The following is a 144,179-nucleotide window of genomic DNA, read 5'->3' as shown; positions in this document are numbered from 1 at the left end:
ACTGTGATTGATCATCTTAAACTCAGCCGTCACTCCGCCTGTCGGCCGGTTTGTCTGTCGCCTCTGTTTGTTTGTTTGTTAGTTTGTTTGTGTGGGCAGACGGGTGGCTTGCTGCTTGTTTGTTTATGGCTGATCATTTGTCACAATAAATCATTAGCGAAGGACACACACACATACACACACTCTTTGAGCTCCCCTGGATTGTTTCCACCTCTCTCAAACTGATTTAGGCTTACACAAACACTTCACTGCGCTGTCACCCTCACACGCTGGAAGCTGCAGCTCCCTTAGAGAGAGAAAAAAAAGGGGGGGACATAGTTGAGTGCCATCCCACTTCACTACACTGACGGATGGCTTCCTCTGTCATTATGTAATGGAGTTCAGGGCTTCACCTGCCCTGGCCTGGTCAGCGGCCCTGTGTGCACACACCAGGATATGAGACGACAGGGAATTGGCCCGTAGGTCACCTCTCGAGGGATCTACATCACTACCAGTTGGGGAGGAGGTGGGGCAGGGTTGTCTTTGTGTACAGTATAAAGATACAGAATCAATTTGATGTATAAAATTGTCCTCACTTGCTTCTTGAGATATTTTCAGTTCATCAGATAGTTACTGGTAATTATGGAATGGTTTTGCCAATAATCTATTTGCCTATACTGTTTCTGAAACAGCCTAAAACATTTTTGGATAAAGTAATATACAGACAGGCCACCATATTGTACATACTGGCTTTCTGGCATGTATTAATGGCACACCTCAATTGAACAGCTCTAGATATCATTAAAGTTATTAGTTACACCTGTGCTTTACATGCTATAACAAGTCAAAATGTCTGCTGTGAATAAAAGTGTACTGGTAAGCCCTCAGATCTGAGACTTTTGGCTTTATTAAATACAGCTGTGCTGGATAGGCCAACAGTCAAATCCTGTATGCTGTATGTTAAAACTGTCTCCTGCCGTCTGCTATAGTTGCCAGATTGATCGGGGTCTAGTGCCTTGCTCATTAGACCTAGAGTCAATTCCACCAATATACTACCACAAACAATTCTCACTTAATTTATACCTTATCCTGTTGCAATAGGAAGGTTCAGTCAAATAAACTGTGTTCTTAAGGCCCACACTTGATATGATGAGCCACAGCCACAATTTAAGCAAACTGTCTAGTCCACACAATAAAAACATTTCAATTACTGCTCTTATTTTGGCTTAGTCTTTCTCATAGTAGGAAAACCACAGGTTCATATTAACGATGTTAACATATAGGATGGATCTGTTCTATTCAAGTATCCCAGTAAACTCTGACAGTGTGACAGCAGGCACAATACCAGGACTCTGAAACTTAAGCAGTTAAATGGGAATCAGCCATCATTCATTTATGATTTATAATTTACACACATGCTTTGCCTAATGTGACATGTCAAAATGTCTTCTGGAAAAGGCTTATTTGCAACTGTCAGTGTTTCTCTCCTCCTACCATTAATTGCAACTGACCAATTATTGACATTATAATGTCTCCCCCTATGGGTGAGATTTGAAATAGCAGGCATAAATTTCTTATAAACATAAATTATTACTGTTAACACCAGTGTGGGCCCTTCACCACACATCCCGTTTTGGACGAAAGTTTTGAACTTGGTGTATTAGTTAAAAGTGTATTGATCTTACCTGAATGCGGAGGTGACAGTGTCAGCTGGGAGAGAGCCGAGAGATTCAAGCTGCTATCTGCCTGGATTATCCAGTCATGGGTTATACAGAGTTGAACATCTGGTCACAAAGACAGCAGAGATAGAGTTACTCATCCCTGACAGCAAGAGAGGAGCATACAAGAGACAGATATGAGTAGACAAATACAGATTTTCTTTTTTTTTTACAAATTATGGCATGTCTAAAAGATGGCAAAGGCCTAGTACCGCTTGTACTGCCAATTCCACTGAGAATCAACACCAGTTTGTCACTTAAGACAGTATTCAGCTCCTTTCACCAAACTTTTCTGACCCAGCAAACCAAAATAAAACCAGTCCATTCAAACCCTGCGGACACTCCCGGCTCACAAAAATCACATAATCAGATTTGACCTGTGCAGCACAAAATGACAGGTGATGTAAATGTGTGTCTAATAACGAAAGTCAAACATCCAGGAAGCCAAAGAGTCAGACATTTACTGTAGAAGTTATTCTACTCCAGTGGCTATTTGACTTACATGTGACAACGGGTGAGAAAAAGGAAGCTCGTGAACTTCTGTCCGCTGGAGCGTTGGCCATAATGTTCGCCATATGCAATTAATAAGCTAAAATGTCAGTTGCTCTAGGTTTATTTTGTAAAATTACTTCCTGAAACATGATACGCACTCACTCTAACAGGGAGAAGTAGAGGATTTTTAACCTATCCTTAATAACACCACACATTAACTTCCACCTCTTAACCTAAACATACATATTTTGAACTAATCTTAACTATCTCAAGTGTTATGCCTAATCATTTTTGATTTTATGTTTAAACACAATACGCCAACCGCAGTGCTTCTATCAGTAATACTGGTGGGATTTATGACTTTGAGGTAATAAGAGCACCACGTATTGTTTACCCTTGACATTTTGTGCACCTAAACCAAGTCTTTTTTTGTCTTTGGAGGTGAGGATGAAATGGCCAACAGCTGACATAATATAAAAAAAACAATGATTTACTCAATACATTGCCAACAGAAACACATAAAAGAATTATTTTTTGTGACATACTGTATAATATTTTGTATAATATGATTTAATTCTTATCGCACTGTCAAATCTAGCTAAACTATTAGTCTAAAAGAGAACAAAAAAGCAGCAGTGAGAGAGAAAGCAAGGAAATAGAGAATAGAAGGACAATAAGAAGAAGTTGTAAATACAAAAGTGTGTCCCTGTCCTGTCCTCCTAGCCTCTTCCTGCCCTCTCTTCCTGACCCTGTGGCCTTGGGGTGACTTTATAAACTGTTTCCTAGTGACCTCAACATCTGACCACCCTGTCCTCTACCTGCAATAAAACACAGACAGTCGCACTCAGGAGCAATCCAACAGGCCGGCCTCACAGCGTTCAGTTCAGCAGAGAGAAAAACCTTTTCCAAAACACAAAGTATGTTATCATGCTGTTCGTTTGTCCGCCTATGTTTGTACTTCTACATTTTTATGTTGAATTTATGTTGCAGGGAGATCTGTGTGTTTGTCTTTGTATCACATGTGTACATGTCTTAATGTGCATGTGGGGGTGCACATAAGCAAGTCAGCTCTCATATTTACTTGCGAACTTTTGTGGGAGTGTACAAGACATGGTTCAGTGACCTTTTCTGTCTCGCTCTCTACTCACGTTGTGTTTTTACATGGCATGCTGGGATTTGTTGTTGTGTTTGTTTTGTAACTCCTTAGCTGCAGTCTTCATTAGATAATGAAGAGGGGAAAAGTATTTGCAGTGGAAAGGTTAAGGTCACGCCAGTGTTTGGAATATACACACACATGACTGGTTGGTCAGCCATGTCGAGCCATCTAGACTGATGAGTCAGCAATTACTGCCGTGTGTTTTCTGGAGGAGAAGCTAGTTAGATGTTTTCTGTTTTTCTTTCTGTTTTTTTTTGTTAAAGTTATGTTGGTATGTTTTGATTTAAACTGTCTGAAAATCTGTAATTATATTTTTGTTAAATTGATGCACAGTGAATGTGTGAAATTTTGATTAATGTGTTAATATCAGAAGAGTCTATGAGAACATATTCAAGAGGACATGACAAGGTTTCATACTAAATCAAGCATCAATAATTCTGATACATTGTGCCATTTCATTGCAAAGATAGTGTTTGCACTAGTAGAGAGGCAGTGTCAGATTGTCGTTTGTCATTGGTTGCCAAAATTCAAAAGGATATGTCTACATAAGTTGGCTTCAGGGCTGACACCAGAGAGAGAATGAAAGTGAACCTGTGACAAAGTGAGTGAGACCACACCATTTGTCCCCATTACACTTTGTTGAATTTATTTCCATACGTGTCATTTGTTTGTTAGACAGTATAACATCTCTATATATTTCATTGCATTGGCTACTATCTTGGGTTTGTTTGTGTTTAGCAATGTTTTGTTACATTTACATCTGCATTTCTGGTTTAATCAAGACAGACCAGTGTTGTTTAAGTTCAGTTATTTATTAGTGATTTTAAGTCCTGAGTTTCTTGAGTTATATAAGCTTTCTTTGTTACTTACCATACTCACCATGCTTCCCAGGAGATTAAAAGGGGAGTCACCAAACCACTTCCTGTTTTTAAGCTCTCACTGTCATCACTGGTGATGTCATAGGTTAGACCAAGGATGGGGGGATTTATTGTATTTAGTTAAATGTTTGGTTTAGTGTCTATGTGATTTGTACTTATTTTGGCTTATCATGAGGAATATGGAAAGTATTGTTTATATGGGCAATGTGTATTGATACAAGTTACATTGTTTACCTGTTATGGGTGTGGAAGACTGAAAAACCCCTGAGAGAAATATGTTTCTGCCTATACAGATTGGAGGGCCTATTTATGGGGAGAGTTGCTGTATTGAGGAGAGAAAGTTGAAAGGAAAGAGGATGTCTGTGTAGCTGTGTGCACGCCTAAGTTTGTTTTGTTGAGTCATCCTGAGTTAAGCCAGTTAAGTTTGATTTGTTTCATTTTCATTTTTTGGAGACACTTGTTTTGTGGTTACACAGGTGTGAATACATTTTTTATTTTTTAAGCCAGTCTCTGAGTCTGCCTCTTACCACCTTCCTAGCCACTCTGGTCAGGTTTCTCCACAGAACCCTCATCCCTTTTTGGTTTAGCTTTTGTCTGTGTGAATTTATTAACCTAAATCAACTGAAACCAAAGCCAAGCTCTGTGCATGCTTGTTGAGATGAATAGAGGACTGACCACAGCAGGCCGGCCTCACCACGTAGTCCAGGTAGGCCTCACTGCGGGGAACAAGTGGAGTGATAGTGTAAAGCCCCCTAGACCTGAAGCAATTCATTTTACTGGTACTACCTGTGCTGTGACAAATATGTATGTCTGATATCATGATTGTTAGTGCTGCTTTGTGCCTGTTAGATTTGACTGATCAAAAGTGAATAAAGATCATTCTAGTTTTTTACCACATAAAATTGTTTGATGGTACCTTGTGTCTATGGGTTTGTATGTATGTTAGTGTCAATAGGCTTTTCTTTACTCTTAAGCCCTCCCATGCCTCACTGTTTTGTTGGAATGACATCAGTAAACTCACATCATGCATGAAGACATCTCATGTCACACACACTGGCCTTTTGATGGCCTCTACCAGTCCAACTGGCCACCCTTGCTGTCTAGTGTTTGTCAAGTTTATGATTGCCATGTCTAATGCACTGCAATAACATGTGTGTTTCACATTAGAACAAGGGGGATTCACGTTGGAGAACAGGAGAGAGATAACGGGAGTATATAATGAGAAATGGACAGAGAGACAGAAGAAAAGGAGGAGGGAAGAAAGGACATTTTCCAAAGGTATGCTGAGCTCAGGCCTCGTAGTGGAGTGACAGATGAGACAAGGGAGGGAAAAACAGATCAAGAAGTGGATTGGAAATGATTACGAAAGAAGAGCAAAGAGGCGGAAAGGGGAGGGTGGGGTGGTGGGAAGGCGCAAAAGGGCATATGGAGGCCACGCGAACCACAAAAAACAGGGTGAAATGAAAAATTTGATAAAGCCCAGTTGGCTAGCGGGGGCCAGATCGGGAGGGAGGAAGGGGTGGGGATGGGGCTTTGGAGGGGCTATCGGGAGCAGCACATCTGCAGAAGCCATTATGGAGTGTGTATGCGGCGTGACGCCGTGTTTTCTCTACCAGGCCTGGCTTGGGCCTGCGCGGCAAAACTGGGATCGGGTTTCGTCAGCGTGCAGTGGGGGGCCGTCTCCAGTTGACGCGTGATGATTTAGTCAGGTGTGAGCGTGCACTTTCCAATTTGGAGGGAAATAAATTAGAAGTGATTTTTTATGAGGCCTCTGTCCCAGGCTGTCTCAAGGCTCTCTCTGCCTCCCGCTGTGCACTGTCAGGCCAACTGATGTGTTTATAAAGAGTGCTGCAGTGGGAGCTGCCCCTACATAAACACACACACACATTTACAGTGCATAGGATACACAAAAACACACACGCGCTTCCAGACATGAGTAATACAAGCAACAGTATGCACGAAAAACTACACATATGTGTGAATGTGTAGGAGGAACACACAGTCGAGGCTTAAAACACACACACACACACACACACACACACACTACAAAATGCTCCTTTTTTACATACTTCTCATACATCTTTGCTTGTGTTGAGCAGGGCAGCAGTGGAGAGAGCAAGGTAATGTGACTACTGTTTCAGTTTTGTGAAATCTACCCTGGAACATGATCACCAAGCAGGCAAAGAAAGATGAAAATGAAAAGGAAATAAACAAACCAACAAACATACAAAAAAAATCCCAAACAACCTAAAAAGGAAACAGGAACAATGTCGACCCCAGCAGAAGATAAGTATTCTCATTCTAATTCTCATTACACATAATATTGCACGGCACGTTCAATGACTTAAGTCACAGCAGTGTTGCTCAAATAAATAACTGTAAATGTCTTCCAGGTGCTGCTCTAGGTGATATTTAAATAAAAACAGAGAAACACAGGTGTGTTAGTAGTAGAGGATGCGGAGCAGAAGAGATCCAGACTGGGATGATGGTTTTCTGAGGCGAGGGAGACATGTTTGAGCTCCACTGGGGTCTAGAAGCCGGAAACCCAAATCCCACCTGACCTCTGACCCCTGTTTGGTTTCCCTGCTACTGCTCCCACATATGGCTCTTGCTGCCTTTACTAAATGACTGCCTGTCTTGTCCTGTCTGCTTGACTCTTTTCATGCATGCTTTTTGTTTATCTCTGTCTCTCTGCCTGCGTGTCTTACTGACTGAACCTGACGTGTCTGTCTGTTTTCCTGCTTGGCTGTGAACGAGTGTGTCTGTCTGTCAGTCTGTTTACTTGCCTTAAAATTATTATATAATTAAATTAACAGCCAGTTTGTTGGAACATTTGAAGTATAGGTCAAAGATTATTGACTTTTAATAATAATAAATGGCTTTTAAAAGTGTTGTAATTTTCATGAACTAATTTTGAGTTTTTTTGATTAAATTGGTCATTTAAACTGCAGATGCTGCATATAAAACATCTATTTGGTGCATTGTCTAAACAACATTATAAATATATAAAAACAATAAATTGCACAAGATACAGTATATGTGAAAAAAGCTGGCCTTGAACTTTTAAAGCACACATACTTATACATATTTCACAGCAATGTGTTGGATACTTGGATATTTGAATAACAGTTTACTTGGATATGTTACTTGGATGTTGCTTGTTACGTGGATACTGTTACTTGGATATTATAGTTATAGTTAAATAACAGTTTAACTAAACAATGTTTTTGTCAGTGAGATATATATTTAGCAAAGTTCATTTATAGTAAAAACAGCTCAGCTTGTGCTCCAGTGGCAGGAAAGATAAGACAAAGAGGTCAAGGCAGACTTTATTGTGTCCAAAGCAAGTTTATCTGCCACTCACATTAAAGGTGACACACCTCAGTAAAAGAATGATAAAGCTGGAACATGTCACAAACAAAAACCTGCAGCATCACAAGTACATTAAATCCATAGTGATTGCATAGATTTGTATGAACGATAACACATAACTTCCAAGGTTTACTGTTAGACATTGTACAAAGGGAGAATTTTCATACAACTTCATCAAATCTCAGTTCATGTGCAGCTGACGGCAGGGACTTTGGGGTTTGGCACTTTGTTCACTGTAGGTTGAAGAATGAAATCTCATCTCTCCAGCACACCGCAGCGATGTAAACTGAAAACACACACTGCCTTAATACCTCAATTGAAAAACATCCCTTTTGAACAAAGCAGGGATATTTTGCCTTGAGAGCAACGTATGATGCAGTATCCATCATGTTGACAGCATTATAAGTTGCACTAAATTTGTGAATTGACTCACTGAATCTCAAAAATCACCTGCTACCAAATCTTTTAGCATTAATACCAGATTAGTAGAATCTGAAACACTGATGTTTGAAAGATTCAACAGTTTGCTTTGATATTTTGCAAGTAAGAGTTTACACAATAAGCATCTTGATAAATGCCACTGAGAGTGATATGGTTAAAATGTAATCCATTTGGATCACCAAGACTTACTCGATGCATAGGTCACATTAAGATAGTTGCACTGCTTTGACAAGTATTTTATGCCAAAGTGAGGTGTTGATGTCCCTCCTTTTTTATTCTGTGATTAAAAAAAATCAGTATTTTCTGTTTGCTTCTTTTGTTTTAAAAGGTTGACTCACGGTGTTCAGAAAAGTCCTGAGCATTTGCATTTTGCATTTGGTTTTGATGCAAGTCAGTAGTTTATTTAACCAAAACCATTTTTAGTAGCTTGGAAATTTACAATGGAACTTTGAACAGGATGTCAGTAGCCTACACAGCCATCGTTTCCAGAAGAGTCAGTCTGAATTTGCCTAACCCTCCTACACACAGCAGATGATCGAAGGAGATTGGGAACTTTTTACTGAGGGGGTCAAAGTCTCCTTCCTTTACGAGTTGTTACAACATGAATAGGAGCACTGAGAGAGGGAGGGAGGGACTAGGTAGGGAGGGAGGGAAAGGAAGTGAGTGGTGTAGTTTTTCTCAGCTATAGCGCCCCTGAGCGAGGTGAGAGGTGGGGGCTAGAGGGCACTGGCTGGGTGGTCAGCATGATCGGCAACCTATGTGTGTGTGTGTTTATGTGTGTGTTAATGGCTGTGTGTGCATGTGCATGTTAAGAAAGAAAGAGAAAGGAGTCCCATATGCTAAGTATCCAAGCGTGGGAGTAATCAAAAGCATCTCATATTTCCCTTACGGCCGTTTGATCCTTCTTCTATTCTTGTTTTTCAATCAGTATTCTTTCCCTCAGACTACTGCTGCTATTCTTGTGTCATTGTTATTCCACACAGAGCTTACACATGCACATTCTCTGAGGTTTTGCGCTTTATGGGCTGCAGAATGAGGTGTAGACCAAAATGACTAATCGAGTAGCCGCACGGGTCCTAAAACAACAGACTGCATTTAGCCAATATAACTCATTCCTCTTGACCATAAAATATCCAGGCTTAATAAAAAAGGCATCAAGCAATGAAAGCTAAGTGGCTAACTTCATACAGGCTCTTGCTAAGAAAAACACAGCAAGCAGAGAGCTATATTCAGTTCAGGGATGTGGCATGATGATGATGATGATAAAGCAATAGGTTCATGCTGAGAGTTAGATCAATGGCACTCCGAACTATAAATATGTGGCTACAGCCTGAAGAAGATTAGCTTAGTTTAGCTTGAAGCCTGGAAACAGCTAGCCTTGCTCTGTCCAAAGGAAAACATATAGCCTACCAGCACCTCTAAAGCTCATTTGTTTAATCTGTACAAAAACAAAAGTGTAAAAACGACACAGTTTCCAGTCTTTATGCTAGGCTAAGCTAACTGACTCGTAGTTTCATATTTATGCTTCGCTCCATTCAAAGAGGACTCGTGACACAAAATGTAAACAATGGCTGACTGCAAGAAACTCGTCTTCTTATGGTAGGCAGCATATGGAGAGCTTAGTTGTATACCTCAGTGAACCAGAGGAGGACAAGGTGTGCTGTAACAAAATATTTTACATCAATTGAATCAGAATAGTACACACAATAGCCTACCAAGTAGCAGTTTAAGTAAACAGTCTTCATTTTGAGAATTTTATTCATTCAACACCATTTGAAACCTGCTTCTCTTGGACTGAGTGGCGTCAGAGCATCTGCTTCTCAGTGAAGTCGGGGTGCATGAAATTGGCCCAAGTTTACCAGTCGGAGTGTCGACTTCGAGAGCTGTTCCATCATAATTCCTCAATTAGGAAGTCGGGCGTTTTCGAGTTCTGAGTTGTCTGGAACACAGGATTAGCTGACAGATATGAGAATGGTATCAATCTTCACATCTAACTCTTATTCAGCAAAAAAAAAGCCAATAAGTGTATTTTCCAAGAGGACCAACTATTTTTAAGTGAAGAGAATCATTAAGCTATGATGTGTCCCATATTCAAAGCTGATTGATTGACTTATTGACACTCTGACTCACTTAATTCACTCATTCATTTCTTTGTACATTCACCCAGTCAATCATGCTGTAACATACAGAGTTGATTTTCCTGCATTCTTGTGATTCCTATTCAGACTGTAGCAGCAGTGTGGGCAGCTTTGTAGCCACATACAAGAGCAGCTAGCTGTCATCATATGCTGCTAAACCTAAACACTAGCAGCCACAGACCCTATTCCCTCTTACCCTGTTACTACACTCCTATCGACTTCCCACACCAACATTAAACAAGCGCACATGTTCTCGCTCCTTCAGTACCTACTCTCAGACATATATATTTTTTTATATCTTCCCACCCAGCTCTTTCTCTCATGCTGTCCACACCCCTCTTTGATCTTCTGATTCCTTCACCTTTCGTGCTGTCTCTCAAAGCGGATATCTCTGTCAAATGCACACATGGTTAGTGGGCCTATCTGTAAGCTAAACAGTCAAAAAAGTGAAGCATGGTAAATTTATTAGGCTTTGATCCAGAGGGTTCATCTGTGACAAAATGTGTTTGTGAGGAGAGAAACCCAAACCTGGCGCGAGTGAGGGGATGGATCAACAAGATCAAGCGATGTGGGGCGAGAACATTCATTTCAGATGGCCCGGGCGTGACAGAATTGGTCCTGCATGCTGTTTTCCACTGAGCACTGGTGTCATGTTCGCAGGTTCCATGTGTTGTAAAGTCAGAGTGGTTTTGGCACAGGGGGCGACGCCAGCTCCTGTTCTGAGGGTGAACCCCATCCTGCCCAATGCATGGTGGGCTGCAGAGCGACGCAGAGCCAGGTGAAGGAGCGAAAGTGTTGACAACGCTGAAGCTGGAAACCTAACCCAACCCTGACACTGAATACTCAGACTGCCACTTCACGTTCCCCTTCACAAACATCAACCCCCTCTGGAGCTGTCTGTCTTTCCCTCTGTCTCTCACTATTTCTCTGCATATCTTTTTTAATCTCTCAGGTGATTTCTTTTTGTTTGTCCCTGCCTCTCGAATCTGGTTTCCAGCTTAACAGTTTTTTATAGATAATGTGTGCAACTGGAATAAGGGGTAACATTCTTCAAGTGTAAAAGAGCGGAATTGACAATATGGCAAGAAATCGCTTCTTTTTTTCTGATTACTCATCTTTCTGTCTCGTACGTTTACTTCTACAGTCATCACCTCTTCCTCACTCTGTCTGTGTAGCTGTCTGTTGTCATTCTGCTTCACTCAGCAGTTTACACCGTCATAAAACTGCACAAATGCTGTGTAACCTTGAACCACAGATTCATAAAAACTCATAGCATAATATTTTCACTTGGAAGGAAAGTGCTACTGGGGTTGGGCAAAATGTTGTGCCCATTTGGCCCTCTGTTTGCTTAGCATGCAGACAGCTACAGAAGTAGGTCTAGGTCATTATATTGGCTAGATACTGTAGATAGAAAGACAGGCAGGCAGATGGATTTGAGATTCCAGTGTGACTGAAAAGGGAAAGATGACCCCATGACACTTCAGATGCTCCTCATTCCTGTCCACACAGAATTATTGTCCGTCAGAGGGGAAAGAGACAGGTGGGCACATGGATATGACAGCCACAGAGATCCTTGAAGTGAGCATACAACTTTAGAGCGGAGTTAAAGGGTAGCAGGGTGGAGCAGAGAGCCAAGATTTAATCCTCCAAATGGAAAGAAGACAGTGCTTTCGAACCAGCTGCAGTGGGCGCTGTTCTGTCACCGACGCTCAGTTTGAACCACCCTGTTTGACACCTGCACGCTGTTGGATAAAGCCAGGGGCTCTGATGCCTGATAATGAGGATGGTGAGGCTGACGACGGCTTTGAAGGTAGAAATGTTCAGAGGGAATTATGTTTACTGGCACTGTAAAAAGCTGATAAGGGGCAGCCAGGCTTGGCATCTTATACTGCAGTAGCTGCAGATTGCAATCTGATAAGGTGTGAAATATAACACCTCACGTGTTTGTGTTTTTCTGCATGTGCGCTTGACCATATTTCATGAGTCGATGTAAAGAGTGAGGTGGACATAGAAATGAAAGTGGGAGAATGGTATGAGAAAGGAGAAATAAATGAGGACAGCGAAAGAAAGAAAGAAGGATAGCAAGAGGAGGTCAGAAGGAGGGAGGATGTGTGTATAAATAAGGAGGACGAAGTGGGGCGAATGACAGAGAGAGGGACAAAAGGAATTTAGTGCTTTTAAAGCTGGGTGGTAAAAGCAAAGAGCAGGGGACATGAGTTAATGTTTAATAGAAAATAGCCAGAGACCTGCTGCTTCTTATATATTTCCTCATGATTATAGCACCCAGAGATGATGAAACTACCACACACATCCTGCATAACATTTACTTTTCTCACAATGAGCCGCAACTCTGCTCTGCAGGTCTAAATGATGATATAATCAATACCTTTAGTTGCTCCCCAAAATAACCCTGTATGTACAGTTTACAAAAAAACTGTTATGACTCATGTAATATCTAAAAACCTGACACAAACACTTGAGCCCCTCCATTATGTGACTGTACTTTCATGCTTTAGTGCACGAGTGGATAAAACATTGGTCATTAATGTGCACCAGCCCTCTCCAATCCATACCCATAACAAAGCCGACCCCTGACATACTCCATCAACCTGTCCCTGCTTTTCCATTTCCCTAGAACTCTATAAACATAAGCTGTATTCAACATAATAAAGCACACACAAATAATGTAATGTAGCAGTGCTATTTCCACATGATTTTGAGCTGCTTTATAGAAAATCAGTTCAAACAAGGGTCAACAGCTTTCTGTATGTAAGTGTAGGAAAGAAATGGATGCAAATCACTGATTTAGACATTAGTGCTTCTGTAAATCACTTCTAAATCCGAACTTTGACCTTGAGCAAATTTGAGCATGAGAGACTTTTACAGATGAGGTTCCTGATCGCTCATCAAGCCAGAGTTTATGTTGTGGCGCAGACAGAAAGACGTAACTACACAACAGTTTAAGATAATCCCCAAGATGGCTCTTCTGCCATCTTATCATCTCCTCTCCTTGCTTAATGGGACGTCTCTCCTCATGTGTCTGAGTCTCTGGTTTGATTAGCTAATGAGGCAGTGTTACACATGCACTTGTGGCTAATGATTCAGTGTCATGCATAAATGCTCAGAGAGGCAATGCTCCTGGCAGCTGAGGAAAAGCTGGTTAGTGTTTTGGGTGTGTGGAAATTCTGTTTATTTAGTGATTATCTGGTATGTTAAGAAATCTCATAAAAAAGCAAATAACATTGATTTGGCATTTGGCGTTATTATATGTTTGTGAATGAAAATTAATAATAAAAAAAACCCAACCCTCTAATTTAATAGGATATTGTAAATTTTAAAAACATTTAAGTTGTTACAACTCTTAACAGTGATTAACTTTTATTGTGCCACTTGTAACCAGTTTGTCATGGCACTGGAATGAAAATACACACTGTATTTACACAGTCAGGTGTGAATGACAAAGAAATAACAAAGCCTTAGCAGTGAGGTCATTCAGCTCAGCGGCGTCTTGCTCAAAGTGATGATTATCTGTGAGAGGAGGCCCCTTTCTCTCTATCACAGTGTTAATCTTAGCGATGGGTTCAGCTAAGAGCAGGTCAAGCTCTCTGTGCTACAGGAGTCTCCATTCACTGCTGGTTCATTGACACTTTCCCTATTGGCCTACTCTAACTCCCCAAGTAACACTAAACACATACAGTATCATATCATAAACTGTTCAGTTCAGCTGCATCCTTCTCTAAAGCTTAAAAGAATAAAGCCCAGAGCGGTATCAGACAAATTGCAAGACACAGTATGAATTTTAAAATGGATTCATCAAAATACAAACTGGAGGATGACACAGATGTTTTGTCTTCAACCCTTTAAAATCGAGTTTTTCCCCCTTTCTTTCCCCCTAACTTTAAGGTTGTAAAATTCCCCTAATCCCACACTTGACAGTATCATATATTCTGTATCAGCTTGTTCCAGCTTTTCACTGACATTATATGATGTTCAGTTAGTGAAATATTCAACCTCAAGATGTTTTGTATGGCTGCACTTTCCATCAAAAGGAAATATTTTACAGATGTATTTTGTATCTTTGGAAACTTTGAGATCTTCACTGAAAATCTCTAGATTTGAACAATGTCTGGCTGCACTGCTGCACTAAGTTTTAAAAGACAGTATCACCAGTGGATCGTTAGGATCGAAGAAGGTAGTGTAAATTGTTAGTGTTGTTAGTGTAGGCATCACACTGACAGATTACCTTGCTGACTCCTGAAATGTCAAGACCTGTAATTTTGTGAGAAACTACACAAAATCCAGTGAGAATAAGGTTTCATGAACATTAATAATATAATAATAAAATAATGTAAAATAAGGAAAAAACAAATAAAAAGAGTGGCTGAGCAGACCTGGTGGGATAAAAAGTTCATAAACTCAGGGCAGGTCTTGTAACTTACATTAACTGTCGGACAGAAATTCAGTATTATTAAAACATATATTGTAGTACCTTACTGTAAATGGGCTTTTATTAGCTGTTGACATCTTCACTCTTGTTCAAAGTCTGTGATTTCAGGTTACACAATTCAAACATATTTTATATGATCAGGCCACCTTTTTCTACCTTCTTATTGTTTGTGACATGTGAAGTACAAAGTAAGTATGCCAATGTGGTTTAACTTGTAAGAGCACTGTTGCAAAGAAAGCTGGTCAACATAAAAGGAGGCCATAAGAACATTTTGTTCTCTTTTCAAAGTCTTTGAAAAATGGACAGGACCAGTTTTTCTACACTTTGATCAACAAAAACACTGTGAATTCAGCCTGCACAGGAAGGTACTCATACACCAATACAGTAGCAGAGACTGGGAAAAAAAACAAGAGAAGCATTATGGGAGTATTCCAGGCATAGAGATGATTTAGCAAAAGAGCATGAACCCAGAGCTATCAGAATATTTCTACTTCTATTATTGCGAATCCCATTGTCCTACAACAAGACCATCAAGCTCTAAACTGAAGTTTCCCTTCCAGATTGGTGAGGATTTTGCCATATACGGTTAAAAACAACAGAAATGTTGTATAAGAATGAAAAAGAACACATAATTTTTTTTTTTTGTAACTGAAAAATTAGGTATTGTGATTGATGTGTGATCTCTCCACTCTCCCTCTTCCGCCTCAGAGTTTTTAGGAAATAAAAAAACATAAAAACCCACTCTCAAAATCTCAAGCAGCCTTGACCTCCACCTTGGATTTTTGTGCTTCCCCTTGTGGCTCCACACACCAATGTATTCTCATGAAATACACACACACACACACGCACACACACACACACACACACCCACGTACAGTTACAGAACAAGAACAACAGCTTATGGTGGAAGTAGGTTGGCAGGGGGAAGGACAGGGTTTTACTGCTCTGACTAAAATAAAACATGAGGACTTTGTGGTCCACGGTGCAGTTGGAAAGACAAATATTATTTTTTTTACGAGCGAGAGAAGTCCAGGGACAGGCTGCATAAAAAGCCTTAATGATTGAATGGCTGAAGTATTAAAGCTTGTAACTTAGGCTGTGGGGTCCTGACCTGGATGGAGGGGGGGAGGTGAGGGAAAAGAGGAGAGTCCTCTCAGAGCTGTGGGACAGCGTCCTGAACCAGGGTATAATCTAGTTACCCACACACACACACACACACACACACATACACACACACACAAGCAAATATAGTGACACATACACACCTTACAGTTACCTTGGCAGAGTACCTGCCTCAGTAAATCTTTATATTGGAGTGGATATTGCAGTTAATAATTAGTTCTGAATGAAAACTCTTCAATCCTTTTAAACACAACAAACTATATTCATGTGAGAGAAGTTCTGCTATTTATTTTCTTTTCGGCTTTCACAGACCTTTTGACCTTTTTTATTTTGCTTTTTATGCAGGCTAATATAAAAATTCAACATTCTACAGATCTTGCATTTTCCTGACAGCTTTTAGTGTTTTTCTTTAGATTTATTTCTACACTTTAACATTTACTAAGACCAATAATCATATTTTTAAAAAACACATTCTATATATTCTAACTTTCTATATCATCAGTGATTAATTATCCTCTTTACATACTGTCTAGCAAAGCTAACGTAAGAGGAGCTTTGAAGCGCAGCCACTGTGGGGCACCGTGAGTTTCTCTGATCCCCACAGTCAAACCTGAGATTTTCTCCAGCAGTCGGGCACTTTGAACTCAGTATGCTAATGTTGACATACCAGACCGACAGCTCTCCGTCATAAGGCTCATTATCCGTCTGCTACCCTGTAGGATGATCACCATCATTACTCCCAACAAAGCCGACACATCCATTGACGGTGCTGGTCAGCATTTCAGGAAGGGCTCAGATTCCAGTCGGGCTTTTCTCACGAGTCCCCTGGGGGTCGGGCAGTGGAGGGGTGGAGAGATGGAGGGATGGATGGAGGGATGGGTGGTAGGAAGGCAGGAGGCAGATGAGCCTGCAGGCATGTCAGATATGCCAGGACTGTGAAATGGAAGCATACACACAAATAAAGGCATGCACAGAGTTTGCATGCAAACAATATCTGTCTGTCTGAGACAGCCTCGGATGTCTGCACCTATCTCTATCACAAGAGGAGAGAGACCCACAGGTGGTTATGACAGATACACACACACACACACACACACACACATACACCTTTTCTCACAAACATTAATACAAATGCAAATGTACTCAGTTATATCCCTCAGAGTTTATACCAAACTATTATTCAATCATTATTAAAACTCAAATTAAAGGAATGAACTGCCACACATGCATGAGACATTTGAATGAAAGACTCAGTGGTCCCTGTTACACTTTGCTTGCACATGTGCCCCACTTCAGTGTGTAGTCTGTGTCCCTCCAGTGTGTGTGTGTGTGTGTGTGTATGAGTGTGAATGTCCCTCTCCCTTTCCAGCTGCAGCTCTCATGCCGGGGCCTCCTCCTGGTAGCCATTATGGGTGTGTTTGTGTGTGTGTGTATGTGTGTGTGTATGTGTGTCTGGGTGGTCTATCCCCGTCTCCCTCTTTCTAATAGTTTTATACTGTTCTGCCCTGGCGGTGCCCGAGGGCAGGAGAGGGTTGGGAGACGGGGGGTGGGGGGGGGCGGGGGGGGCTGTAAGGTAAGGCGGTGGGTGTTGCAGGGGGGTGTGAGCGGAGCGGCCCCGTTGAGAAGAGCAGACGACAGGCCTAATAAAGCTCCACAGGGTCTAGGCCCATCGCTCTCAGCACTTCCTCTCCGCTGCCCTCTCTGCTCCCTCCTGCCCCCCCCCCCCCCCACTCCTCTACAGGCACATGTGGTCCGGCCCTAATGGGACCCAGCTGGACTCCCACCTTACGGACCCCAGCTCTCCTCTCCTCCCTCTGTTCTCCTCTCTCCCTTTCAACCACAGATGGCACTCCTTCAGGCAGGATATTCACTGCTGGGGGATGTGTTTAGTATCCTTTCCTTTTTTGTTTTCCTCTTCCTTGCCCTCGCTCACTCAGACTTTTTTATTCCTCTCACTGTCTTTCTCACTTCTTCTTCTTTTGCCACTTCCTGTATGGTGGCTGTGTGATGTGGCTGAAGAGGAGGGAGGAGAGGAGGATGAGGAGGAGGAGGAGGAGGAGGGATGAGGAGAGGAGAGATGAAGCTGTCTTGTCATACAGTAGACCCTCTCCAATGCCTGGGATCCCTGGGCTCTTTATGACCCCTCCCCAGCCAGCCCCAGTCCCACCACAGCCAGCCGTTCACACGTCAGACTCCCTACGGCTGCCCTAATCAGTGCCCCTCTGCGGTGAGGTAGCGTGGGGAAACATTTGTTCCCCAGGCCTACTCTGCTTCATCTCTCTGGAGTCGCAGCCTCGGCATGTAAACAGGGCGGTGCCAATGGCCTGTCCCTGAGTTTTTATGGTACCAAGGCAGAGCAAACAAACAAACTGGAGAATTTTACGCAACAGCCTGCGAAACATTCTCACAGCACTATGGGGGACAAGTGTTGCCAAGTCCCCTCAGCTGTAATTCAAGCACGTACACATGGAAGCATGCTGACATGAAAGCATATGTGCATGAATTTCACACACATACGCACACATACCACAACCTCTCTTCCTTGCAGCACGGCTACCATACACAGAGATCAATGATAGCAGTTTATTGTCATGCATCATTTAATCGCTGTGGTGGCACCAAAGTATCCATGGCAGCCTTTTTGGGGTTTTTCAGATTCTTTTTGACAGTAAATATTTGGTTGTTCAGAAAGAGTGAAACAGTGACGACTGGGATATAATGTTTTCGTGGCTGGATAAAATCCCTGACAGGATGGCAAACAATAAATTTATGAAACACTTCCATTTTTGCAGCTGTACATGTAGCAAGCGTGGGACTTTTATCGTAATCAACTGGGGAGAGACAGCAGTTTACCATAATATCTTATAATTCTCAGACCATAACTAGATGTTCACACTGATGAATGGTTGGTCTCCTGCTGTCCTGCTGTGTGGTCCCTCTGTGGCCCCTGCAGATGGTGTCATAGCGGTTCCCCTCCATGTCAGAGATGAGAGAGATTTGGGTGCGGCGACACTGGGTTTGTACTCTTGAATTCATTATCTCTGACCAAATCCGTCCCTGTGATCAGAGCAGGAATCAGGACATGGAAGTCTTCCTTCCTGTTCATCTTTTTAAACATACAATCTGTGGTGCCCCCCTGCGCCCTCACACACACACCACATACACACACACGCACATGCCCTGACTAAGTTGGTGTCACCTGGCATTTGTGAGGGAAGTTTTGTGAGTCAATTTTTGCACTTTTTCCTCCACTAGTGTTGCCCCTGATTACCATTCTAATCATAATTTATTTAAACATCTAAGCATTGCTATTAACAGAATAACTTACAATGACTTCAACAACTTTGAAATCATCTATTGATTTATAAATTCTACAATCAAACAAAACCTTAAAACAAGTGGGACAACTGGTGCATCAACCAGTGTCTAATCTTCAAAAGTGCATAAAATCTGTCAATGTGTCCACTAATGTGGTTTGCTCTAAAAAGCAATGCAAATCATAAGGCCCGAAGAGGAAGAATACAAACAGCTGGAACAAGATGCAGAGGTGCACAATGTCAGTTGGGAACTGAAGAATCAGTCAAAGCTAAATTTTATCAAATGAAAGGGGAGATATGTATATTAAGCCCATTGGTTTCATGCTATCCCACTGATTGACAGTTGGTGGTAGTAATGTGGCAAGAAACCCAGCAATGCGCCAACAAAAAGCAGGGAAGAAGTAGTTAACAACCTCATGCAAATGTGGATGTAAAAAATGCAGTTTTCAATATATTTATTGTTTTTTTTAATTTTATGTACCTGTATGATTTTACTGGGTGCAAGAACTTTTAATTAATCTTCCCTTAAAGGTCCATTAACTAGCTTTTTATGGAGCTTTCAACTGCATAACATAAATAAAGAACTTTGATCACCTGATAACAGGCCTTCCAGTTAAATAGACTTGTCTTGATAATCTTAACATCTTTACATGACAACTGAGAAAAACTCCATTTGCTGAGGAAGACAGTGAGTTGTGCTGAAAGGCTCCCAAAAATGCTAGTAGTAAATGGACCTTGGGTGGATCTATTTCCTAGGTGAAGAATGAACTTCAACACTCAATTTAAATAATCAAAAATTGGTTTCACAAATTATTTATTGGGAGAGAAATCTATTCAATGTGTTTATTAAGCCTCGTGGATACACACAATACACTTTGATGAGAAACACCGAATGTAAACATACTGTAACTGTGTTTCTTTACAAAGAAATTCAATAGGGTGTCTTAAAGCGCAGAGGAAAAGGTATGTTTTGTTTTGGGGTGAGTTTAGGTTAAGGAGCATCCCTACACAATGCCCCTTGCTGTCTGTATACTGGCCTTCTCTGACGTTTTCAGGGGGATTGAAACCATGCTCTTGCCCCTCACCCCTTACGTCCACATATCCTGGACCAGAGGAGGCCCCAGAGTGTTTATGTGCGGCAGACGCCCAGGCTAAACAGGAAGGGACAGGAGACCGTCACTGGGGACTCAGAATGCAAACCCACTTCCACAGGCCCTCTCAGTGTGGATCAAGTTTGCCATTTCTCGTTTCAAAGAATATCACAAACATTACCGTAGCCCAAACGCCTACAAGTGACCACATATAGGCCAAAGCACTGTGGGTGGCAAATGTGTACGTCAGTACGCTGCTGTGAATGAATTTGCATTCACACCTGCAGTGTGTGCGTGTTTGGATCTGCGTTTATGTTTTTGGGACTGGAGTGTAGAAATACTCGTGACAACCTAGGCAGAAGGCAGACGCTACACTGTCCATGCAGAGCTTTATGTGAGCTGCTCAGACAGAAAAATAAATACTGTCAGAGAAGGAGAGTAGAGGAAAGTGAGTCTGTTTGAAGTCAGGGAGCTGCAGAGTGGAGCTGAGAGACAGATGAATCATCCTGTTTCAGAAACCTGAACGCACCCTTGTTAAGGAGCAGTAATATGTGTTTGTGTGTGGCAGCAATAACATAGTTCCAAGACTTGGCTCTGTGTGTACACATAAGCCTCTGTAACCCTACACACCTCTCTGATGATGTCAGATTAGCATTAAGCGTGAGGTTGGGCCTGTGTTTATACGTGTGTGTGTATTCAATGTGGCGAACAAGATGTCTGGTATTGTTTTTTGGGCAGTAAGAGTAAACAGCGGAAGGTAGTGGCTAAGGGAGAGTGGAGGAGCAGAGACGTTCCATGTGTGTGTTTGTGTGTACGCATGTGTGGTGAGGGAGATGATGACATCAGCGGCTGGGCAGGGAGTGGGTGAAGGGGCTCTGGTCAGTGTGAAGTCAAGTCTGTCACACAGACGTCGTCTGACTGCACGCCACGCTCACATCAGAGCACTCAGCTGCTGGCAGAGGCTTGAGGACTGGCTGACGGTGGTCTGCCAGACGCTGTCAGCTCTGTGGCAGCTTAAATGTTTCAGTGCTGGAGCCTGGAATGAGAAAAGTAACAGTCACAGCGAATGTTGGCATTGGATTTCTACATTAAAAGGTTTTCCTCTCAACTTCATGGCCATGCTGAAAGTAAATGGTGTGTACTTTTCTAGGCCACGCTAAATTGAACATTTTAAGGTCAATTGAAATGTAATTGATTAGAGTTTTCTATTTTAAGTAGATTTCAAATGAGTTTACTGTAATTTAATTTAAAACACTAGTACTCCCAAAAGAAAAAAAAAAAGAAAAACAGATATATGTTTTTTTTTAGTTGAGTGGTAAATCCCTGTAATCTGCAATGCACTGCTGTCTCTGGATCAGCAACCTATCTGGCTGTGTGCCAGGCTAGTGTGGAAGTTACCAATTCCAGCAGTGAGACATGTGGAAATGCCCACCTGTTTCCTTTCCTTCATTTTTTATATTTATTAATGCCAGACGCTACTGTGATGAGTCCTCATTTTGCACGCAAATCAATTTTTGGAAATAAAAATGTTCCCTTTTCTACCACTAGTCATTTAAATCATGGCACAGACAGTCATCTTTTCTCTTCACTGCCAAGTTTTTTTTTTTCAGGAGCTTAGCTTCTGCACAAGCCGCCTGTTTATATAGCATTTGCAGTATTTGCAGGGTGGCCTAGCGGTCAGGGCTCACAGTGTGTTGGTAAGCGCTGGCCTTGGCAAAGTGTCCAGGAGGAAGAACCCATATCGGCCCCCGAGGTGTTGCTCTGCAGTTGAACCAGTGCCCTGGCCTCTCTGAGTGAGAGCAACTGTAAAGAATATTCCCAACAGGGATCAATGAAGTATCACTTTTACAGTAGTGTTTCATTAAGTATTTTGGTATGGACCACCAGTGAGGGCCAGAGTCCAAATGCAGACTGAGAAATGATGAAACTTCACTCAAGGCTCATCGGTTTCCCTTTCTCCCTCCATCAGAGGAGGTGGTCCTTGCTTTTTCTGTATTCTCTCTTTGATCCCCTTCTCTCTTCTTTCCTACGATTCATCCTCCTGGCACAGACAAAGCCTATCCTTCCAACAAACGCAGCCGCTGCCATTCAGGGCCAAGCGTCAGGCTGTTGTGGAAAAGAAGACAAGATGAGAGGAGCAGGGAAGCAGAGAGGAAGTGAGAGGAGAAGAGAGGAGAAGAGAGGAGAAGAGAAGAGAGGAGAGGAGAAGAGAAGAGAAGAGAAGAGAAGAGAAGAGAAGAGAAGAGAAGAGAAGAGAAGAGAAGAGAAGAGAAGAGCATGCAGTTTCACCCAGCCCGGAGGTCCCCGGCAGCCCCCTGCTCTCAGTACCGTACCTCCAGAAGGCCTTATTCAGAGACTCACCTAATGAACACTCCTGCCCTCATTCAGCCCCACAATGGAGTCCTCCACTGCCATTGAGCCTGCTCACAATGGAGAACATCGCTCCAATTAAACCCCAGAGACAATAAGCTGGGGTAGGTGAAGGGGTGGGGGTGTGTGCGTAATATGTGTGTGTATGAGGGGTCGATCTGGGGGGTCAGCAGGGTAATGAACAGGCCCAAACCAGCGGATCTCTTCGGAGGTCCACTGAAGTGCCGTTGCCTCTGATGTGCTATTTGGATCAGTAAGAAGCAATTAGGTGCCCATTCCCAGCACATCCCAAACCCTTATCCTCCCCCAGGCACATCTAGTGTGTGTGTGTGTGTGTGTGTGTGTGTGTGTTTGAAGGACAAATAGGAAAGAAAAGCGAAAGGCGATGACAGAGTACAGCCATGAGCAGGCTCGGCCACCAGAGCAGACTGGGGAATCATGAATAGACAGATGACTTGACCAGACTTGATCTCTTTAAAATGAATTAAATGTCAAATAAATGCTTCACTTTTGAGATGATTTATGTTCATATGTAAAACAGTTTTTTGGATTTCAAATCAATATTTTTGTCTCTTTGTCACATGTAAGACTTTGTTTTGTTTTTGTAAAAAACGTGACAATATCATGACTTAGGTAATTTTGAAGCAGAACTGGCCTCAGAGACAGCAGTTCACATTTGTTGTGAAAGTCATAACACGTTTCATCACAGCCAGTGAAGAGACAGAAGAGGACAAGTAACGGAGCTGGTGATCTGAGGAGAAGAAGGAGAAGAGGGAAGAAAATGGGGGGAAAAAAAGCTTTTAAATAACAAATATGAGCAGCGATGAAAAAAAAAAAAAACCCACAACGATTTGTATGTAAAGTTGTGTTTAGGGACGTGCTAAGGAGAAGGAGAAACAAAGCACAAAACCACAGACAAAAAAAGTGCCTTGTGCAAAGGGAGTGAGAGGCTTCCATAAATGTTGTATGTCTAATTATTGACATTGATGCTCAAAATACAGAGTCTGCAGAGACATGACATTTGAAGGAGGCAGAGGCAGGCAGGAAAGCCAACAAAGGGCAGAACAAAGGCAAGATCTGGGCCATGATAATGCAGCTCAGTGCAGATCACACTCATGAATATGGCAGCGGTGGTGGTAAAGGTGTTAGCGGGTGTGTGTGGTGCATGCATATACTGTGTCTCGCACGTGTTTGTATGTGGTTGTATTTATGCACGTCCTCACACATCTGCTTTATCGCACATGCATGTATATCAGGCGCACTGATGTCAAGGCATTTGTGTGTCTCTATCTGCCTGTGCTGGCTCCCACTGGGGCTGAAAAGTCAATCATCTAGTCTGTCAGGGGAGCGGGACACACTCGCTGCCCAGGGATCAATGCCATTCACCCCTGGGACTCTTGCTTAGTCAGTGGGGGCATCCAGAGCCCTGCAAATCTCCTTAAATCCCTCGTACTGCTCTGACAGCTGACTGCAGGGGACAGTTCTTTGTGTGTGTGTGTGTGTGTGTGTGTTTCAGTGTGTGTTTGCATGTGTATATGTGTGTGTGTGTGCGCGCGCAGGTGTCCTTTTGCACTTTTGATGAAGCAAAACAAATTAGGTGCGGTGTAACTGTCTTCCTATTTCTCCTGCCTTGTCCTCGTTTATGTGAGTGAAAACAGCATATTGGGTGTGTGTGTGAGTGCATATTTTAACATGCCTGTGTATGCATGTGTATTTTTTAGTGTATTGGTCGATTGATTGGTGTGCACCTGTTTACCCTGCACTTCTGTATTCCTATATTAGATTTCTTTACAATTTTACAACATAAATTGGTTTTCAGACCAGGATTATGACCAACCATAGCACCAAAGATGTTTAGAAAAGAGATAAGTGCTTTAAATGCTTGACTTTGTTTGCTGTTATTTGATTCTCTAGTAGAAACATTCAGCTTTGCCCTGGATTTCTATATGAAAATCTCATTTCTCAGACAGAAGACTAAATAGCTTTGTTTCTGTGTATGCATAGCCTCCCTTCAAGCTGTGCACAAGCAACAGCCTCCATTCTCTCCTGGGCAGTTTTTGTAGGGGCTAGCCTCGCTTTGTTCAGGATCTCATCTGCCCCCAATTTACTCTCCCGGTGACCTTCCAACCCTGACCTGTCAGTGCAGCGTTCCTTTCTTTATTACTGAAAGCCATATTGTTTTCAAATGAAAAAGGACATAAATACTCACTAATATTCTAGAGTCTCACTCAAGTGGAACACAGAGTTGTAGTAAATCAAAGGCCAAGAAGAGGAGTCCCACCACTGTGTCCATGCTGTGTGTGTATGTGTGAGCTTTCCATTTGTGCATAAGAGTGTGTTTTTGTTTGACTGACCAAGTGTACACGTCTCCACTGAGTGTGGGAGGGTGCTCCATCTCTCTCTTTTTTGTTTCTTAATCTCCACACCGGTCGGTCCTCTTCCTCGCTGGTGTTGCCACAGACCTCATTCTCTCTTCCTCTCTGGTTCCTGTGGCCTCCCAGGGCTTCCTCTAGCTGTCAAGACATAGGACTGCTGAGGGACTGGGGCGATGCTGGTGGGGGTGGAGGTTTGGAGGAGTAGGGTGGGTATCATGTTCTCTCTCTCTCTCCTACTACAGATTTATGGGGGCTCAGTCCTTCTCTAAATATTTGCCTTTCCCCCTGTACTGTGGGAGATTGATGGCCTTTGATGTGGGGGGGGGGGGGGGGGTGGGGTGGGGGGTGGAGGTGCAGAGGCTCAGGGTGTTGGGATGGAGGACGGGAGGAGTGTATGGATAGGTAAAGACCCGGTTTAGGGCCACTGAGGGGCCCGCTGCTTCTGGAGTACAATATATAGTTGCTACAGTTGAGATGTGAGTCATTGCTATACATGTCTAAAATGTATGTGGCGGCTTCATTTATATCAGTTTACTCCCCCATAATAGATCCATATAAACATGGTTTATACATCTTTACAGTCTAGTACGCGGTGAAACCAATGAACCGATGATTTTAACATAAATGTTTTGGAGTAATGGAACAAGGTCTGCCAATTACCTGTTCCGCAGAGGATTATGCTGGAAAAAACTGAGTGGAGCTGCTAATAATAATCCTATCCAGAGTCAATCATGAGTTACAAAAACATCTGCTATGAAGCTAACGCTCAATCTCTCTGAATCTCCTTTGTAAATAATTGGTTTCAGATTCCCCAAATCTATTTCCAGATCCAGCAAATGTTGCATCATCTGGAGTTAAATTTGTCGACGTCTGTTTGCTTTTTGCTTTTTGTCCTCGCTTTCACTCCCCCAAAGCTAATTGCACACTCCCCACAGCGAAGGCCAACTTATCCCAGACAATGATGTTTATGTATATGTAATTGTCGTAACTGCGCAGCATAACGGCCCCTTTCTCTCTGTCTTGTTGTCTAATCAATCCAAATAAATCTTATGTTGGACACGCAGCCAAAGTAGTAACTGCACTGTGAGAGCAAATAATTGCTTTGGTTATTACTGCTGAAAGGAACATAAACAAGTAATTTCAGCTATCATGGCGGTGGTGACACAAACTTTCTTTTGCTCGCTTGGTTGCCCCCCTTCTCCGCACATCTCTACTCCCACACCCACCATGACACACACACACACACACAGTCATATTTCTATCACTTCAGAGGACATTACATTGACTTACATTCATTTCCTGGAGACTTATCCTAACCCTAACTATAACAACCATATGCTTAACCCTAACCATTACTCTAACCTTAACATAACCCTAAACTTACCTTAACTTTAAACCAAGTCTTCACCCTAAAATTAATGATTTACATTAAGGGGACTTGCTTTTTGTCTCCATAAGGGAGGTGAGTGTAAACAGATTTACGTCCTCACAACATGAGGAATACCTGGTCCACACACACACACACACACACACACACACACACACAAACACACAATCCACCCACTCCACCCTGCACATCTCCTCTTCTACTTTTCCCTGTTAACAGCTCAGTGTCAGGGGGTAAGTACTGGGGCCCTACCTCTGCACCCCACTGAGTGGAAGAGCTTCCACCTCACACACAGACACGTATACATACACATACACACACATACATTTACACTCAAATGCTCATATGCACAAGCTCAATCATACAGACGTGCAGTAATAAACACATTCAGACAAAAATAGAAAACACAAAATCCAGATTCATACTGTATATAGACAGGTTTTCTAGCATACATACACACACATACACACACACACACAAACACACACACACAAACACTCAGTTCACCTCTGGTTCCTATTTACCTCCCTCCTCCCCAGGCAGCCATTGCTCCAAAGCAGCGTTGTGTTAGTGACACGGAAGGGAAAGGGGAGGAACAGAGAGGTCATTCGGATGACTAATGGTAGAATTCTCAGGAAACTCCGGGAACATTCTTCCTCAAATTATGCTATTAGCTGCTTGGGGGAGCAAAGAGAGACAGAATAGCGGAGACAGAAGGAAAGAGAGAGAGAGAGAGAGAGAGAGAGAGAGAGAGAGAGAGAGAGAGAGAGAGAGAGAGATGGAGGCAGAGGGAAAAAAACTGGCGTGGATAGTGTGTGGGGGGGTAGGAGGAGGGTGCAGGCCTTAAAACAACAGAAACAGAAAGAGAAAGGAACTTGTAGCCGTTTGGCCTCCTGTTCTTCAGCGGAATGCAGTGCAGTGGCATTTACACGTTCGCAGTGATTTATTGGCGTTGGCGTCCCCCCTCTGTCTCTGTCAATACAGGCCTCTCAGAGCCAGGAAAAGGACCTAAGCCCAAGCAGACAGTGGGCCTGAACTATTCTCCCTCTCCCCCTGCACCTGTTCCCTTGGCGGGGGAAACGAGAGCCTGTAATTATGTGTGAAAGGGGCTCTGCTGGATAGCCGGTGTGATAGCGTCAATCCGCTAATGTTTTGTATGAGGGCACTATATGATCCCAAGAGCACAAGAGGGCGAGCTCTTTGAGGATTTGTTTCAATATTGTGTCACACAGCAGGCATTTACATGTGTTTAGTTTCTGGTGTATTGTGTGTGCATTATTATCTTGGATGTAATGCTGTTGGTTTGCAATTTTGATGTGTGGTACATGTAGAATATAGAGATAGTTATCTGAATGTATTGGAATACCTTCTGTGCTTGCTGGTTGCTGCGGTGGTCTGTGCTCGGGGTACAACAGTGGTAGACCACAGTGTGGTTGGAAGGCAGAAATAACTGCCTAGGGAGGTAAAAGGGTGCGTTCATCTTTTATCCTTACTGGGTCGCTTACACACTTCTCTCCCATATAATATCAGAAACTCTTTGCTATTCACTGTAGTAGGAGTTCCAATAGAGACACCAAAACTAGGTGCTGCTGACAGTTACAACATATTTCTACGACCATGTAGCATTTTTCACTGCACTACCATAAAATTAAGTTTCACCACATCATGTGATTTCATACCTGTGCTGTATCAGGCATTAGCCGAGGGAAATGGCTCATGTACTGTTATTGTTTGAATTCCAGGTCACTGTGGCCTAGATTTGACCTTTTACTGATGTTAAAAATCCCCTGGTTTGTAACTTTTAATAGAATAAAATCATATAAAATACTGTACAATGCAATTTAGTTTCTTTGTTTCATTGCACCACATGTCCTATTCAAGTAAAAGATGGCTCTAAAAATACATCCCTATTGCCAGATAAAAAACCCCCTCAAAATAGGACAATTCTGTGAAACCCTGGATTATGTTCAATGACAATATTGTTCATGTCCAGTGCCAAAATTCTCCCTTTCTGCAAAATCTGTGCATGGCAACTACAGTATGGTTAAGGCTAGGGAAACATTGCAGTTATGATTAATATAAACACAAGTGTTAATTGCAGCTCTGTGATGTAGGGCCAACTCTAGTCTCCTTCATGAAAGTAAAATGTGCTATATGCACATCCACCATCCTGACCTTTGCCTTACTTAAACAATATAGATCACTGAACGTTGGTATTGGATGTAAATCATGAGGTGCAGAGTCATCTAATATCGATGTATAATTCTTAGAATACAAAAAGCCTCTACAGACTTTATTCGCACAAAATTCAAATTTTCAGCATAATACTGCATTCGTATTGTGCGATTTTGACATGAATGTTAAATATAGTAACCTGAATCATTCAAAACATTCAATATTTTCTCCACTGAAAATATTAAATTATTACCGTAGAAACAAATGCTTTATTGCATCCAGCACTGCTAGATAATTTAATAACAGAGATAATCTATGTAAAATTTTCAGCTGTAATGCTGGTTTTTACTGCATCAGGTTTCCCAGCCTAAGTGTGACTTAAGTTGAAAATGGCTGCAGTGGGAATATGGTCAATTATTAAATATCAATCCCTGTCCGCCAGGTAGCAGCCTCTACATTCAGTGGTTTGAGGTATTTTGTGCTTACTGTAGAATTTCTGATGTCTGTCTACGGGGAAAATAAATCCCATCTCAGCTGCCATGAAGAACGCAGGAGAAGGCAAACAGGAGGAAAAGGAAGAACTTAAGTGTATGTAGCAACTGGGAAAAGACTGTATTTTCTCACTCATCCATGAGAGAGACAGGGAGACAGAAAAGGTTATTTCAGTTTTGCCAGGAAATGTGTCTGTATTGTATATATGCCTGCATGTGTGTGTACGTGAGTGTCTTGACAGCAGTCAGCTCATACAGGAAACCACAGAAAGCTAACATTTATCTCCATAAAATGAGGGAAAGGTTTTGCTCCACCTGCCTGATACAGAGAAAATAACAAAGCACGGCGGTCAGACAAAATAACCAACGATTTCTGCAGCCACCACTAACTTTATAAACCATCTGACCCCGTGTGTGTGTGTGTGTGTGTGTGTGTGTGTGTGTGTGTGTGTGTGTGTGTGTGTGTGTGAGAGTGGAGCGACACTGTGTGAGTCACAGCAAGGCTGCAGGTGATTGGTCAGGAAGTGGTCATGTTATTATCTCTAATTGAGGGGTAATTGTAGAGCTGAGTGTACCGTACTGTATGTGTGAGTGTGTATGTGTGTGTGTGAGTGTATGTGTATCTTTCTATGTGTCTGTGTTTGTGTTTAGGTGTATGCAGAGTGGAAAATTACATCTAGAGTTTAGGCTTGCTGTGATTAAAAACAAAACAGAGTAAACATTGGGCTTCGGTGGGCAGCAGTGGGAACGGCTGGGTGATCTGTATCCTGTGTGTGTGCGTGTGTGTGTGTGTGTGTGTGTGCGTGTGCGTGTGTGTGTGATAATGTGCTTCTATTGTCGGCCTGACTGTGATGAAAACAGCCCTTACACAGGCAGCCAACTCACCTACTGAAGCTGCCAACTGTCATGGGTCTTTAAACCGGTTATTATTTTAACATATTTTCAGATTTACTATTAAATCTCAAAGTCTATTGGCAGATGATAATGTAAAAAGCACATAGTTAAATTGAGTTTTCCAATGATTTAAAAGGAATAGACCACCCTAAAATATTTTAATACTGTCAAAACCAGTACATTATTCTTATTTCTGCTATTAACTGGCCAGACATTATAAATTCACATCTACAAATTACTATGTTTCAATGCATGTAGGCCATTTAACATTTACAGTAAATGTCCAGTCACTTAGAATTCAAGGATCAGTTCACTAAAACTGGAAAAGAGCGAAAAATATTTTTCAACTGACTATTCAGAATTTAACTGCAGAGGTCCTGAGATCAGTTGAGAAAGCCATGTCTGCAATATTTATCAATGTCCAAATTATTCTGGATAATTCAAATTTCATTCAGATATTTGCTTATTGAAGCAGAAGACGAGGGAGTTTTGGAGAAGTCAGTACAGCCTAAAGTAAAGATCACAAAATAGAAAATATATTGAAGACCACAAATCAGTAATCAGGTGACCAGCATCTGCATATTGCATCCTTAGGATTGTTTAGCCTACTAAAACACCTAACAATAATAATAATAATGAAATAATATTGGGGAATGATCGTGGTTTTGGTTACAGATGGGAAAAGCTAGTATAACATTTCGAAAATATTTAACTAAGACAATTATCTTTTTTTGACCATATCCCAGTAACATTGCCTATATGTAACCATAGAAACATTAATCATACTTGATAGTTGCCAGATATTGTAGTGAAAACAAATGAAATATGATGACAGTTAACCTTTTGTAGATATGTTCTGTAGGAACTTTTTGCATCGGCAGTGAACAGTTTGAACAGTGAAGATTTTCAAACTCACAAGAAATACTTTCTCACATCACACCCTTTTTCTTTCTTCTTTCTGCTCAGTTTATTTCTTTCTCAGTTTTCTTTTAAAATGGACAGTTTGGTTGTGGATTATCAGAATTTGTGTGGGTTTTATTTAATTTTTTTTTTTTACATTGTCTATATTTTGAAACATTAACATAATAGATCTCTTCTCTCTTGTGCTCCTGTTGTTCTCTTTTCCCTCACACTGTCTCCCCTCATCCGACTTCCCATCCCTCCCTTCTTTCCTTCTGCTGGTTTCCCCCCATCCGTCCCCTCTCCAGATAGCTGTCTGTTCTCACCTACTCTGATCAGGGATCTAATTGAGGGCAATCATTCAGATAAAAAGCCCCCTACAATGATGCTGCTGTGTTTGCGTACGTACCTGTTTGTGTGTGTCTACATATGTCTGTGGGTGAGAAAAAAAGGGGGGTGGGGGGTGGGAGGTCCTCTCTGCTTCTACCCCCATCCAACCCCACCACCTCCTCTCCTCTCTCGCTCTCTCCACCACCATTAAAATGCCATGCAGCTCTCTCGACCTGTCTACCCTGCTATCCCCCCAACAAGCCTTTGTGTGGTGCAGAGAAGAGGCACTGAGACCAGGAGTGAGAGAGAGAGAGAGAGAGAGAGAGAGAGAGAGAGAGAGAGATGAAAAAGAGGCAGGCAAGCTCCCGTTGTTGACTGGTACTATTGTCTCAGACCTCTGGGAGCACCTCCTTAACATCAGGAGATCCGAGGTGCTTCCAAAAGCGCTCCACTTTTCACTCTTCTCTCCTCTCCTCTTAGCCTCCCCCAACCATGCCCGCACTCTGACCCCACACTGATTCCAGGCCATATTGATGACTTGCCGTTTCCATTGCTTCCCAGGAGTTATCCAGTGATATTTTGTTGTTTTTGACTTGGAATTTTGTCCCGACTCTGCATCAGTCTTTCTCTTTACCTTTACTTTAATTGATGATTTCCTACATGTTGCTCTCAATAAAAGGGGTTACAGGAGGATTGTGTGTTGTATTCTGGTCTATTGAGGCTATTACAGGCAGTAAAACTGGTATTTATGCCTCCTCTACAATGGTTTTGTCCCTGTATGAGTGTTGAATTTTGGTACTTAGTCTGCTAAAGATGCTATTGCCAACAATTTTCCTGCAATAAATTCAACTTTGCCTGTGCTGGAACTGTTACATTGCCTACAGTTGGCCAATTGTCTTCTGAAAGGAAAAAAGTAGATGCAATTCAAGACATGCAATACAACATCTAATAAACATCTTTTATTAGTGTTGTAGGTCGATTTTTTTTCAATTAAAGCATGCACCCATTAGCGTTAGACAGCCACAGAAGTCTGCCACAATGACACTGGGCATCCATAAAATATGCGCAGTGATTGCAAAGCCCTCCATGTGAAGAGCACCCCAATATCCCCTCTCTCTCTGTCTCTCTCTCCATTCACCCAGTAAGAGCCAGTGTTGGTGTCATTGTAGTGCGACTGGTGGTGTGACCCCACCAGAGCAGGGGGACACGGTGGTGGTGGTGGTGAAGGTGGTGGGGGGGTTTGGAGAGGGTAGAGGTGGGGGAGCTCGGAGGGTAATAGGGTGGGACAGGCTGCTGTCGAGTGATCCAACCCCACTTGGCACCACTCTGCTCCCCATAGTGTCCATATCCCACTCAGGGTTCTTCTCGTTCCTCTGGTGCTCCTTTACGATTCGTTTTCAATTTTATTCAAGATGTTTTATTGAAATGAGATCATTATGACATCTCTCACAAGGAGGTATGGATTACTGACCGCAATAATAAACTTTACTTTTGTAAAATAATTACTGTATGCTATTATCTATAATGTCAATATGACTTGGTAGAAAACAAGGAGTTCAAGGTTGTATTGGTATCAAAATTCTAGCTATCATTATATTTTAATTGAGCACCTGTGTTCAGAGATATCTTCGTTTTATCTTCATTAAAAGTCTTTCACCTTCTGTTCCACTAACAGTAACTCCCGCTTCTCTTTTCATTTCTCTAAACTTCCAGACGATGTTTAGTGTCTCTCAGAGGGATTGCGGCATTCCCCCACAACTCTCTCTTCACAGCCCCTGGTATTTTTGTCATGGCTGTGAGTTTAAAGGTCATCTTGTGACCCTGGATCCTCTAAGTTTGTGTCTTCCTGTGCTCCATCAGACCTCCTTTTCTGACACTGTGAAGTTACTCCCCGGTGACTACTACGTTCCCTTTATTTTGTGTGTTTGTGTGCGCCCCCCAAGTCATGCGAAAAGTGAGAAAGACAGGCAGTGAGAAAAACGGGAAATGAAAAGGAGGAATGCACAGCAATCTGAGGGCCACTTTGGGAGCCTTACTCTGCATTTACTTACATTATAGTTGGCAAATGTAAGTGCCCCTAAGTAGAGCTGAATGAAATTTGTGCACTGGCTCTAATGTGATTTGGAGCTTTGGCTTGTATGTGTGTTCTGTGGGTGGCTACTGGTTTTAAGTGTGTGTGTGTGTTTGGCACTGTGGGCTGTTGAGCAATCCTGCCAGAAGACCCCTCTCCAGTATCAATTAAAGTCACCAGCTCACTCCACTTGCTGCTGTCACCCAGGTTTACCCAGCTCTCTGCCGCAGCCAACACACTAGCAGGGAAAACATTAACATAAGTAAGCCCTCTACTGACAACTCTCTCCCTCTCTATTTCTCTCTCTTCTCATATTGTCCTCTTTTCCACATTCTCTCTTTGCCTTTTTCTCTTTTGCACTCTCTCCCTTGTTCTTTGTCTCCTCTCTCTGACTCTCCATCCTTCTCTGTCTGTCTCTCAGGCAGGGAAAACATCATTGTCATGGAGAGAAGGATGACAACAATGAAGCGGCTGCAAATCACACTGATTGTTAGTGCTGGACCCGGTGGATGGGGAGAGGGCTAATGTAATTGTCCAGGCCCTTGTCACTGTTGATACAGGCTCTTCAGAAGGCGGGGTGATTTAGCTAAAAGCTATCTCTAGGCCAAGTAATTAGACACACCATTCACAGTGGCATTAGCACGGACTGCTGCCACTGTGTCGCTCGCACTGTGTGCGGATATACACACAAACGAACACATCTCGCTAAGGCTTTATCACGCCACTCTGGGTGTTATTCAAACCATTAGCAGGGAGCATGTTGTTCCAGTGAGGGAACAAGTGTGTGTGAATTTGTGTGTGTTCATATGTGTGAGAGAAATTCACATGCCTGTGTACTTGGATGTGTTTGCCTTCATGTATCATCACTATCGTCTGTTTCTGCCAGCTGACACGGGCTGTCTAAGATCGAGTTGAGGTAGTGCAACACACTTGACTTCCCTAAAGCATCCAGTGTTCCCAATCTCCCACCGTGACTCCATGCTCTCCCATTAAATCAATTAAACCAATCCAACACTCAGCTCAAAACAGACAGGGCAGAGTAGAGCAGGCACTGTGCCCCTCTGTTCAACATGTACTTCAGTGGCATTCTAACCTAAAACCCATGGGAATTGGACTGAAGTGCGTTGGATTGTTTAGCTATACTCACTCCAGGATAATGCCTTCTGTAGAGGTCCGTTTACATTCGAGGCCTTGAGATGAATAACAATATGTCCATTCTGATTTCTATTTTTTCTTTTTTTTTTTACAGTTGTATGGTCAATTCAGATTATTTGAAGCATGAATGATGTAATATATACTGCCCAAGTCTCATATTGTCCATGACGATGAGTCTAGTGCATATACGAATGCACGCATCTTCAGATTGTTGACTTTTTTCATGAAAATACTGACTGACACTTTATAAGGGAAATGGAAAGAGTTTTAGCAAAGGTGAAAAAGTAGTAGCAAGGCAATGAAGCGGCAAGAAAGGCAAATAAGGGAAAACACTTGAGCATGCACACATTTATTCTGTGAAAATCCTCAGTAGGACGGCACACCAATTAAATAATTTGCTCATATAAGGACATTTCGGGCAGAACCTCTTCCTCAGCTTGCAAACTGGCAACAGGAGGGCTGTGGAGTCCTGCTGATGATTTGGAGCCTTTGTTTTTGAGGATTCACAGTAGCACCTACCTATAATATAAACTCATTATCATTTTCACATTCATTCCCTGCTTTGAGCCGCTACCTCTAGTTGTAAAAAGTAACTAAGTACACAGTCATGTAGCGTACTTAAAGGAATAGTTCAACATTTTGGTAAATACATTCAGCGAGCCAAGTTCTGTCCAGAGGAAAAAAAAAATCTACCTAAAAAAGACAAAATCGGAAACGCAAAGAAGTTGCATGTCTATCACATAACCCCCTGCCCTCTGTACAACCAAAATTTCTTTACACGTTATTTTGTACAGTTTATACAAATTAGATCTACCGTGTTAATTAGTGAGCCTTAGAGCGGCTGGTAGGCAGATTTTATTACCTTTGAACAGAGCTGGGCTGGCTGTCTGGTGGTCCTAGCTTCACATACAGACACGAGAGTGATATCAAACTTTTCATGCTTCAGCAAGAAAGCGAATGAGAATGTTTCCCAAAACATAAAAAAATTCCTATAAGTACAGTTTTTAGTTGCTTGTACTTTACACAAGTTCCATCTAATACTGCTCAATACTTCTTCTCTGAAACATTTTAGAGAGAACAATTGAACTTTGGACTCCACTGCATTTATTTGGCAACTATCACTACTTTGCAGATTATGACTTCAAATAATGATGAGCTAATTCAATTTAATGCTTCGTTGAATGCCAACAGTTTTTAAAGTAGTTCAAGTTAGCTAGCAATTAGCTGGACTTCTACTGAAGTGAAAGTTTAAATCCATCAATTTTACTTGTAATTTTAATGCTGTATTGACACTAGTTATTGAGTTTAAATACTTCTTTCATTACTGACAACTACACAGCCAAATCTAAACATGTATTTTTCACTGATGTCAGCCTGTTAAGATTTCAGCTATGAAGACTTTCACATATTTGGCTCTTTCAGGTGTCAGCAAACAGTAAAACAGTGACAATCACTTTGTAATACAAACAGCTATAAAAGAAGACTAGCAGTGTTACTGGTGAGTTAGCTTTACCCTGCAAGCATCCGGATGGCCTGAGGGAGGTTTGTGTTAAGTTAAGGCCAAGTGGAAAGCACTAAAACTCCCTCCTAAAAAAAAATCATTCTCTCTCTCTCACCCTCCACCTCTATTTTCCACCGTTCACCCCTCTATCCTCTCTCCCCACCTCTCCTCCTGCTCTGCTCCCTCTTTATGGGGACACCGGACTCCCTGACAGTTTGTTTTAAATTTGACCGTGCAGATGTTTCTCTGGGTGACTGACTTTTATAGTTTAGAAAAGATTATATCAGCTTTCCTTAAGATTGTGTTACTGTATTTAAAAATGACTGGAGATCGAAGTGGGAGGGGGGGCAAGAGCAAGTGGGGGGGGGATGAATGGTGGAAGGGGTGGGGGTGGGGGGGACAAAGAGAGAGAGATGGAAGCTGGGTAAAGGGGATTTGTGTAGTGAGAAGGGGAGGGGAGGAGAAGGGGTTTGTAGGTCTCTAAATCCTGGGTGTCCCTCTTGGTCTCAACAGCGCAGACTGGACAGGGAATTTCTGTGGAGCAGGGAGGATGGAGGATAAAGAAAAACGAGGAGGGGGGAGATGGGGATCAGGGGAAGGAGGTTAGAGTTCACAGCAGCCAGGTTTGGCTTATTGCATTAGACACAGATTCTTTCTAATTTCAAAGGACAACACCAGCGTCAAATTTGAGGATATTAGTTTTTGATAGGCAGCTGGGGCAAAGCACACAGTACAGGGGCGGGCGAAAAGGATAGGGTGAGTCCTGCTTTTTCCCATTATAGGCCACATATCCAGACAGTCACTCCTCTTTTAAAATTGTCTGTCTTTTTCTTTCCCTCTATATAAACACTTTACCCCTTTTTTATGGCAACAAGTAAAGTCAACTGTATGGTCTATTAGGAAGGTGAAGATATAATATTTTGTAGATGATTCTCAGCTTGACTGGGAAAAAGCAAGCAACTATTCTCTATTTAGTTGTGTGAAGACTTGAGCAGCAAAACAGTTTTAGCTGTGATACTTAAGCAGTAATTCAAATGTTTCACAATGTAGTTTAAAGGCAGCAAGTGTAGCCAGGAAAAGCTAGTGAAACTACGTTACAGTAGGCCCAAAAACGCTACTGGAAAACAGGCTGAACTTTCTCTACTGGCCTAGCTGAAAGAGGCAGGGGTAGAAAAAAGAAGAAAAGTTAAAGGGTAGCGAGGCAGACAAGCGTAAATAAAACAATGCATATCATTTATCTGTAATCTTTATATCAGAGTCTTTTCCTTCCGTATCGGTGTCAGGACGAATCAATTAGGTCATTCATCCACATTCTCACAAAGGGAAAAACGCATCAGCAGCAACTTCTAATGTTTCCTTATGAAAATATGCAAAAAAGAAACAGTAACTATAATTGAAAGATTAAAGAAATGGAAGGCGGCCATCGAATCTGGCTCGCACCGTAGGTCCAAGCGATTTTAATGAGAGATGAAGAAAGGGTGATGTGGAGGTTTTCTTCACAGGTTCGGCCTGTTTGTTTAACAGGGAGCTTGGGTTACGTTCATTAAACCATGGGCTGCTGCTCCACTGTAAGGCTGTAATGCACACGTTATCAGACTGCGTGGCAGGAACAGTTTTGTACTGCCTGACTGCCGGCCTGGTCCACTGGCTGACTCTTTCTCGCTGGTCGACTTGAATCTTGACTGATTATCTGATGAGCCAGCTGGCTGACTAAAAGATCAAAAGACAGGGCATGAGCAAAAATTGAATTTGTTATTTCTTTCAAGATCAAAAATAGCCTCTGAAGGACCTTCATCAGAACAAATGAGTAACTCAGGACAACAATACTTCTCCAATGACAGTTCGGCAGCAGTGCTGGCTGGGGTTAATTACAGTTAAGGTTAATTGTCCATCAGTTCCAATTTTGGTTCTGGTGCATGTAGCAGCATCAAAACAGATCTTAACATTGGCCCTATACTTACTTGCCTTATGAGAGGAAATTGGGCTTAGCGCTGGTAATTTTCTTGCTGCGGTGGCCCACCACTGCTGAGGAAGTACATAGGAAATGCTGAGGGACAAGACAGACACTACTCACTACGTTGTCTGTGGTGGACTGACTGGCTCCCTGACTGACTCTGCTGACTGGTGGGCAGTCTGACTAATCCATGTAGCTGAATCACCAGTGTCTCTTTCCTCTTTACTTGTGAGGTACGAGGGTGTAAGAGTCAGGATTATTTTCCACTGCGTGGGGCTATGTAAGATTCATAAGTGCAGCTGGAGGTACTTTATATGACACTTGTGGCTAAAATATACAGACTGTGTGAAATCTGTAGGCCCTGAAGCCTGCAATATCATGTCCTTTTTTTTTTGGTTTAATTATAGAAGTCTGTAGACATTGCTCCAAGTTGTCAAGCCAAACTAGAAAAATCACTTTTACAAATCAAATTTAGATGGTTAATAATTCTTCAATAAAATTCTCAAAAATCCTCCACTCAAAAATGTGTTTTCTTCTCTTCTCAGTTGGATGTTTGAGCTTCACTGTGTGCAGGATGATGTTTGTGTAGAATTTGACCCTAAAAGGCTGTTTACACATTCATTTGCTGAAGGGGGAAAGTTTCTCTGCCCTCACCAAAAATCTGAGTTGAAGGCGTGTCCTTACGGGCAGGATTTGTGACATCATAAATAGTTTCGAAGCCATTTGCGGTCCATTATGCAACTTAGACAATTGTGATGTGGAAACTTGAAACCTCCAGTGCACGAACACTGAGAATGGACTTTTCAGTAAAGTAGGAGACATCTTGCATCCAGAAGTTACATTACATAATAAATTATTATTCAAAACAAGTATTGTTACGTCTTTAAATTAAAATCACTTATATTGAAAAGTGTGGTTCTTTCATGAGCTTTCTTTTTCAAGGTTGATTTACCCTCTGTCTTCAGATGTGCTGATATAGAGGCACAACAACAATGGGCTGTCTGATTTCTTTTTCCACAGCCAAAACCACCAAAGTAACAAGAGTAGGAAGTGAAGATTGGTAGTTTGCAGTAATGTACACGTAGAACCCAACATGATTGTCTTGAAATAGATGAAAGGGCATCTCTGCCTTGAACTTTGAGTGGCTTCTATCTTTTTATCATCTCCCTTCTGTTCACTCCTCCAGGCTACTCAGAGATAAGGTAGATGGCAAGGGAGACAAAGAGCCTGTACCTCCACCATCTTGCCTTCCCTTTGTAGCGCTCTCTCCATCACTGTTAGTCACACATGATTATGCCTTGTCGACTGCTGACCAAGTGTTGCTATTTGCCTGTAATAGCATGACAATCAGTGTCAATCTGTGCTGGGCTCCAAATATTATTCACTGTGTGCCCTTTGACTATGTGTTTAACATATGGTTAACATACACAGATGTACTGTGCACTGCTGATCTTGTTTAGACATCTATTCAATGTAAAAGAAGATGCGCTGTACAGTGTGTACATATAATGATATACACTTTTCCATATAAATACCTACTTGGCACAATATTACAGCCTACATCTAAAGGGTAAACAATTGACTATCTGCACTTTTTACATCAGTTATTTTTCATTGGTGAGTATGTGGTTTTGAATTGTTTTCATGATTGACACCAAAGATGTGAATAAGATGAAGGGTTAGGAAAGAAAAGACTGATGGGGGAGGAGGTGATAGAGAAGAGAAAGGAGAAGAGACAAGGCAGTGAGGGATCAGCATTCATCTCCCTCAAGTGTTTCTGCTTCACCTTTAATCTATGGAAATGTATGGAGCAGATGAAGTATAATTGTAAGGTGGACTTTGACCATTAAAATCTCTCAAGTGCTAGTTGCAGGAGGGGCTAGAGAGAGATTCGGCAGTAATCACTATGGGTTCACTCCGCTGATGATGGGGAGGGAATTAATTTACCCTGGAGAAAAACAAATTAAGGCTCTACTCAGCGCAGCGCTCCGTCACACAATAGCATATATAAATATTTTATCTTGGGCGATCCAGGTTAGCAAAGGTTTAGTACATCTCCATTTACACAAGGGCCCGCTCTCCACGATGTGGCCTCCACTCCCCTCTCGGCTGTCCTCCTGATGATTGCCTGCTGTCCTCTCCTTCACCTCCCCTTCTTCCTTCTTTCACTTTCCTCACCACCTCTCCATCTTCCGGTAGTGTCTTTCTCTCTCAGTATTTCTCCTCCACTTGAACTCCCACTGTCTCTTGCATGCACTCTTCCTCCATCTCCACCAGTTGCTAAATGCAAAAATCCAAATATTCTTTCTCAAGACCAACTTGCATGGCTCCGATGTCTTAATCCCTTCTGACACAGACATATCACTTGTTGACAGACAGTGTAGAATACACCGTGAAAAACAGGATTCAGCTGACACAGTTGAAAATGTCACAATGATTTATGGACCTATGTGTAAATCAAGTTTGGGGCTGTGCTGTATTATAGAAACGACTTACTTTTCCCATTCAAAGTAGAGCACTGATCCTGTTGGATATTTTGGATTGCTATAAATTTGCTCTGGCAAAATTATTGGGTTTGTTATTTTAGCTTCCTCTTTCACTTGCTTTCCAGTTTAACAATAAAACATTAGAGTGTGTCATACTATATTATAGGAAATAGAATAATATTGTAAAATAGCTTTCCACCAAATTGGACCTTACTAAGATTGCTGCTTGTAAAGAAATACCTTCAGTTATAGGTCCCCTGAATGCATCCACAGTTAGCAGTTAACCCACAGTTGGGTAGGTGCAGTATTTATTCAATTAATAATAATAACTACTCGAATGCTGTGTTTATCCTGAAATAAAATCATTTTTGTTTTTATCTATAGATGTTAGCCCTGTAATAGACTGGTCACTAATTCTAAGTCATGCATTCTGGGATATACTGGTATAGAAATGGATGGATCAATGTTTGACAGTGCCAGTGTGGGGGTCAAAGTTTAGCCAATGTTTTTTATTTAACAGTAATTCTGTTTCTATGACCAGTGGTGGATGTAACTAAATACATTTAAGTAGGCTACTGTACCTATGGACACATTTGAGTTACTTGTACTTTACTTTATGTGACATTTCATGCCGCTTTATACTTCTACTGCACTACATCTCAGAGGAAAATATACATTTTTTTTACTTGATTGTTTATTTGACAGATATTACTAGTGACTTTACAAATGAAGATTTTATAGAGAAAATATATGATGACCTTATAAAACATCATGAATTGTTACAGATTAAGCTACTGAACAGTATGTAACATAATATTAAAAATGAGTTCCACTTTGAACAAATAGGCGTACTCCATAAAAGTCTATCTACACAAGAGAACATCAGTGATAATATATTATCAGTAGGGGAGAATAGGGTTGGTAGTCACACTTTTTACTTTCATTTGAATCCCTCAAAAACCATATCCTTAATAGATTCCCTTTCAGTGTGTAGTGGAAGCCTAAAGTGTCAGGCAGGAATGGAGGAACCTTACTTTCCTTAAATTTATCCTGTTCAAAAGATGTTGACTGTCAAATATATTTTGTGCACTTGTGACAACCATCCGCATCATGAGGTTGGGAGTCACACTATAGGGTTGGTTGTCCCTATGTTAATTTAATGGAGAAAAAAATGGAGGCAATTTTAAAAATTAATTTAAGAGAAGAGAATGTGATAAGCATCCCCAACTGGGATTTTTTGCTACTGGCAAGGCTAACTAACACATGTTGTAGCGTAGCTAAGAAAAAACGGAACTATAGCTCTTTCCTCGTACTTTTTTTTCAATTCAATTTTTATTTATATAGCACCAAATCATAACAGAAGTTATGTCAGGGCACTTTTCACATAGAGCAGGTCTAGACCGTACTCTTTAATTTACAACCAAACATTCCCCCACGAGCAAGCGCGTGGCAACAGCGGCAAGGAAAAACTTCCCTTTAACAAGAAGAAACCTCAAGCAGAACCGGGTTCTAGGTGGGCAGCCATCTGCCTTGACCAGTTGGGTTGAGAGAGAAAGAATTTTTTAATGGTAATAATTGTTTTATTATAAACCCATTGTGTTAAAACCTAGCAGAGAAACACCAAAGAGCTAGATATTTACATTTTGACATGAAAAACACTACAAGTCCTCAAGTCCTACAAGTGTCTTACTCCTGAGATGACCTTGTCGGTGACCTCTAAACCCAATTCTGAAAATTTCAGCACCAACATTTTTAACAGCGCCCTCTAGGGAGCGACGTCTAATGAACGTGACAACCAACCCCGATCTCCCCTACATTTGCCAATAATAATTATATTTTAACTTAACTAACATTAACTTCACTAATGATTGCAGAGCTTTTATTTGTGTCTTACTGTGTGGTGTTGCTAATTTTACTTTAGTAGAGGATTAGATTTTTTCCCCCACATCTGTCTGTGACAACCTCTCTTTGACTCACAATGGTGTTGAAATGAGCGTCACGGGTGTTAATGTGCTGACGTCTTGTTGCTGTTGTTGTTGTTGTTGTTGTCAACAAAGTGAGGCAATTAGAGCAGCAGCATGCCAGTAATGACTGCGGTACGGAGGGAGCGCACGAGGCCAGGGCGACACCCGGCGTGAGAAACAGCACGCGCCCCTGCTCTGTGTCCCACCTCGCAGGAACGAGGCTCGCGCTCTAATGAGAGGGATTTAATGGATTTATAGCGGTGGAGGATTCCTGTGTGTCCGCAGGCTCTTGGCTTCGCCGACTAGAAACGTCTGTAATAATTGGTGAGCCGCCTCCACATTAACACGAACCAAACAGAGAGAAAGAGAGAAAAAAACTCTCCTCTCCACTGCTTTCCCACGGCCATGATGAAAACAGGTAGCCTAGGCCAACACAGATGCTGCATGAGCAGGCAGGGCAGGACTGTAGGAGTTACGTGAAAATTGGTGTGTGAAAATTTGAAGACGTGAAATTTCACAACGAAGGTAATTTTCCCACGTTTCTTTCGGGACGTTGGTTTTTCAGGTTCTGTATCTTAAAGTGAGGTTTGTTACAGTATAAAGTGGAGATGTCGGCAATGACAGACAATGGTGGCAGCACAAACATCTTGTTAACCAGAGTCTTCATTAGCCGTCTGTACCGGTAGGCAGGTGCGTGGCTAGTAAATAGGAAGTTACCATATGATATTTGTTGAAAAAGACATGGGTTACATGTATATAAGTGCATATTATAACTGATTATACTACATCATTAGTGAGTGTATTTATGTTCTACATGGACATTTATAGTAAATAAAGAAAGAAATAGATAAAGCCAAGGCCTTATGGAAAATTAAACACACTTTAGATATCAAGCTTTTAATAAAATAGGCTACATTTTTATTTGTGTTGGGGAATGTTTCATTTCTCACTGAAGGCCACACTTGCCTTTTTTATTATAGATTAAGCAGCACAGTTTGTGGCTTTGACTGCCTGGAATTCCTCTCTGATCCAACCTTTTCATACAGGGTTACTTACCAGCTTTCACTGAGTCATAGTGTCCTCTGCTTTGTTGATCAATAGGCCTAGTCTGCTAATTTATTGTTAATATGTCCATTGATCAGTTGTCCTCTGGGACCAGATAGAGAAACAGCACTTAAGCCTAGTGTTCAACTAAATCCTTGTGTGACATCACATCATAAAGTAAAATTGCCATGGTGAGGCAAATCATTAAGATGTAAATAATTGAATGGATGAATTAAAGCCTCATTAATCAAATATATTAGAGCAAAATGTTATCCTCTAATTATTTAACAGTTATTGGTAATTTAATACAATTTTAAGCAGGCAGTAATTTTACATATACTAAAAAATATATATTTCATAATGATTTTTTTTTTACATTTCTTGTGTTAATGTTATGCTGGCATAAGAAGAAAATATTTGATTTTATATTTCCACATGCATTCATAACAGATAACAAACATATCAACATTTATATCACATCTGTCCTGCCTCCCAAACCTCATCTGATTTTGATAGATTACATCAAAATGGAAACACACAAAACCATGAACACTTATTGAGTTAACAAGTTAAATGCTCCTTTCCCCTCTACGTTTCCCACTCGCAGGCTGAGGAGAATTTCAGGACAAAAGAAACATTTAGTGTCTGCTTGTTTATTCCTCTGCTCGCTCTGTATTTATTCACTCTTGTCACTCATCTTTTTTTCTCCTCTCTCCACCTCACTCTCCCCTGCGGCTTTCTCTCACACAGGCAGTGTGATGGCGCTGCAGCAGAAAGAGAAAGATCTGGGTGACCATCTGAAACCAATTATGGCTGCGCTGCAGCCACCCAGAAACTCAGTGACGGATGGGGATCTTGTATTTATAGCTGGGGTAATTGGCAACACGCAGACACACACACACACACACACACACGCATAACACGCACAACACAGGGAAGTACAAAGAAATAGACACTTTTAAAAGTACACACATAAGGCACAGTTTGTGTTTACAGTCAGGGATAGACATCACATACACATAGACACACATGCTCTCTCACAAACACACACACCATGTGCAGGCCTCACAGGCAGCAGAAAAGGTGCACACTCCCTCGGTGCATGTCTTGCTTGCAGTCAGAGTGATGCAGCCTGTGCATGAATCAAAGACCATTGTCATGGGAAGACAAATAAGGCTCAGGGATGGCCAGAGAGGCGTGTTTGTGTTTTCCACGGTCTAATCAGAGCTGATGTTTACAGCTGATACTGCAGTCAGGACAGAGGTTGTACATCTCAGCTATCTGTCTCGGCCTGTCAGCTCGTCAAACATGCATGTGAAAACATATACAAAACACATCTGCCTCTTGTTAAGCACCATAAATGGCTGCCATGTGGTCTGCTGATAAATAGGCCGGTCTATTTATTGGAGCACAACAAATTGGCTACAAACACTGACAAGGAATCGAAGAACTATAAATATTGCGACGTGATGAAATCTTTAAATGTGCTGCAGGTATTTTACAAGGGTTCCACTCCTTTCCTTTTTTATGAAGTTGGAGGTATTTCTTTTGACTGCTCTCTTCTTTCACACACTGCCTTGTTAAATAGGTAGGGGGACAATGGCACTCTCACACTGGGCAGGTCCGGGGCTGAGTGTGTGTGGAAGGCTTGGCCGCACTAAAGCTGAGCAGATCCGCCACTTGAGAACGATAAAGAGCCCTGTTACACCCGAACTCTCAGAGAGATGTAACCAGAAATTCCTGAATGAATCAGCAACAGACAAGCCCTAAACCCCGTGTAATTACATATTTGGAGTTTATCGGGGTTTATGCGAAAATGCACAAGTTTCCCTTCCCTGGTGGTCCTTAAACACATCCATATGTCCAGCATGTTTCCATTTCTGCTCCTCCCTCCGCTCTCTCTCCCCCCTCCTTTATCTTCCACCTCCTATTTTCCCTCCATGAAAAATGGCTGCAGTGTACAGATGGGTGATATGACCCGTTGGAGTGGTGTTTTCCTATTGTTAAGTTGTTGTTGACTCTCTAGACTCACAGTGTGACAGAACCAGTTTGGTGTTTTGGAGTGCGTCGAGGCCATCAGCACCGGGCCAGAGCTCTTGGTGGAGCTGTGTGCAAACAGAGGAAGCCGCAGCCTGTCCACATCGCACAGACGGGAACACACACACAAATCTGGGGAGGCCTTTCTATCGTGTGTGGGCCGTTTTTTTTTTTTCATTTCTTTTCCTCCCTGTCTGCCTCTCTCTCTCTTTCTCTCTCTCTCTCCTTCTCCCTGCTTGAGAAAACTGATCTGTTTTAAAACACGTGCTAAATATTACCGTATTTACATTTTCCTGTTTCAAGAAGGCAGCAAAGGGGGAGTGTGTGGTGTGGATTTTTCTTGTCTTTTTTTTTTTTTTCAGTGGGAAGGTCTCCGTCCGGGGTTAGGCTCTGTTTGAAACTTGAAACCTTTTTCATGCTTATTTGTTTTATGATTCTGCAGGGCACTGTGTTTACACTAAGAGTGCAACATCTGGATTAGATAATTTGTTGGGAATTAACCGAGCCCGAATGCTTATCGACCCCATCTGATTACATCTGTTTGATGTTTGGTGCTTTTTTTCAGCATTCATTATTTTTCAGCGGGCTCAGCCGGTATTCAGTTTTTGCTGTACATTTTTGTTTGATATGTTTTCAGACAAATGGAGGATTAACACTGCACAGCATTAACCTTTCCTCTAATCACTGGCAGCAGCAGCAGGCCCTCCATGCACTGTCACATCTCTCCAGTCGCAGTAATGCTGGCCTTTCCATAATGGCTTATTCCCAATTAAATCTCAATGGGAATGTTTGACTTTCCAGTGATGCAAGAGCCGACTCAAGTGGACATGTCAGCAACAATGGCTGCCATGGTTGCGCCCAACATTAAGAGGACACATTAACTGATTACATCTTCTTCTTCCTCACAAAACAATCGAGACGCCAAGGATGTTAATACTATGTAAAAGGCAAAAATCAATAACTAAAGTTAATAAAATATTGATTAATTATTAATTTATCTAATCCCTACCCTTTGGAATATTACAAAATACAAAGAATTGGTGACTCATAATGACTGCTGAGGATCTATCAGTAATGCTTGATGTCAGGATTTTGTTATTGTCCTATAATTATAATAATTTTCTCTTGGTGTAACTCTCTATTTCACTCTCCTCCCTGTCTCCACCCTTCCCTCATTTTTTATTTTTCTTCTTCTTTTGTTTTCTTCTGTATATTTGAGTATCTACAACAGCAGCTAGTATACTTAACTCTGTCACTCACTATCATTATTGAGTTGGTGGTCCCACATAGTACAAATTTTACACAGCTATTGAGACAGAATGAGCCTTACTGCTGTATCACTTGATGTTTTTTTGAGTTGATAGACCACAACATTCCCACACTAAAAAAAATCTCAAATCCTTAGAAAGTCATTTTAGCACCAAACTAGCTGCTTCTTTTTGTATTATGTGATCCAAGATGTCTTTAAGTCTTAAAGGTGCAGTGTGTAGGATTTCTTGGGCATCTAGCGGTGAGGTTGCAAATTGCAACCAACCTTCCAAGCATGTAGGAGAACCTGGCTGGTGGCCATGAAACCTGTGAAAAACATGAAAGGCCCTCTCTGGAGCCAGTGTTTGGTTTGTCCTCTCTGGGCTACTGTAGAAACATGGTGGTGCAACATGGTGGACTCTGTGGAAGAGGACCCGCTCCCTATGTAGATAAAAAAAGGCTCATTCTAAGGTAACAAAGGGATTCTTATTTTCAGGTGATGATATACTAATTAAAACATACTTATGAATATTATATTCCATTTCTGCCAAGTCCGTTCTTCTAGATGCCACTAAATTCTACACACTGCACCTTTTAATAAACATTTTTAAAAAAAAATGTTTGCTAACAATAAGTTAATATCACATGACAAATGATATGACATTTATTTCTAGCTCTTCTCTGTGCTACTGACTTAATCTGACTAAAAACATGTCCCCTCTGGCCTTTATCTGGCTTTATCTCCATGCTACGATCCATTACAAAGCTGCCTGCTGTCCCCTGGGTGATCTGCCCTGTCCCCTCATCTGGCCGGGCTGCTGTGATTCCATCACTCCCGTCGAGCCACACAGAAAGATTAGTCAGACTCTATGTACAACAGATGTGTCCAACACTTGATTTGTGTGTGTTTTATTGACTCTGGCCATCTGTTAATACAGTTGCTGGTTCCTCCTCTTGTGTTTGTTGATGCACACAGACAGGGGAGCCGAGTGCCAGAAGAAACATTCGTTGAAGGAGAAATGAGAGATAAAGAGAGACAGAGAGAGAATGGAGTAGGAGATAGGAGGGTAATATTTTATAAAAATCTGCTGATTTAAGTGTTAACCTGTGACCTGCTCTATTCCTGCATATAGAGCAGAGACATTTGTGCTTGTTTTTAGTTTAGTCGAAGCATTGTATCAGGAGAGTGTGGTGCACACAAGCAGTGTTCGTTGATGAATGAGTCTCAGATGTTCAGTGCTTTCAGAAAACAGTAAGAGCTCAAACCCCTTCACTAGGAGGAAAGTGAAAGATTGCTTTAGATATCTGAAATTCCTCACGGTACCATTCCTTAGATTCCCTCTCAACACTGAAAGCACATAGGAAGCAGTTGCTGTCAGGATTCCTTGGATTGTCCATTTGTGTGTGTATATCTGTGCATATATGTGCCTGTGCATGCTTATGTGCATTGCAGGAATTTCTGACCATGCAAAAGGATGATAATGTGCAACAGTTGCAGTCAGTTGTGTTGGGTTGTTGTCTCGTGTTTTCTTGGACATTCCACCAGATTCCTTGTCTCCCTCCTTTCTGTGTCACTCCTCCTCACAGTCTTCACTCCCATGGTGTCTTTTTCCCTCTCCTCTTGTCTCACATAACACTTGTATGAATGCTTTGGAAGCCACAGAGCTTATGAAAACTTTTGCCTCACATTAATTATCCTCTGTCTCTCTAAAATGCCTAAAAGGTGAGATAGATAACATCTTAAAGCTTAACCTACTCACTCAGCAAGAATTGCATCATTTAGTTACCCCAATCTCAGACAATATTTTTAGTCTGATCTGTTTTATCTGTCCTCTTCTCGCTGGCTGCCTCCTTCCCTGCATTCCTCCCACTCGTCTCCTGTGAAGCTGCCCACTGAATGGAAAGTTCAGAATGGTCTGCATTTTGCTCCCTGGCTCTTTTACGACAACAGTGATGTTGCTTTTTGCTACCCTCTCTGCCGTGTCATGATGATGTGATTTCTTGACACAGGCGTCACTTGGCCAGTTGAAACTCCAGAACTTCTTGTGAACCTGCTGAAAGGGAGGTGGCGTCCGGCCTGGGTAAACACAGAGTGCGGGGGGAGCCAGGGACACAGCCTGTTGGTCCTAAATGTGGAAGAGAAATGTCCAATAATCGGGCCTGTGGGGAGCGAGCAGGGCCAAGGCTAACCCTTACACATGCTCAGTGGGAGCAGACATAGCAGCGAAGTTGGATCACAGCTGCTCTAAAGGGACGTATAGGTATCAGACAGAATTTGGACCTGGGTCTTGCTAGTAGGACAAAAATTTCCAGGGAGCAGTATCCTCTTTGCAAGGCAGCAAAGTTCAATTCACTTTTAAGTCAACCTACCAAGTAGTTTTTTTGAAAATATAAGATGAAACTTAAATTACTGTTATAACCTATAAGGGAGTGATTGAGGATCAGGTGTATGTTCTCATCTAATGAATTGCAGTATTAAATTACATGTTAAACTGCAAATAAATTGACCTCAACACCACAAGGGAGACATTTAAGCTGTACATGATCGCAGGCATGGCTGCACCGCTACTTATGTGTCCGCCCTTTGTCCTGTACATTCATCCCACTGAAGAGGTATGGATATCGCCCTTCTTGCTTTTACCTCGTTGACTCTCTGTTCCCCCTTCAACTCTGACCGTTGAAGGCAGCAGCAGCAGGGGTTCATGGGAGAAAAAAAATTCTCACACAGAGAAAACACTGTGTTCAGCACAGAGCTAGAGGTGTTAACAGTTGCGTCTATGCGAGGGATATCTTAGCCAGACTTGGCTCGAATAGCGTTCAGAAATAATTCGCATTGCATCTTTCGACCTGCGTGAAGTGCCAGGTGGGTTGGGTTTACCCAGTCAGAATAACTCAGATGGTATGAGGAAGATAAGTAGACTTAATTGACTGTAGTATGTTTGTCTAAACTTTTTGGCACTGCCTTACGCGGTAACTTCTACCCACCCAGCACCTGCAGGATTAAACAATATATTTATGTAGACAGATATATGAACACCATGCAGTGTTTAGGTGGATAGAAAAATACTGGCTGAAAAATTATAATACTGTGGTCATATTGTGTAATGAGTTATAATAAAATCTTGTAACAAAATTGCAATGATATCTAATTTATTTATAGATTGAACATAGGAATTTTGAGTCTCAATTAGCTCATGTCATGTAGCTATTTATTCTAACACAAAGTACCATTTAATGGTTGGAAAGAAATCTGTGTTTTATTTTCTGAGTTGTATTTAAGCACGCAATGACAGCATGTTAAATACGCTGAAGTCATCCACTTTCCCCGCAGTGGCCAACCCTTTTCTTTGTCATTGTGTTGTAGGAAATAAAACCCTTTTGAACTTGTTCTGGTTCAGCCCCGTGGCCACTTGCTCCATGTCAAACCCCAGTGCTACCTCACAACCTCCGGGAAGCAGTTAATGCTTTAATTGGCACTTAATTAGTTAATTGTCCCCAGCGTTGTTGGGGAGGGGGGTAAAAAGGGTGACGGGGCTTTGGGGTGCAGGTGAGGGTGGAGAGGATTGGCCCAAGGTGCTTCCTGTGTCACATCACCAGTGGAGGTACCCATCAGCCCCTTTGAACTGAGACACAAACACTGGAAACACTTTCATCGGGCCGATGTGTCATCACAGCCGGGTCCCATGTATATGTATGGGACTGTCTTAAAATATACAAAGTCCAATTTGCCCGGGACAGGCCAACCTCAGGATAATGAATCACATGTGATGTGTATCTGATATGCAGCCTGAGTCATCACCAGATGTTTCAACAGGATTACTTCCAGTTCTGGGGACGAACACTGGATTTTCAAAGAGAAACCAACAACTCCCCATCAAGAAAGACAAAGAAGAGAAGTCAACAAACATTTCCCACCACGATGAGTAAAACATAAGGGTTTATAAAAAATGCTGTACTGGAATGCTCAGTGCCTCTGGAAGGCAGACCAAAGTGTTTCTTGGGTCTATAATTGGGGGTACACATGCCAAATGAGAGGAGTTTTGAGGTCAAGTACAGAAGAGGAAGTAACTTGGGCACCAGACCTTCAGATAAAAGCTTACAGGTGCGACTAAGTACAGTCTTACATATGTAAGCAAGCTGTGATGCTTGTTTGTTCTGGTGTCTGTTTGTATGTGGAAAATGCAGCTCCCAACACATAATGTGTTTGCGCAGTCAAAGCATAGCATGTACTCTGGATAACATTCCCTGTCTCCTTCACTTGGCAAAAACACATATGAACCTGTGTGAATTTGTGAACCCATGTGCTAACCTCAGTACACTGACACACAAACACACGCACAACACAGATTGTTGCCTCTAATTCTTTCACACATGGAAAAATAATTCACAGTTTCTTGAATTTAAATCTCTACTTTGCAACAGGAGTCTCATCCGGATCCGGGTTGTTTTCTCAGAGATTAATGATTTAGTTGGATTTTTTTTTTGGAGGGGGGGGGGGGGGGGGGGGGGGGGGGGGGGGGGTAAAGATGGGAATTTTTTTTTTTGTGTGAAACTGTGTGTGGCTTCCTGCGTTTGCCCGTGTGTTTGCACCCGTGTGTGTGCATCAGAGAGGGACTCCCAGCAGGCAGTGTTGTTGTAGGTGAGGGTGAGGAGCCCCCTGATGGGCAGCTGTGGCAGAGAGGCCAGCTTTGATCAAAGGCCCAAGAAGAGGAGGAGGGAGGGAGAGCAGCAGGCTGTCCAGGAGAGAGAAGAGGTGAAGCAGAGCTGCAGAATGGGGGACCCGGGGATGATGGTGTCTGTAAGCCAATGGTGGAACCCCTCAACAACCAAGAACAAACACCTGCTACCTTCATACTCGGTCTGGAATACTCCTGTCAAAGTATTGTAATGTTGTAACTTGTAGTGTTTGTGGGGGAAAGTGTTGTAAAATAGATCTGATGAAAGTGAATTTTCTTTCTGAATTAATTCCCTTTTGTATCACTGGAGCGCCGTTTTAGATGATGCCTAATCTGACTCCATTTCTGCATTAGATTTCCTCTTCTGGTGAGATGAAAAAAAAGCGGGGTGTGCACTGCACGCTGCACAGTTTTCCAAATAATTGAATAATGTATTTATTCAATAGGCTCAGGGCAGCATATTGATTGTCGACAGATTGAGTTACGCGGGGAATCTGTGGGAAGTCTTGCAAAAAGAGACGACCTAACCAAGGGCATGTGTGCAAGGAGCCGTGTGGCCAGACAAATGTATTCAGACGAAATTCATGTCGCTTAGGTCATTCTGGCTTCACATTTGCCTTGAGGGAAATGTATTTAATTTAGACTCTCAGTTCCTCTACGCTTTGGCTGCGACCTTTTGGTAGACTTCATTTAGCTATTCTGGGTTTTCAGATCATATTTAGTGGAGGAGTATAGGAGTGATTTGTGTTTAAAATTAGTTTTTAAATGTTTAAAAATATTTCTCAAAAATGTTAAACATAACAATATTAAAATTCAATTCATATTTTTGCTAATAAATCTGTCCAAAACCGGTGTGAATTTGAATATTTCATTGTAATAACTATTGGCCTGTAGAGATTTGGGGCATTTTTAGTAGCTTTTGCTACATTGTGGACATTCTTCCAAGCTCAGGAGCAGAGAAATTATATTTCAACAAGAAATAAACTCATGAAAGTAGTCTTTGAAACACGAGGTCGCGCAATCTTGAAAACACGCCAACTTTTCTCTGTCAAGCAAAACTACAAACATCCCTCTAAAGCCAGGCTTCATTGGTCTTGACGCACCCGAGAGAAAATTCAATTTGACACAATAAATTAATACCAGTCTGTCTTAGATGTAAAACATTTGTAAAATGGCTGTGGGCGCTTTTTTCTTTTTGATTTAGGGGTAGTCTACTACATTATTCCATACAGTAATAATAATAATAATAATAATAATAATAATAATAATAATAATAATTATTATTATTATTATTATTATTATTAATGTTGTTTTTACACATTAGTCCTGCTTTATAGGTCACTTTATTTTCGGGTTTTTGGCACAATTTTAATTAGTTGAATTTCAATTTAATTGTATTTGTAGTCAAATTCATAAACAACTAAATACAAAAAATAAATAAGGTATTTCAATATCAGTTAATCGACCATTTAGAATTAATTTAATTGTTCCAATCAAATATCTCAGGCAAAATATGCTGATCAAATAAAGATGTTTTAAATGTGAATTAAGAATTATGTAATGGATGATGTTATTTGGTGGCCCAGGAGTTATGAATCACAGCAACACTGACTGTTTGGAAATGGAGAACATGTGTTTCAGCTTTGCCTGCATGATGCAGCTTCACGCCGTTGTGCGCTTAACAATGATGGAGAATTGTTTTATTAACCCCTTCATTCACCTGCATAATGTCGTTTTTCTCTGTTACAATGAGTGACGTTTAAATAAGGATGAAGACGGATTAGGGCAGAGGTTTAAAAAAAAAAAAAAGAATGAAATCCGGCCTCTGCTGGACCTTGAAAATGGGTGTTAATAAATGTAGGCAGGTCAGCCTTTGTTGGCAGGAGAAATCCTGAATGCGAGAGTGAAGTTATGACAGATGAGTGGGGGCCACTGGTGTGTGCAGCCTGCATGGCAGCAAACAGACAATTAAAGGCAGCCTGATAGCTGTAATTTACCTTACAGTTCCTCACATGCCATTAGTGTTGCAGAGTAATGACTGTATCATTGCGCTGCACATTACACAGACTGGCTCAGGCAGACTTTGCCCTTTTAAACAAGACATTCGGCCCCATATTAGGCCTTAGAGTTTTCTTGGGTGAACATTTAGTTAAATTGGACTTTTTTTGAACAGCCATCGCTACTAAAACAGACATTTGGCAGATCGCCTCATTAGTGTCAAGAAAATTACCATAACTCCACACAAAACAAATGGAAACAAACCGATTAGCATTTGATTAAACGAAATTAGCTACTTTTTTTTTTTTTTACCATAATTTAAGTGTTCACAAAAAACACGAGTTTGAGAACTAATGCGTGCGACTTGTCAGGATGCAAAATATATTCTCAGTGTTCCTCTTCATTGATGCTAAAACGGACATTGACTTCCGTTATAATTATGGCCGTGTTGATCTCTATAGAGAGAGAATGACGCTTGTTGGGCCACAAGCCTGCTGCGCTGCATGCAACGGGGAACGCTGGCCCTGTGCAGAGCTGTTTAGTGTGGTTTCATTGCCATATGCGCCGCCTGTCCTGCATGATGCATGTGCGCCTTGTGGGGTACACTAAAAAAGAAAAACAACAATTAGACATGAATGTGTGTGTCCAAACAAACGAATCAAAAGGCCCGTTGTGTTTGTGGGAAGATGACTGGTGGGGGGAGAGATCATCCCCCTTCTCTCTTTCTCTCTGAGCTGACCCCGCGTTTGAGTCCTGCGGTGCGAGGCCGACACACACAGATGGGCTGCAGTCTCTCTTTTCTGTCGCTGCTCTCACTCTTTCATTATCTGTCTGTTACTCACAGTTCAATTCCTATGAATTCAGTTAAGCTTAATTCAACTCAATAACTCAATGCAGTTCAGTTCTCTTGAGTAGTCTTTGCATGGCTGCCTTAAATTATGGTCTATCTATCTATCTATCTATCTATCTATCTAGAACAAAGAGCACATTTCTCTGTCTCTCCACCAGCAAACATCAGATCAGTCAGTCAGTCCACGCCTGCATGTCCCAGAGAAATAAAAATACAGTGTTGTTATGGTTTTCCTGCAGACACGTGAGGATGTGGTTGCGCTCCATCAAATATAATAACAGGACCAAACAACTGCCATGCTTAGGTCATCTGGTCCTAAAACAATATGAAGCGTAATGATTTACAGAAGATGCTACCCATGTTTGAAAATGGAAAATAAAAGCAATAAAAGAACAAGCAGTAAAATAAACAACAATAAAGAATTAGACTTAAAATCACAGAGTCTGACATCACAGCATTTTTTTGTTTTATTATATCCCACAGATGTTATATATATAAAAACAGAAAATCACCACATGGATTGGATAATGTTTTGGTGTTTATTTATCCTGAACTTTAAATGTGTTTTTTGAATTGAATAGTGTTAGGGTATGGCTTGGCTGTGCGCCACAGTCGCTGATTTGAAGTTATGCTAAAGCAATAAATGTGCATTTTCCACAAACTTTAAATGCATGTGTGGAATCTCAGCACAGCTTGTGTGGGCCTGCAGCGGGGAAAACCTCATGTCCGTTTAGCTCTGCTGTCCCGACGCTAAACTGCCTCAGCCCCAGCCATGGTTTCTGTCCCTCTCAACCTCCCAAGCTGCTCAAAAAAGCTCCAGAAGTGCATCCAGTCTGAATAGACCCGGGGGCCAACAAAGCGGTGTAGCCGTGGGGCCCCGGCCGCGCAGGGTCTGTGTTTGCAAGCCTCCGGTGGTTGAGATGAGGCGGTGCATGGGGCTGGGGGGCTCCCACTGCATTAGGCAGTAGGCTAATAGGTTTGGGATGACCTAAACGATTTGTTGACTGGGACAATAAATCTGTTGTGTGTTTCTTGGCATGCTGAGGGGAGGATTACAAGTTGTCACACAAAGGAATGCAAATTGCAAGCCAAACTCTCCGAGAGGCCTGTGGAGTAGCCAGCTATTTAGAGCATTTGTGCGGATCTGTGCCTCTCTCTCTCACTATTTTATGTTTCTCTATTAGTCCTAATAACTGTGAAGAGCCTGAGAGTAGCCACTGTATTCATCTCAAATCAATGGCTTTCCCGCACCAGACCCTATAGACCTCCACATTTGCATTCTATCGAGTGAGATGACCAGCAGGACAATTGGCGTTAAGTCTCTTTCAGGCGGCCAAATGGAAATCTTGAATCCTAAATGACATTTTCCCTCAGCCCTCTTTCTAAAATACACTCTCCATATTATTTTCTGTGCTGAGTTTTCTGAGCAGTATATATATAACACATAATAGTTCAGTTTTGGCCATTAGTGGAGATATGGGATGGGAACCTCCAAACATCAGACATAAATGTCAAATGCTTTGGCTTTGGAATGGACTTGTGAAGATGTCTGATCAGAGGCTCACTAAAAAGATATTTAATTGGGACATTTTGCATGGTCATCCCTGAGCTAATGAGTTGAAATCCTTATTTTATTTGAACAATCTGTCATTCATTTTCCAGAACAGGTTACTTTGTGATATTTAGGAGATGAGGAGTAAAATGTTTCTCCTGTAGAAAGAAAAATGGTCTGTTGATATATGGTATAAACAAAAATGACTAACTAATTGTCTCATAAAGAATAGCTACAGTGTAGAACCTAATGTGAAGTATAATTTAAACAAAAGACAAAGATCCCTATGTGCACAGTTACATTCAGGAACATAATTAGCCCTAAAGACCGGCAGGTTTAACGCCACTCCAGAAGAGGACAGACTTTGTTTGCTGCGTTAGCTCAGTGAGAATGAGGTTCATTCTTTTGTTTTACTGTCCTATCTATGAGGACCTAAGGGATGCACTTTTATTAAAATGTCCTGTGTTGATTTATTTGGGCTGGATGAAAACCCTGAGTTGTGCTTCAGGAAAGGAACCTTTTTTGTAGCAGATTTTATTTGTCAAGCTTGAGAGAGAAGGAAGAATATTTTGTTTAAGACCCAGTTGTAAAATAATCTGTGATTTTGTAATGAAATGAAATGTTTGACCACTGCAACAGTACTTATGGTGTTTTGTAAATCCATGAGGGTTGGACACTTAGTGTGCATGACATGAAAATAAAAGAAAATCAATCAAACATAGTATTACTTTTTTTTTCTTACCCCTTTTTGTTTTTTTACTCACTTTTTTATTTATGGTGCAATTTCTTTTAGATTTTTTCACTTTTGGCTCATTGTGCACCCTTCAATGATTCAACTGAAGCTGAGTTTTGCAGTGCTCAGTTCCCAGTCTTCATTTATGGGCTACCTCCTCCTAGTGACTGCAGGATGAAGTACAAGCCTCCTAAACGAGAGCCCATCAGCTGAACTGCATCAGCAACAGCAGCTCGACCCTGTTTCAGTGAACAGCCTAGTAGCACAATTCTCAGAGATGTTTTAGCCACATTCTACTTTCAACAGGCAATGTTTGACTATATAGGCCACTTGACAAGTAGGTGTTTGAGCACTGACAGAAAGCCTCACTTCATTGGCGGTGCTTTAAAGCCCCCTTTTTTTTCTTCCTGCAGTGTAAAACCGGACTGTGCGTCTGTGCGCCAACTTTCTGTCAGACAGCAGATGCCTGAGGCCGGGTGGACGAAACCGCAGGACACGGATCAACACGGAGATAGCGGAATTATTCCTCTCAAATCTCAGCAGTAGTCGATCTGACCTACCGCTACTTGAGCTGAGAGAAATTACAGACTGCAGAAGCTGCCGGCTCGAGTTACCGCAGTGTATCATGCGATCATCCCGACACAAACTCTCACTAAAAGTCGTAATGAATTTCGCTATAAAATGAACCATCGTTAATTAGATTTACAACTTTGACTTTTTCGCCACTGCGATATTTCAGGTACTGCAATTATAGACTAAGTGACACTACAAGATAAGCCATCATTCATATTTATATTTAGTTTCTGCAAACGTGCAGACACATGTAGGCTCAACAATAATATACCAATTATTAGTAATCAATACAGGCAACAGTATCATTGAAAGAAAATAAAAATGCTGAGGAACCATTGTAGAGTAATTATTATTTGGATTGTTTGTGGTTTCATCTCTCAAATATCTACATTTACATACAGTAGATAGCTTATGTCCACACAATATCATGGAAAAATATTATTTGAAATATCTAAAAATCACAAGTGTATTTGTTTAAGTATTGCGGCTTATCTTGGATGTCTGTAGCGTATAGTTCAACATAATAATGCGCGTACACCTCGCTGCCTGTACATGTGGGATATGCACAATGTTTAATCGGGACAATATTCTGCTCCAGGTTTAATCTTTGTAAGTTGAAGCTGCTTCAGAGGCTGTTCACCTGATTCCTCTAATGAGCTCTGATGGTTGATTCATAACTGTGATTGCAAGAGTCAGTTTCATGTTTTGACTTGAGCGGAGGGTTGTTTTAATTGGCGATCAGTCTGGAAAGTGTACACACACACTCAGACACACACACACACACACACAGCATCAATGCATGCACTTCTAGTTTTTTCCAAATGTACACACACACACACCACTGCTACCACTCAAAAAACCTCACAATACTCCTCACAATGCACCGTTTGCATGTATTCATGTCCAGCCATTTGCCCAAGGTTACCATATCTCTGTGCCGTCTCCCCCGCTCCTTAACACTGCACGGCAGAGATAGTTTAATTAAAGAACAACATTATCTTAGGGCAGCTGCACTCCTGGCAGTGAGGAATGCCCTGTGTTCAGTGCTGTGTCAGGAGAGAAAGAGAGCATGCCCATGTTTGCTGCTGCTTACTCTTCTCCTGCCTGTATGGCCCATGCTCTCTCTCTCAATAGCTTTTAATGGCGTGATTGTAAAACATCTTGTCACATAAGGGAGTTACAATGATGTTTTACAGCCCCCAGCTTTCAAAGATGAGCCATAATATTGCCCCCTGTAACTTTTAAAACAGACTCAGTGTGTGCAAAGAGTTGCATAACGCCAAAGACCATTATTTTCAAATGCACCCTTAAAGACAAAGTATGTGTGTTCTGATGTGGCTCATAAAGTGGGTACTTAAACACAAGGCTGCGGACATAGATACATGCTGCACACATACGCCTGAACACACTTACAGGATGACTAACAGCACACATATGCACAGAAACACCAATTAATGACTTATATAAAGAAAAGAGAGCGAGATTAACCAGATTGAAGAAATATTTGGGGCATTTTAGAGTAATAGAGAGTATCTGCTGGACAGACATAAGGACAGACAGACAAACAGACAATAGGCTGTGTGGAATAAAAAAAAAAGAAATTGAGCCTTCCCTGATTCTCAGTATTGTGTCACCAGTATAAATGTGTGTTTTCCATTCACCTGCCATTAATTTGTTTTCCATCACCTACCTGTTTTTAATCAACTCCGGTGTTTGAATCCTGATTTGTTGGCCAGGTGAAGCCTGTTCGGCCACATAATGTCTGAGGCCAGCACAGAGGGCGGGTCGTTTAAACAAGATTTTTTTTTCCCCTAATCAACACGATCGTAACCCCTGCAGAACAAAGGCATGAATATCCATTTCCAAGGAAAAGGGTGAGTGCCCTCTCCATGCCCCCCTCACCCTCCTCGCCCCTCGGTGTACTGTACTCGTTACCCTGGTAACCCCATGGGCAGAATGCAGATCAGGGGGACCAACGAAGCGGCCCCTTGTCTCCCCTCACAATTCACCCTGATGATGACTAACACTTTTGTTCATGGAGAGGGCAGGTGGGAGTTACAATACGCTTCAAATCATAGCCCACCCGAGATCTCCCCTTTACTCTCCCTCTATCACCCCCCCCCCCCCCCCCATCCATATCTTTCTTTCTCTTCTTTTCATCTTTCTAACATATTCTCTTTATTTAACTCAATCTCTCTCTGTTTTTGAATGATCCATTTAACCTTTTTCATTTCCCTTTTTTGTTCATCCCTCCACTCAGGGATGACAGTGAGTCCCAAGCTCACTCACAGCAGATGTGGCAGTGGTTTGCGAGAGGTCAGTGTTATCTAAACAGACCCATTGGGCTATTTGCTATAGCACCCTCCATCAAGCAGGAAGCTCTGAGGAATCAGCCCATCACTTCAATCAGCCACGACAGCATACAATGAATTTATAATGGCCGGAGCAGGGCGAGGAATGAAATCAGATGAAAACTGAGAGAGAGAGAGAGAGAGAGAGAGAGAGAGAGAGAGAGAGAAAGAGAGGGACAAAGAGGGTGGGGAGGACAAGAGAGCGAAAGATGGAGAATAAAGAGAGGGTGACGTGAGGAGCCAGAGGAGAGTTCAGTTGCTGTCTGTGTCAATGACCACTATGTGGGGGAGTGTGTTGTTTGTTTGTTTGGTCTGAAACAAACAAGTGATTGTTGAATGCGAGGAGATGGACTGTGACTGTGTTTGACAGTAAACTGTACAGTATATATGTACAGTATATATATGTGTGTGTGTGTGTGTGTGTGTGTGAGGTTACATCCATTCATGTGCACACGCTTATCTGTATACAATCTGTGTACAAATATACATACAGTAGAAATACGTGCAGCAGCTCACATGCATGCATTTGTGTGTATGTACAGGGGTGTGCACTTACACTGACTGTGTTTATTGGCCTGTTTGCAAAGAGAACTAGTAATCTTATCACTGTTCAGAGGGTAAGTACATGTGACAGTAGACATATACAAACTCTTGATCAATATCTTGATAGGTTGTCAGATAATGACTCTTCAGGCAGATATGGACAATTGCTTCAATATGTATGTTTTCCTGGCTTGTGTGCAGACAGCTTGGCTAAGGGCCACCATCCACAATTCACGCTCCAAAGCTGAGAGCGGTCCAGTCTCAGCTTGGACTGACTGACTGCAGCCCGGCCCCTCACTCCCCAGCACAGCCTCTGCCCTTTGACCACATTAACTGGTGGAGATAGACTCATCTCTCGGTCTTCTCTTATCACCTGGAATCAAACATTAAAAGAGGGAGGGAGCCAGAGTTACTCATAAAGTCAGAGAAATATGGGCACAGAAGGGGGAGACAGATAGATAAAGACAGTGAGAAAAATAAAGGGGAATTTTAAAAAAAATCGAATAACTCAAATCCAAGACTGAAAAGTGAAGGCAAAGAGGGGAGGGTGAAGAAGAGATACAACCTCGGATAGAAGAAGAGGACTGGTATGAAGACCGAATATAATTTAAGCAAGAAAAACAGGTGGGGGTGGGATAAAGTAGGAAAACAAGCAAGAGATAGAGCAATACCACGCCATGTCGCCTCGTCCTATAAGCTTTTGTTTCCTGTCTCTCCCAAGTTTGGCATCTAAAACAAGCAGGGCGGAGTTCAGCTGTAGGCAAACAGGCTGTTTTACGAGAAACCATTCCGCAATTACCTGTTACCTTGACTGTCGTGGTTTTAAGAGCGGACTGGCCTTGGAGTTACCTGGATACACCTGGAGGAGAGCGATAAAAGGAGCTGGGGGTATTAGAAACGCAAAGTGGGAATGAGCTCCTATCTGAGCAGCCACAGTCTGTCCGAAGAACTCCATCTGTCTGTCTGCTGTGCCATGACTGCTGGCGCCCACACACACGCTGCCTCTGTCTGTCTGTCTGACTGTGTGCTTCAATAAAGCCAAGTTGTCTAGTTTCATCAGCCTAGACAATGTTGCTTAGCCAACCTCTCCTCAATGCACACAAACACACACACGCACATGTGCACACAGTTCAAGATTCAGGCAGGAGGTTTGCTGATAGTGATGGGTAGGAAAATATTTGATGTCCCCAGCTTGGCCATTTAACATTCTCACCCCATTCTCTGACCTTAAAGAGTGTGCATGCATGCATACATCGTGCATGACTTTTTGTGTGTGTGTCTCTGTGTGTGTGTGTGTGTGTGTATTTTGTGCTCATGTGGATCAGCACAGTGCATTGCCGTGTGTTTGTTCGGGTAGCATTTAGCCTCAGTTAGCTGGTAAGACCCCCACAACCCTTTTTCAGACACACGCGCACACACACATACTGTCCTATTAGCAGGACTTATCAGAGCCCATTTGACCTCCACCTTCTCTCTGACCTCCATCCCTTGGGAGAGCCGGTCAGCCAGGCAAAAGTGTGTGTGTGTGTGTGGGTGTGACAGGATGGGGGGCTGCTCTGCCGTCTGACTGTGAGCAAACACTGATGGTCAAACACACAGCCTCCTCCACCCCTTCTATTCTCACTCTCTCTCCCTGTCCTCCTCACCCCTCTTTAGTGACACGGAGTGTATTGTGTTACTTCACTTATGTGTCAAATAAACCAGCAAGATGTACTATTTAAACGTAAATGAAAAATATACATGGGAGTCGCATTGCTTAACGCTTTTCTGATAAAGCCTAAAAAAATACTGAAAATTACAAAAGGAGTTTTGTTGAAGCGTTGTATTATGGAGTCCAAATTATCAGATTTCACAATGTCTGGCCAAGCTTGGCAACCATAGTTTTATAATATTCTTGAGTTGTTATTCATTATTCATGTTTTTCAAAAAAGAGTTATTATAACAACTGAAATTTAGGAGGAATGAACAGTTTTGGTCGCCCCATTCTCCTGCTCCCCATTCCTCTCTACTGTATCTCGCCAGGTTAGCTCTCATGGGAGGACTTTGTCTGACTTGGATTGTCTTTATTCACATGGAGACCACTAGGACTCCAAATTGTCCCCCATTCATCTCGAACAGACCAACTGCCAAATTTACCATTCATCCAGTTTCCAGCACAATCACACAGTTATCAAAAAAGTAATTGACATTATATCAAATATTGGCTGTATGAACTTTGATTTGTTTTTTGGTAATACAGGCCTGTTGGAACGGGACTGGAAAACGCAGGCTCATTGCTCAAATTTCCATTGTGTAAACTTTAAACATAATACTTTGCTTTAAATCTCTTACCTCCCACAATCGAGTTACCAGTTTTTCCACCAATGGGACTTCTGAGGTGTTTGATAGAGCCAAGTGCTGGTGCTGTGGAGTTAGTTCTGCCGTCCAGATTGGGTGAATTTCAAAACAGGAAAAAAAAAAATCTCTGCTGCTCTAAAGAAAAGGGCCTAAGTTAGAGGAGCAGAGCACAGCACAGAGAGGACTCTCTTCGGAGGTCTTTTTTTCTCCACACTCCTCCATCCTGTGTTCTGCAGCAGACAGGGTCTTCTATTGAAAGGAAACAATAGGGTTCTTAATCAGTGGACCTTTCCCCCTCGCCAGTTCCTGGGTCAACTGATGGCCCACACTGCTTTGTAGCAAGTGAACGGCATAAAATATATGTTTATGAAAAGGAGAATTAATCACAGTGGGTATCTTTGGATAAAGTCATATTTGTTTTTTATACCCTTTCTCCAGCTCTGTCTAGGAGGGCTTTCATGTGGCTGTAATTACCATATTTCATTAGCGTGTGGAGTGTCACCGCTGGAGCATCAAAGCGGTTGGCTCTTCGCATGTGCGACAACCACTGCCAGGGAAGTACACAACTATCTGTTTTTTTCCCAGAATAAATTCGCCTGCGCCTGTTTTTGAGTGCACTCTCTCCCTCAAGCTGCTGTCGATATCAAAGAGAACCCATTCCGCATGTGAAGTGCCCCTTGCGCAGAATAATAAAGCAGTGCATCATGGCAAAAAACTGTGAAACACAACACTCTCACCACCATCCTTCAATGCACACACAAGGACACACACGCACATATACACATGGACACACATGTATACACACGCATGGCATTCCTCTCTCCTTTGTACCTACATTAATCTTCTTGGTACACATTCACTCCTTCTACCTCTGCACTCAAAAACAAACTATTTTGCTTTACTGTATGTTGCAATACAGAACCAGTAGTGTATACTATATCTGCATTTAAAAGCCTTGTAGTTTATTTCTAATATGCATGCAATGTTTGTTCACCAAAACACACTATATAGTATTTATATACTTAATAAAAAACCTAAAAAATATGGATTATTTTCATATTTTTCTTACCAACAAATCCCATGAAAAAATGCATAGACCGATAGAGCTTGTGCCATAGAACGCCGCTGTTGTCCAGAAAAAAAAACAAAAACACTTTTGAAATGGGTGATGTATTCCCTTCATTAAAATAAACACATTGTTGTTAATTGTTTTCCACTAATCAAACTAATAAAGCAATGTAAACATAGAGCCATGTATCCCAGAGACTGCAAATGCTGTTTGTGGTATTGTTTCAGTACAACGACCATGGTCATTTTAATTAAAGGAAAAGTCACCCAATGCACCAGTATGGCCTGTTTTATGTGTTTTGATAGTTTCTAGATAGAACTGGAGTTCAATGGCAGAGAGTTACAAGCTATATCAACTGTGGCTACCCAGACAGTACTTGTTAGTTAGTAGATCAAATTTGTTGTTTTTGGTGCCTTGGTTATTTGCTGATAGAATGAACAACAAAAAGATGAAATAACACCAACATTAATTATTTTCCCTTGTTGTCATTTTTGATTTAGTTCAATTATCAAGAAGAGGTTCATTTACAAAGTGAATGTAGTAAATTAAACTACACAGACTACACAGTATAATTTGACCTCTTTACTATGAACAGTGCTTTGATATATGCTTCACCAGACGCTGTTTTGCCTTGGAGACTTGCACCTGAACCGTGTTAAGGCACTACAAGGCCACAGGGCTCAATCCTATTGCTCCAAGCCACACATCTTCAAGGGGATTCGGACAATGGTTGAGAATAATGTCTCAACCAGCACAAACACAGATGAGCTTGTCAGTTAGAGCTCACTAAACAGCACGGCTTTGCCTTTGCTATCAGCGGGATTATCTAGAGAGAGAAGGACAAAACACACTTAAACACACTTTTGTTTTCCCAAAGCTTTATGGCTGCCCTGGGCTCTCTCTGTGAAATATGGAGTAACATTCACCACACAAGACATCGTTAGGGTAGACAGACGTTCCCTGTACCTCATAATTACAGATCCAGAGTTTTAAAAATGACATATTGTAAACATCCGTTAGCAACAACCAGAGAGAATTGCCACTCCTTGTTCGTTGCATACATGTGTGCTACATAGATGTGATTAGCTGAAAGACAACAATCCATTGCTGTGAATGTGGAAGTCAGCTGTTGTTTGGCTGTTTGATAACTCCTCTGTGTGTTATTGCTGTGATCAGTGTTCGAGCTGCAGCTTAACAATCAAAGCAACATGCACTTGAAATGCTCTTAACAGCTCCAGCTGCCTGAGATCGATGTTCACCTTGGCTCCAGTGCCTGTCACTCTCTGTGAGGTATTGATCAAAGATGAGGCTACAGCGATGAAATGTGAAAACACTGCAGGACTCATATTTCTTTCACTATTGTTCACTGTGCCACATGTGTCATATAGGCTGTTTTGTAAAGGAGTATATGCTGTATTTGTCAATGGAAGTAGCTGCCAGGTCCAAGACCTTGGAGAGAAGTAAACAAATAATCCCTTATCTCACTGCTAATTCTTCCTTCACATCATTTTAGTGTTGGCAGTTTGATTCTTAATCCTTCTTTTAACAACTTCCTGGCCCCCTTTCAGTCAAGTCAATGGGTCTGAAGCCTGATCCAATACAGGCCTCCCCAGGCCCAGTAAGCCTTAACCTTGGACACCCCCCGGCACCCCCCCAAAAGAGGCCCAGGCCAACAGGGAAGGAGAACGAGGGGGGGGAGGCAGGCCAGGGGGTGTTGGAGGTGTGCAGAAAAAACCAAGAGCCTGCCACATTATATGCTTTAACATGACTGGCAAATCCACCACGGTTAAACAAACTTAACCTTCATTTGTGAAACGGTGCAAATCAAAGGGCAAAAAACGACTTGTGCAAGTAATTACCACCGGGGGAGAGCAACAGGGCAAAGGAAGGATGGAGGGAAGAGAGGTGGGAGGGAAGGGTGGGATGAGGCACCGGTGGTGGTGGGGAAATGGGGGGGTAGGGTGGTCTCAGGGACAGCTAGGCGTTAACAGGTTGAATGGAAGGAAATAGGAATCATTTAAGGTGAGGGGCATTTTTAATGAGTTTGCTCAGAAATTGATTTTCCACTGTAATCTTTTATTTATATGCGGCTGGCAGCGTGGCCCCGGCAGAGTGAGGGTCAGCCCTCAGAGCACCCTGTCAAGGCCCCCACTCCCTCAAACAACACCCCAAAGCCCAGGGAAAATGGTATTCTAGCTAAGGCAAATATTGTCCTGTCTTGGCTTAAGGGGCGAAAAAGCTGTTTGTTCTAAAAAACTTGCTCTTCACTTTTCTTTTTTTTTTTTTCCACCAATCAAGATGATAGTCAAGAGACTGTTTAAGGGTGGAAGGCTCTCTTGAAAAATTGAAACAAACTTTGCTCTGTGATTATTAATATTATCTAATTAATATTGATTTGAAGCATTTAATTATATTATCTAAAGAGGTTTTGCATTAACTGTTTCATGTTTTTTATTAAAAAGGGTATTATCAAAATTCAAGACATCATTCTTAACACACAGTAAGTCCATGTATTTGGTTTATTTCATGTTCTATTTATTTGTATTGATTGATTTTATCACATGTTAAGTGTCCAATTGAATTAGGGTTATATACTGGCCCATATCTTCCCAGAAACACCAGCTGGATATTTGTGTAACCTAACATGGATGTTGTCCAACTTTTGCCGAAATAAGAATCCCTTTCCACCAGTTAGGCCAGTCTATGTAATATGTTTATTTTAAGGAGCTGACTATATTAATTTAATTTGCTCTGTTTCATCATTAAATATTTTTTAATTGTTTATTTTATCAAACATTTCACTTCATATATTTCAAAGCGACACATTACATTTAGAAAAATCCACTTTTATTTAATCTTAACTCTAAACCAACAGTGCTGAATCAATATATATTGAAATGACTTATGCAAACAAAAATGATTAGAACTGTTCTTTATCCCACATCATAAAAGTGAGTAAAACAAGCCACAATGTTACTTGTATTGTATGATGAATTATGCAATCAGACATAAAACAACATTACTTGTTTTAAAAGTGCTCAGAAATGTGAACTGAAATGGAATAAAATAAAAACACCATATTTTTAAAAATTTCTTGTGAAACCAAAACCTAAAACAATATTGAATTAAGCTTTTATTTCCTGGATAGTTTGCAACAATAACATGAACAGAATAATGAGATGAATATTGCAAAAAAATGTGACGCAAAAGTGATTGGTAAAAAGAAATCTACTTTTTTCTTTTTATACTAACACTTTGAAAGTATATAATATTTTTAATATCTGGAAATTTCTTAGTGATAAAAAAACAATATGAACTCTATTTTGGAACTATGTGGACTACTGAGCCCCAATCAGATCAGTAGGTCCGGTTTTCGGGCTTATCTAAAATGCACAACATAATATCATTTATTGGATCAATTATAGCTTGAACACTTTATTGTATAATATTTGGTTAAAATGTGTCTATATAAACATTCTTTGTCCAGATATAGTATCTGAAAGGCAGTGCCTACCTGTCTCTCTGCATGTCTTCAGGCTCTGACAATGAGGCCTTTAGACACTGTTTCTCCTGCCAAACTTTATGCCGTTTGTGTTGTTGCTGAAGTTATTGTTAGACTGTAGCGCCACTCAGTGGTAGGAGATCAAACTACAGCAGTTCGACACAATCATTTAGGACCACTGTGGTTTTAAAATAATCCTGTCTCCATGTTGTTTTATACTTAGATTAAATGAGGAGTGAGCGACACTATAATTTGACATTGTTCAACACAATTGGATTCATTCTGTCCAACTAGAATATTCTGTTTTTGGCCACTGAGTAGTTCAACTGTGGGGATCAAGTAACTTGCACAAGGATAGATAGCTGATAGATGATGATACTTGTGAGAGAGCATTCATCTTTCATTTTCCTTGTACAGGATATAGTAATATTGTACAGTAGTTTGTTTTTTTTCATTCCACAAGCTGCTTTCCAACCTGGAGGCTGTGTCGTCACTTTATATTTGTCACATTTTTTTGTCACATTTAAGCTGCCAAATTTATTGAATCCATTTCCTCCTTTGTAACAATGATGTCTCATTTAAATGTAGACAGAATTGTGATTTTTCTGCCATTCAGGGCTCAAAATTTTTAAGCAGAAAAACATTTAATAGTCCATGAAAAAGAGGATATTTCTGCATCAAACACATGTTCACTGTAATAATTTAAAAGACCAAATGAGAAAATCTTATTCCATTTAAGTTACTTTTCTGTATAGTTCAGTTTAATTTAAATAAAGTTTTAATGAGCTGAATGAATTCTGGATGGTTAAATGTTGAACCTTCAACCTTGAGAAATGTAAAGAATTTGAAAACTTCATTATAAATCACGCCGCTCCATTGTAATGGCTTTCATTTTCAGAGAGTAGACCCTCCAAGCTGATCAGACTTAGCAGCCTATGCATCAGCAGAATAGCTTCATAATGTCTCTGCAGACCACACTTCTACCTATTTTCATATAATTTTATCAGTGTCCATTTTTCATGTCTTCAGCATGTTGTTCAAGCTGGTTTTGACTTTCATTCCAGTTACAGACTCAGCCTTAAACGTTATTCTACATGACTAATGGAAAAAATGTAGCGTTATAGTTAATGTATTTGTTAGTAATGGTCCCAGTTTGGTTTCAGTGCACTTCATCACTTTGATTCAGTGATGAATGACTAGCTTTTAGCTGAAAGTGAAAATATTGTTCTTGAGCTCTCATATCTTTGTGCTATTAAGTAAGCATCTAAGTGAAGTTACACCATGCTCAGCGAATTGTAACAAAGCAACTTCAAAGAGGAATTTGAAAGGCCAGCCACAGTGCAGCATAATAAGGTAATATTAAGCAATTGGCCATTTTGACTTATTTCACGGTTAATGACTGAGACTGAGACTGAGACCCAAAATCACCATGGCCTGAACCAGTGTCTATTTTCAGAATGTTCCATTCAGCCTTTACAAACATGTTAAAATACTTGTGCATGTACCTGGTCAGAAGGGAATGTTAGTTAGGGGAAAAAAGGCCATAATGCTCTGTATTGCTCTGTATGGTAAGTATTGCATACTTTTCTTAACATCTGTGTATTTTTGTCACCACATCTTGACTTTTTCATGTGTCTGTGCCCTTGTCTTACCTCTCAAGTAAATGGTGCGACCTTCTAGCAAACTTCTGACTGAAATAGTTCAGATGAGTTGAATTCAAACCTGCTCAAAAACGCCAAAAAACACCAAAAATGTCTTAATTTAAGTCTAAATTTGTACTAAACAATTTCCACTACCTTTAATCACCCGTGACTAAATTTCTCGACTTCAGCCTGGTCACATTATTCCAGCTCACAGGTATCCTTTTTTATTTTTATATTATTTATCTTCAACCTTTTGTCTTCAGCCTTTTCTCCTGAGGTCTGGATGATTTTACTATTTTGTGCATTGTGCTTATTTTCAGAGTTACTCACAGTCCTCTCTTGGATCTGTCTAATGCAACAATAGTACAGTTAAAGGCACATGTCGAGGGGTTTCAATTTCTAACCCAAACTGTTTTCTTAAATTTAGCCAGCAGATGGCAGAATGAGATCATCTGTTGTGCAATTTTTTCATGTTTTCAGTATATTTGGATACATACTGTATACAGACATTTAGCTTACATTCAATTTTGCTCTTGCTTTTTAAACATTAACAAAAATGTTAGCATACTTTTAAGAAGCAAAGCATGGAAACTTTTATGCTCTGTAATCTCTCAATATGTTACATACGCTATCAATATTAAACTAAAAACATCTCTAATTTCACAAACAGGCAGGGCTCATCTGTCTTTCCCATTTGCTGTCTTTCTCTTGAGACTGCTACAGATTTATTTGAATCCATTTTGCTTCCATGATTTGGCCTTGACGCTCCAGTCCAAATGATATATCCTTTGGGAAGAAAAAAATCTTAGTACACACGAGGTTTTCAAAGTTTATTTTTTCATTTTTCTTCAAAAGCAAGAAAATATACTCTTTTCTTCCAGAAATAATAAATATACAATATTTCTTTATGAACAAAATGCACAATTTACAAAAAGGGCAACTGAGTGCTCCACCTCCTACACAGTACTGTTTGACTGTATGCATTCATACTCATTTATCGCAGAGTTATAGATGTTATAGATGTTATTAGTATTTTCTATTCTCATTATTAATGTCAACCTTATTTTTCTATACAGTATTACAGTTTTTACTGGGTTGAAGACTCCACCACACAAACTCCTTAAAATTACAGGTCTTCATTGTGCTATTATGTCTGTTATTCTGTCGAAATACTTTCATGAGGTTTGAAGACTCCACCCTTTGGGAGTCTAACACAGTCCATTCATTGCTTGTGTCATGGCTGAGAGCTTATTCCACACTTCTTGAGACTTGAAAGGCTTGGCATTTCAGCAGGAGCTGAGTCTTCCAGCAGTTACTCAGGACGTCGTGTCCTGACTAAAATATTCCTCCGGTCTCTTGTCTGCATGTGCTGGTGGTCATTCCTTGTTTATCGGGTACATTCCACTGCTCTGGTATGGACCATGGAGGCTGTAGTGTCTGAGTGTCTGTCTGTGTGATAATGCTGTCTTGTGGTCAGGAGGTGAACAGCATGTGTGATAACAGCCAGGCTAAAATACATGACAGTGTGAGTGTGCTGTGGACTAAAGCTGGCTGGGCTGAGCTGGGATTAGATGGAGTGGAGGAAGTTGGACTCGGGGGTTTTTCCGTGGCATGGATGTCCATTCTTCTGTGCTGCTTTTGGCTGGTCAGTGGAGGCGACACTGTCACATAACCATTGATTATCCTCACATTAGGTGGTGGGGTGGTGCTGGAGAAAGAGGGACACAATAAATCAGGGTTTAGCCCGCAACTACAGAGATTCACACACACTTTATGATCAGTTGATCAACAAAATTGACAATCTATGGCAATAATTTTATAAGAAATTCATTGTTTATATCATTTTTAAGCAAAAATACCCAAACTAAGTAGCTCCAGCTTGTAAAATCTGAATATTCACTGGTTTTCTTTGTCTTCTGACAAGATGCCACCTTGGGCTCTGTTGGGTATTAAACTATTTTCAGACATATGAAACTGTCTGTGTCACTGCAGAGGTATTTCAGTAAACATCAGTTTACTAAAGGTCAATACAAAGTCTGCAGTAGTATCAAAATAAGGTCTTTGCGTCACTCTGTAATGACCCATGATGACCTGTAGGATGATTTTTTTTCTTCATCAGGTATTTATATTAACATCTTTATTGACATGAATATCACTCCAGTTATACCTCAACTTATTTTATAGAGCTGAATATCAGTATAGTTAACTGATTATAATGGATATCTCACCCATCTCCGATGCGAACCCACAGATCACTGAAGAGGCGGGGTCTCGCATGGCCCCGGTGAACTTTGCGAGGCCGTTTGTGTCGTCCAAACTCCTCCAGCTGGCTCAGGCTGTCGGGGAGCAGCATGTGAGGCAACACCTCCTCTCCGAGGCCAGGGATGTCTTCTGGGTCTTCCAGCTCCATATCTGTTGGACTGGTCAGCCAGCTGGTGGGAGATGCCGTGCTCATGTCATCGCTCTCCTCGCTGGATCGTACTGCAGGCTCTTCATCTGGTTTACTCCTGAAGCACGGAACAGGCGAGATAGAGAGGTTGTCAGTTCATACTCATCTTTGGTATATTCAAAGGTAATGGTGAAACCTTTGACTTATACATGTAAAATCAGCATTTTAGTGTTTCTCAGCTGATCATAATTGAAGTTGGCCTGTTTCCCTTTTCTAAGATTTCAAAGTGGCTACAAGTAAATGTTATTGTTTGTGGTTTCTGACCAGTCTATTTCTTTCCACTTAACACCATATTTCACTCAAGGACATGAACACCATGAAGGATGCCTTGCCCTATAAACGATGTACTGAGTGGCAGAAATACCCAACAGGCAACATTACAGGAAGTTGTAACTCTTGTGGCCGCACTTTTGCATCAAAACTGACATCTGCTCAAAGCGGACCACCCAGAATCACCGGCCTCTCCTCGAAAACTTTTGCCATGCTCCTCTTTCTTCCATCCATTACTCATACTTTCTCGACCCTTGTTCTTTTCCTTTCAATATGACTTGCGTGCGAGTATGTGTTTCAAGGTGGTACATCAAAACGATCCTTAGGGAACCATCTGCATACATCGACACTGTAACAACTAGAAAGTAAAAAATTAATAAAGTAACAGGAATAACAGGGAACTGTGATGCTATATTACATGCTGATGAGTAATATTAATATTTGCACTGTATCCACAAGGGCATAGGATCTAAATCATGTCAGGATTTCCACTAGAGCTGCTCCTTCATAATTAGTTTTGTCTCTCAGGTCATAATAAATGTGATGGTCTGCACTTCTACTTTTACAGGCTTGAAACCATCCCCATCCAGGATTTGAAGGCTTGGTCAGGGTGATGATAGCTCCAGGCCTGCGGTCAAGCAACTGTGGAGCCAAACCCAGCTCTCGTCTGCGCCGTCTGTCAGTCATATAATCACTCTTTAAGACTTCTTGCCAATCGCTTCGAATAACTTTCATAAACTCCTCTCACCCAGCCATCTTGCTGTGTTTTTCCTCGCCTGTTAAGTCACCTTTGCGTCACAAAGTTAGAGGTGTCTGCGTGCATGCACGCCTGCAAGTGTGTGGTCATGTGGTTGTGAATGTGTGCGGCACACGCAAGTGTTTTGTGACCACAGCAAGTCAGTCCACTTGTCAGCTTTTAAACCAGAACCACTGGCTGAAGCCCACAACTCTGCAAACAGGGTGGAGGGTGATAGGGAGGCTACATTTACAGCTGTAATTTACAGTGAGAAGTTTGTAAAAGCCCCGACTAGATGGATGGTTGGGGATGTTTTTACTGTTTTTAAAGAGATTCCTGGTGCCTTGTTTTTCCATTTTCACCGTGATTCAAGTGGCTGTTGTTACCATTTTACAGGCCCATGGATCAACCCCCTAGGTGAGAGGGGAACTGCTCTGTGCCAGGGAGTGGGGGCGTGCACACACACACACACACACTGAGATATTTAGAGGGATTGTGGAAGGTTTTTTTTGTGAAGAAATGCTGCAGGACAGAAGCCAAGCCTCTGTGTGAGGTGTGTGAGTTTGAGTGTGTGTACAGTACAATCTTGCTCCCCCTGCTCCTTGGCACAGTGCATCACTCCGCTCACCCTGCATACACGTCTGTATGTGTGTGTTTGTTTTGACCGTGGTACCAGTGGCTGTTGAGAACAGGCAGAACCACCGCTCACCTTTGGCAGCTCGCCTTTGGCAGGCAGGGGAGGAGAGGGAGGAGACGGAGGAAGGAACGGAGGGAGCAGGGGAGGAAGGTGAGGGAGTTGATGAGGTATCAAAGGATTTCTGTATAGCAGAGCTTTATTTGTTACAGAGCACAATTTGGACTGTATCTGCGTTGCACTTCAGTAAATCTACTGAGGTTAAATGCCTCGACTCTAGAGAGAATAAGACAGATGTGGACTCGTTAAGTTGTGGGGGGTAGACAGATATTCTCTTTCTCTGTTTGATGGGCTCTGTGATCTACATCCACATGTATCTGCATGCTTGCCAAAAACTAGTGCACCAATGCTCTGTTTCACAGTTCATATTACCATAACTTCATCAGGGCAATGCTAGTACCTTGTCTTTTTTCATTCGTCATCTTGTCAGGTTAGAGGGCTCTCAAGTTTGTTTTTCAAAGTGTAATCTTTCACCAATATAATGCCCATAATTTGATTGCATTAGAATTATTTTGCCTCCAAAATGAAATAATATGTATGTTCCACCATCATCATCATCAACCTTGTCAGATTACATAATGTCAAATGAGAGATCAGATTTCTTTTTAGTAACCCAAGCAATCACATACTTTTGTCTGTTTTTCAGCAACAGATTGTGTGTTTGTTTCTTTGTAATTCTTTGTCATCTCTCTCTGCTTACTCACTCTGTGACAGGCTCCTGGTGATCAGAGGGAGTGTGGACGATCTCGTAGCCTTCCTGCCTGAGGATGTCCAGCACACTGCGGTTCCCCAGGAAGTGACCTAACAATGGACACAATAATAAAGGTCAGGACAGATTTAAAGGATACGAGAGTTCATTTTTGTCTTTCTAAAACAACAACCTGGATTGTGTTTCATGAAAATATTTTGATGCTATAAACAGAAACTTAATACTCCCCAGTGTTTTTCAGTGCACTAAAGCTCTACTATTGGTTGCAATGCTGACGGTGGAGCTGTAGGGATGGAAGTGTCATTTTTGTTTGGTGATAGGGTTCACAACATGATACATATTCTTATTCTTACTTGGCTAGCTTCAAAGAATATTTTTAAGTGTTATACCCAGTCAGTGGACCTCGCCACCAAAGAGGTGTTGATATACCTTGTTAGATTGTGGCAGTAACAGCTCTGCTATAGGCAGAAGCAAGAGACAGGATTGTGGAGGATAACAGAGGCTATTCAAATGCAAGATCATTCTTCATCTTCTGGGCCTATGCACTTGTTGCTCCCTAATGACCCTGTATTGTCAGCACTCAACCTCTTGCCTCCCCTCCACTCCTCTCCCTCTTTCCTTCACCTTGTATATGATTCCTTCAGTCTGACATCAAACATGTGGGCCCCAGCCCTGCGCTGATGAAAGAGTGTTTTTTTTATTTCTCCCATCAGCCGATAATCCTGCGCGTCACTCAACCCAGCAATAAGCTGTAAAGTAGCCTGACATCACCCCCACTACACACACACACACACACACACCCTAACAGAAGAATTCATATTTGCGCTCACACATAAACCTGCATACAAAAATTTGCACACACAGGAATTCATACACTCACACACCTCAGCTCTCTCCTGCGGCTTATTAACAACACGTTGACAATATTCAAGCCTCTTACTCGCCTTTTTTATCAGGGCCCTCTGCTCCCACTCGGCTCCTCACCCCCTGCCAATTTTATCATTATAATGTTCCTGATCATTCCTGAAAGTCAAAGAAAGAGGCACGCGGTGTTACACTTTCTTGGCAGCCGAGTTCAAAGGCAGCGCTGGGATAGGCTGTGGAGTGAGTGGAGGCTTCTAACAACAGAGTGTCGGCGAGATCAGATGGGATTACACAGAGGGGAGAGTGTGAGCTTTTGTCTGGGTGAAGGTGGGTGTATGTATTTGTGTGTGTGTTCTTGTTTTGCTACACTTATGCAGACTAAATATCCTCACAAGGGTAGAAGTTAGGACATATTTCTCATCCTTGTTTCTTTAAGAACTTTTTAAAGATCTTTTTTTTAGTTACATAAACTGAAACTTTAGAAAACAAAAGAAACCAAACACAGTGATCCTGACATTGCAATAAAAATGTACCTATAGAAAGCAGAGTTCAGATTAGATCACTTTAATAGGAAAATAACTAATAAATGAAGAAATGGCACAACAGTAGACAGTCAGTCCACCACTTTGGTTTAAACTGAAATATTTCAACAGCTATTGCACGGACTGCAAATATTGTACATACATTCATGATTCCCAGAGGATGAACCCTAATGACGTTGGTGATCTCATAACTTAAGTTAGGTAAAATATCTCAAAAAGTGTTGGATAGATTGCCATGAAAGCAGGCATTCATGTTCCCCTCAGGTTGAGTTTAATTTTCATTTAACGCCATCATCAGGTTTTTAATTTATCCAATTATTTTGGCTTTATGACCAAATATCTGCAAAAATGACATTCTCATCAGCCTCAGCTGTGTCCTACTTTGTGTTTAGCACTAATTGTCAAATGTTAGCATGCTAACATGCTAAACTAAGATGTTGAACATAGTAAACATATCTGCTAAACATCAGCATATTGCTGAAAATGCCTCCATATTTGGCCAGTGGATGATGCCATGCTTATGGAGAAACTGCAAAATATGTACTCTACAGTTAATTTATGTAACTTATATATCATATACAGTTAGTAGTAGTTTATAATACTTAAGTTTTCATCCCTTTCTTCTCACCAAACAGTGGGGCCGAAGTCAGCTCGTTCAATGACTGCATGCTGACAGATTCAACCACTCTAATATGTGTGTCAAGAAGCTATTTCATTAATTTCTGAGGGCCAGGGACACAAGAAGAACACCTCCTGAGTGTCCACCCGGTTTGAGGTTAAGCTGACTGTTTGATGTGCTGACTAGATTTCCTTTGCCCTGCTGTTATCCATAACGCACACAGAAACAAGGCAGCATGTGTGTGTGTGTGTGTGTGTGTGTGTGTGTGGTTGTTTGTGTGATGAGATTGTTTCTCTTCACAGCCGGCGGATGACATCATGTTTTCATGTCTAAGACACACCTGTTCTAAATCTGACATTCTTTAAACGTTCATTCTGCTAATTGTTCCTTCGTTTGTTGTTTTCAGGATCCTGTAAACAACATCCAATAAACATGCACCCACTTGTTAAACATCCTACTGTATACACAAACGATACAAACACTTTTGTCTGCAAAACAAGACCAAACGAATGGACACGAATAAACAGACAAACATGCACTTATGCACATGTGCCCCTCCCACACACACACACACACACTCACACACACACACACACACACACACACACACACACACACAAACAGACACACAAACCCTCTTCAAAAGTTGCTAACTTCCATGTTTGAACTTAAATTGAGGGATTGCAAGGTTCCCCATGAGCTGGCACAATTTGTCAAACAAACAAAAATGTTTTTCTGGGTTCTTAAGTTTATTCACAATCTTTTCATCTGACAACAGTGGCATGTGTATCATTTGTTTCTGTGTGTGTTTGTGGTTCTTCCCTGTGTGTGTGTGTGTGTGTGTGTGTGAGCGACTAGACACAGAGATAATAGCTCTCTCCGTAGAGATGACTGTGTTGTCGGGGCTGGGATAGTGTGTTTGTTTGTGGAGTATCCAGACAGTAAACAATGTGGCGCTTCTGCAGCAGAGAGCTGGCCCAACAACAGTTCCATTAGCCAAGACGTAATGAGAGGTCAGCTGACTCCTAATTGCTCCCCTGCTGCACGTAGAGCTCGTAGGCTGAATGCACCGGTAGCACACTGTAAAAAATGCTGTGGCCATGTGTAAAATTCTTACAAATTACTTACAGTAGTAAAAGGTATACAAATAAATGCCTGTGTTGTGATTCTCCAGAAACACTTTCATGAGTATTTCCTGAGCAAAGTTCTCTGGCACACAGGAAGTGATGAGTGTTTAAATTGAAAGAAATGTTTACATACAGACTTTTTTTTTGAGTATACTTTATCTTTTCCAGTGTGAACACGCCACAGACTCAACTGTCAGACTCTTCATCATCATTTACGTCACAGTGTTTAATTTGCCAAGTGATTTTTGGGAAGTGCATTACACCTCCGTGATGACTGGATCTCAGAAATAATCTGTAAAGTGTCATATTCTCTTGTAACTGCACCGCTTTAGGGCTATTAAGTTAAGTTGAGTGGCTCAGGCTATGTACAGAAGAAACGCAACTTGTGGTAATGTGGGTTCAAACCATTTACAACCACTTTCACATATCACCTACTCTCTGTTTTTTTTGTCTCGCCAGTCTGCTGTCATCACTCTAATAAAGCAGATATGCCTTCAATATTTCCTTTGCTTAAAAAAGTAAATTCAGTTTTGAGCAACCAGGACTTTTTGCAGTGTGTCACTACCTTACAGGGTGTTCCCCCTCCTGTGGCTCCTGAGAGCAGAGTTAATGACCCAGTTACTCCCCTGTTTAATAACCTTTCCATCCCAATTTCCACTTACAGTAGCAACTTAATGTACTCCACTTCACTCTCTGTGTTTACTGTAGCCACCTCTTGTCTCAGGCCTATCTCTTTATCTGTCTGGCTTTCCAGACTTAATCATGTCTCCTTAAAGCATCTATGGTTGTCTGGCTGTCACTGCAGCTCTTTCCTCTGCTGTCAGTTTGTTTGTCTTTTTGTCTGTCAATTTTTCCGCCCTTTCCTCTCCATGCAAGTTTGAGTGTGTGTTGAAGAGAGAGAGAGAGAGAGGTGTGGCAGCATGTCTCTCCAGACTCCAGCCATGTCAGCACCTCTTTTCTCACACCCACTTCTCTTTCTATCTGCCCAGTCCTTGTTCCCTCGCTCCATCACAATCTCTCCATCTTTTCCTTTCTACATCCCTCTCGAAAACCTTCAAAGCAACAAAGAGGAGCCGGTTAAGAGAGACGAGAAAAAGAAATAGAGAGCAACAGTGAGCGGTGAGGCATGGGACATTGATCCAAAAATAAAGAGAACACACATGATCAGATTTATGTTATTTTTCAGTTTTTGCGCAAACAAATGTGTTTGCAATTATGCTGTGTAAACAATGGATCAACTGGTATGCACTAGTGGTTTAAAAAAATGGCTTGCAAGCAAACCACCTCACATAAAAATTGCAATCAGAGCACAAGCAGTAAAATAGGAAGAGAAAGTAAAGAAGGAGGAGGTTGCAAATAGATGAGTGGGCCGAGGGAGAAAATGTATGTGAAGAAAGAGAAGAAGAAAAAGGAAAAAGATGTAGAACAGGATCATGAGGGCGAGATGGATTGCGCACTCTCTCCACCCTCCCAGAATGCATGCTGGGTACTGTTGCTACATTATGGTCCAAACAAACACAAGCTGTTGCCTCCCAGCCATTTGAACAACAGATGAAAGGGAGGTGAAGAGATGAGGGAAAGCAGAAAGAAAGTGAGAGGATACGGTGGAGAGAGCAACCCAATGAATGGGGAGGAGGAGGGGAGGGGGGATTAAAAAACTACCCGCACTACTTTGTAGTTGACAAGGGTGTGTTCCTCTCTGGATTTGTTTGGAAATGTGTTCCAGTGATGATGGGGGAAAATTCCTCTCATTTGCATCTGTTTGTGTGTGAATAAGTGTGTAGGTGTCAGGCGGATGACAAATTAAAGGAAAAACTAACATAAATGTCTCTGTAAGGTGTTGGACAACCTTGAACCATCAAAACAGCATCACAAATCTTCACGAGTGAAGACCGGAGGGAAGTTTTAATGATGTGGGCGCTGCCTAACACATCAATCCAAAATCTCCCATAAACCGGTGACTGAAAAACCATTTAGGGGCCCTCTGTGCTTTCTATGGAAGCATCTGCATTTGTTATGTTTCTCTACACATTTATTCAAGTTTTCCCTTCAGTGTGTGCCAGCGATTGTTGTCTGCTCGCAACGGTGAGCTTACATTAATATGTATTTGCCTACCTCTGTGTGTGTGTGTGTGTGTGTGTGTGTGTATCTATGACACAGGAGCACAAGTCTCTCTTTGGACTTAACCTGCGTAACACTGCCCTTCTTTTTTCTTGAACAACATATGAGTAATGCAACAAAGATTTTAATAAGCCCAGCATCCCCACGCCTTGCTGTGCATTTCCATTTACAGTTTTACGGTACTGGGATCCCTCTATAAATCACACAGCAGCCTTTGGATTAACAGAGTGGAGCCGGAGCAACAACTACCCACGGCGCTTCAGAAATAGTTGAACCACTGCCTTGAAAACAGAGCGCAGCTTTCACTTGACGTGTAAATCTAAAGAGGCAGGATGGTAAATTCCACCTCTCGGCTCAGCTCTGGGTTTGTAGAAGGGGAATAATGGGAATCTGGAGTCTTTCCCCTGGCTTCCCCCAACTTCTCTCACTCATTCCTCATCTCCATAATGATTTCACTTCCTATGCATGCAGCACGACGTCTGTCTGTCTCTCCGCACCACGCTGAGGTGTTATGAGTGACAGCTGTTGATTGGGGGTGTCCACGTCCAAGTTCTGGTTGACGTTCCGGTCAAATACAAAGATCAAGGGAGTTCGGGGATCACATCCAAAGGCCGCTCGCTGCATGCAGCGGGCCTGACACCAGTCCATGTCAGAAAAGGCTGGAGGGAGGGATCAGCCGTTCAGTGTTAGAAGCTTTAAAGTAATTCCCCATGTTTAAATATTTAGACTGTGTGAGCTTGCTGCTGCAGTCTAACACTCTCTGAGTGGGCAGAGAGAAAGTAAAGAAAGTGAAAGAAAAAGAGAGGATGAGAGATGAGCTGAGACTACAGTGGAGCTAACAACATTTAGTGGAAATTGTTTGTTTTTGTCTCTGTCAGCTGTGGTCTTTAGTGTCTCTCCCTGCTGGGACATGAGGAGTAAAGGGAGCAGCCGGTCAACTAGTAGAGGGACTTCTTTCTTCTGGACACAAACACACACATACGTATATATGATAGAATGTGATATGATATCCTTACAGAACTCTGTCTCATGGCGGTCTTTATCTCTGTCATCTCATTCTTGCACCGTTGGTTCATTTCCTCTCCTCCACCCTTCAGTTAAACTTGCAGTTCCAGTTAAGAGGGAAGCATATTTATTTTTCATGTGAGCAGGTACAAAACATTCACACATTTCCGTTCATTACAAAAGCTTACAGTATGTGCCTGTCATCTTATTCATGTGTTTTAAAAGAAGTGCATATTTTTGTGCATTTGTCAGTGTGGAGTGTGTGTGTGTGTGTGTGTGTGTGATGTTGGCATACACTACACAGCTGCCCAGCAGGCATGAGCATAGAGATACAAGTAAGTGTGCTGGTATGTGAGTATGTATGTAGCCTGTATGTGCAGGTTTGTGTGTAAATGTAAATGTATAAGTGTGTTTTATTGAGTGTGCTTCCTTGGCTCGTACCAATGTCTTACAGCAGTTCTTTCTCAGGACGAGGCTGGCTGGTTTTCATTCTTCCCATCTAATCATGATTTGATTTACACCTGGGGCACCAGGTGAATGCAATTAACTACCTAGTATGAAAACCAGCAGTAGTATGAGTCCCAAGAAGTGAACCATTGTATTCTTGTATTCTGAGATCTACATAGTTTCTGGTGTGTGCATGTAGGCCAATTTACATGCTCAAAAGATCAAAGCAAGCTACACCGAAGCATCCATGTGTTTATGAAATGTAGCATTAAGCTTATTGGCACTAAATAGGCTATGAGATGTTCTTTCAGTTGCTAATGAAGTGTGTAATCTTTGAACACGCTAATGAGCTGTACTGATTTAATCAGAGCTAAGAATTCAACCAGTGTAGCTAACAGTTACCATAAGACGTTTTCACGCAAACGTACATTCCTGAACATTGACAAGACGATGTAACCTTACATGGGTGCAAAAAAGCATCCGTGTGTTTATGAAAAAAAGTTATGTGTTAACATCCCAAGTCAACTTAGCTAATATGGAGCAGTAACAATTTGGGTTTATTTAAATATAATTTTACTGTAATTAGTAACAAATATCCTTGCAAGCCTTTTTTTAACATTTAATTTGTTAAATTAGCTAATAAATACACAGTAAAGTGAATGTTCTTTTTTGTCATTTAATGAAACTAAATATTCCTTCTGTAAGAGCAGTCATGAAGTGCACATTTTATCTTTTATGTATTTTGTCGGACTACTAGAACCAGTGACAGCCATGTTGAACTGGATGCACAGATTACAATAAACAGTCCACAAATTGGGAATTGTTAATTCCTAAAAAGCTTGAGTTTTTGAACATAAGTGGTAATTAGAAAATAATTAGGTTTATGTTATGTTAGGAAAGTGATGGACTTGTGCTTGTAATACTGTTTGGAGGGACATTTCCTCCCTAGTGGACAGAAGTATCCATGTATTGGACCAAAGCACTACACACTGAACAGTGACTCACATGCACTATCACCCTGCACTAAACAACATTGGCTTCTGGTCCAAACCACACTCCCGTTAAAAATACATTTAAAAGCCTGCTAAGTCTAAGCTGTCAGTAGGAACACTAATAATATCTCTCGATCTCTATATCTCACTCTATCTCCCTCCATGTGTCTTCTCTGCCGAGCTGAGGAATCACAAAGTGCACACATGACGCACATATATGGCGTCTCCGTCACTTCATAAAATGTTCCTGCACTATGCGGAGGGGAAGACAGCATGAGGCAGAAGAGACAGAGCTAGACATCACCAAGGGATGGCGTCAGTTTAATAAAGGCGAGACAGTGGCAGATGGAGGGGACAGATAGAAAGAGCCAGAAAGATAGCAGCTTAAGACAGAGTGGCAGGCAAGACAGGTAGAAATATGAAGTTAGAGCTAAAGACAGACCGGAGTGCCAGCAGAGACAGACAGATAGACAGACAGGCAGAGGAAAAGGGCTGAAAAAAGCAGATATGCAGAGAGGAAGAGCCACACAGACAAAATGACATGCACGCCAGACAGGCTTTCTCCCTCAGTCATCACTTCAACACCACAACACCACAAGCGACTACAAAACACATGGTCCCCCTCTGCCCGCACAATGTGCTATAGGCCTGCACAGCAGAATTTACGCACAAAAATCGACTTTCTGCAAACAGATCCAAAGTGACTCAAACTTAAAACAATACTACATGTGTATTTTTGACAGTAAACTCTTTTTGGTGATGGATATCTCTGTGGATCATATGACTCGTGTCGCAAGCATACACAGACACACGTGTATGTGAGTGAAGTGGTGTCTAGGCCGTGGCAGCGTCAGGAAATTCCATGGGATGTTTTCAATAAGGCAAGGCAGCGGCAGCCAGAGAGCTGGCAAATGAAAACCTGCTGAGGCACACCACAGAGCTCCAATGAGACGCTGCCTACCCCAGCACAACTCTTTATGATAAATCTGTGTGTGCTTGTGTTATGTGTAAAAATTATAGTGTATGTTTTTGTTTTTGTTTGTGTATAATTGCATATTTTGCTGAATGCGTGAGAGAAAAAAAGTGTATTTAGACTTGTGTCTGTTTAAAATAGCAACAAGTGTCCAATGTGACGAGTCTACGAGTATGCTTTCCCTTTACTGCTATCATCTGGTGTTGCTGTGTCATTCTGTCCAAGGGGAAACTGTGATGCATTCACTTGGCCTTACAAAGAGCGCTACGTCATGCTACAGTGGGTGCCTATGATTGGTCTCCATTACATAATACTGATAGTAATAGTGAACAGCAGTGGTCACAGCGGCGTAAAGGAATAGGATGAGAGACTCTGAGGAGATGGAGAGCGAAGACAGAAAAGCTGAATTTAAATTTCTGATGACTATTCTTTCAACAGTGTTGCTCACTTCAAGTTAAAGAAATAGTTTGAGATTTTGCATGTTTCCAATCTTTATGCTAACCTAAGCTAACTGGCTCCTAGCCATAGCTTCATATTTATCGTAAAAATAACGAGTGGTTATCTCTTCTTATCTAACTCTCGGGAAGAAAGTGAATAGGCTAAGATATATTTCCCAAAATGTTTAACTATTCATTTAAAGGGGTCATTATCAGGCACAATTCCACTTCTTTTTCTCAATCTTTATTTGAAATGGAAACTTCTTATAAATCTGTACATGTTCAAGCCCGAATCTGATCCCAAATATGCGAATGGACAATGCGAACATCCTACAACTTCATCAACAAAGGCTACAGAACAGACAGCCATTTGTGGGCATGCATGAACAATCTGACGTCATCACGAGGAGGAAGTAGAATTAACATTGCAAACGAGACGTTCAGAGCAGGTTGAAGCCTGGGGTTTTGACTTGTAGGGAGCATCTTTACATACATTCACATACATTAACACAGTGTTTCCCCTATGTTGAATGGTTTGGCCTGGCGGGGCAGGGGTGATTAGCAGCCACACATTTCTCACTCTATTTCTCTGTTTAGCTTCGTCAGGTTAGGCTAACCCATTGTTTCTAACTTCGGAGCTAACCCCCTTCACTTTTCCAGCAGTTGGGGAAACAACTGACATGACTTTTCTTGGTCTTGACAAGCTGCAGCATTTATTAACTGACACACTGTAGTCTGTACTGTACATTTACTGCCAGATTGACAACTTACTGCTAACCTTTTCCTCTGCTGCACTCGCATTCCCCATCTGATGCTCGCCCTCTTGCTTAACCACTCGCTTATGCACTGCCTTATTCCTTAAAAGGAGTTACGCTACCAGGAGTTTTGCGGGCAATGACACAGACGTTAACTCATGTTTCGAAACAGCGCTGTTCAGAGGCTCCCAAACACTATTGATTTCCAAATGAATGGATATTTGCTGTTATTTTTGGCATTTAAAAAATTATTTTTTGGCCTGGTGGGGGTTCTCATTGCTGCACTATTATAGGAGAAACACTGTTAACAGTATAAAAATAACAGAAAATCACAAAAAGCAAGATATGTTCCCTTTAACTGCTTTAATCTTTTCCCTTTTTTGGCTCCTTGGGTGTAAACAAAAACAAGCTCACAGAAACACAGCCCGAACATATTATCACGTTATAACGTTTGTGTAGCTAGCATGCCAAAGCTAAAGCTAAAGTTGTGTTGCTGGTGACCTAACAAATGTCAACAAAAGCCCAATTTTCAGTCTTCTTTTAGCTCTGGTTAGCTTCCACCAACTCCTGTCTTTAAATATCTGTCTTTAGCTGCTAACTTCTTCACAAGCTAGTCACGGACTTTGTCTTTCTTCTTTTCTTTTTTTTGTGCTAGGCTAGTAGTGTACAGGGGGCTATTCAGGGCTCCTTTTTTGCTGAAAACAGCTGCTTGCTACTGCTTGAGTAAGGGAAGAGAGTGTGGATACAAGCAGTGAGACTGGACCATATATTACCTTTGTGGGCCTTAACACTATAAACCAAAATAATGAGCTACTGAAAATGAGGCAAAAATGCTGCTTGGAGCTGTGGACTTAAGTGATAAGGTTCATGACTGCAGCTCAGTCGTGACCCTCTCATACAGTGCCAGTAAAATACTGATTAGTGGCTTAACGTAATGTAAACTCGACTGCATAACAATTAGTGACTGAAATATGACTGTAATATGTGCTAGAGAGAAACTCAAGTTGACTGAAGTGTTGTATGGTGGACCATCGATATCATGAAATCTTGGCCCAACAGCAAGCTCCAGTGAGAGAGTAATACTGCTCAGTCAGTCTCTTTTATACTGCCTGGGGTAATTCAATTATGCCTGCTGGAGCTCTTTTTACTCTATAATTTGTATTAATAACCTGTTGGTGAAAGTGAAGGAAATAAAAAATGTCTGTTACAATGTATGGAGATGTGTGCAGGATGGAGGAAAAAGAGCAGAGAGAAAAATCACTGCTTTAGCAAATACAAAAGCATGCATTTTGCACATAAAAGTACTTATGCTACAGGAAGGTGTAGGTGTACAGTGAGAGGAAAGGGGGAGGCTGGGAAGTAAGGTGCTGAACTGAGTAGAGATGGATTTCCTGCCTGAACCACTTTATACACACGTTGTATAGTTTAATTATCCTGTGAAAAAAACTCCTGGATCGGACTACAACAGTGGTAACTCTAGAGGGCCTTGACCTAAGTGCTGCCCCAGCTCCTTCCCGACAGTCCTGTTTTCTTTTTGTACTCTGGACATGGTTCAGGTTGGAAGTAAAGTGTCCAAGGCAAAGGCAGTGAGAGGGGCCATTAATATTTATCTGTTGTACTGCATATACAAGAGAGAGAGATTGTGGATCTCGTGCCAGGATCCCCAGCATTTGAAATCCCACATTTTCATTATTCCATTTAATAATCCACAAGAATAAGCCACGTACTGTGAACCCACTGCCTACACACGTCATGTTAATGTGATTTTTGAGATCTGACCATAAAGATTGGATTTTATGTGATCACATTATTGTAAGTCCACATTTGGCCTGAGAACGACTATTATACATCTCCCCAGTCTGTTTTTATTTTAAAATATGTCTGGGTAATCTTAACCCTCACACCTCCCATCCCTTTTTTATTTTTCTTCATTACTCAAAATTTGTTTTGTGGTCAGATTGCTCCTCTCACAAAGTAAGACCACTTCCAGAGCTACTTTTGAAAATACTGCAGAGCAACGTGAGCACAGTCAGATTTCTGGGAGTCCAGGCCGTCACTTAATACATCCTGGCATCATTGGATGATAAAATTTCATGGCTGGTTACAGCCAATGAGAAACTGGGACCAGCAGGGACAGTTACAGGACTGTAAAGACATGAGTCAAAATCCTTAAGACAGAAATAAGATGAGAAAAGGATGCTTTGTGATTCATGCATGGGAGAGACTCTGTTAACCTTAATTTATTACATTTTTTGCCTAAACATGTCAGACATGTGTGTCATTTATCAAACAGGCACAACATCCTGGAGGCCCAGTTTGTCTTTCTATCAGTGATACACATCTCTCTTTTGTATGCATTTCAAGCAGGATAGACACAAATTGTATTGGACATGATATGTGTAACAGAATAATATTCATCTGGATTTAGTATCAGTTACTGTGATGACGATCTGCACATCTTGCTGGTGTATTAGGAGAAGTTTGTGGTGGGAAAGTTGTTGTTAATAACCTGTATTATATACAAATTTGTAATGAATTAGTTTATTAAGTAACTTAAGTTTTAAATAAGTATGTTTTCTTTGTGTTGTCAGTTCCAATGATTGTCTTTTTCCTTAGAAGTTTGTTTATTGACCTTTACTGCATTAATTTTACAAACTACTTTCATAATCATTGTTATCTAATTAGTAATAATCTCAGCAATAGTTTAATTGCATGCTTAGTAAATGTTTTGAAATACCTTTAACACACTGTAATTCTTTTTTTAGTATCACTAGTTCATGATTTCATTTTTTTCCTCAAAGTTCTCTCTAAATGAAGCTAGAAGGCAGCCCCAGTAACTAGTTGCATAATTAGCTGCCACTGCTGTAGCAAATCAGACATTAATTACATGCAGATTGTGAGCGCAAAATTGAGTGAACATGCAGAGTGAATTTGCCCTGCACATTCATGTATGTGAATGTGCCCCTTATTGACTTGTATCTGCTTTGCCTTCCCGAGGTCTATACTGAGACTTCTATGTTTATATTATGTGTGTGTGTGCGTGAATATATATGAAAAATGCAGTACAAATTAAATATATGTATATATATATATATATGTATATATATTTATTATTATATGTGCACAGGTACTGTATGCATGCTCAGGTATGAACTCAAGTGTATGCATGTGTGTGCGCAGGGTAACTGTAATGGTTCTCATCACTTCACACTTCAGTTCTCTCACACACAACACTGCAGCCTGTAGGTGACCCGACACACATGTTCACCTCCAGTCTGTCCAGGCCTGGTTGAACACACAGGAAAGCTAATACACAGCTGCCTTACTGAAGGGCAAAGAACCTGGAAAATATGAAGCTGCATTAAAACAAATGTCTATTAAAAAAATGAAGCTGTCTTATCAGCCTAAACAAGAGAACCCCTGACGGTTCACCTTAATTGTCCAAATTAATTTAAGGACGACATTTTCATAACCTTTTCAAATGAATATATGAAAGATATTTAAGCATGAAGTTCAGAAGATAGTCCAGGTAGCAGTGAGGGATAATCAGTTTAGGTTTTGAACACGTTGCATACAATAATGTCACTATCACTAACATTTCTAACAACTTGAAATAGGAAACATGGCTGTTTTTTCACTTTCTTGCAAATCTCCGCGCCAAACCCTCAATGCTTTTTTTCTTTAGCCTAAGGAGTTGGACTGGGTTTGTTGGCTTTCCGAAGTTCACATGACTTTCATTGTTTCATAAACACAGTGTGTAACAGGAGAAGGATGTATTATCAGCCCTTATTTTTTCCACTGCAAACACTTATACCAGTTTTTGATGTATAATGGCACAAATACATCCTTCCACCACAGTCAAAGTACATATGCAAACTTACAGTGCTTCTATTTTACACACATGCACCCCCTCCCCAACACACACACGCACACATACACTCACACACACACACACGTGCACAGATCCACACATAGCAGCAAGATGGTGCAACAGTGGCCTTATCCAAACAGCACAAAGAGCGCAGGGAGAAAAAATGCTTGGAGTAAGGAGCAAGGCATTCAGCATTAATCATACACTATAGCACACACACTTGCAAGCACACACACACACACACACACACACACACACACACACATACACACACACACACACACACACACACCCTAGAGGCGGTACCACCCATTTTCAGATGCATAAACACAGACACACAGTTGTACAATAAACAGACACATAGACACCCACCTACCACTTGTTTTTGCAAACACACTTGCATGTGTGTGTATATGTCACACACACGTACACACACACACACACACACACACACGTCCCTCAGGACACACTACACCATTCAGGAAACATTAGCAGCATTAGCCAGGAATGGTAATTGAAACAAACACGGTTTCTTCATTTCTGAGGTGGGAGACTTCTGTGTGTGTGTGTGTGTGTGTGTGTGTGTGCGTGCATACGTATGCATAGACACACAGTCTTTCATGCCAGAGATCTGGGAACCATTGTACACTTATTGTCCTGTTTTTTCTCCAGTTTTGCTTTCAAACACAAAAGAGAGCAAATTGTTCACTATAAACACGCGTTAGCGCTGACAGAACCGCTGTTCCAGACCAAAGCAAACCTGATCTCTCTTTCACTTCACAATTACCGCAAACACACACTCTCAGCTTCAATCAGGATGTATTTGAAAAGATCTCATTTTCATTGGCTGATATGACAATTCTCTCATTGTTTGACCTGCAGCCAAAGTGTCCTTTCAAAGTGTCCGTGGACTAGAAACTGAACTTATACTTCATCCTAAACATCCCTGTTGAAGTATCTGAGATCCCCTTACCTGCACCAAATGCAAAAAAGTACGTCTGGTTTGGATTTCTCTGCAGCAGGGCAGACACACGACGAGCCATTCGCTCATTGCGTTTGTAGATGAGCTCCTGGCGGAAGTAGCTGTCAATCTGCAGGGCCGTCATGCGGTCATGAGCTGGCAGAGAACTGTTGATGAAGTGAGGCAGCTGAGAGAAAAAGAAAGATTTAGAGAAAATTAGAAGTCGAAAATCTTTATGGTAAAAATCCACAGCAGTGTAAAAAAAAATCATGAATGCTTTAAACCATGCATACATCAAACACAAAAGGAAAGAAAGGACGTTAACGAAAACTGAGAGGGACAGAAAAGAGAGGGCTGGATGGGGTGTTGGTGACAACCTGGCACATGTGTGTGCCCATGTGAGTGTGAGACCTGGCAACCAGGGGAGTTTCTAACATGACAGCTTGACAGAAAAAGACCAATCCAAGGCTCAGCTCTACAGGCTGGTTTCTAAATGAGAAAGCATAAATGAATGGATGAGAGAGAGGGAGAAGAGTCAATACTGTGTGTGTCTGTGATGAACACTGATGTGTTTATACAGTAAGCTATATATATGTGTGTGTGTGCACTGCTCAAAGGCAATGGCTTGTTTGCTCGTACACGTACTGTATATTCACAAGTGTGAGCGTGTGAATGTGTGTTTAATTGCTGTGTGATTTATTAAGAGCCAGACAGGCGGAGACAGACCACGCTGGCTCTGTTCCACTCTTGGCTGCATCGGTGAATTCAATAGGCTGTTAATCTGTGAGGATGAGTCGGGGTCTGCGGTGGGGTAGCGGGGGTTTGGCATCAGGGGGTCTGAGCTGTCCAACTCAGAAACATACCTTAACACACACACTGTCTCCTTTTTCTCTGTCTTTAGCTCTTTCATTTCCTCTCAGGGTATTACATTTGATTTTTTTCTGGCTCTTTCTCATAATATATATGTAATAAATTACGAATTAATGGAGATAGGTGAAATCCTATTACACTAGAGAACATCTGTCTGGTCTGCTCCCTCTTCTTGGTGCTTTGGTATGCTGTGTGCTGAATGTAATAATGACATCTTTTCATAATTTGGTACTGTTGGTACTGTTGAGGTACAGAATGTTTTTTTTCCCATTTTGTCATTCCTATTTTGAACTTCAGTCTTGTGTAAATTGAAGTTTATCTGTCTATGATTCATGATATCTAAAAAAAAAAAAAATAAAAATAATGGCCAGATTACTACAGATTTGTAGTGGATATTCCTAATAATTGAGATCTTTCATCTAGCACAGCTCAACACTTTGGTCCATTGCACTTTTATTGCACTTCCTCTTTATATTGTAATATGAATTGTATTAAAAATTTCATTGTATTCTCTTGTTTGGCACTGGAAAACTTTAAAAGGGATGTTGAGGAAGCAGATTGGCAGGCAGGAGTATGTGCAAAAAGGTGATGTTTATTAACAAAAATATTAATGAAACAGCAAAAATTCAACAACAACAACAAAAGATGAAACAGACTTTGCAGCCTCACAGCTTCGCTCCCCAACAATAGACCAGTGCCTTTTGCCTTCTCAGCCTCACTGAACTGGAATGTACCATCACGGTTACATACACACAGTCATGAATGCACCAAATTATACACTCACTGAGCCCTTGATTAGAAACACTTAATATTTCTGTACTTCCTAATATTTAGCCCCCCTCATGTATGTTAATCAGGTGGACAAACTATTAGGAACACTTTCATTATAATTCACTCCAGTACACCGCTACGACCTCAATAATAAACATAAAGTAGAATTATCACATTTGTGACAACGCCAACAAAAACTGTATAAACTTCGTAAAAGCAGAATTTATGGCAGAGCTGTTGTGTTGGATTGCATTAGATTGCACAGGTGTTCCTAATAACGTGCTCTGTGAGTGTATATCCTGCCTCGACTTGACATGCCTAGTGACTCACTGCTTAGTGCACCTAATGATGCACACCTGTTGCCACTGTCACTGATTAAGCAGACAATCTACCCTAACACTACAAAATGCTCTCATAAAAGAAACATCACAGCAGGACTGAAGCCCTTCAACAAAACATAACATTGTGAAACACAAACTACTCAACTGAAACTTGTATTCTGTTATTTGTGTAACATAATACATTAACAGACTAACAAACATTGAACTGACATTACAGATTTAACACACAAAAAAAACACTAGTAATGTTGGGAACCAAGGCCTAGTGAAAAGGGAGAGGAGCAACCTTTTCACCATCTTCAAAGTAGAAGTTATAGTTGCAGATGCAAGCAAAATTCTTTTATCCCCATATTTATATATCAATGCATCATTCTATTTATTCCCACTATGCCTTCTGTAAATCAGTTTCTGGCATACACACATAATGGTTTGCATAAACCAATAACACCATCACATATTGTTGAGCATATCTCTTCCATTATGTCCATGTTTCCTTTTCCTAAAACCACATAGTTGCATGCTGACAGCTCAGCATTATGCACAAAGAATGTAAGGGTGGATTGATCCACTGAGGGCTGTGCAATGGTACAAGTTTCCTCTTCTGATTTTCTTCCCAAGTTACTTTAGTTGGAAAGAATGAACAGAAGAAGGGATTAGAGAAGGAAAGACATTTGGGTTATTGGGTTATTGGGTTATGTGTTATGCGTGTGTGAGTCTGTGTGTGTGTGCGTGTGTGTGTGTTTCAGCCACATATGCAGATGTGTTTAATCTGGTATTGTATTTGAGTGTGACAAGAACACACACACATGCATACAGTACATACAAGAGCTGTCTAAAACTGAGTTACTAGTTGACACATCAGTAAAGCAGCTGCAAATTGTGCATAAATCACTGTGCGTGTGTGTGTGTGTGTCTGAATACATACTGAATACATGGGGGGATTTATTGAGCCACATGTGAACAAGGTGTTACTCTCCAGCATCCATCCAAAATATGTATCGGACACATTTTCTCTCACTCCTTCCACAGTTTGTTCTTACAGTCTGTTTCACATAATAGTTGAAAGGCTCTGATTCATACCTACATTGGATATTTATTTCCTTTAGTGATGTACCTTAAACAATTGACATGTCAGTGTTAATGCCAGTGTGGAAGAAGGTGACATTTTGCCAGGGCATGCAGCTTCAATTACTGTCCGGCTGTATTTTGTTATGCTGCCACACAAACACTCGGTCATGTGGAATAATATATACAAGAAAAGGAATATTTCCCATAAATAGTAAAGGCACACTGCTTCATTAAGGTGGAGGTTTTTTGCTTTTAGGATGGATCTTCAATTTAAAAAGATAAAGCAGTGTCCGCAAATTCCTTTTTTGATTCCATGATCATAATCTGGACTACATTTTTTGGACAACCAGCCAAAATAGCTTCTAAACTTTAATATTATTAGCCATTCTGAATGTCCATTAGCCAAATACTTCTTATTGAAATAAACCAGAGCACGAGTCACTACATCCATTTCATCATATTTATGAGTAAAAATAAAGGCCAGACATGTAATAAATCTCTAGCATGTCATTTCAGTGGAATACATGAACTACAGTGCAAACACATTGAGTAAACCTGAGAGACAGAAAGAACTCTGATTTGTCTAGTAAAATAAGGATATTACCTGCCACAGTTCATTTTTACTCACATTTGGCATTTTTGGTGGTCGTTAATTTCAAGCGCTGATAAAATCCAAATGTTTGTAAGGCATGTGCACTACATTGCATTACTCACACATCTTAGTCACTTAGCTTGTACATAACTAAGCGGTCAAAGAAAACCACATTCACACAATTATCTGTAGCCTGAAGCCTCGTATAGTCTCTGTGTTTTTTCAGGGTGTATGACCCAGGGTCATCCAGAGTGACAGGACTTCATGCTTCAAAAGTAAAATGAAGCAGAGTTGGATTATCGTGGGGAAATAAGTCAAAGAGAGAGAGAGAGGTGGAGAAGGAGTGCTTCATCATTGCTCTGATGAGTGAGGATAGCGTGAGTGTTTCATGACGAGAGCAGAAAGTGTTCGGTCGGAGAGAGGTCAAGGTGGGAGTGTAGCGGTAAATGCAGATAAGTTATCACAGGAAAGGCCATTAGCTCCTCTCTATCCCAAACTGCACAGGAAATGTGGAGTGACAGCGAGATATTTTCTCCCTTCCTCACTACTGGTCCTGCTCTGCACTCACTTGCTCAGTCAGTCTGTCCTGACAGCCACCTACTCTCCTCTATGTGATTTGGTTCTTTGAAGTCCTTCTATTCTATTCTTTTATGCTTCCCTTTCCTTTTGCTCAACATCAAACCAAAAAAGCACAAAATAAACCCACTGTATGACATTGTGACATAGAACAAGATCTATCAATGCCAACATGTTTGTAGTTAAATTTCCTTTGAATTTGTTTCTTTTCTAATTTTTTTTACCTCAACTTTTTTTTTCTTTCCATGTTTTTTCTTTTCTGTCCTCTCTATCTATCTTTGACTTTCCTGATGGATGTGGGACCAGTTGAGTGTTGAAATGCATTACCCTGTCCTGCACTGTTCTGCTGTGCAGCGCTCTGGGGCCCATCATCGGCCTCTTTCTAATATGATGAAGATTGAGCTGGGACAGTATCAGGGGTGTTGGAGGCCTCTGGATTAAGTCCTATCTATCAAAAAACACCTGCTCTTTTACGGCCTTGAAAGTTTCTCTCTCTCACACACACACACACACAAACCTGCTATAGATCACCAGGCTACAGAAGCAGGCACCAGTCAGGTCAGGCGTCTGATTGCTCTAGCATGTGCTGGGGAATGTTAATACATGTTATTATGACACGAGGAGCAGCGGTGAACTGGTATGATTTAAAACGCTTGTGCGGGAGACGACTGTAGAAGCAACTGCAGGTGAAACTGTGGCTAACAAGCTCTTTATGGCCCCCAGAGAGAAAAAGATACAGACAGTGAGAGTGACAGAAAGAGAAAAGGGAGATATGTGTATCAGTGCTGAAGTCTGAACATTAAATTGTGCATACATTCTCTCATTTTGTGTGTCTCTGGTGTAAATGGTGTGGAATCTTTGCAGCTGAGCGGGGAGTTGAGGTTACATGGTATGTTAGGTTTAATGGGACTTAAGCATCAACAAGGGAGGGTGACATACAACTGACTTATGAGGAGGGCTTGAGTAAATCTGCATTTGAAGGTGGAGATGGAGTGACAACTTCTGCATTTGGTGTCTGTGTGTGTGTGTGTACTACATCAAAAGGCCTTTTGACAGCTAGCAGGGTTGTGTGCAAAGAATGAAGAGGAGGCCATCACTGAAGGAGCAGAGGCTATGTTAGGAATCATAAAGTTAGAGGGCAGATGGTGTATTTACGGTCGAGTCCAGAGCTATTAAAGTGTCAGTCTATCAACTAACTTGAGGTTAAGAAGGATTAAGATGGTGATGTGCAGTTTTGTGGAATTGATGGTGACGCTAGTAAGTAAAGGCAGAGAAGCACATATGAGTGGGTTGCCAACTCAAATCAAAGATCTGACAGATTATAGATGTTTTTGGAGTTTTACTGTATCAGAAACTTGAGCATCCTTTTGTCCAAGAAAACAAAGCAAAATTACAAGGATTCACTTTCAGTCCCAAAATTGAATTCTTGGCAGAGAGAAAAAGCCTCAGAAAAAAAACATTTACACTGTGGCAGACAAACTCTGCACTTGGTTGGTTGAATACAAATGTGAAAGTATAATTTTACATGATACCTAAGATGCATAGATTCTGTGGTTTCTGACTAAAACAAACTGAATATGTGACAAATCTTATTTCCAGCTACTAAATCTGAAGAAACAGATTGTTAGGAGCATCAAGGTAGCAAGACCTTTCCAGCAGACTGACTGTTACCACGTAGAGCTATGTAAGTGAGAAAATTTAGGAGATAATAAGGATCATTTTGTACTTTTGGTCAAAGTTTTCAATTACGCTGAGCTGAGACTCATTTTTAGAACTGAAGCAGTTTGCATTAAAGGGTACATACCATGCTCTATATACCGCACTGTTATAATGTTGGATGTCTATAATCCAATGTTTTGAATGCTCCGTTGGGAGAGTTGTTGTTGATGTCAGTTCAATCATCAAACTGACATCAGCATGCCCACAAATGGCCATCCATTCCATAACCTTTGTTGCTATGTTTGTTCCATGGATTGTCTGCGTTGTCCACTTGCATATTTCGTATTTTGGCTTCAACATGTACGGATATATTTGAGAAGTTTACATTTTGATTAAAGAATGAGAAAAATTATATACACTACTGTTTGTTTATGTAGCCTCCTGAGCCGCCGGAATTTTGCAGAGGGGCAGCTTCTGGAAACTAACCAGTCAGAACAGAGTGGGCTCATCGGGAGGGGGCCTTAAAGAGACAGGAGCTAAAACAGCTGGTATCAGACAGAGGCTGAGCTCAGGGGCTGCATAAAGGGACAGTATGAGATAATTAAGGAGTTTTTGAACTGTAAATCATGCAAGGATACACCAGTAGAACCCCAGAATAGAAATATAGACCTGTAAATGTGTATGAAATGTCCCCTTTAACATCAGCTGATATGAGGAAGGTTGCATGAAGCTGTACAGGCTAACTTGCTGCTCAGATTGCAGACATATAAAGTTCACACTGTTTCAGCTGGCAAAAAGGTGAATAGGCAATGAGTGTATTTTTATTTTGGTGTTTTAGTCCAAATTTCTGCAAGATACGTAATCTAAAGTTGGGACAAACCTGTGAGGTGTCATGGTTGAAGATGATGGAGCTGAGGTCCCCACAGTTGTAGTGAGTAATGAGGTCCTCAGTGGTGTAAGAGCCCTGCAGACTGCCTGCTCGAACACCCTCATGCTGCAGGAGTGTCTGGTTCAAAGCAAACAGCACCTGCGGGGAGAGAGAGAGACAGAGAGACAGGAAGGGTGCTGTTACTTTCTGCATCCACAAACTGAGTTTTCTCTGCTATGCGCTCAAGAGGAATTTGCCATGAAGGGGGAGAATTGTGCACGCATGGCCAGTGTTCCTCTTTAAAAATATAACGTGACCTTATTATACAATGAAGCCGTTATGCTGAGTGTCGGAGAAATGTATGTTCTTTTGCAGCGTTTTCATTTCTTTCAGGATATTTTCATACACTTTCCATACGGGCTGACTACAGGTAAAACAGACCACAAAAGGTATGGCAAGACTCCACTGGCTTTCTTCTGAAGGAAGGAGAAAACAGGGGGAGAGAGTGGAGAGCTGACGAGAGAGAACCTTTTAAAATAACCCCTCTTTCTCTCTTTCACCAGCAGGGCCGGGGTGCCGTAAATTTACAGCGCCCATTAAAATCAAAAGTAAACCCTCTTTAGAGAGAATTTATTGCGTGCAGCCGCCAGCCAGCCCAACGACTCCACAGCTGTCCTAGACACCAGGGGTTAACCTCCTTGCTCCCGCCCTCTACAATCCCACGCCACATCTGACTGGCCTGGCAACCTCGACCGAGTTGTCAATCACTGTTAAGCTCTCTTACAGGAACCAGAGGTGTGCATGAAGAAGAAAAGACTTTTTTCTCTCGTGCGGAACTACAGCAGATTCACACAGTTCTACATTGCATCTTCACAGCTTATGTGGTACAGTTGTTTGACTTGATTAGACCGAGTGACTCAGCTCATCATATCTTCAAACCACACCAGTCTGATCCATGCCTATGATCCTAATTACCCTCACCAGGAAACCTGACTAGTGCTTCGGAAAATACTGCAGGGAGAACGTCAACATCCAGGCCCAGATGATTTGTGGAGCAGCTTAAGGCCGATACAGCTGCACAACTGATTGAGCCGATGTCAAAGTCTGGGTCGTAATTCACGCAATTAAGTTATGTTTTTGCAATCATAAATGCCCATATCGTGCATATTGCATGTTTCAACTCCAGGTAACCTTTATGCTGGGATAATCACAACCAAGTTCTAAGCTCAACCTTGTGACCCCCCCGCCCCCCCTCTCCCTCTGAGGTCATTGTGTTTGTTAACCAGTCTTGTGGGCTCTATGTGTTTTTTTCATAATGTAAAGAGACAACTGATGAGCTAATGGCATATAGCACTCTCTCATTATTCCCCTCTCTTGTCTTTACTTTTCTCTTCCCCAGCTCATTCTTCACTTTCTCACTCTAAAAAAGAATCTCCATCCTCCTCTCATCTCTCTGCCAGCGCCGGATCTCCAGCCCTTCCTCCCGCTGTACGGCAAGAGAGCTGAGTCTGGTCTTATTTACTCTTTTCGACATGTCTCATCAAGCATATTTTTTGCTATGCTCAGCGCCGTGCTGTCGCCTTGCCAGAGGCACATAATCGAGGAATGAGTTTTGATCAAACCTGTGACCATTTCAGTCCTGAAAAAAATATGTCTTCCCTGCTTTCCTCAGCTCATATCTCAACACCAGACTTCCAAGATCTGGGAGCCCACCTGTCGGCTTAGTAATGACAGTATACCTCGCTTCACTTTCTATTTCCATCTCGCATGAGATTCTCCTATTGCTTTTTACTACTCCAGGTCATGCCATGGTGTGAGGCCAGACACAGAGAGCCCAAAATCTGCCTGGTGGCTAATTGGCTACAGTAGCTAATTTTGCTGCTGCAGATGCTGACTCTGTGCCAGTGAGTTGCCACTGCCCCAAGCCTCTGACCCACAGGGCTCTGTGCCATGTCTCAAGGGTTTTTCCAAGAGAAACAGCAGTCCCTGGGCAGAGTCAGGGGACGGAGTTGGCAGAGCATGCACACCTGCCGGACTGTTTGTAATGCTGCCAGCTCCAGTAGTTTCCCTTAACATGGCAAACTGCACCAGACACAACAGACAGGAGGGTGAGTGGATTGGAAGAAGGGAGGGGATGTGTGGCTGGTTGTGTTTTTAAGGGAGTTGTTATTTCAATATTGTCCGTCTCCCGGGGAAAGGACATCTCTGCAGCTGTAACCATGGCGCCTGAGTTTGTGCTGGGCTGAATGAGAGAGCACGTCAATCACTGCGGTAGAGGCAAAGGGGGAGAGAGGAAAATGCAAACATTGTGTGTGTGCATGTATAGGTATACGTGTAAATATGTGTGTATGTGCACGCACGCATGTGTTGACTGACCGAGTGGGTGTTCTCATGCTGAAGTGGTCCACTCACTCTGACACTCTGACTGGCTCTTTTACAGTCGAGCCTTTTCAAAGTAACTAACACTGACTCTGTTGACCACATAGGTTACTACTGCAGGTCTCTCTTTCCTCTCCTTTTTCTTGCCTCATCTAATACATGCGTGAGAAACTCCCATTGTAATTAAATAAAAGCTTTATAAGAACAAAGCTGGAAGGAGCAGAGCACACACGGATGGTCTTGGAACCTCTGATCTGAGAGCAGCACTCCAAAAATTCATTAGTGAGCATTGGAAAGAAAACAGAAAGAGGGGTCAGGCAGGAGTGGGAGCTACATGAAAAAAAGGGGGAAAAAAAGAAAAAAGAAATCAGAAAGATCTTTTATGTTTCAGAAAATGTCATTATCAACATGTGTGTGCATTGCTGCAATTGACCTTGAAGTGCATTAAATCCTGGCTGTTTGCTAGCAATAGCGTTAGCTTGTTTGAAGGTTTTACGAGTCTGTTGCATGTAATGAGTAGGTGCTGATGACAAGGTGCTGGAACCGAGAGAGCTCACTCTTGTCGACTGCATCACTCCCCCATTATACCTCCTTAAAATCTGAATCGGAGAATGTGAGTGATGGATAGAGCGTAAAGGCTTTGGGCTGCAATACAACAGAAGGAAGTGTCAAACTGTGGAGACCAAACACGGAACTCTGGCAAACAGGGGAAAACTTTATCCTTGACAGCTAGGAGTCTGTTCAAGCAAATGAAAAGCACACATCATTCAAAACTTACACAGGTCAAGAAAAATAACACACTGTCACATGTCCATCCTGTCTACTTCAATCTCCTCCACTCCCTAATGTCCACTTTTCTCCAAGCAACCCTTTTAATTTCCTTATCCATTACTCACTTCTTCTCTTGCAGTGGTAAAACAATGAGACACTATTCCACTTTCCTGCAATCCAGCAGAGAAAGAAGAAAGAAGTAACAAAGGAAGGGAGGGGTAATAACACAAAGAAGACAGGGAACAGAGAACAAAAGCCAGAGAGGGTTGAAAGTGTGAAAGAATGGCATAAGACAAATAAAGGCTTGTTCTCTATGATAGAAGCATGTGTTGTACAGATGGAGGTGATTCGCAATAAAGAGTTTGTTAGTGGGCATACAAAGTATATGTGTAAGGCCTGGCATTAGCACTGGGTAGGCGGTCAGGTGCATGAAATCCTGATGGTGCCTGCCAGAGTTTCTTCCCTCATTTCCTTCTTTCTCCCAACACTTCTGTATTTCTCTTTATCTTCTCTTTTTATTTTTCTCCATTTTTGTCCTAACAAATGCAAAGACATCTCAGTACTAGAACTTAAGTTTACCGTTATATTTCTTGTGGCAAACAAGCCTTCATCTCTTTTTCTTTTCCTTTTTTTCCCTCATATCAAAATATCAACAAATCATCACCTTTATATCATCATTTTGGATGCCACTATAGGTAATCATCTGGAATGTTTTGCTGCAGTATTTGCCAACCTTTTTTCATTTGTGACATAGTCGTGTCTACTTGCAACCTCAACGAGTTGTTAAAGTTCCACTGAAAAGTGTTTTTCCTCTCTATTACTCTCAGATTGTCGATTCTCGGATTTTAGTGACCAAAAAAGGTAAAACTATGCAGTATTTCACAAAAAAGCCAAAGATTAGAGAAAAGTGAGACTTGAATTTCTGCAGCCGAACAATGTTTTTTCTTCTTTACTATCCCAGTCCCCAACTTATTGTACACAACAGGTTGTTACACTGCTAAGATGACAAGTTCTTAAAGTATTGTGCAGGTAAAGCACTGTTATTTGGCATTATCCTTATTTCTTCTCTTCAAAGAAAGCACAAGCAGAGCAAACAGAAGAGGGAGAAGCTGCAACATTATCTTTGTGACAGAGCAACAAGGTTTGTGGGAAATGTGGTCTTAAAGAAGACATATCATGCACATTCCCAGGCCTATATTTATATTCTGGGCTTCTACTGGAATATCTTTGCATGATTTACAGTTCAAAAAACTCCTAATTTATCTTATGCTGGACCATTATGCAGCCTCTCAGTTTAGCCTCTGTCTGAAACAGGCTCCTGTCTCTTTAAGGCCCCCCTCTCGATGAGCCCACTCTGTTCTGATTTGCCAGCTGCCCCTTGCAGACTTTTGGTGGCTCTGGAGGCCACGTAAGTAAACTATACTGGTAGGATTTCACTTATTTTTCTCATTCTTTACTCAAAATGGAAACTTCTCCAATACATACGTACATGTTCGAGCCCAAATCCGATCCAAAATATGTGAGTGGACAGCACGAACAATCCATTGAACAACCTTAGCAACAAAGGCTACGGAACAGATGGCCATTTGTGGGCATATGCAAGCGATCTGATGTCATCATGAGGATGAAGTAGAGGTAACTTTGCAACCGAAGCATTCAGAGCCAGCTGAAGCCTAGGCTTTTGACTTGCAGCGAGTATTTTAAATATATTCACCTCAAATTTTGGAACTTTGACCATGTTTTACATAGAAATCCAACATCATAACGTTAGAAAAATAACAGAAACAGTAAGGATGAAGTTATTAATCACATTAAACATGGTGTCTTTAATTTACTTTGTGGGACCTTTAAACTCAGACAATCCAAACAAAAATGAGAATTCATCTCTTTCTCTCAGAGTCCTTATCTCTGGTCATTTAATCAGGTGCTGATGAAGAAAACAGCGCAAACAGTTTCAGGGTGGTGTGTTCCCCTTGACCGGTCTCGTCTCCCTGAGAGCCGCTTGTGTTTCATCGCTTGAGAAAGAGAAGAGCCAGACCCCTGACCCAAGACACGCACCGCTGGGTTCCTCCGGGCTGAGCCAGCTTCCCCCATGGGCTCTGGCTACAGACAACAAGAGGGGATTGGGTTCACAGCACCCTGGGGTGACTGAAGGGAAGGAGGTAGGGAGTTGAAATAACATCCAGGGCAACCCAAGAATAGGAGAAGTGCGATATCTCATCCCTGTTCCCCACAGAGCAGCCCCAAAAAAGGGTAGATACCAATTTGTGTGAGCGTACTCTCCCTACATGGCCACAGTAGAGAACCATAAAAGAATTCATTAAAAAAAAAACTGCATCCATTTTCTTTTAACCTGTCCTATCTCAGTTTGACTTCATGTCTGAGTGTGCATATAGCAGTGGTAGGGGTATTTTAAAAGCATGCTTGTTGTCTGATCTCTCAGTCCACCCTTACTCTGAAGGCACCTTGAATACATTAGGGTGGAAGAGATGGTGTCACACAAGACCACATCAAAGTTGCCTGGAAAGTCTCACATGATAGCTTCACTGTTGTCTCCTACAGTTTTATCAACAAGGTCTTCATGACTTGTTCCTTTTTTCTCTCTCTCTCCGAGGGAATTGTGTAACCTTTTAAGGGCTTTAAAAGTAACATTCGAGCATAAAAATGCCTCAAATGCGACCTCCAATGTCAGAGCATTGCCAAAGTAGTTTTACAGCCTCTCGGCGCCTTTCTGCACGTATAGTTTACTTATTTGAAGGTAAGCAACACTTTCAGCTCATCGCTTCTGGCAGGAGCTGCAGCAAACCAGAGCCTCTGTTTCTTCCAAATCTTTATCCCTTTTAATACCCACGATACACACACACACACATGCATGCACACTCACAAACACATGCATCCACCCATAACCACACGCTCTAATAATTACACACGTTCCTCTGTGAGCAATACCTGTATACAAACCACATTTTGCAGAAAATAAAAGAGAATACAAGTCAGATCTTTTCCACTCAAGACGGTGCCAATGTTTTGAGTATTGTTTCTCCTTTGTCTTCGCCTCTCTTTCTCTTCCCGCTTCCTCTCTTTCTTCTCTCATTCCCTCTCTCTCTCTATGTCTCACTAAGTCTCTCACCCTGCCTGGTCTACCTCCTGTCTCAGCCTAGGAAATCCAGGGATTACCAGAGGGACAATCCCAGTAGCAGAGGCCTGCTGCTCCCAGCTTCCACAGAAAGCCTTTCATTCTTCACCCTCCTTCTTCCTTCCGTCCTGTCTTATTTCCGTTCTGAGGCAGGGGGTGAAGGGTCTAATGATGGGAGATATCCATGTCTTAGCTTGGAATGGTAAAAATCCTCTCAACATCCGTCCCTTCCTTGTCTTTTTCTTACCCTTCCTGTCATTCTCTCCACTTCCACTACTATTCTCCTTCTTCTTCTTGCTCCTTTTCATTTCTTCTTTTTCTTCTTCTTCTTTCCTCTAATAAAACTAGACCTATAGGCACCCATACTTTAACCCCCATCCCACCATAGTACAAACATACAGTATATACCCCTCCAGTCCCCAGAGCCTCCTGTCTCTCCTCTTAATAAGAGTCTCCAGTGAGTGGGGGTGCTGGGTGTCGCCCCAGCTCTCCCTACACTTGTCCACAAATAAACCCTGCTGTTTGACTTGGCAGCGCTGCCACTGCGCCAGTCATCCCAGCTTTCCTGCCTCCCCAGAAAACAGAGAAAATAATAAAGTATCACTTGATCCGGAGTGAAAAAGCACACAGCTGGTCCCTCACCGTGAATGCCCACAGCAGGGTGTGTGTGTGTGTGTGTGTGTATGTGTGTGTGAAAGAGTGGTAGAAAATTACAGAGGGAAATTGTGCTAATTTTTTTTTCAACATCAAGAGCCCAAACCTGTTGGATAGGCATAAGTGTGAGTGTAAATATAAAAGCAGAACAACACAGCTGAACATTATAATAATGTAGGTAAGTGTAACAGGTGGTGAAGGAGAAAGTCTTTCCTTCTGATTCCCGACTAAAGTGAATACATGTGAAAACACATGAAAACACAATGCTTTATTCAAAAAAAGGTAAATTAAAGCTGCACTAATGAATATTTTTGTATTAACTATGGATCAAATGACTTTATGCATGATGTCACTCAAGGAGACAAAGCCTCAGAGAACTATCACCCAGCTCTGCTTTTCCCTCAAGCTCTGCAGTGTTTTAGCATCTTTTAGCTTTTTGTTTTGGTTTTACGGCCTGCAGCCTTAATATTTTGGTTTGCTCTCACCACTACCTCTTTACAAGGTGAAGCAGAGTTGTTTTCAGCAAAAAAAAGCTCAGATAAACTACCTGCCGAGCACCAAACAGCTGACAAACCAAGTTAGCAATAACTGGAGAGCAAAGTGGAGCATATAAAAGCTTAAGACCCAGACAGAATTTCCCTCAGGTGTTGGTGAAACCAAAAAGTCAAATCAGAAGTCTAAAGTCTATTGAAAATTGGACTTTCCAATGTCAGGTGGCCAAACTATGACTCTAAATGAATGCTATGTTGCTCTATGTCTGCTGGATGTATAAATAGGCAACTATTTGCTAACAGTAAACCGTAACAATTTTATAAGGTGAGAATATGTCAATATTTAGTGAATGTTTAGGTGTCCATGTATACAACTTCAATGAATGCAGGCTTAAATTAATGAAATTAAAACAAATTAAACCTTGTGCATAGACCATTGGTGTTCCAAAAGATGCCATGGTTTTTCCAACTTTTATAAAGTGTTGAAAGCACAGCGTATACTTTAGCTGTTAGGGTCTATAAATTTATCTCAGTTGTATCCCCTTCAGATTCACTGCTAACTGAGGAAAAACACCTTGTGCTAGTGTGTGTTTATGGGGTGTTGGAGGAAAAGGTGTTGACAGCAGCGCCTTTAATGAAGCCTACAAGAAAAGGTCTAAAAATCTAGTTTTATTTAAACAAGTGAATATGTGATAGGTGAAAAATGAATTTGCTTCACAATGTATATATTTTTTTAACTTTTCATGGCGTGATCTGATTTATTTCAAGAAACTGTTGTATTAAATGAACTTCACTTGAAGGAAATGAAATGACCCACCCACCATCAAATTTTTTCAGTTGTTTTAAAGAAAATAAGATTAAATGACTTGCTAGGATCCCAAGATCAGATCACTCTAACTTTATCTCCCCCATAGCTTGTAGTCCACCATTAACATCACTAATCCTAACACATTTCACAGACTGCTTTTTTTTTCCTATAGGGAAAAACGCTCATTGAATTCCATCGGATTTATCCGGCTCCCATTATGATGTGTGATGCTATCCAAACCAGATGAGCCGGGTCTTCTCCGCGGCATGAGAAAGGAGCAGTCAGAAACAGCTGTGTATGTTTAAAACATGCCTCCCCGGCCCCAATCTAGGGCCCGACCACTCTCTCTTATCTCCCAAAGTCTGCTTTGGTTGGACTAATGGCTTTAGACAGAATAATTCCAACAGAATTATTTGTCATTGGCAAAGTCCACATCTGAGGTCCGGCTGAAACACGAGAGCAACACATAATCTCCTGCATGAACATAAATTGTGTAATGGAGGAAAAACCGGATCCAGATTGAGAAACAGCAAGTGTCCAAACAGTTAGTAGGAGTTGGTCCAGTTGACTAAATTCATTTCTTTGAAAAAGAGGAATCCTTGGAGAGGTTAGTGTGTCTGCGAGTGCGTGCACACATTCAGCCCTCAATTATCACACATCATTCTGATGATATTCAAATGATGTAATGCCAAGTTGAGTCAAGCAGATTTTTCCTGAAATAAATCACTACTTAAGCAAAGGTGTGTGTGTGTGTGTGCATGTGCGTGTGCGCTTGTGTGTGTGTGTGTGTGTGTGTGTGTGTGTGTGTGTGTGTGTGTGTGTGCGTGTGCGTGTGCGTGTGTGTGTGTGCACCTCAGCAAGTATCCACGACCAAACTGTTTTCCCCTGCAGAGTAGCGGACACTTAAGTACCATAGAGCGTGATGCAGCAGACTGTGGCTATAAAAGAAAGCACATTTCCAAATCAAAGGGATATGATTGAGAGGTTTTTATGTATGAGTTAACGTCTGCATGTTGTGCATGTGTGTTTCAGTTGAGTAGGGGAGTAGAAGGTAAATGGAGGGGGAGATGAGAGAGAATTAAGTGAGAAAGATGGGATAAAGTGAGAGACAGCATGAGAGGAGAAGAGGGAGAAAGAGAAAGAGTGGAAGAGACACAGCAGGGGGACATAATGTAAAAATACGTAAGAGTGCGTTCAGTCAAGACCGAAAGACAAAAGGCCAGATGTTTACAGTTAGCCAGGAGAGGTAGAGAAAAAAGAAGAAGGAGCAGACCTATTGGCCCTCACCTCCTCCTCCTCCTCCTCCTCCTCCTCCTCCTCCTCTCTGTTTAACAGGTCTGGAGCACAGCTGGGCAGCTCTGTCCTCCACCATCTCCCTTCTTCATCCTCCCAAAGCCCCTCCATCCTCCGACCTGTCCCCATCCCTCCAAAAACAAAACATGTCTTCTCAACTTCCATCAATCCTCAAACCCTCAATCACTGGCCTTCCCCCCTTTCCCCGCCCAGGTTATGCGCTTTCAATGACAAATCTCTGGATTATACAGTTCAGCAACAGCCCTTCATCTCTCTCCCACCCATCCCTCTCTTTCTTTCTTTTCTTTCATTTGATGGCGGCTTTCCTTCCACCACTGTCACTGATCTCTGTTTATTTAGCTTTTCATCTCCTTCCTCCTTCCTGTGCTCCATTTCGTACACAGTCTCTCTGTGTGAGCATGCACTGGTAACTCAACGCTTGTACACATACGTGCATGCATGTGGATATTGTGTGTTTGTGTCTGTCTTCACTACAGAGTTTGTCCAAATTGCACAGAGCAGCAGAAGCAGGAGTAGTGGACTAAACTTCCTCTCCTCTCCTCTACCTCTCCTTTCCTCTCCGTGCTCCCCTCAGTCACGGCTCTTAGACTCAATGCTGAAGCTAACACAGCATAATCCCACACAAGCACACCATTTCACGGCAAATCAGCAGGAGAAATGTTCAATTTCATGCAAGCGTATTCAGCCTGCAGAAAAACAGAGAGAGACAGAGCAAGATTGTAATGTATACCTTCCGGGCTTAAAAGAGACGCAGACTGTGAACAAGCGCTGTATGTGTGTGAGTGAGTGAGTGTTAGATAAGTGTGTTTAGAGGAGGTGAAATCACACTATGATTGAGGGTAAGGCTACTCTGTCATTTCAAAATGTTGTGTCAGCACATCCACCAGGAAGCGAAGTCCAAATGATCTCCCCAATGAGAACAAGCTGTCTTGAGCGTGGAGAGGAATACACAAACACATACAAACGTGGACAATCTTCCCAACTCTTGCCTACCAAGGTTTGCCAGCAACTAACAATTGTGGGACCATCGGAGAGATTCTGATGTGTTTGACAGACAGAAAAAAAAATATTTTTAGTGGTAGAAAATATTTGTGGGTTTCATCGTTTCTTACATTACCAGAGGAAGATTTACCTCTTGCCATGCCACATTCTGTCCATCACAATTTTTAGTGTATGTGTGTAAATTTATCAGCAGTTGCAGTGGTAGGATGTAAGTGCTGCACTTGAGGGATAAGTCCGGCGATTTTCTATATTTTCCTTATTGTCAACAAATCTCATGTGCCAAGCCAAACCAACAATGGACCAATCCTACGTACAAGTATTATGTGTTCATCCAAAGCCCGATATATCAGATTCCTCTGTGCCTCTGAGCTGAGACTGAAAATGTGATTGCTGTTATTAGACTTTGGCGCCGTTTCTAAACAAACTGCAGTAACCATTGCCTTTGTGACGATGGTACATGTCACCCAGTGCAACGCTGTGGCTCATTGATATGCTTTTAATAGTTTTTTAACATCGATAGAGCTCTATGGCACAGAAGAATATGACGTATCAGGTTTTGGATGAGCACACAATACTTGTAAGTAGGACTAGTTCATTGTTGGTTTGGCTCTGCACATGAGATTTTTTTGAAATAAGAAAAATATAGAAAATCGCCTGCCATATCCTTGAAGTACAATTTTGATGTACTTGTACTTTGTTTGAATATTTCCATGTTATGCTACTTTATACTTCTACTGCACTACATTTCAGAAGGAAATTGGAAAAGTGTACTTTTTACTCCACTACACTTATCTGAAAGCTGTAATTACTGGTTACTTTAATTTTATATTCAAGACATATGCTTAGTTTATAAAATATATGCTACAGATTATACTGCTCAACAAAACTTACACCAGTGACAAATTAAAATGCTTCTTACACATTAATGCATCATTAATGAAAATCCAACAATAAAATGTACTTTTAACTTTTTTAACTGTACTTTTAGGTACAGTAAATGATTTGAATATTCTCCACCCCTGTTAAGCTGAAAGACTGGTCCAAGATATGTTCTTTAACTTCTGCTGAAACAGGAGGGATGCATCTTCTGGTAACTCCAAAGTTACATTTTGTTCTTATCTGCATTGGCTAGCATTGGTACGCCTGCACTCAGGGAATCACCTGGTTTTGTTTAGAGTTAAAGGGTGTGTGAAGCCTCAGCTTCACTGTAAGCACTGTACATTTAGAGTGCTGCATGCAGTCACAGATGCTAAGCTAACTGTTGGTGGTGGTCAGTAAATGCCTAGCTGCTTATTAAACAACAATTTCAAGGTTTCAATGTCTGCATATGTTAAATGCAGAAAATGTGATGTGTGGATGGTTTTGGAGTTGTTAGAAGACTCTATCTGTGAATGAAAAGCACATGAATAGCGGATTAACAGTCCAGGTTTCAAGTGCTGGACTGGCTCAGGAAATCTCTGTACACGCGAACTTCTTGATACACTTCCACATGGACTGATCATAAAGAGCGATAATGCACAGACATACACACACCTGCACAAAACTCCACCATTTGCACACAGGCCTTGAAATGCCTTCAAAGGGGATTGAAAGTTTTAAACCAAAGAAGGAAAAATACAAAGAAACACAACATGTTAGCTGAGAAAAGGAGGTGTTAGGGAGGAAAGTGAGTGTGTAAAACTGAAAATGAGGTATAAAGAGGTGATATAATAGGGGTTTCTGGTGTTACTACAAAAGTGTTACAAACGCTGACTTCTCTTGATCAGAGAATGTTTTACAGTTTTTTATTTATTTCTTTTTTTTTTTTTAAGAGATTTATGAAGTTAGGACGTCAGCTGGGAGGCTTCCAAAGTACTACTCTTAATTACTGCGGTTTAGAAGTTTTAGCCTTGCCATACTGCAATTAATTAACACAACCTGCTCGTACTGACAGCTAAAACAGACATCAGGCCTGTGCTCAAAATTGGACTGAGGAGGAATTAATCAAGTTTACGAGCAAGCCATAAATGAGTCTGCCTGCATCATCAGAGTAACTAATCAATGTTGGAGGAAAGAGAGTGGGAGGGAAAATAAAAAAAGATTTCTGTATATGCATAAGTGTGTTTGCTTGTGTGAGAGATGAGAGAAAATCGAGACAGAGGAAAACAGCATTTGTGTGTCTGTCTGCGAGGAAGAGGGAGGGCAGAGAAGGAGTTAGCAGAGCCAACATGGAGACAGAGCAAAGCAGACAAACAAACAGACAGAAGCACCAAGTGGGAGGCGGTGAAGGGAGAGAGCCTAGCGATAGGATATGGGAAATAACTCCTCAATGCTGCCGGCGGTTTGGAGGTGGAAGGCAGAGTCTTGACGGCATGTGGTGGAGGGGTTAATGCTGGCCATAGATTAGTAGCTCTTCCTCATGCTGGCCTTGAATGTATGAGCGGCACTGGCTGTCACATCAGAGACAGGGTATTTAACTGCCCTCATAAGACTCTCATTATTTCATAAATCTGCAGTTTAGGCACTCAGCTCTGTTGATTTGAGCCTACGCCAATGCTTAGAGAATGTTTTTACAATCCCCCTAATTTATTTACAACCTTGATTCATTTTCGTGTGTGTGTGTGTATGTGTGTGTGTACGGGTGGGTTTGAGACAGAAAAAAGTTGAGAAAGTCAGCGGATGGAGAGAGCTACGGCCGAAAGTTTTTGAGTTCATTCTCTGTTTGCTTTTTGTTTGTGTGGTTCATGCATGCATATGCATCTGCGTGCACCATCCAACAGGAGTTAATGTGATAATTCTAGCACAGCGCCAGCACGGATTTAAATTTCACCACGTCTGGCGTGCACATGAATTTATTCCTTCATGAATCTGTGACACATATTTCTGTTGCCAGTTTTATTTTTGCTCTGTCACATTCTTGGCTCTTCTTTTATCGCTAGATTGTCTTTGTTATCTGTTTCTGTACTTTTGTCAAGTCTGACCTGAAACCTTTCAGTGTTTGGCTCCCCACAACTGAACCATAGTTTTCTAAACAGCATTATCTCCCACACACAGAAGTATACATATACATAATAAGAGAATTATACTGAAGATTACTCATAAATGCATGTATAGTTTGTTTTGGCTTTCTAGACAACCTCACATGCAAAAACTTGTTAATATATACAGCAACTTTATCAACACATATACCCTTTCATTCCTGCTTTCTTGCAATGCACAGACATACACACACAAACTTGCATACAGTTCCATATTCATCTAACCTCCAACCACCCAGAGCTGAGAGCTATGTAGCCTCCCAGGGAAAGTGCATGGTATGAAGAAATCCAATATGATTAAGACTATGATTGCTGCCTCTAATAGTTTTAGCACCCATACCCTCTATTAAGGAAAACATTGGGTTTGGACCACAGCTCAGCACAGCCTTCTGACAGAGGGGATCAGGCTGTGGGAAAGACCCATAATTCAGTGTTTGAGTGTGTGTGTGTGTGTGTGCTGTAGGTGTAAGTTGTATATACTGCATTTGGGCACGTACCTCTGTCTACATATGTCTGTCTTTCTCTATATCTTGTGTGTGTGAGAGAGACTGTGTGTGTGTGTGTGTGTGTTCCTGTGTGGTATGTGTGTATGTGTGTGTGTGTGTGTGTGTGTGTGTGTGTCTGCGCAGCCCACAGCGGCTCAAGGGCAGACTTGGTCAGCCATGCTGAGGGTTTGTGGTCACCCCGACCAACAGATCACAGGATTGTGGCTTTAAATGGGCCACAAATCATCAAAGAGGCCACACACCGATGGAGAGGAATGCCGAAGCAGAAGGGAGGAGTACTGGATAAACAAGATTACAACTTCTGCAGTTTGTCTGCACTGCAAGGCAAATCATGAATAAAACACGAAGAAACAGCTAGAAGCAGAGGTAGCAGAGAACAGAACAATGTTAAGTGTTACATGAAATGTACAAGGACGTCTGTACAGGGGGAAAAGTTTAGTTTGTAGTGTATTATTTTCTGTGTGTTAGTGTGTAATCTTAATTGTCTGTCCTTTTTTGTGTTTTCTCATAGAAATAAAATAAACAACTTACTAGTGACATATTACATCACATTTTTCCACTGCTGAAACACTTTTTATGACATGCAAATGAGGGTGGCATGGTGGTGCAGTTGTTAACACTGTTGCCTCACAGCAAGAAGGTTCTGAGTTTAAACCCACCGGCTGGCTGGGGCCTTTCTGTGTAGAGTTTGCATGTTCTCTCCATTCCTGTTTAGGTTCTCTCCGGGTACTCTGGCTTTCTCCCACAGAATGAAACTCTAAATTGCCCATAGGTGTGAATGTGAGTGTGAATGGTTGTCTGTCTTGTCTCTGTACTCTATGTTAGCCTCTGATTGACTAGTGACTTGTCCAGGGTGTACCCCACCTCTCGCAAATGTCAGCTGACTTTGGCTCTAGCGCCCCCACAACCCTCCAGAGGATAAGAGGATAAGCTGTAAAGAAAATGGATGGATGGCAAATGGTGGTTTCCTACATAGATATGCACGAGGGATGGGGCTAGCATAAATGTTCACAATGCAATTGCCCCAATTAAAAAAGGGTGCGCTGGATACAATCTGGGATGAAATCGTGATGCATCATTTCTAACATCTTTGCATTGCTAAAATCCAATTTATTTATATATAATTATTAGTAGAGCCTATGCATTTATTATTTAGAAATGTGACCAGCAATTTGATGTTTAGATTGATTCCTCCTCTCTAAGCTGTTTCTCAAGTGCTCTAGTATACTACAACTAAGTGGTGCGCTGCCAAAATGTTCCAGGTGGAACTCGCTCTCTTCAGTCATTGTTCTGCTTAAGTGTAATTAAGTGAATTATTAAACTATTTTGACAGTAATTGTTTGGGTCACAGAGCATAGGCATGTAAACTAGAGACAGAGAACACTACACTACAAAGCATTTGTGAGAAGGCCTGTTTGTGAAAAGTCCGAGTGTTTTTCTTAAAGGTGTTTTTTTAGTGTTTTTTAAAGATCAAAAAGAAACAGCATGAATGAGATGCTTACTGAGTTGCAGTACTAGAGAAACAAATACATAAAGTAAAAATGGCACTTTTTTAGTTCATTTATGATTTGATGTATGCTTAAGAAATAAAATCAAAGTCTACCATATTGAATTGCATAGCATCACTGTTTGGCATTGTGTCAAATCGCATCGTATCACGTTGAATCGCATTGTGTCAAATCATGCTGCATCACAATAGAGATAAATTGTATTGCATTGGTATTTGCTTCATATGTATCTTTAATGTATTGGATCGTTGGCAATGCATCGAGACGCGTATCACATTGGCCTCAGGGATGGAGATGCACATCCCTAATATGCACACATTTTCCCCTTTTCCATTTTAGGAAATTTTAGTTTGTTGAGTAATGTAGTTGTTTGTAATTTAGAGACATTTTCTTCTCTTTTAAAGTATTTTTAAAATTTTAAACAAATTTTTAATACTTTTAAAAAGTTTTTTTTTTTAACAAAGATTAAAAAAGCCTATATGATTAATCTTTTGGACAAACTTTTGTTGAGAGTGTAGGACTGCAAATGAACTCTACATGTTGACAAGTGAAGTTTCAAATCTTAGTTTTGAAATTAAAGCTTGGATTGTGTTGCAGGAAACACTGATCAAAAACTGAAGGTGCAGTGGAAATGTTCCTCTCGGAGGCCAATTTTATGGTGTGCAGACACAGAACAGTTGTTTGGACGGAAATGACTGAACATGTGCAGCTACAAGACACTTTTTGTGAGGACAGCTCCCAAATGCACACACACTCAAACACACACTACCTCTTAGTGACCCTGGCCTAACCTTAGCGTTATCTTTCTCCTGATCGCTGCCTGAGACTGCGGGCCAACTGTCTGCCTGAACTGGCTCTGGAGCCACAGACACACAAACAAACACAAACACATTCTCAATCTTACAACGACATGTGCACTCACACACACCTAATGGGCCAAGTTTCACCACAGAGGAAACAATTTCCCATCAAAACTGCTGTGTGTTTCCAGAGCTGTTTATTTAGTGTTTATTGTAAAAGATGATTTGCTCTCTCTCTCTCTGATCTTTAAAATAGACCAGTGTTTCACCAAGCTTTTGATCTGAATCTAACCGTTGGGGAAACAAGAACTGCTTTGCTGGGCCTCTGTGTATTTACATGGACATGTGTATCACTAGTTGAATTGTCTCAACATTCAAGAGCTTTTTCTTTTTCCACACCAAGCTCTCAGTTTCCATCTCACCACACTCCCTGCTGGGCCAAAGCCTATCTTAATTAACACTGGGGTTTTACTAGATCACTGTTAGTTTAGTACCAGCTACACATCGGCTTTGACAGTAATTAAGTGCTGAAGTCGAGGCTGAGGCTCCAGTGTGTTACCTAAAATGAGAATGGTATGTGCCATAAACACACACACACACACACACACACATGATGTTATCGACTTGAGAGTCACCGAAAACAATATCTGTCAAAGTCATTTGAGTAGAAATGGAGCCACATCAACCGGTGCCACAGTCTTAGTGTCTATGAGTGTTTATGTGTTCTCCTGCATGCATGAGTGTGTGCCAGTGACCCAATCGTCAAGAGTGTGGTTACGGGTGAGTAGCCATGGTTTCAATGGCTACACACACACTGAGGGGCTTACTGACAGATGCCTCAGGGTTAAGGCAGAAGAATGGAAAGGAATGATTGTACTCTGTAGCTCCCACAAATAAATACCCTGTCTGCCAAAGCCATTGTTGTGAAAATACCATGAAGGAAGTAACACACAATTAAACCCACACTGGTATAAATATGCATACACATACAAACACATGCTGGACCTAAAAGAGTTTTTTTTTTTACTGTAAATCCCATGGACACACACTGATGTTTGCAGTGTGGGGATGACACCTTTTGAACAACAGGAACGAGCTTAAGAATCTGTATTTCTCTTCTTTCTTCCCTTTTCTTCAGGTCACTATCCCTTTCTCTCTCCACCTCATTTCCTCTCCTTTTCTGACCCCCTGCTCTCTCTGTCCACACCCCCACCCCATCAACACCCCCACCTGGTTCATTTCAGGGCAGGCTGGCAGTAGCCATGGCAACCCTCCAAGAAGGTGGGTGAGTCAACAGAGAGCCACAGAGGCCCTTCTCTCAACCTCCGTCTCGGGGAGAGAGAGGGGTGGAGGGAGGGGACCTCAACTTTTACTGCAGAGATCCCTGAATGACTGAATGGTGTTTACTGTGACCCTGAGAGGAGAGGAGAGGAGAGGAGAGGAGAGGAGAGGAGAGGAGAGGAGAGGAGAGGAGAGAGCAGATAAAATGATACACTCAATTCAAAAAAAAAGTTGGAAGTTTCTTGATCTCAATTGCACAAGCCAGTCTCACAGCAGGTCATGAAATAGTCATGAAATCTAATCTGTAGATTCGTGTACATGGACACAAATTTTCCTTTTATTTCATGACACTAAGCAGGACATTCAAATTAATATATTTCAATTGGAAGTATGTTTCCTGCCTGCACCATGTTTTTTTTTCTGTCAGTCGGGACTCGGGAGCACAGACGCTGTGTAGTGGTTATAGTTCATTTTTTTAAACTATAACCACTACATTACTCAACATTTAATCACAAGATTTTATCCTTGTTTTTTTTTCTTTATTTTAATTGTATCAGTACAGTCAATGGTCCGCATCAGTTCAGTGGGCGTACTGAAGGATCCACTGACTTGTGTGCAGAACTCAAAAATGTTGAGTTTTAATATTGCTGTCCTTTTCTGAAAGTGGGCCACTCACATAAAACATGATACAACCCGACAGTTTGACTGACAGACTGAATGAATAACAGTTTAACAACCAAAGCAGTAGGATTAAAATCAGAATTTTTATGAAGTTTTTATAAACTGTTGAGTGTTGAGTGAATCGGGCTAGCTAATGTTAGCAGCTTTATTTCGCGCCTGTCTGCCATGATGCATCAGCTGGTTTTGTTCCTTTCTTAGAAAAAATCCCCGATTAACTTTCACACAGCTCCATAGATACAGACTTTATTAGCACATTATAAACCTTCAAACATGCATCTAAGTCAAGGTTTAAAGGTCAGTATTTCAAAGTAGGAGCCATGTAGAGTCTTTGTACTGATATGTTACTCTCTAGGCCAAGACCTTTCCAATGATGTATTTGGTTTAGCTCCACAACAAAGTTTTAATTTTCTCATTTCATGGACACAAGCCATCCCAGGTCTGGTTTCAGAGAGCACTTTGAAGGACCAAGATATAAATTGAGGCTTTTTGTTTGTTTGTTTTTTCTTTTTTAGTGGAAATAGTGACCAAAATGAGTCACCTTCAGAGATTACAATACTGCTAACAATCTAGTACATTACTACAGGCTTGGAAGAAGGCCTGAAGTGCTTGGGTTAGGGTTAGGTTAGGGGCCACTGGTACTGCAGAACTTTGGGTGTTAAGGTTAGGGCTGAAAAAAGACTAACCCGTTCTCATTCCCAGGTCGTCAAAAACCAACGCATGCATAGGCTACTATTTACACAACCCTGGAGATTTTTTTGTATCTTTATGATTCTTAGTTTTGTGATTTTATATCAGCATGACATACAGTAGTCCATTCAATCAGAATCTGCTTTATTAGCCAATGCAAGCATACAAAGAATGTGTCTTGGCATTTGCTCCCAAAAAAACTCAACACAGAAGAATAAAAATAGACAAAAGTATGGTAGTAATAAATAATAATGACATAAACAAAGTAATAAAACTTGAAATGAAATATTGACTGTACAAAGGAAATATGGAATGTGCTATGGGTTGATAAAATATATGAAAGTGACACGTGCAGGGATTAAATGAGGGATGTGAAATGTAAAGTCCAGTTTGACAACTCTGTCTTCACCTATTTATATGGCCATGCTACAAGATTTAGATGCACACACACAAATACACACACACACACACACACATACACACATACACATACACATACAGAACATTGGAATGCTTTATTGGACAACCTGGCTCAATATTAATTGAGGAAGACTGTTTTAAGAAAGATGATTTCATAAATATCCACAGCCACATATTCTTGGAAATATAAAAATAAATGAGCAACTTCACATTTTACTATCACAGGCTAGTAAAACTTTTCTTAACAGAGATAGTAGCGTTTGGATTCGGGTCGTGGTGGACCGGCAGCAATTTTAAATGGAATGAAGCCCACCTACGGCAGACAGCAGTAGTCGAATGTGCAACATCCGCCTAAAACACAATGCTCTTCTGTAGCCTACCACTATCAAAACCTGACAAAAAAACTGTATTTCTCAGAATCGAGGGAGAAATATTGATGGCCATAACATTAACTTGTGGTATTGTTGAGTTATCAAGAAATGTCAAAGATATCATTAAAAGAAAACCTTAACACATGACAGTGGGTCCTCCGGTCCGCCCACCAAACTAAAGTGGACCACTGACTGTAGGCTACTGATAAAATTAAAATAAAGAAATAAAAACAAGGATAAAATCTTGTGATTAAATGTTGAGTAATGTAGTGGTCATATTTTTTTTAAAAAGAACAACAAATGTGAAAAAACAATATAGCTTCTGTGCTCCCAAGTCCCGACTGATAGAAAAACAAACATGGTGCAGGAACAAAACATACTTCCAATTGAAATAAATTAGTCTGAAAGTCGTGCTAAGTGTAGTGAAAAAAATGGAAAATTCACGTCCATGTACACGAATCTATAGACTGAATTTCGTGACTATTTCACGAACTGCCGTGAGACTGGGTTGAATTGCAAACACTCCTACAAAGGTGTCTTATATCAGGTTCAAAGACAATTGCATTTGTCAGCTACAAAAAAGTTTTGTGATGCTTTGTTTTTAAAACAATGTGAGCCAACTAAAAAAGCTCCATAGAGGCCAAATCATCTGTCAAAAAAAACATCATAAGTTAAGGAAAAGACACTTAAAAGTCATGACAGAAAGCACGGGATGTTGATACCGGAGGCCTGAGTTTTCATTATCCATCCCCAGTGTGGTTAGGCTGGTTAAGGTTAGGGAAAAATCATGTTTTTTGGTCAAATATTGAACGTGTGAGCACATCTCATCGTGGGCTTCAAGTCAGGACTGACATTTTCAATATTTAACTAAGACCACAATCTTTCCCAAACTTTAACCAAGTGCTTTGAGTTGCCTAAATGTAACCATCAAAAAGTTAATCATGCTTAAGCAGACAGGAGCAGGTTTTGTAGGGAAAACAAATTCAACATATTTACAGAAAATATGCATCTATTGTTTGTGTTTATTGTGTTGGCAATGAAAAATTTGCAGATATGTTCAGTGCGGATATTTCCTGGCTTGATTGATAAAAATCTAAAATGTAAAAGAAAATGTAATCTCAGTAGTCAGTTGTTTCTTGAAAAAACATATTTGGTAATGAAAAATAGAAGACTGTCCTCCTAAGAAAAAAAAAACAGCATTAGTCGTGATTAAAACATGTGTTTACAAGTGACAAAGCCCTCTAGCTGCTTGTATGAGTAAAGGAGAAAATAGCATGACGTTGTTATAGAGCAACATCACAACATCAAACTTTGACACACTGTTCATTTCCTGTTTCCTTCCGACAGACAATGCTGGTTTTCCCCTAACCTCAACCATGTTGTTCATGTGCATAAACCCAACCAAACCTTGGTGTTGTCCAATTACAACACAGATAAATTATGTCATCCCACCAAAATCATGGCATCATCTCAGAAAAATGTATTGTTTGGTCATTTAAAAATGACATTTTATTGTTTAATTCGGAAGACATGTAGGAAATAAGTTGTTTATGAGCATATTTTTTGGAGATGGAGCTGTATATTCAAGGGATTGACAAACCCTGCTGACTGTCAGTGAACATGCTGTAATATAGCCCACCTTTTTATCACTGTTCACCACTATGATTTAGTTAGTTCAAGGCAGTTCAAGTTGTTTTTTCTACTCCTTTATGGCGTAAGTGAACAGTGAGTTGGAAGGCAGGTGAGGACAGGATGAGAGGAGAAAGGAGGGAGAGACAGGAGAGCAGAGGCAATGTTTTGTTATCTGGCTGCTGTTGTGTTGAGGGTGTGATGGTTTGTGTCAGTTAGCACTCACGCAGTACATTTCCCCCCGCTGTTGCCAAAATGGTGGACAAGGTGTCAGTGTGTGTGTGAGTGTATATCATCATCGGCACTGTCAGTGTCAGGAGTCACAGTGTCTGTAACAGTGAACAACGCAGACACACATACACACACACACACACACATAAATAGAGCAGAGTCCTGGGATGGGTGACACAGACACATGTTTATCATTGAGGGGATTGGTTGGATTCCTTTCATCTGAAAATGGCTGACTGTTCCCTCGCTCCCAGCCTGACCCCTCAGTTGCCTTTATCTCTCTCTCTCTCTCTCTCTCTCTCTCTCTCTCCCTCTCTCTCTCTCTCTCTCTCACTTTCTCTTTAGCTCTCTCTCTCTCAACCATTTCTCATAAGCACTTTCTCGTCTCTCCTGACTAACTCTGACCCCTTAACCTCCAACTGACTCACGTCCGTTTTATTCCTCTTCTTGCCTCTTCATTTCTTACTTTCACTATGCTCTGACCCATGTGCTTTTCATCTGAGCCCAGAGAGACGGGCAGAGAAAGCTGGTGGTTATACGGCCATGACGGTGGGGAGGGGGAGGCACTTATCCTTTAGTTTTCCTATCAAATTCCTTTAGATTATTATTGCCGACTGATTGATGCGTGTGAACAGTGCGTCCGCGTGATTGTGTGCAATTTAACACCAATCTTCGTGTGTGTTTATGTGGATGCATTCTTGCATGCATGCATGTAAAAAAAGAGTTATTAAGTTTCACCAGGGATGTTTGCCTTTTCATAATAAATGCACACAGATACTTGGCACGCTCTGACACCAACCCCCCCCCCCCCAACCCTCTAAACACACACACACACACACACACACACACACACACACACACACACACACACAGCACCTCTCAGTGCGATGAGCTGTCAGTCCCTGTTAGGCTTGGCATTCTCGTTAGCACGCGGTTTGGATCCCCTTTCAGAGGAGCTGAACTCAGGACCTTTTCCCCCTCAGCAACTTCCAGAAAGCGACAGAAGCCAACACAGGGAAAGGAAAGCAGCGAACAAGAGGGAAAGAAGACAGACAGGAAGTGAGAGCCAAGGACAACTCATGATATTGGAGAGTTTGTATTTAATCATTTGTTGAAATGTCTCCCATGCTTCATGACTTTTACAATTTGCAGAGGGTATTCCTAAACAGTTTCAAAGCCAGCCTCCATGCCGCCTGGAATAATTGTGTCTTCATCAAAAACCCCTCCGAGATCACCCTCGGGTATATCAAAGGCCAGCTGTGGGAGACAGAAATCAAGCTTACCAAAGCAAATTTACCTTATGAATAATGTTACCTTAAGTTTCAATTACATTCCTTCCAAATGAGCCCCCAAAGAACCCACGGCTGATTAAAAGGAATTTATTTGTGTTTCTCTGGGAGAGAAAATGGAATAGAGTTGCTTTTTACAAGAGCCAGATCAGCAGGTCCTCCTGGGTGGGCAGTGCTGCCCCAGAAAAGCTGAGCCTATACCAGACATCCTTCAAAATGATTTCAACCACAATCATGGTGCACTGACGACAGCAACCGATCCAAGACAAGCATTGCCAAAAAAAAGAAAAGCAAGAAAACTGCTTCAGTGGAGGGGAACGTCCACCTTTTCAACAGACATGCCCTGAAAATTTCTCCGAAACTTGGCGCCCTCCCAACCTAAAAACTCCCATCTCCGCAGTCCGCTCCATCCCAGGTTAGCTCAAGTGAAGATGGATGGAATTCCTGGAACATCTTGTAGACTTAAACCAGACTTCACACTTTCTGAATTATTTTTTTTCCTTCATAGAACCTGCTGATGGTTTTGACAAATAATCCCTCAGTCCCAGGGGAGTGTGGTTGGGTTGTGGGTGTAGGTGAGGTGTGAGGAGGAGCAGCTTAAACGGCACATTCGGTGCCACAGGGTTCAACGGTTCAGGGGGCCTTAGAGGGTTTTGCGATTCAGGGTTTGGTCTCCCCGTTCTGGCAGCGGACCACTTCGAAGTTTGAAGGAAAGGAATGAGCACTGAAATGTTTTATTCGAATATGAGTTGCTAGCTCTGTTGAATTTTTAGAGTGCCTGCCCATGCAAAATCCCACAAAGTAATGAATTACCTGTTTTGGTGTTGTGCTAGCAAACATTTCATGATGGATTATCATTATCTTGCCAAGCTTTGGAGCTGGTTCCAATGAAGTCGGTATCAGCCCCCAGAATGCTTGCTCTACTAAACACCAGTGTAGGAAAAAATACTTTGAAAAATACACATACAAGTAACTTTACACATAAACAGACTTCAGCAGTTTCTAACTGCTAGACATGTACTTTCTAATGCTACAGATGAGACGATGTCAGTTGGCAGTTGAGAGAAGCTGCGTGAGTCTTTGTTTTACTCTCCCAGCAAAAAAAAAAGAAATCAAAATGAAAGAGCACTTTTTAATTTCTCTGTTTGTTTTCTTTCTACTCTTTCACCACCCCCTGTTATGTTTTTTTTCTGTCTCTTCCCTTCTTTCTTTCCCCTCCTCATCGTTCTCGTCTTCTCTTCCCATGGTTTCCAGGGAGCCTTCCAGCTTTGTTTGAGTCGGGGGCCGTTTTGTGTAAACAGCAGCCGGGTTGAGGTAAGATAGTGAAGTTTGTGTGGTTTATATGACCTGACCAGTTTCTTACATTAGTAGTCCTCCTCTGATAAACACAATGAAAATGGAATCTGGCTCTCTGTGGTTTTTCATATGTAGTTTTTTAAATTTGTGCTGATACAGTACATAGCTATTTATTACATTACGCTGAGTTTTATGACACTGAGGCCTATGAAATGATTTACAAAATCCTTTGTTGTTCAGTCAGAGAGAAAGTATTCATTTATTGAAATCATTTGGACACGCAAGTTTGCTTTCTTCAGCAGCAGCAATAGACCTCTTTTTTTGGCATAAGTTGTTTCCTTGGCAACACAGCACAAAACTAATCCATTAAATGCGGTTGGTGACAGAACACACAAATTACATACTACACTATTTGTAGAGCTAGCACGCCATTTTTATTTTTGAAATCTACAGTGTAAGTCAAGGTCAAAGGTCGTATCTTTTTATAAATGCATGTTTTTTTTTCGGAGAGACACAAACCTCATATACTCAGAAGCACAAATAGTGTAATGCACATGCGCACACACACACACACACAAGTAAAGCTTTTGCCACCAGTCTTTAATATCATCAATGTTCACAATACACTGTTTCCTGTCTTGTTCTAAATTCTCCAGAAATGGGTCAACAAGTGAAGACCCAAGTGGAAGTAATTCACTCCTACGCCCTTCTTTAACCTGCAGACACATTAACAGCCTTATGAGGTTTCAGACAATGTAATTGCGCTGCACGGCTTTTGTCTTGAGGCAGCTGTAGGAAAATGTAAATCAGCGTTACAGTCACGATCAACTTTGTTTAAGGCCAAGACCAAACAAGCACCGAGTACAAGAGTCAAGCCAAAAGCACGCCAATGCCTTCCTTCTGGCCATCACCACAATAGGGTGCAAATTTGTCAAGAGTTTTATATTGATAGTATATTGGACTTATACTTGTGTTGGACTGCATTTCTCAACAGCACATAAATCCAGCTTGAGTGAGTGTATAATCAGTAGCCAGCTGGACATTCATCTATAGATAGTAGAGCAATTACCCCTGTGATTTCCACATAATTGAGATGTCATTTGTGTCAGGCAAAATAACAAGACCTCAAGAAAAATACTGAGATATGACCAAGACAAATGGGGTTGGAGTCAGAGAAAAGACCACAACTTTAAAAATGTGATCACTGTAGCATGAAACCCAGACTGTGCTTGAGTCCTGTAGCGAGGGCAGCAGCGTTGCAGTAGTGGTCAGCTGGGACCTCGTGTCCAAACATGTCATCACTCTCATCTTTTCTCCATCCCTCCCATCCCTCACCGTATCCCTTCATCCATCCCCCCATCCCACTAAATACCCCGGCTGTTAGCAGGCATTAAAAAGCCATTCACACTGCTCTCAAGTGCTTGGGTTGGCCGTCACCAGAGCTGACTACAGAGGCTTTGAGGGGGCCTGGCCTCACTCTCTGTCTCTCCCTGTCTCTCTTTCTCTTCGTCTCTCATGCACTCTCCCCTTTGCAGCTGATAAAATAGACTTGTGTTTCCATTCCAATACTCACTCGCTCTCTGTGAGCTTTTCGCAAAGATTTAGCTTTTGGCACCTTTTGCCATCTAGTTTTTGGCACCGTCTGTCTGTCAGGCTTCTGTGGGCTGCCCGAGGCGTTGACACTATTACCTGAGAGAATCAACAGCTGAAAAATCTATGAAAAACTATGGGATTTGTTCATGCCGATCCAGAACATGCTTGGCTCACACGGCGCCCGTTCCATATTTTTCATATTATGAGAGTCTGTAAAGTTGCAGCGTGACATAAGACAATGACAGCCACATACGTTAAAGGAAACACCACTGTGGAGCCCTTTACCACTGGCCGACACACCATCATAATAAATTTTGGAACAACAGGGAATGGCAAAACCAAATCCCACTGTGAACTATGAGAATGCAGCCAGAAAAAAACGGAGGAAAAGAGCCCTCTTAGAAAAGTATTTGCGTCTCCATTCGATTCGGTACCAAAGATGTTTGATATGAGAATAAAAAACAACTTTCTAACAGACATACTCTCAAGTTTATAAATGCTGACCAAAGAACACCCTTCAGAAACCCCTCAGAAAATAGGTCTTCTCCACTTCATCAGTCATCATTTACAGCCTTTTTTGTGAGTTTTGGAACATATTCTGTACAGATTTATTATAACATTTATTATATTCAGCAACATACAAATACAAAAATGGAACATGCTTAGCATCAGCAAAAGCAAATACTAAGAGCCCAAATTACAATTACAGCATCAATGCAATGCAAGAGTCAAAATTGTAATAAGAGGCCCTTACATTTCAGAAAATGTTTATTAAAAGTTGTATGTTGTAAATAAAGACTTCAAATTTTAATATTATATATAAAAGTAATGTTCCATAAATGTTCTATAGATCAGTTATTAGTCATTAATAACAACAGCTTTTGGGTTGCCAGGTTGTGGAAAATCCCTTAAGATGGTTATAACTTACAGCTTCAGTTTTTAATCATTAAAAAGTTAATATAATAAATAGAATAATATAATAATAACAAATAAGTTAATAAGTCATTAATAAAGGTTATGCATTTATAATTTTCTAATTATATCAATAAGCTGTATATCTACAGTTTTAACAGTTCTATTGGAAGAACCTTTTTGATGAACTAAAGAGCTTCTGTAAAAATAGAAAAAAGAAAAAACCAGCCAAAATTTTTTGCAACCTAGCAACCTAAAAAATGTTCTTGTTAATGGCTTATGACTCAAAGCCATTAATTACAACTTTAAACACAACGGTTGTCTTGATAAAAGTGTTGCCAGAACTATAAAAACACTTTTGAAGGGTTATTTATTTTAAATATTCATATCATGTGCTAGAATGTAACACAAATGTGCACGGACTCAAACTAGACACCCTCTGGAAACGAACGTTTATTTTAAACAAAGACAGGCCTGGGAATATACACATAGAGGAGTTGGAGTGTTTCGGGACAAAATATGGTGGCCGTCCACATTGGGTGGTATATAATGGGATGATATTACTACCCAAAGACAGGTGGTCTGGCACAGAGTTGACAGGGGCATCAGAAACCAATAACCGCATCTGCTTAAACACCAACTTTCTTCAGCCAAGTCAAACTCATATATCTGAATGGGCTCATACAGTATGTTCATGAGATTTCTCTCTTGCTCGTATTCTCCCTGACACTGATTCTCGGTCTCCTCAGATCTGCTCCAGGAATGTTCACTTGCGCAGCATCTGTCTGTTGCCAGGGCCAACTTTAGCTGAGAACAGCCCTGAACTTTATCTTAATGGGACGTTTTATTGCATGTTTTCAAAGACTGTTATTACTGCATTGAGTTTGTGACTTCTTGTTTTTTATGCCAGTTGTCAATATTAAATTTGACTATTTTCATGAAAAAAATATAGTTTAAGTTGCCTCATAGGCATTACTAGAACTATAAAAACTCTGTTATTACCTTAATATCAACAGTGTTTTATCTACAAACTTGCTGTTAGATGTTTTAGAAATACCAGGATGATCACACACACATAACATCTATACAGTATATGCAGTGGTGCAGTGTAGCCAGACTTCATTGCTGAAACCAAGATTTTTATCCTCAAGTATCTACAAACCACACTGAACCTGTGGAATATATGGATTGCAAACATGATTTAATTTAGTTAATGCAAATGAAGCATCAAAAGTCTGTGTGTAAATGAATGTGTCTGTATTCAATATGCATGTGTAACCGTGCATAAAGACATTAGCTCCCTGTGTGCCCATGACAACAAATTTGTCTGTGACAAAGTCAGCTGCCCCACCTGTTCACCATTAATATAGCTTTTACTCCATCAAACCATTTCCCACACAATCCCACATCTGTGATTCACACAACACACACATTCACCTCCGCAGCCCCTTAGGCTGACATGTTTCCCCGCTAATCTGTTTGCACAACTCTGGTGTGACCACAGGCCAATTACACATCGTCACATGATGCACACCCACAAGAGAGAGTGAGAGAAAGAAAAAAAAAAGAGAAAAAAGCCACCCCCTGAGAGCACCTCTTTTTCAAATCCACCCCTTTTTTCTCCCCCCTGGGCCTTCTCCCCAATTCTCCCTCTCCTCCTGGCTCACTCACTTATCCCATCCCCTCTATCCGCAGCTCTCCCACTCAGTTCGTGGGCGTAATTACGGCTGCCCATCATTTAGACTCTCCCCAAACAACGGCACCCCTCAGAGACCACAGTCCCGCTACGACTCTCTAGGCAAATTTGATTTCTCATCTCATTTACGTTCCGTAAACTCTGCCATATGTTTGATATTATATTTAAACTGTTCCAGTGGACGCCAAGAGAGCATATGCCTTGGGAAAGGTAGAAGAACTGTGTTGGAAAAACTGCACTGGTGAATGACAGGTGAAATTGACCGTGATGTGAGAGAGCAGTAGGGAAAAAGAACCTCAAAACCAAGAAGAAGAGGAGAGACAGACTTCACAGCAGCATCCTTTTTTTTTTTTTTACTGTTGTCTTTTTTATTTTGGCACAAAGGAAACTGTCAAGTGGAGAAAGTGAAAGGTTTCCTGTGTTATTGTTGTCTTTGCTCTCTCCAGTACCACCAAATTGAACAATTTTCTTTTCCTCTCCTCTCTTTCCCTTTTTGCCTTAGTGGCACTGGGGCTATTCTGCTTCTCCCTACTTGTCCCTGTTCCTTCACTTCTCTTTCTCATAATCCCCTTTTTTCTTTCTTTTCTTTTTTTTTCCCCTCGGTCCTTTCTCTCGTGGTAAGGATTGACCAGGTCACACGTCAACAGCAGGGCAGCCAATTTTATCTTTCTTTTTTTTTTTTTTTACCCCCTTTAAATACCAGATGGATGGGAATTCTCAAACAGGACGACACAAAGGGTGCACGCATGATTTGTACATTAACAGCAACTTTAATTAAAACTATGGTTAACTCATTTTATAGTGCAAAAAATAAAACAAGGAAAATCTCCATCCATCCATGCATTCATTCATCCGCTTATCCTGTTAAAAATAATTTACAAAGACTAATTGGCTCAGCCCTGTGCCCTTACAAGGGTCTGAAAAAGTCATGTTCAATAGCAGTGTGGGGGGGTTGGGGCTACTTTAACCAAAGGGATGGGGTCATTTAGAGGGCACAGACGAGGGCAACCAACTCCCTCAGTCAATCTGGCTCAGAGAAAGTTCTGGGAACTCTAATTTGAGAGGTGAAACAGAGGCCTGAATGCACAAATGCCTGAAATCCCCTGAGCTATCGAGGGCACAGCGGGGTAAAACAAATTCATTGACCAGCAGAGACTGAAGGATTTTGATTAAGGTTGAATTAACATGAGGACTTTTGCCCATCTAGGTGGTCAGCTGATGGTTTGGGATCCGTTTTTGAACAGCAGGCCCCAAGACTTTTAATCCACACTGACCATAAATGGTGTTTAAAATTTGTTTTAAAGAAAATTCTTCGGGGAGGAACTAGACTGGAATATAGACATGCGTGTCTAATAACTGTAATCGGAGGATGAAGATTTGGACATTTTTCAAATTGGTGACTCGGCTCTGTTTGACCTGTGAAGTTCTGTGTTTGTACTCTCACTTATCTCTGAAGTAATCTATCCGCGCAAAACTGTGTGTACTGGTACAAACGCATCCTGTTAATAGTACTGGAGCCTGTCTCCTGCTTCCCTGCCTCCCTGTCTCTCTGCTCGCTGTCTTGTCTTGCTTTCCTGGCTGCCTGCCTGTCTGATAGTCCGCCTCCCCTCCTGCCTGTCCATTTTCCCAACGATCCCTGCCTCTACACCTCACCACCCAGTCTTTATAATCTCTTGGCCTTCCTACTTCACTTCTTGCCTCACTGTCTCTCTGCCTCCTCCCCTGTCTGCTTTTTCTGCCTCAACTAATAGGTACTCTTTTATGGAGAGGTGTGTAATGGGGGTGTTACTCTGTGCCTGATTGTGCAGGTAGGAGAATAGGATGAATGTCAGGATTTACGTGCTCCCTAATAAAGTTTACAAGTGGGGCATTGTTTCCAACTGGCAGTTTTTACATCGGTCAGGGAGTTGGGAACTGAGTCATGCACACTCAGTTACTGGAGTTAAGTTTCTTTGTTCTTCTGTATTTGTGAACAAGCATGAAATCATGCGTTTACAAGGCAAAGCAGGAATATCAACCACAAAAGATAAAGTATATGTTACTCACATATGGTTCCCCTACTTCAACCTGAGCCCCAGTTTAAAATGATATTCAGTAGAGGACATATAAAAAAATACTACACAGTTTTTGAGCAGCCAACCGTTGTCAGAAACGTTTATGAAATTTGAATTTGGGATGATAAGGTCAATGGTCGCGGCCTTTATGATGCTGTTCAACTCTTCAGCTCTCCCATTAAACAAATGCTCAGTTCACTCTCACAGGTAATTGTACTCAGTCATCTTTGATCCAAATTATCACTTTTATATGAAACCAGTAGTAGAATCAAAATGTTGTTACACAGGGCAGATCCAAGTGTGAATACTGTATTCATGAATGTGTGACACATAGTAAAGCCAAAAAAAGTGAGGTACATATTCCCTACAAGTCTGACTGGATAGATAAATATAAGAAGAAAAAACACACTATTATACAGCTTGCAGAATAATGTAAGAAAATTGTTTTTTTTGGAAAGGGGGTATAGAGAGGTGAGAGGTGCAGTGGCAGGGCGTGAGCATTGCTGAAGTGCTCCACTGGGTTGTGTATAATGGGGACAGGGCAGAGGGGGCAGAGAAGACGCATGGGTCACATTAAAACTGGGTTCAGTGAGAGGGCTTCACTAATGCTCCCTAATCCTCGACAAGCCCGGCTCACACAGCACACACACACACACATACATGCAGTTGTTCTCTACTGGCACCTATTTATGACTGTTGGCCAGTGGTGTGTATGAGGTGTGGTAGTATGTGTGGCTGATGTCACACACAGGCCAGGACGCTGAGTTCATCTCAGAACACCAAGCATCCAACATAGAAAGTTGCATGCCATGGTGTACTGGCAATCTTCTTTCCACATTCACTCACACCCTGGGCGATATTGACACACAATATTGTCTGGTTAGCGCCAATACACAGTGTTATTTATGACGATTGCGCATTTAGATTTGGTTCACTGGTGATTTTAAAGCCGCATTTTGAGGGCAGGAATCAGTGCGTAATGCAGTTGAGTACTTTGTCCCATTTAGCCCTAATCATCTGTTTCTGTTTATGGGCAAACTTCTCACTGCTTCACTGCTGAGGCAGAGCAACTCAGGATCACACACTCATAAACTGCCAAAGCAGTGCATGTTTGGAAGCAGACTAAGAATTATTCAGACTGTCCTCCCTGCTGACAGCAGCAGATGTCTCAGCAAAATGCCCAAAAGCGACATGTGTTTAAATTCAAGCAAGAAAACCCTCTTGGACGAAATAGTGTGATGTTGGCACAAAATCTAGAAAGGGAGGGGGTTAGGGTAGCTGGATAGGTCAATAAAATGTTGGACGACAGTCAGCGTTGTTTTCTTTTAAGCATGACAAAGATTATTACCTAACCCTAACCAAGTTGTTTTTGTGCCTAAATCCAACCAAACCTTGACCATACCCATGTCGGTCAAAGGGGGTTTTATTTTTGCAACAGTGATTTGTTTTGGAAGTTTTGGAAGACAATGACTAATGATGTTGTTTTGCCGATATGGCTGTCAGATCAGAAAACGGGAACTGAAGAAGCCTTTTAGATGAGAGAAGAAATGTCTTTAAGTCTCTAGAGTAAGTCTAGTCACCCTTGACTTTGGATATCAGAAAACACTTCCATGTGTCATTCTGTCATTCTTTTTTGTTTATTTCGGTGGACTTGTTGGAGTTATTTCATTAGATAAATGTTAAAGGCCTCATTCCTGCCTGCAGAAAAATGTTTTCTGAATACCTGATGACTACCGATATAATAAAAAGGTGCATTTATGCCTTATTTCAAAGTCAAAACTGTAAAATATAATTGTGAAGAATGTAATGGTAAGTGATGACATCTACGGAAAAGGACAAACTTAAAAGGCAGAAATACTTCCATGGCACACATATCACATCACATGTGCATATGGTGATCCTTGGTTTTAGCGTGACTAAACTGGTTAAACAAAAATTATAAAACAACAACGTCCCAAAAGACAACAACATTCCAGAGGGGCCGAGTGGGTCTCTGAGGAAATCAGAAGTCACATTCCTGTCTGTGATCAATCAGCCTCTGGCCCAGACAACCTGAGATTAACCTCAGCCATCCTGGAGACTACCTGCCCTTCCCATAGAAAACAATTTACAGCAGTTTTACCTCATTGTGATGGGCAAAAATGTGATATAGAAATAAAATGTGCCATGTCTGCAGGAAAACACACTGAACCACCATTCACTTTACTGCAATTTCCACAGTTAAGATGGCAAAATAATCGTATATAAACAGACTAGAGAGTAAATAATAATAATAATAATAATAATAATAACAATAATAATAATAATAATAAACTTTATTTCTATAGCACCTTTCAAAACCAGAGTTACAAGGTGCTTCACAAAATATAATACTATACAATATTGGTGCAAAGATAGCGAACATAGAGAAATAAAAAGAAAAAAATGAAAAGAACATCATATACAGAAAATGCAATAAAAACAGGGAGTTATGATCATCTGAAGAAGTGATCAAACATAGAGATAAAATAAAATATAAAAGAACAGAATTAAAATATTTGAATAGACATTACAAAAAATATTCTATAAATTCCAGTCCATACAGGTGGGTTTTTAAAAGCTTTTTAAACTGTTCCACAGTGTTGGAGCTAAAACAGTAAAAGCATGATCCCCCTTTGTTTTAAGCCTGGGCCATGGAACTTTTAACAACATTTCTCAGTGCAGAATAAGGGTTTAAGAGTTCTGAAATGTAAAGCGGAGCCAGACCATGTAGGGATTTAAAAGTAATCAATAGAATCTTTAATTGGATTCTGTAATGAATGTGGAGCCAGTGTAATTCAGCCAGAACTGGAGTGATGTGTTCCCTAAGTCGAGTGTTTGTGAGAAGTCTTGCTGCTGCATTCTGCACCAACTGTAAACGGGCAAGTGCTGCATCGTTTAAGCAGGTAAATAATGAATTGTAGTAGTCTAGGTGAGAGGAAATGGGGGTGTGGATAATTTGTTCAACTATGTTTTTGGGGATCATTGGTTTGACTTTGGCAACATTTCCAATTGTAAATGGCAGGATTGAACAAGACTCACATCCAACTCCCAAGTTTCTAACTGAGTGTTTCGTGTTAGTTGTTAGTGGTCCAATGTGGGGGTTTGACACTGTTAGAAATATGATCAGGACCAATAACCAGGACTTCAGTTTTATCTGTATTCAGTTGCAGGAAGTTGGAAGTCATCCAGTCCTTAATGGCAGCCAGGCAGCAGTGCAGAGAATCCAGATTGTTACGATTTTCAGGGCTAAACGAGACATACAACTGTGAATCATCGGCATAACAATGGGAGGACGCAGGGATGAAATGGCGAATAACATGGCCAAGGGGCAACAGATACAAACTGAACAAAATAGAGCCCAGGACTTAGCCCTGTGGGACCCCACATGACATGAGAGTAGTTGAAGACCTTAAGTTGTTGCGCTTACCAAAAGTGACCCACTTGGCGGCTCACATTCCACGCCTGGCTCCAAGCCAGTGAGCCAGGCTTACTACCCATTTAAAGTTTGAGAATAGGTTGAGATCGTTTCAGCCCCAAGACCTCTAATAATTCACTTTACCAGATAAAACTGCAAAACTCTGGGCAACAGCTATCCTGAGGGAAACTTCAGAGGGAACCAGCTGGTTCAATTAGTCTTTCGCCCCTATACCCAGGTCGGACGACCAATTTGCACGTCAGGACCACTACGGGCCTCCACCAGAGTTTCCTCTGGCTTTGCCCTGCCCAGGCATAGTTCAGCATCTTTTGGGTCCTATCGCATGCGCTCACACTCCACCTCCCGCACAGTGTGGGCGAGATGGGCCAATGGTGTGCCCAACCCCGAGGGGCCAAGATCCCACCTCAGCTGGCGCATGCCAGCCCTCACTCTCATTGCACCACAGGGTTAGCTTCACCCTCTGACTTGTGTGTGCATTCAAATCCTTAGTCCATGTTTCAAGAGTCGGGTGGGTTGCCGACATTTTGGCGCTTTTGACATGGGCTGGTCCCGCCCTGGTGAAGTGACATGGTGGGGCGCACTGTGGACAGTCTGCCCCGGTTAACAGTTGCGCCGGGAGTAGGGGGCCCCGTCCCTTCCTACAGGGAGAGAGGGCACAGTGAGCACTTTGTCCACGGCCCTGAGAGGTCTGGGGCAAGGGGCACTGTAAAGTTCACGGCTGAAGCTGCGAGCCACCTTCGCCCCAGCCCTTTCCAAGCCAACTTAGAGCCGGTCATGGTGCACCACCATGGAGGAAATGCAACGGGCAAGGGCCAGCCAGCGCCGGGGAGAGGTCCCACGAGGGGATCCTCCCACACCGAGCAGCCATCCCTAACCTGCCGAGTTGAATCCCCTGGGCAGACTGCGTGGACCCCACCCGTTTACCTACGTCAACAGTGACTTTGATATTTTATAAGTAAAATAAAAACCAGTTAAGAGCAGTTTCACCTAGGCCAACCAGGTTTCTGAGTTTGTTGAGTAGAACTGTATGATCAACTGTATCCAAGGCTGCACTCAAATCCAGCAAAATGAGAATAGTGAGACAGTAACTGAGTGTAGTAATAGTGTGATGTGAGGCCACCACAATTTAAGCAGAAAGGAATGCTCATTTTCCCCACCAGAGGGAGAATGTGGGCGAAGGAAGGAGGGAAGGTTTTGGCATATTGAGGACTGAAGTATGGAGGAGCACTCGAACATGCCACGCTTAACTCACTACCTCAGCGGCACTCAGCTCAGTGACAATGTGGTGGAGTCATTACCTCAGGTCTCTCAGGTACTCAGAACGAGGAGGCACGTGACCTCTGTTGGATGCACTGACTGAAAGCAGTGAGGTTATAGAGGAGCAGAGAGATTTATAAAGGTTTCCTGGATTGAGTGAAGTAAATAGTTCACCGTTGATTAATAAAGTTTCTTAACAAAGGTGCAAGTTCTACAGAATAAAGAAAAGAGATCAACCCTGGATACACAAATACTCTTTTAGAGTTCCCACTTTCCCTGCATGATTTTCTTCTAAGTTACTTGGTGAGCTTGCCACTTTCAACTTTGGATAAGTGAGTGGGTGGAGAGAGTGGAGTTGACTGTAGTTTTTCCAGTTACGAAAATGCTAAAATTGTGGCTCTTACTTTAAACTGTTTCTTGTAGCCACATGGATTCTCAGCTCTTGTCTGCTGCCTGCTATCAAACTCCATTATAACTTTCAATTCAGTATTTTTTTTCTTTTATCTCATGTTTTTTTCTTACAAAATGTAATTCAAATAAAAGACATTGTGATTTATCTAGTTGTCAAGTGTACAGTGCCGTTATTTTCCATATCCAGCCTCTGTACCTCCCTCTGTCTAACAGTCAGCCTGCAGTGTTCTGGCCAGCACATAATTGTCTAAGTGCTTCTGGATGGCAGCGGGCTATTTGGTCATTAAGGGGCCTATTAAGTCATTAGTGCAACAGTGGGACTGCCGTCCGCCTGCCGACAGGACCAGATGATCAGCCTGATACGTGTTGCCTCGCAGTTTTCCACATATTTGCGCAGGTAATTATAGCTTAGATGCGAAACACCCTCAGATGTCACGCTTAAAGAGGGGATACAGGTCTCCAGCACACTTTAAAGGTAATCTCCACCTCCTCCTCTTTTTCCACTGTGTGTGTGTGTTGATGCGTATGCGTGCAGATGAGCAATGGGTTAGGAACGGGACAACCAGAGCCTCGGGACTTGTCAGAGAGAAAGACGGAGCAAGAACGACAGAACAGAGATCCAAAAGGAGCGAGGGGGTCAGAGGAAAGAAGAGCAGAGTGCAGACACAGAACGCTTTTTCCATCAGTCAGCCTCAGCGGCCAACACATTGCTTCAAACTAAAACCTACACGCCCGTCACGGAATGTAAATATTTGGATATGGGTAAGGTTGGATGTTACTTAATTCCTCCCTTTAAAGATGTCCTGTTTAGGTGAACACGGTCCAAGGAACACAACACAAAGTATTCTGTATGATTTGATACACGCATGAGAATCATATTTTGATTTTATTTCAGCTCTTAGCAACCCTTGCCCAGATTTTGGAGACACTCATACCCTGGTCTTCACTGCTCACTATAAATGCTCATCAAATAACTGCCATACACAGCCAGAAACCTCTGGATCTGTACAGCAAAAGTTATTCCTCCTGGATATGAGCTGTATTTTACTTTTACTATGTTACAGTTTTTAAATCATTTTCAAATCACTGATTTATATCCTAGGGCTGTATACTTAGGAGGTCCAATCTGAAATCAAATTTAATATCATATAAAGTAATACTGACATACAGGAAACACAGACTGTGTGACTAAACAGAGTTAGAGCGCGAGCCCAGATAGAAAAAAAGTTTCACTTTATGACCACTGTGTGTAAACTTAGTGGTTGCTATCCTAGCACCATGTACTTTTCATTACTAGTTTTCATACATATATTGAAAAAAACTAAATGTCATCATATTGTATATGATTACACCATCAACAAACACACTGTTGTGATATTTTAGCCCCACCTCCAGGCCTAAAAGTTCCTCACTGAGACCACAACATGTGTGAGGCTGCAGCGTCAGCACAACAGAAAGCGTCACCCTGAGGAGGTGCACTGATTGAAATAGACATGTCAGACTTTTACCAACGCTGTAAACAGAGCACCTCCCCACTATGAAGACAATGCCCTTCTGCTGAGAGGAAACCAGATTCTGTCACCTCCACCCTCCCATGCCTAAAAACCTTTACCCAGTCCCCTCTCCAGCCCGACGTGACAATATTGGGGTATACCGACAGTCAGCCCTCTCTCTCTCTCTCTCTCTCTCACTCTCTTTCTCTCTCTCTCTCTCTCTCTCTCTCTCTTTCACTATCTCTCTCACAAATAGTGTGAGCTGATGGAAAGTCAACCTGTTCAGAAGTTGGACCAGGTACTCCGTCAGATTGGGTACTGCTTGCCCAGACTGACCCCAGCAGACAGTCTCCTTACCGCTCTGCTGCTCCGCGACTCCAATACCACCTCCCACCCTTGACCCCTACACAGGAGACAGGCGCCACTGATATGACGTAATTTCTCTCCGACATGGGCTAGTGGCCTCGGCTGCAATGTGACCCAGAGAAAATAAATATGGGTGTTTATTTGCTAGGAGTGAGAGAGGAGGCCCACAGGCTGGAGCCGCCCTCAAATTTCCCACAAGCAACTTTGCACTAGAGCTGTTTTTGTTCCACATCTTAACTCTAATAATATACAGAATCTAGGTGAAAATAAGCGTACGGTGAGGTACTGTGCACCATCAAGACATGTTATCCTAGTATCCGTTGTGATGATGAAACTGGGGGCCTACTCAAGTTTGCTGTTTGCAATTTCAGTAGATTCAAAAGGTACAATACTCATCTCAGTCATCATGGGAATTTATTGATCCACCCTTGAAGGAAGAGGAAGTATAAGGTGATATAGGTGACTTCCAAAGCTGTGGTTGTGGAGCGTGCACCCTCTGGCCAACTTAGCTTTTTGCAGCTGCTCCCAGTCTGTGCTCAAAGCATTTGCAAAGACTTTGGTCCTGGCCGGCCCGCCCAGCTGTCGACCTACATTGGCCTCCACGGAGCTGGAGAAGAACCATGCACCACAACCCACCTTTGTTTCCACAGCCTCTTAAGTCCCTCTCAAAGAGACATCCACACCTCTCTGTGATCTAGAAAGGTCTCAGACAGACAGAGCTTTCAATAGAGCATGATGGTCTAAAGACGGCTCTGGCATACTTGACATCTCTCCATCCCTCCCTCACTACCACCTACATCCCCACTACAAACAGGTGATCAGTGCTAAAACACCCGCTCCACCTCCTTCTATCCCAGAGAGGATGATTTATCTGCTGTACCCCTTTTCGTACCAAAACTTCCTCCTCTGATGTCACAGGTCTCCCAAGCCACAACTTACTTGTGGAGCTGCCCAACTGGCACCACCGGGACCAGGTGCCTATGAGAGACCTACTGTATGACAGATGATGAATCACCAGCGCTCATGTTTCTAAGAGCCAGCAGCAAAGCTACAGGATATTGTAAGCAGCTACTTTTATTGGGAACAAATAATATGTGGGCCGGCAGGACTTGGAACATTTCCAAACTCAGATCTCCCTTTAAGCATTGCTCATGTTTCAGATTAGTGCTAGCAGTGAGAGGATGCACATCGGTCTCCCTTTTCGTCCGCACAACAACCCCAAGGCTGCCTATACACTTTCTCTATTCCTCATAGTCAGCCTCTATCTCTGTCTTTCACTCCCGGTGTCTCACTTCTCTTTCTTCTGATTGCCACCCACACATTTTCTCTTTGACTCTTTGTCTATCAATCCTTCCTGACCTCATCGCTGTTACAGTCAAGCGTAGAGGGATCCAATCAACCATAGTGTTCAGATTAAATCACAAATTATTATAATTGAGAATAATGGTTTCCATGTCAGTTTCAGTTCAGCTCTGAATTGTTCTCATACATATCTGAAAACGAGGGGGGTTGGAGGCTCAGAAGTCCAGCCGTGCTTGCGCTCTGCTGCAGTGAAATTGAAGTTATCCATGATCCAATTTTGACTGAATTTCCATGGCAATAAAACTCTTATCTGAATTTGAACACCTGTCTTGTAAAAATGTTACAGTGTCTTGTAAATCCAGTGCATTCTGCTTTTGCTTTTCACTGAACAAAAGATGATGCATATTGAAGTTGAATGGAAGTTCTTGGGAAACATAAACACTTATCTAAAGTTGGAAACTGCGCTGCTACTCAACTCTGTTACAGTGTTATTTAAAACAGTGTTGTTTTTGGGGACAACTGCTGTGCCTGTCACACTAAATACAGATCAGCATTTAGACTGAGACGGCACTAAAGTTAAAGGACATAAATGCCTTTAATAATAATAATAAGAAGAGCACACATCTACAGGACATAACAGACTACACAAATTGCAACACCTTCCTAACGGCATCAGCACTTGTCCTCTTCATTACACAGTGTGCCTTACCAAGCTTATTTCTAGGGGCAGTAAAGCTCTCAGGCATGTGCAGGGTATGCAATGCGACTTTGACAGTGTAGTTAGGAGGTGCTGATGAAAGAGGAGAGGCTGGGAGCCCACTGCCTCTCAAATTAGCCCTTAGACCTGTCACATGGAGGCTTTCGCCCTCGCAGATTCTATTGCACCACATCGCCAGAGTGCATGTATGGAGCTTTGCGTGCTGCTTACAGTGTGCCTTTGTGTGTTGCGTGCCGTGCATGGGAAGCATATGTGTTTGGTTGTGAGCACTACGTGAATACACACACTGAGATGTTTTTTACGGGCTGAAATATGTGTCACTAGAAACTGAAATTGAATCATTTATATTTGAATTTGAATTGCTCAACTTAATTAATTGCATTAAAAAACTAAATTTGAATCACATAATTTTAATTTGTATGTTTAACTTGAAAAATTGCACTGGAAATTGAATCTGAATAGCATGATTTGAAATTGAATTTATTAGTTTGGAACTGAATTCCAATAAACTTGAGTATGAATGTAATGTAATAAATTGAATTAATTTGCTCTGCAACTGTATTTGATCCTCACTGAAAATTCAGCTCTCTATACACTTCCACATTCAGTTCTCACAGTTCAAATTCAGTTCTTGCAATTCAATTTCAGTTTACTGAGACACACATCCAGTCGTTGAGGAGGAGCAAACAAGTGCAGATTCACAGAACTCCTTTTTCACCTACTGTAACAACTATTTTCTCTCAATAATATCAATGACCAATGGGGGCTAGATGTTTAGAAAGTGTTTTCTCTATTTTATGTAAAAACTGTAGTTTTATGTCTTGCTGTTTCGCAGAAAAATTACTTTATTTGAGTTTTACACCTGAGCCGTCGCCATGGTAACATTTTGGCCTGAGTGGGCTTCTGTTAATACTATCATATTGTGAATGGATCAAGTTCATTTTTGAAATTGTGTGAAAATTCCTTTCAGTTCTCTGGACATGATACTCTGAACTGAACACCATCAGTTTTCAGCATGTTGAAGCATGACCAAAAGCTTGATTCACAGGTTTGTATAAACTTATAATGTATATGAATATGAGAATCTGCACTCCATTGCTCTTCTTCAACAACCAGATGTGTGTCTCAGTGAACTGAAATTGAATTTGCAAGAACTGAATGCGAAAGAGTTGAATTTTCATTGAGGATCAAATACAGTTTCAGAGCTACTGAATTCAATTTCATAATTAATTAATTACATTCAGTTACAAGTTTATTGGAATTCACTTCCAAACTAATAAATTCAATTTCAAAAGATGCCATTCAGATTCAGTTTTTCAATGCAATTATTCAAATTAAACAATACAAATTATGTCATTCAAATTCAGTTATTTAATGCAATTATTCAAGTTGAGCAATTCAAATTCAAATACAAATGATTCAAATTCAGTTTCTAGGGACATATATTTCTGCCCACTTTTTCCTCCTTAACGTTGATCAAAGGTTATATTAGAAAATAAATCAGAATGCATCTTCCTCGTGTGTCAAGGCTCATCACAGATTTTTCTAGGACCTCCCACGATGTGAAAAATAGTCCCCAACCACCAGCTTAGGTGACCTCCAACTGACTAAATCTTTAAATAGACACATGTTCCCGTCATTTCTTAAACATCACACATGAAATTAAAGATGGATATACTCCCCATGTTTACCTCATCGAGTAATTAGGTTATTTCCCTCATCTTTCAGTCTCCCATTACAGTGTGAGTGTTGCAATACCGCAGAGAGCCAGACAGCCAGTCTGCGTTAATGAAAGAGAGAGCTCTCTGCTCTTCTCACCTTCTCTAATCTGTTCTGCATGTACATTGCTCAGCCTGACACCCTCTTTGCAGATTCAGCTGTTGAGCCTGTTTGTTTAGTGAGGTGGAGGGACATCCATAACCGTAAAGCTGTCTCCAGCAGGCAAGTTTTAATCACTTTTTCTTCCCTTCTTGTGTTGTCCTCTCCCACATTTCATTCAGAGGAGGTGCAACACCCCGAACCTGTGCAGGCACACTCATTGAAGGGTTCTCAACTTTTACTGTGGATTATAGAGCCCAATCTGCTTGTTTTCTACAAGCAGAAGGAAACAGGATACACAATCTTATGATCTACTCATGCCCGCACTAGGCCTGGCTTGTCCTTGCGTTTTTGCCAGCTATTCCAGCTGTGTACACAATGAGAGTCAAATGTAAAAAGGAGAAAATAAACATTCCATCCTCTTACCTGAGAGAAGTTGAGTCCGTTGAGGGGATGACACTGCTCCTCCACCCGCTCCACTGCCCCTGTTGTCTTCCTCATCCTCTCAGCCTCTTGAGCCAAAAACAAGTCCAGCACCGGCGTCCCCCTGGACCGGACGTCCCACTCCGTCAGCGAGTTGACCATCAGCATCACCCACACAGGCCTCTTCCTCTCCCAGTTCCCCGCAATGGCGTTGAATAGGTAGTCAGCGTACAGGCCGCGGCCACGCTGGTCAGCTGTCATCCAGTAAGGCATCATGTGTTTGACATAGTCCAGGTGGCGTTTGAGGCGGCGGTAGAGGTCTCGAGGTAGAAGGGTCTGCAGGTTCTCCCCGTGGGGCAGCAGCTGGCAGCTGGTCAGCTTTGAGATGGTCAGAGGGTCGGTCAGGTCCAACTCAAAGAAAACATTGTGGCTCTTGTGGAAAGCCTGCTTGGAGCTGTTGGGGATGAAGTCCCAGACCCGGGTGTAGGGCACGTGGATGGTACCAAAAAGGTAAGAAGGGGGGTGAGGAGGGGCACGCTTTATTGTCCACAAGAAAGAGTTCATGTCACTTTGCTGTGGAAGAGGCAGAGGAAGGGGGAGAGGAATGAAAATAAGAGAGGAAGGTAAAGATTTTGAGAGCAAAAGGAAACAAAAATGGTAGAACCATCATGTTAGAGCAACTCAACGTGCCTTAAAACTAAAGCTGACACATTTTTCCTCTATTGTGGTTTACTGGCTCATATGGTCAGGTCAACAAGTTAAAGATTGAAATACCATTTTGAGATGACGGCAGGGGAAGCATGAAGTCTAGTCAGCTCGGGGCTGTGCTGCGAGGGCTTGCTGCTGTGGTGCAGCCAGGGAGTTTATAGAGGGGCCTTCTGGGCTGTAAACAGACCCCCGTGTATTGTTGAGGTGCATACCTCGGTTGCCAAAGCCTCTTTCGGCCTGGGAAGCATTTTCAAGGCTGCAGTGCAAATATACTGCACCAGAGCTCATAAAAGCCAAAAGCCGAAAGAAACCTGCTCTCCGTTCTGACCCCACTGTGATACTTTTGTTTGTGAAATTTTTTACACCAGGTGGGGAAATCTGGTGCTGACAGCCTCAAGAACAGCACTGTTTTTGTGTTCTAGGGTTTATATTACAGGAAGTGTTTGTCTATTGTGGTTATCTTAATACAAAACAATGTCACGATGGAAATTAAATAATCACAGCCATTGGAAATGAGCATAAGGCCATAGTGCATTTAAAATATGGTTCTTATTAAGTGCTCTGCAAATGTGCTGTACACGTGCTATGACTTTTATGTTGGCATTATTCAAATATGAGAAAAAAAAAAGAATTAGCTGTTATAAACAATATCAAACTTCTGGCTTCTGAGATGCAGTGTAATCAGGCATTTGAGGGATGAAACCCATTACTGTAAAATAAAGTTATTCTTAGAAAATGTTTACTTCTAAAATTTAATCAAGATTTCCTTCAGCTGTGTTCAAATTATACTACACACTGCCAATGCTGCCTTTGTCATATGGAGCTTTGAAAATGGCTGCCAAGAGCCAGTGAAATCTTCTTGTGGGATGTTCTGTTATTATCATAATTAACTGCAATGAAGATACAGTAATTTCTGGCGCAATCTCCTTCTAGACAAAATAAATCGAGGGTACTCATTTAATTTTAGAGCAGCGTTTTGCTTTTGCACTAAAAATGTTTAGAGTTTGTATCTAAGTCTCTAACTCAATTTTCACATTGGCCTTGGAGACATTGCAGACTAACGGGAAAAAGTTTGGATGGCATTAGATGCATTAGTGCATTTTCCATCATATTTTGGGAGACACGGAAACCTTTTTTTTTTTCTTTGCATGTGCAGCATTTTGTCATTCGTTAACGAGCTAATGTGCGCTTAGGTCTGACCATAAATGAAGACTTTTAGACATGGAAAGTGCGGTCGTACTTGTCTAAGGCCTGAGGAGAGGCGAGATCCCCTCTCTGCTAAAGCTGCGTGGACTTTTCTGGAGAGCCTTGACGCGCAGGGCTCTTTTTTATGGGGGTAATTACTCTTAACAGAAAACAGAGACCACTGTACTGACGCATTACAAATCACATGAAGCGAAGGAGCACGAAGCCTTCAGTGGTGTCTGACAACATATCCATTATGCGCATAAAGGACATTACGCACAAATGAAACAAAAGCCTGTGATCTCTAAACCACTCCCTAATGAGATCCTCATTAGTGTCATTTTTAAAGATTCGCCTGTTGCTGAGGTCATATATTTTTCTTTTGTTTGGATTTTTTTTCCCCAAGGAGCTAAACGTAGTCATGTGGAGTATATATTCACACGGAGGGACAAACAGGCACTCTGTACTTCCTCACGTTATGAGTTCAAACCACATCCATAATTTTACCAATAGGCGCCCGATAAGTGCTTTAATGGGCTGTGTTGCGCTGAAACAGGATCACTTCTGAAAGGTCAGTGTAACTTTTCCAAATGAAGTCAAGTCACCCGTGGGTGTTCCCCACTTGCATTTGTCACATAAACAGCCATAAAGTTGGCGAGCGGCAACAATTTCTGCTTTCATTTCTCAGGCCCATATGTCTCATCATATTATAGCCGCTGCTGAGGCGGTTCAGAAATGCCTGAACTTTCACATATGTTTAATTTCTTAACGTAGACATATATTAATGCGAGATATTGCTTTAAAATAAATTTATTAGTAGCCTAATATTCTTATCATTACACATTTTAAACACCAATTAGGCTTTTCTCTGGAAATCCACCTTCATCTTGCAACTATAACGTGTGCATTCCCCTTTTTCATTCATTTAATCATCCGTCCATCTCATTTCACACCCGTTTATTAGTTAATAATAAAAGGTATTCAAAGGTGTAAAAGGTCGTAACCTTTGACCTTATTGTGGAAATTAATAAGGAAAGATATGAGGCGTAATTGTGCCCTGCTGTGGAGTTGCCAACAAAATTAACAAATACTGAGAGCATTTGAGGTTTTTTTTTTTTTTTTTTTGGTCAGAAATTTTTTTTATCACAAGATAAATTTGACAACAAGTGTCCCTCAGTTCTTTTGGCTCAACAAAATTGTCAGATAGGCTCAGATTTTATGTATCAAAACCGTATTCGTGGTAGGTGAGTGTGTCCTTGGATGGATAAAGTGTCCCAGCGCGACTCACCGACTTTGGTGCGTCGCACTGCTTCGGTCTGTCCCGTCGGTCTGCGCCCCAGGGTGCCACAGGGTGCAGGAGAGCGCTCAGGAAGACCCAGATGAATCCCGGTAGACAGACCATCGTGCCGAGGTGACAGGACACTTCTGAGCTCTCAGCACACTTTTATCTGCCTCTTCCCCTGTGCTCTCTTCTCACTGCCCTTTCTTCCCGTCGCTTTTGAAATAAAAACGTTACCGGTGGCCTCTGGGCTCACATGTGCCGCTCGCCTGGATGACCATTCCGCCCCTTCGCCATTACCGACTCTCTCCGCTTCCTGAGTTTTGTTGTTTCAGATCTGGAACTTTTCCTGTCTCCTTTCACTCGGTACAGTCCTTAAAGCAGGAGCCGAGCTGAAGACTCTTAGGAGAGTTTCCGCGGTGCGCTCCGCAAGTTTGGAGCGTCTTGACTGGGAGAGAGGGAGGTGGGACGATTCGAGTACCCCCCTTTACCCTACCCAAACACACACAACACACTCAAGACACACACACGGCTTCTTTTAAGAGGAGGGAGTGCAGGTTCAGAGAGGGATGACAGGTTTGCGTGAGTAAAGCTCAACAAGACAGACCCAAAAAAGAGTGCAGGGTGGATGAATATTCTCATAAAGTTCTTATAACATACTGGAGTGTGAGTTCGGACGTTGCCTCGTTCAACATTGTACTTTTTCTGCCCTATGGCATCACTATAAGGTCGGCAATATTTCTTATAGTATGCTAGAATGTCTGTCATGCCTCGATAGTGAGTATACTTTTTAATTAAACTTATTAAACAATCAATTAATGATTACTGGATTATTAAGCTTGGTGGTTTTTATTTCATATTCCTCTACTGCGGGGTTTCTTTACTGCAGGCAACTTTATGACGTTGAAATGACAGAAAAATCTTAAAAATTCACTTGCCATCTGTTTCCAGAGCTTTCAGCCTCATTTTATGGTCGCCCTTAGCAGACGGAAGTCTAGATGTCTCTATATCATGATATTTTCCAATCAGATGAAACAGATTTGGTGTTTGTGCTGATGCCTCATCGACCTATGTTTCATATGGTTCTGTGTGGTGATATTTTTGTGATCTTTTTCCAAAATACACAGTATGATAGCATTTCTGTGGCTTTTTTTTCTAAGGAAAACTATCACCAAACATGTGGAGCCAGGATGGCAGGTGGCACACATGGTGCTGGCAGTACAGAATTTTGTTTTGCTTGGTTTTCAACAGAGTCATTCCAAAGATGTAAATGAGCAATATTTCAAATGTTGTCATCTGCTTCCTCTTCAGCAGGATTGCATTTATCTCTGTCTGTCTCTGTTTGACAACCCCGCAGCAGTACGTTCAGAAGATAGTTATGTTGCTGCAGAGAGTGCCAGACCTTTTACGCATGATTAATGTCACAAATAAACAGGCCCGAGTAAAGATAACTGTGAGAAGTGTTTTATTTATTTTCAGTCCAGCGCTCTTCTTAAGAAGCATTAGTCATGATATGGAGCATGCTGATCTGAAATAAACGCTTGTGTTAAGAGAGAGTGGCCCCTCTGTGTGCAGGCCCGCGATGTCAACACTCCACTACTCTGCTGTGACCTCAGTTATTGTCCAAGTGGCAGACAGTGTGACAGAGTCAAGTAGTGGGAAATTTATCATGGAGACCCCTCAAACAAGTGGCACCGGGCCCCTTCCCGTAGGCCAATGGCAGACAGATCTTGGACAAGTAACTCTTTGTCCTCGGCCATGTTCTCCCCTCCTCTCCACTCCTCTTCTCACCGTGCTCACTTCTGTTACTGGGCAGCTCCGACTCACCCTGTACACTCATTGTATTTTCCATTCAGATGAGGTAGATTGGGCGTTTGTGTGGAGCGTCTTTGATCAGCTTGTCTTTTAACACAGTTTCACATTGTAAAACTGTGACACTTCTGTCCTTTGACCCTTGACTCTTTTATTGGGTACCGTTCATCAAGCATTTAGAATCTGAAAGGCTGAAAGGTCAATATTTCTTTGTTTTATGCATCTGTACAACAGCCTACTTTATGCTGCCTCACGGGAGCGTATAAAGGAATAACACAATAAAACCATGTTGATCTAATCTAATCTTTTTTTTTATCCTTGCTCCCCTTTGTGGCTCTTGCTCTGAGACAGGTGTGGGATTTCAGTTAGTGGTTTCATCTGCTCTAATATGGCCACCTGTGGACTCAGGTACCTGCTTTAACCACACCTTGCAGAGGACTTCACTTTGAAGGAGCTTTTTCACATTCTTGGCCGGTTAGAAGAGGGCTTATGAGCGGCTGGCTCCTGGAGATTCCTGGACGGGGGCCAGCACTTACAGCATAGTGCACATATAGCTGGGGACGAAAGAAGACTTTAAAGTTAATGTTCTGCTAGCAGACTGCAGAAACGCTCACTTACAGAACCCACATCTGGGGAGGCGTGACAGAGAAAGAGAGCGGAGGGGAGAATGAGAACCCTTTCCGATGTAAAGGTATTTTTGAAATGTTAAACAGTCAAGTATGAAGTACATCTGCATCAGAATCCTGACAATATTGATGTTTTCCACTATTTTCATGGACTTTACATAGCCTATTTACCCCATGTGGACAGACAGAGGAAAAGCATGGAGAGAGGGGGTACAAAAGGAGAGAGTGAAGACCTTGTTAAATATCTGTGGCCCCCAGCTCGAAGGATCCTGTGTCTACTTGTCCTTGTGGCTCCACGGCTGCCTGTCTGTCTGATATTGTGCAGAAGTCTTGCCACAAAACCCCAGCTTTAACCCTCTGCCTCTGTCTCGGCATCATTACTTGTCTATTGGTATGTAATGAAAGAGGTACTTCTTCTATTACAACTACTACCACTGCTACTACACCACATAAAAAGGAAATATCTATATAGGTCTACTGAACTATTACAAAGAAGGGGCAACTAAGTCTGGGAATGTGTGCAAACTGTTTTGTTTATTATGTGCACAGGGACCCCTAGTGGTGTAAAGAAGAGCTGAGATTATGTACAGTATGGACAAAGGTAAGAAAGACAGAAAGAGATGGTTGACCCGAGGGCACAAAGATAGTGCTTCAAAGAAAATGTGAGTATGATGGATATGAGGGAGTGGCTCATAGCTTAAGGCAGCAATACTTCAGAGGGAAGACTGGCTGTCAGACTCACTGGGAAGACCACACTGAACACTCTCTCTCTCTCTCTGTCTCTTGCCTGTTGTCTCTGCTCTCAGCTGGACTACACACACACTCCCTCTCTATCTCCGCCCGTCTCTCGCTCGGTCTCCAATATCCTCTGTCCCGCTTTGAAGATGTCAGGGAATAATATTGACTGAGTCTCCGGTGAAATGTTATTGTGGTTTCCCTTTCCGGACGTCATGGGGAAAAGGGGTGTAAATGGAAGGGATAGGAGGTGGAGGACAATGTTAGGGGGTGGGATACGGCAAAGAATGTCAGAAGGAGGTCCAAAATGAATCTGTTGAAGCCCAACTGCTGAAGTCAGGTAGAGATGAGTGGGAGTGTACAAGACTGTCTCTCTTAAATGTTGTTCCTGAGAATCTCAGATAGTGTTTGTGGAACGTGTACACACTGAGTTAGATGGTGTTTAGTGACAATAGATCTGTATTAAGTTTGTTTTTTCTACAGCCTCTGCAGTCAGTGACGTCCCTTGTGGCATGTCAACACATGCAGTGGATGGCTAACTGTCTATCTTCATCATCCACAGTTGAGAATGAAAAAAGGCAGGAGAGAAAAGATGAGAGGAAGAGATAAGGTGACAGAGGTCACAGTCAGGGTTGTTTTTCTGGAAGCAATGTCTCATAGGGATTTTTTTTTTTCCCCTGTAGTCGTTTTGGGATGAAGTAAGGAAAGGGTCACATAAATCATTATCAGAGTTAAATTGCTGATCATTTACAACAAGTGATTAAAGAAATTTAGCCAGATTAAAGGCAGTTTTATGTAGAGGTGACAGGGATATTTAATGAGGACTTTATCTGCATAGTAAGGCTTTTATTTGCAACAAATCAAAAAGCAGCAGGTCTTGTTTTTGAATCATTCCCATTTCATTTGCATAATATTCCAAGAATCTTCTATACATTTGTATTTAATCTCATAATCCCACTGATTCTTGGGTACATGTGAGCAAGCATCAGTAAGTGTAAAAATTATGTTTTCATGTGCCAACGGTATTTATGCATGTGGTTTGTGCATGTGTTTCTGCATATGGAATGCAAAAGATGTATGTATATATAGAGAGATGTATATATGTAATGTATTTTAGAGCTGTATATATATATATATATATATATATGGGTGAAGAATTGAAGGAAAAATCTGAATAAGAGAGACAGAGAGAGAGAGAGAGACAGAGAGAGAGAGAGAGGAAAAACAGCAGTGCTTCCATCTGGGGTCAGAGAATCACTTGATGATATGAAAATTGTGTTAATCATTGTCTCAACCCAAAATGAATACACAGGGGTCTCCACCACCATCATCAGACCACCAAATGACTGGAGCCCATAATGCTCTCACATCAAAGGTTTGGCTGGCA

At 41.6% G+C, this 144,179-nt stretch overlaps 1 protein-coding gene and 1 long non-coding RNA gene across 2 annotated transcripts; one reads left to right on the top strand and one right to left on the bottom strand.

Moving 5' to 3' along the window:
• Positions 1-42,241: 42,241 nt before the first annotated feature.
• LOC121900933 lies at positions 42,242-46,901 on the top strand. The gene is made up of 3 exons (XR_006097144.1): positions 42,242-42,528; positions 43,999-44,120; positions 45,923-46,901. It is a non-coding gene; the product is annotated as an uncharacterized LOC121900933 (long non-coding RNA).
• A 22,334-nt stretch (positions 46,902-69,235) lies between these two features.
• On the bottom strand, positions 69,236-140,185 carry trabd2b (TraB domain containing 2B). The gene is made up of 7 exons (XM_042417523.1): positions 139,629-140,185; positions 136,451-137,020; positions 94,689-94,835; positions 87,945-88,119; positions 73,214-73,310; positions 70,589-70,867; positions 69,236-70,068 (listed from the first exon to the last, which is right to left on the bottom strand). Exons 1-7 carry the CDS (start codon positions 139,740-139,742, stop codon positions 69,834-69,836), a joined length of 1,617 nt encoding a protein of 538 aa, XP_042273457.1. The 5' UTR covers positions 139,743-140,185; the 3' UTR covers positions 69,236-69,833.
• Between the last annotated feature and the right edge of the window lie 3,994 nt (positions 140,186-144,179).

This window comes from Thunnus maccoyii, chromosome 7 (genome assembly GCF_910596095.1).
Source record: "Thunnus maccoyii chromosome 7, fThuMac1.1, whole genome shotgun sequence".
Lineage (NCBI taxonomy): Eukaryota > Metazoa > Chordata > Actinopteri > Scombriformes > Scombridae > Thunnus > Thunnus maccoyii.
Note: the sequence above shows the minus strand (reverse complement) of the source record. Positions and strands in the feature narration are given on the sequence as shown.

Excerpts from the sequence above, each read along its gene's own strand:
- trabd2b (XM_042417523.1), bottom strand. The coding sequence starts at position 139,742 with ATGGTCTGTCTACCGGGATTCATCTGGGTCTTCCTGAGCGCTCTCCTG. Across the intron at positions 137,021-139,628 it reads AGTGCGACGCACCAAAGTCG|CAAAGTGACATGAACTCTTT; the intron begins GTGAGTCGCGCT and ends CCTCTTCCACAG. Across the intron at positions 88,120-94,688 it reads TCAACCATGACACCTCACAG|CTGCCTCACTTCATCAACAG; the intron begins GTTTGTCCCAAC and ends TTTTTCTCTCAG.